This window comes from Oncorhynchus mykiss, chromosome 20, assembly GCF_057628025.1.
Source record: "Oncorhynchus mykiss isolate SJ-2025 chromosome 20, ASM5762802v1, whole genome shotgun sequence".
NCBI classification, from domain to species: Eukaryota; Metazoa; Chordata; class Actinopteri; order Salmoniformes; family Salmonidae; genus Oncorhynchus; species Oncorhynchus mykiss.
In genome coordinates this window covers 22,796,163-22,940,341 of record NC_143041.1, presented here as the reverse complement: position 1 = coordinate 22,940,341, position 144,179 = coordinate 22,796,163, and the positions used below count along the sequence as shown (strand labels likewise).

Genomic DNA, 144,179 nt, shown 5'->3' with positions numbered 1-144,179 from the left:
AGTTTTGGAAAGATCTGACTTTTTTTTAACCCTTTGAAACAGCCCCTCTGACACCAATTATGGCACTTCCGGTTGGCACAGGAAGCTATAGGTAAACACATATCCTCATTGGGGTATGCCCTTTACAGAATCCTGAGTTTTAAGTGTTAAGCCTACCCCCTACTTTTTCGAACATTCTGTTAAAAATCGCGCAACATTTCAGCGTCCTGCTACTCATGCCAGGAATATAGTATATGCATATGATTAGTATGTGTGGATAGAAAACACTCACGTTTCTAAAACTAGTTAAATCACGGCTGTGGCTATAACAGAGCGTGTGTTTCATCGAAAAGCGCAAGAAAAACTGGTCACTGAAAACTGGAAAAAATATCCATGCGCCACTTGCATGTCATGTTTAAGGGACACCAAATTAAATGGTGCTGAGATTGCAATTCCTACAGCTTCCACACGATGTCGCCAGTCTTGTCAATTTCCTGGAAGTTATTTCTTGGTCAAACAAAGGAGAGAGACCCCATTCCATCCGGTCTCCGACAGGAAGTTTTGGAAGAGAGATTTCCGAACATGATTTGAAGACGTGGAGCTATTGAATACACATCGCCCCGTGATCAATTTGATAGATTATTAACGTTTACTAATACCTAAAGTTGGATTACAAAAGTATTTCGAAGTGTTTTGTGAAAGTTTATCGTCAAACTTTTTAATTTAAAAAAATGACCCTGCGTTTTGAAACTGTTTTTTTCTGAATCACAGTTTCCATAGATGGATATTTTGGGTATATATGGACCGATTTAATCGAAAAAAAAGACCCAATAGTGATGTTTATGGGGCATATAGGAGTGCCAACAAAGAAGCTCGTCAAAGGTAATGAATGTTTTATATTTTATTTCTGCTATTTGTGTAGCGCCGGCTACGCAAATTCTTTTGTTTATGTCGCCTTCAGGTATTTTGGGGTGTTGCATGCTATCAGATAATAGCTTTCGCCGAAAAGCATTTTAAAAATCTGACTTGTTGGCTAGATTCACAACGAGTGTAGCTTTATATCAATACCCTGTGTTTTAGTGAACGTTTGAGTTTTAATGAGTACTATTAGCATTTAGCGTAGCGCATTTGCATTTCCAGGTGGCTAGAGTGTTTAGTGAGTGTGTGTTATTTCAGAAAATCACAGAAATCTCGTAGAACTCAGAAGCACACTTTAAAAAGATTCGTATGAACACGCTGCAACTGGATCTGTAACTGTTTAAAAAATATATATATATACTATTTTTGAACATCACCAATTTGACATTGTATGAATTCCCTTAACATAAAGACTTAAAACTCAAAATTCTATAATTGCCTACCCCATGTGTTCACTTTCAGCTTCCTGTGTAAACCGGAAGTGTCTTAAAATGGTGTCATAGGTGCTGTTTCCAAGGGTTAAAAAGGTCAGATCTTTTCAAAACTTCGTGTGATTAGGCAACCCCCATGAACTGTAAATCAGTCATTTCTCCCAACAGATGTCAAAGAAAAGCTCTCTCACACACACACACACACACACACAGCAAGGATGGAGTGACAAAGTGCGGTGCTTAAAGACACACAGAGCCTGCAATGGCATTTCCATATTCTCTAGGCCGTTCCGAGTTCAACGAGATGCCCCGCTTGACCGTAGCTCGCTCTGAGTGCAGCGACCGTGAAAAAAAGTAGGCCCAAAATGAAGCCTGGCCCTAAATGTAATTTGCTTTTGGGTGACAGTGAGAGAACCGTTAGGGTGAGAAGCACAATTCGACCTGAGGTCCTCCCGATCTGTGCAAGCCTAACCTTGACCGTGTGGCATTAACCCTTAACAGTAAAACAGGTTTTTTTTTGATCTCACAGATTACAACGACATCTCTCCCCATAGGCCATTGCTTGCTCCTCTAAAGTCAACCTGAAGCCTATGTGGGTTATGAGTGGGTTATGAATGCCTTATGAACCTGTCTTCAATGACAGTCCATCAGGACACTATGAGGTCTACCTGTGTCGATTCTAAGCTTCCTGAAGCAACCGGAAGTGGTTAAAATCACCCTAAACATGTTTTTCCATACCCAACCAGCAGCTTGTGATAAATAGTGCATTCAACCCTGTGTAAATCAGTCAGTTCTTAACTTAACTCAGGATTCTGTAAAGGCATACCCCAATGAGGATATGTGTTTACCTATAGCTTCCTGTGCCAACCGGAAGTGCCATAATTGGTGTCACAGGGGCTGTTTCAAAGGGTTAAAAAAGTCAGATCTTTCCAAAACTTCATTTGTGTGATTAGGCAACCCCCATGAACTGTAAATCATTTTTCCCATAAAATTTCAAAGAAAAACTAAATCACACACAAGCACAGCTTGGAAGGAGGGACACATTGGGGTGCGTAGAGACATACACTGCCTTCATTAGTTAGCTTTGTTCGAGCTAAAAAATAACCGTCAGACCTAGAGTTACGAAACTTTAGAAACCTGTTCTAGACCTCAGGTTGATAGTGCGTGGCTCTAGAAGGTTCTCGGACCGAGAAACTTTTTCCGACCAAAAAAGTTGTGGAAAAATGGCATAAGGACAACAAAGTCAAGGTATTGGAGTTGTCATCACAGAGCCCTGACCTCAATCCTATAGAACATTTGTGGGCAGAACTGAGAAAGCGTGTGCGAGCAAAGAGGCCGACAAACCTGACTCAGTTACACCAGCTGTCAGGTGGAATGGGCCAAAATTTAGGAATATCAGTGCAGACATTTTGCTCATGATTATCTGCCCAAAAGCCTAGCTCCCGGTCCCTCCCTCACCTCTCCTTCTCTGCTAGGATTAGTTTGGTGAGATATGCATGCAGCTTGTTCTCCTGGTTGATGCGCTTCTCCTCAATGCTATTCCAGCGCTTCTTCTTAGCGACCCTCAGGGCACTCGGGATGTCGTCTCCAAAGTTTAGTCTCTGCTCCTTGGCCAGATTGTAAGCTGCCGACAGAAAAGGTCCAGACATGAATGTAGTCCATTGAAAACAGTAATACTGCCTCAGAGATGCCTAGTACTGGGTATAGTTAGAATGTTGACAGCATTATAAATTGCACTCGACCCAATACTGCACATCTACAGTGCATTCAGAAAGTATTCAGACCCCTTCACTTTTTCCACATTGTTATGTTACAGCGTAACTCTAACAATATATTAATACATTTTTCCCCTCAATCTACACACAACACCCCATAATGACACAACAAAAACAGGTTTAGAAATGTTTGCAAAAACAGAAATACCTTATTTACATAAGTATTCAGACCATTTGCTATGATACTCGAAATTGAGCTGAGGTGCATCCTGTTTCCATTGATCATCCTTGAGGTAGTTCTACAACTTGAAGGCCTCTCAGACATGAGAAACAATATTTTCTGGGCTGATGAAACCAAGATTTAACTATTTGGCCTGAATGCCAAGTGTCTGGAGGAAACCAGGCACTGCTCATCACCTAGCCAAAATCATCCCTACAGTGAAGCATGATGATGGCAGCATCGTTCTGTGGAGAGGTTTTTCAACAGCAAGGACTGGGAGACTAGTCAGGATCGAGAGAAAGATGAATGGAGCAAAGTACAGAGAGATCCTTGATGAAAACCTACTCCAGAGCGCTCCGGGCCTCAAACTGGGGCAAAGGTTCACCTTCCAACAGGACAACGACCCTACGCACACAGCCAAGAAAACGCAGGGGTGGCTTCGGGACAAGTCTCAATGTCCTTGAGTGGCCCAGCCCGGATTTGAACTCGATCAAACATCTCTGGAGAGACCTGAAAACAGCTGTCCAGCAATGCACCCCATCCAACCTGAGACCTTGAGAGGATCTGCAGAGAAGAATGGGATAAAGTCCCCCAAATACAGGTGTGCCAAGCTTGTAGTGTCATACCCAAGAAGGATGTAATCACTGCCAAAGGTACTTCAACAAAGTACTGAGTAAAGGGTCTGAACACTTAAATAAATGTGATATATTTACAAAAAAATATATTTTAAAAAGGTGTGACATTATGGGGTATTGTGTGTAGATTGAGTTTTATTTGTTTTTATCCATTTTAGAATAAGGCTGTAAAGTAATACAACTTTGAAAAAGTCTGAACTTTCCCAATGGAGGAGGCATTAAAAAACTGTTCATATAATCGTATTCATTACACACTGGGACACTTTGTGCCTGATTCCGGCTCGAGTTAAGCATGCGTATTTGGAACGCAATTCCCTTTCTATGCACTTCTCTCCATGCCTATTGTGACGAATTTAAGCATGAATAGCATGCTATTCGCCTGCTAATCATTTTGGGAGGAGATTGAATAAATTCATGTGTGGCAGAGATGTCTAATGAAAAGACGTATTCTGACCATGCCTTAATTCTCTAATTCCACCACCTTCACGCATGAGGAAACCATGAATATGGTCCAGCAAATCTATCGACTCCAAGTGGAAAAATCATCTACTTTATTTTTTACGATTGCAATAACACCATTGTCCAAGCACCATAATTTGCAGCTTGATAATAGCTAGGTAAATTAGTCATATTTTTTGGATAAGAAAATTGTAAATATAAATTGTTTAAATGTAAATATAAATTGTCAATATATTTGACCTTATAGTCGCTGGAGACAAAGGTGCCAGTCATATGGCAGAAAACTAAAGCATATCAACTTATGTTTATGAAATGCCGTGCCATTATGCAGAATTTCAATTGTACGGCCTTTTAACTTGCAGGGATGGACACTCTTGAATGTCTTAATTATAGGCTACCCCGACTTTGTCTCCTATTTCTATCATGTTAAATATTAACCACTATCAGTATCGACTGTGAGTAGGCATAATAATAACACTTATTCAACTGCCAATTTACTATTAGTTCCCTTCAGTAGGTATAACCTAACCTAAGTTTGGTTTACCTTTATTTGCTTCCTCTGTAAACGCCGTCACGGCCATGTGGCTATTGCTAAGGATCATTAGTAACAATTGATAACATAAAAAAATAAAAGGCTAATTAAATCGTTTATGGAGCGGAACACTGATTAAGACAGCAGTTTGAACCCGATGTATGGCACCATACTTGGCTGTGTCATCACCCAGTTCCATGGTTGGTGCAGGCAATATTACACAATATTACACAAATATTCCAACATTACCCCAGGTTAAATAAGTGTGTGTGGCAATTTTTAGAATTAATCAAACCACTGTTTACTTTCTTTCATGCCGAAAGGCTCTCAAAGCTATTTTTTTATGATTCATAAATACTTTCCTAACCCTAAATAACCTACAAGATCAGAGTATTTTTTTTAAATCTACCAACTGGTGTTGAAACGGAGACAAATATGCATATATTTAGATATCTTTCCTTCATTGATCCATACTATTCTGAACCCGTTCTCTCAATATATTCTATTGAGTCTGTTGACAAAAACCAAAGTGAAAAGGTGTACTGTATTTAAAGGGATGACATATTAAGACAAATGTACTGAAAACCCTATTGAATAAAAACTCCACGAGAACATCTGTTGGCCAGCCAGTGGGGAGGTTTCTAGCAGTTCAATTACACTTATTTGGCGTGCGCAAGTGAACCACGCCTGTTACGCACCTTAATAAGGTTACTCTGAATACCAACTACTAAAAAGTATATAGAAAAGGCGTAATTTCCTAAATCGGACCCTTAGTGAATACAGGCCCAAACTTAATCTGTGTCTAGGAAACTGGCCTTGCGGGTTGGTCCTGACCTCTCTGCAGGTTGCCGATGGCCTCGTTGTAGTTCTCCAGCTCCAGGTGACACTGGACCAGGAAGAAGTGGGCTTTGACAGAATGGGGGTCCAGTTCCAGCGCGTGCTTGCAGTCCGCCAGGGCTTTGTCGTTCTGCTTGCAGCTTCACTTGGCACAGAGTACACCGCCACTGAGGGGTTACGGTTCTGTTGGCAAGATGTATACACACACACACAGGTGCAACCACGCACGTTATTAGGCCTACATATTGCACAAGCTATTTTTGTAAGAGTGCATCAGACCAAGCTACTCCTATTCAGAGTAGGTGAATAGGACAGTGTCAATATCTCATATCATATAGACTTTCAGTCATCTGAAAAGGTGTAGACATTTTACATCATCATTCCCCTTAAGAGCAGTAGCTTGCTACTCACTATGGTTTTGCTGTAGCAGGTGGCAGCTTCCTGGTACTTGCGGCAGAGGAACAGTCGGTTGCCCTGCTCCTTCAGCTCCTGTGCTGTGGAACTCTTCTCTGGGCTGCTAGCCATCTTCTCTGGTGGCTCTGCAGCGCCCGCTGCGCACTGTTTCCCTATCCTGTTCCCGTCTCTCCGGCTGGCTAGCTGTCAGGTGAAAGAATGGCCCTATTCTTTGTCTTCTCACAAACTAGAAAAGAAAGATAGGCAGCATCAGCAACAGTCTGTTGCTGCTGCGTGTGGTGAGGTGCTGTTGCAACTCATACATTGAGCCCTCACATTTCACTGGCTAGCTAGTTATGCATCAACATATGGTTGTGCAACTAAGATGCTGAAGTCAATGGTTGAGACGCATTAAAACCAGTCATTATCGGGCACACCACCTGGCCATGACCACACTATGTCAAAACTACGCTAACTAGCTAATGGCTGACGTTGCGCCCTCCCTCAGTCCCTGTGTCACTACACAAAACAAGGTAGCTAGCTAGCTAGTTGCGTTGGCAAAGACCGTGGACTTTCCCCATTGGTTTGCTGATATGGTTTACTGAGTCAAACGTCTGCTACAATGCAACGTCCAAATCCCACAGCTAAGCAACGATGCTAACGCTAGCCCTATAGTGGAGTAAAATTAGCCTAGCGTTACTCCTTTGTCCAATGACCTTAGGTACATGTTATATTTAAAGGGACAATTAGCTCTGGAAGCCATCTAAACATGAATCGATTCTCAGTTGCAGTAACGTTACGGTTCTTGAAATAAATCCCTCTAGGTTCATATCACATCAAAATAATTTCACTAATGCAAAAAATACACACCTACTGTACACGGTCTTAACCGGTTAACACAGAACAGTATTTTTCAGTAACAACACGTTTGTGGCGTCTGTCTTCACACAGCAGGCGTATTCGGAGAAACAGATTGCTAATTAGCTCAGGTAGTCCACTCTGTCTTCCGTAAATAAGCGCTGTGAGATGGAAATATGGTCGTGTGGGAACCCCAGCCCTATAAAGCTGTGTATCAATTTAAATTTTTGTTTTGTGAAAATGGGTTATCACAGATATGAAAGATAAGGTCATTACGCCTCCAAAAACATATCGCTAGCGATGCTTGTTTAATGTTCAGAACGAACGTCACGGTTCCTAACAGAACTCCCCCTCCAGAATACGCCTCTTCACCCAATGATTTAGCCACATGTATGTCTAATGTAACGTTATCTCATGATGATAAAGTCAAGCGTTAGCTAACAGCTAGCCTAGCTCAAATTTCGGTTATTAAACTAAAGTTACCTAGCTACCGATTAGTGGTGAACTACACACAAAAACAAACATCTTTAACCTCACCCTTTCAAATGAATTTCATATACAGACGATTGATGTGCCAGTATATTTCAATTTCAAGTCTTAATTGATTTGCTTTTCCCATTGAACTGTAACTATACTATAACAGAGAGCTAAGTACTAGCTAGTTTGTTGTCATGCTGACGTCGAATATACGACGGAGCACCGCGAGGTAAGATTCAATAATATTATATTACATCATGTTAACAACAAGTGTTTGAAATATTTTGGAAATTATGTTTTGCTGATAAAATACTGTAACGACCTTGCGTTTATAAGCGCGGAAATCGACTCTGCCGCACGATCACCTCCGCGCGCTATCCAAACATGCAATTTCACTAGAGGCACGCATTTCCCAAAGTGTTTGAAATCTTTTGGAAATTATGCTTTGCCTGTTAAAATACGTCAAATTGATTTCCTCAAATATTATAAAAGATCTCCGAGGTTGAAATTCTCCAAATGGCACTTCATTTCAGTTGTGTATAATTTTATGATAGAAATTGCCTAATGTTAATCACCAATGTTGGATAACTGACTAAAATGATATTTTGTGAGTAAAATACATAATTATTTATATTATTATTATTGAAAAAGATCTCATGGTTGAAATTCTACAAATTATACCTCCATTCTGTCCTTTAGTAGTGTTTCTGTAGAAATTGCCTCAAAAGTCATTAAATCATGTTAATCACCAATGTTGGAAATCTGACTAAAAGGATATTTTCTGAGTAAAGTACACAAAATAGTGTAGTAGTTTTATGGTAGAAATATTCTCATGTTCACGAAAAGTGGTTGAAAACTTTTGGAAGTTATGTTGTTTTTCCCCCCAATTTCATGGTATCCAATTGTTAGTAGTTACTATCTTGTCTCATCGCTACAACTCCCATACGGGCTCGGGAGAGACGAAGGTCGAAAGCCATGCGTCCTCTGACTTTAGAGGAGCAGGCAATGTATTCCTATGGGGAGAGATGTCGTTGTAATCTGTGAGATCAAAAAAAAACTGTTTTACTGTTAAGGGTTAATGCCACACGGTCAAGGTTAGGCTTGCACAGATCGGGAGGACCTCAGGAATGAGGGAGAGGTGTCGTAATCTGTGTGTGTGAGAGAGCTTTTCTTTGACATCTGTTGGGAGAAATGACTGATTTACAGTTCATGGGGGTTGCCTAATCACACAAATGAAGTTTTGGAAAGATCTGACTTTTTTTTAACCCTTTGAAACAGCCCCTCTGACACCAATTATGGCACTTCCGGTTGGCACAGGAAGCTATAGGTAAACACATATCCTCATTGGGGTATGCCCTTTACAGAATCCTGAGTTTTAAGTGTTAAGCCTACCCCCTACCTTTTCGAACATTCTGTTAAAAATCGCGCAACATTTCAGCGTCCTGTTACTCATGCCAGGAATATAGTATATGCATATGATTAGTATGTGTGGATAGAAAACTCTCTCACGTTTCTAAAACTGGTTAAATCACGGCTGTGATCACGGCATCGAAAAGCGCAAGAAAAACTAGTCACTGAAAACTGGAAAAAATATCCATGCGCCACTTGCATGTATCGTTTAAGGGACACCAAATTAAATGGTGCTGAGATTGCAATTCCTACAGCTTCCACACGATGTCGCCAGTCTTGTCAATTTCTGGGAGTTATTTCTTGGTCAAACAAAGAAGAAACCCCATTCCATCCGGTTTCCGACAGGAAGTTTTGGAAGAGAGATTTCCGAACATGATTTGAAGACGTGGAGCTATTGAATTACACATCGCCCCGTGATCAATTTGATAGATTATTAACGTTTACTAATACCTAAAGTTGGATTACAAAAGTATTTCGAAGTGTTTTGTGAAAGTTTATCGTCGACCTTTTTAATTTTAAAAAATGACGCTGCGTTTTGAAACAGTGTTTTTTTCTGAATCACAGTTTCCATAGATGGATATTTTGGGTATATGTGGACCGATTTAATCGAAAAAAAAGACCCAACAGTGATGTTTATGGGGCATATAGGAGTGCCAACAAAGAAGCTCGTCAAAGGTAATGAATGTTTTTTATATTTTATTTCTGCTATTTGTGTAGCGCCGGCTACGCTAATTATTTTGTTTACGTCGCCTTCGGGTATTTCGGGGTGTTGCATGCTATCAGATAATAGCTTCTCATGCTTTCGCCGAAAAGCATTTTAAAAATCTGACTTGTTGGCTAGATTCACAACGAGTGTAGCTTTAATTCAATACCCTGCATGTGTGTTTTAATGAACGTTTGAGTTTTAACGAGTACTATTAGCATTTAGCGTAGCGCATTTGCATTTCCAGGTGGCTAGATGGGTCGGGTGGGCTTATTAAGAACTGACTTATTTACGGAGTGTTCAGTGAGTGTGTGTTATTTCAGAAAATCACAGAAATCTCGTAGAACTCCGAAGCACACTTTAAAAAGATTCGTATGAACACGCTGCAACTGGATCTGTAACTGTTAAAACATTTTTAAAAAAACTATTTTTGAACATCACCAAATTCCCATTGTATGAATTCCCTTAACATAAAGACTTAAAACTCAAAATTCTATAATTGCCTACCCCATGTGTTCACGTTCAGCTTCCTGTGTAAACCGGAAGTGTCTTAAAATGGTGCTGTTTCCAAGGGTTAAAAAGGTCAGATCTTTTCAAAACTTCATATGAGTGATTAGGCAACCCCCATGAACTGTAAATCAGTCATTTCTCCCAGCAGATGTCAAAGAAAAGCTCTCTCACACACACACACACACACAGCAAGGATGGAGTGACAAAGTGCGGTGCTTAAAGACACACAGAGCCTGCAATGGCATTTCCATTTCCATCGTTCAGAGTTCAACGAGATGCCCCGCTTGACCGTAGCTCGCTCTGAATGCAGCGACCGTGAAAAAAGTAGGCCCAAAATGAAGCCTGGCCCTAAATGTCATTTGCTTTTGGGTGACAGTGAGAGAACCGTTAGGGTGAGAAGCACAATTCGACCTCAGGTACGTTCCTGAGGTCCTCCCGATCTGTGCAAGCCTAACCTTGACCGTGTGGCATTAACCCTTAACAGTAAAACAGTTTTTTTTTGATCTCACAGATTACAACGACATCTCTCCCCATAAGAATACATTGCCTGCTCCTCTAAAGTCAACCTGAAGCCTATGTGGGTTATGAATGCCTTATGAACCTGTCTTCAATGACAGTCCATCAGGACACTATGAGGTCTACCTGTGTCGATTCTAAGCTTCCTGAAGCAACCGGAAGTGGTTAAAATCACCCTAAACGTGTTTTTTTCATACCCAACCAGCAGTTTGTGATAAATAGTGCATTCAACCCTGTGTAAATCGGTCAGTTCTTAACATAAACACTTAAAACTCAGGATTCTGTAAAGGCATACCCCAATAAGGATATGTGTTTACCTATAGCTTCCTGTGCCAACCGGAAGTGCCATAATTGGTGTCACAGGGGCTGTTTCAAAGGGTTAAAAAAGTCAGATCTTTCCAAAACTTCATGTGTGTGATTAGGCAACCCCCATGAACTGTAAATCAGCCATTTTTCCCATAAAATGTCAAAGAAAAACGAAATCACACACAAGCACAGGTTGGAAGGAGGGACACATTGGGGTGCGTAGAGACATACACTGCCTTCATTAGTTAGCTTTGTTCGAGCTAAAAAAGAACCGTCAGACCTAGAGTTACGAAACTTTAGAAACCTGTTCTAGACCCCAGGTCGATAGTGCGTGGTGAGGTACGTGGCTCTAGAAGGTTCTCGGACCGAAAAAGTTGTGGAAAAATGGCATAAGGACAACAAAGTCAAGGTATTGGAGTTGTCATCACAGAGCCCTGACCTCAATCCTATAGAACATTTGTGGGCAGAACTGAGAAAGCGTGTGCGAGCAAAGAGGCCGACAAACCTGACTCAGTTACACCAGCTGTCAGGTGGAATGGGCCAAAATTTAGGAATATCAGTGCAGACATTTTGCTCATATGATTATCTGCCCAAAAGCCTAGCTCCCGGTCCCTCCCTCACCTCTCCTTCTCTGCTAGGATAAGTTTGGTGAGATATGCATGCAGCTTGTTCTCCTGGTTGATGCGCTTCTCCTCAATGCTATTCCAGCGCTTCTTCTTAGCGACCCGCAGGGCACTCGGGATGTCGTCTCCAAAGTTCAGTCTCTGCTCCTTGGCCAGATTGTAAGCTGCCGACAGAAAAGGTCCAGACATGAATGTAGTCCATTGAAAACAGTAATACTGCCTCAGAGTACTGGGTATAGTTAGAATGTTGACAGCATTATAAATTGCAACTGCACATCTACAGTGCATTCAGAAAGTTTTCAGACCCCTTCACCTTTTCCACATTGTTATGTTACAGCGTAACTAACAATATATTAATACATTTTTCCCCTCAATCTACACACAACACCCCATAATGACACAACAAAAACAGGTTTAGAAATGTTTGCAAAAACAGAAATACCTTATTTACATAAGTATTCAGACCATTTGCTATGATACTCGAAATTGAGCTGAGGTGCATCCTGTTTCCATTGATCATCCTTGAGGTAGTTCTACAACTTGAAGGCCTCTCAGACATGAGAAACAATATTTTCTGGGCTGATGAAACCAAGATTACACACTGGGACATGCCGTGCCATTATGCAGAATTTTATTGTACGGCCTTTTAACTTGCAGGGATGGACACTCCTGAATGTCTTAATTATAGGCTACCCCGACTTTGTCTCCTATTTCTATCATGTTAAATATTAACCACTATCAGTATCGACTGTGAGTAGGCATAATAATAACACTTATTCAACTGCCAATTTACTATTAGTTCCCTTCAGTAGGTATAACCTAACCTAAGTTTGGTTTACCTTTATTTGCTTCCTCTGTAAACGCCGTCACGACCATGTGGCTATTGCTAAGGATCATTAGTAACAATTGATAACATAAAAAAATAAAAGGCAAATTAAATCGTTTATGGAGCGGAACACTGATTAAGACAGCAGTTTGAACCCGATGTATGGCACCATACTTGGCTGTGTTATCACCCAGTTCCATGGTTGGTGCAGGCAATAGATGTGGGTATAGCTATTGTACACAAATATTCCAACATTACCCCAGGTTAAATAAGTGAGTGTGGCAATTTTTAGAATGAATCAAACCACTGTTTACTTTCTTTCATGCCGAAAGGCTCTCCAAGCTATTTTTTTATGATTCATAAATACTTTCCTAACCCTAAATAACCTACAAGATCAGAGTATTTTTTTAAAATCTACCAACTGGTGTTGAAACGGAGACAAATATGCATATATTTAGATATCTTTCCTTCATTGATCCATACTATTCTGAACCCGTTCTCTCAATATATTCTATTGAGTCTGTTGACAAAAACCAAAGTGAAAAGGTGTACTGTATTTAAAGGGATGACTTATTAAGACAAATGTACTGAAAACCCTATTGAATAAAAACTCCACGAGAACATCTGTTGGCCAGCCAGTGGGGAGGTTTCTAGCAGTTCAATTACACTTATTTGGCGTGCGCAAGTGAACCACGCCTACAAAGCCTGTTACGCACCTTAATAAGGTTACTCTGAATACCAACTACTAAAAAGTATATAGGAAAGGCGTAATTTCCTAAATCGGACCCTTAGTGAATACAGGCCCAAACTTAATCTGTGTCTAGGAAACTGGCCTTGAGGGTTGGTCCTTACCTCTCTGCAGGTTGCCGATGGCCTCGTTGTAGTTCTCCAGCTCCAGGTGGCACGTTAGGCCTGCATTTTGCACAAGCTATTTTTGTATGAGTGCATCAGACCAAGCTACTTCTATTCTGACATCTATTCAGAGTAGGTGAATAGGACAGTGTCAATATCTCATATCATATAGACTTTCAGTCATCTGAAAAGGTGTAGACATTTTACATCATCATTCCCCTTAAGAGCAGTAGCTTGCTACTCACTATGGTTTTGCTGTAGCAGGTGGCAGCTTCCTGGTACTTGCGGCAGAGGAACAGTCGGTTGCCCTGCTCCTTCAGCTCCTGTGCTGTGGAACTCTTCTCTGGGCTGCTAGCCATCTTCTCTGGTGGTTCTGCAGCGCCCGCTGCGCACTGTTTCCCTATCCTGTTCCCCGTCTCTCCGGCTGGCTAGCTGTCAGGTGAAAGAATGGCCCTATTCTTTGTCTTCTCACAAACTAGAAAAGAAAGATAGGCAGCATCAGCAACAGTTGCTGCTGCGTGTGGTGAGGTGCTGTTGCAACTCATACATTGAGCCCTCACATTTCACTGGCTAGCTAGTTATGCATCAACATATGGTTGTGCAACTAAGATGCTGAAGTCAATGGTTGAGACGCATTAAAACCTGTCATTATCGGAAACACCACCTGGCCATGACCACACTATGTCAAAACTACGCTAACTAGCTAATGGCTGACGTTGCGCCCTCCCTCAGTCCCTGTGCCACTACACAAAACAAGCTAGTTGGCAAAGACTGTGGACTTTCCCCATTGGTTTGCTGATATGGTTTACTGAGTCAAACGTCTGCTACAATGCAACGTCCAAATCCCACAGCTAAGCAACGATGCTAACGCTAGCCCAATAGTGGAGTAAAATTAGCCTAGCGTTACTCCTTTGTCCAATGACCTTAGGTACATGTTATATTTAAAGGGACAATTAGCTCTGGAAGCCATCTAAACGTGAATCAATTCTCAGTTGCAGTAACGTTACGGTTCTTGAAATAAATCCCTCTAGGTTCATATCACATCAAAATAATTTCACTAATGCAAAAAATACACACCTACTGTACACGGTCTTAACCGGTTAACACAGAACAGTATTTTTCAGTAACAACACGTTTGTGGCGTCTGTCTTCACACAGCAGGCGTATTCGGAGAAACAGATTGCTAATTAGCTCAGGTAGTCCACTCTGTCTTCCGTAAATAAGCGCTGTGAGATGGAAATATGGTCGTGTGGGAACCCCAGCCCTATAAAGCTGTGTATCAATTTAAATTTTTGTTTTTTGAAAATGGGTTATCACAGATATGAAAGATAAGGTCATTACGCCTCCAAAAACATATCGCTAGCTATGCTTGTTTAATGTTCAGAACGAACGTCACGGTTCCTAACAGAACTCCCCCTCCAGAATACGCCTCTTCACCCAATGATTTAGCCACATGTATGTCTAATGTAACGTTATCTCATGATGATAAAGTCAAGCGTTAGCTAACAGCTAGCCTAGCTCAAATTTCGGTTATTAAACTAAAGTTACCTAGCTACCGATTAGTGGTGAACTACACACAAAAACAAACATCTTTAACCTCACCCTTTCAAATGAATTTCATATACAGACGATTGATGTGCCAGTATATTTCAATTTCAGGTCTTAATTGATTTGCTTTTCCCATTGAACTGTAACTATACTATAACAGAGAGCTAAGCGCTAGCTAGTTTGTTGTCATGCTGACGTCGAATATACGACGGAGCACCGCGAGGTAAGATTCAATAACAAAAAAGTTACCAAAACCCCAAAACCAATCCTTACCATTAGTAGTTTTATGGTAGAAATTGCCTCAAGGTCATATTACATCATGTTAACAACAAGTGTTTGAAATATTTTGGAAATTATGTTTTGCTGATAAAATACTGTAACGACCTTGCGTTTTATAAGCGCGGAAATGTTTGAAATCTTTTGGAAATTATGCTTTGCCTGTTAAAATACGTAAAATTGATTTCCTCAAATATTATAAAAGATCTCCGAGGTTGAAATTCTCCAAATGGCACTTCATTTCAGTTGTGTTGTAATTTTATGATAGAAATTGCCTAATGTTAATCACCAATGTTGGATAACTGACTAAAATGAAAAATTATTTATATTATTATTGAAAAAGATCTCATGGTTGAAATTCTACAAATTATACCTCCATTCTGTCCTTTAGTAGTGTTTCTGTAGAAATTGCCTCAAAAGTCATATTATATCATGTTAATCACCAATGTTGGAAATCTGACTAAAAGGATATTTTCTGAGTAAAGTACACAAAATCGTGTAGTAGTTTTATGGTAGAAATATTCTCATGTTCACGAAAAGTGGTTGAAAACTTTTGGAAGTTATGTTGTTTTTCCCCCCCTTTTTTCCCCCCAATTTCATGGTATCCAATTGTTAGTAGTTACTATCTTGTCTCATCGCTACAACTCCCATACGGGCTCGGGAGAGATGAAGGTCGAAAGCCATGCGTCCTCTGAAACACAACCCAACCAAGCCGCAATGCTTTTTAACACAGCGCACATCCAACCTGGAAGCCAGCCGCACCAATGTTTCGGAGGTGCCACGTGTGTGCACCTGGCAACCTGGTTAGCGTGCACTGCACCCGTCCCGCCACAGGAGTTGCTAGTGCGAATCATATTGCAAATGTACAAAACTTATCTCCAAAACGGAAAAGACTTAGAAGACAACTTGGTGAGCATAGGTTTGGCATAATGGGCAGTTGGCCCCGAACAAGATGGCGTCTAGACCTCAACGGTTTTTGAGTTATGGCCATTTTTCTGGGATTAAAGGTCCAAAATGAAAATAGAGCAATAACTTTTCCGCTTCACGTCAAAGTCAAGGAACCTCCGGTGTCAATAAAAAAAGAACCAGCCTTTATCTATCGTCATTTAAGAACTGACCGATTTACACAGGGTTGAATGCACTATTTATCACAAACTGCTGGTTGGGTATGGAAAAACACGTTTAGGGTGATTTTAACCACTTCTGGTTGCTTCAGGAAGCTTGTCTCCGTTTCAACACCAGTTGGTAGATTTAAAAAAAATACTCTGATCTTGTAGGTTATTTAGGGTTAGGAAAGTATTTATGAATCATAAAAAAATAGCTTGGAGAGCCTTTCGGCATGAAAGAAAGTAAACAGTGGTTTGATTAATTCTAAAAATTGCCACACTCACTTATTTAACCTGTGGTAATGTTGGAATATTTGTGTACATAGAGAATAGTGTACAATAGCTATACCCACATCTATTGCCTGCACCAACCATGGAACTGGGTGATGACACAGCCAAGTATGGTGCCAAACATCGGGTTCAAACTGCTGTCTTAATCAGTGTTCCGCTCCATAAACGATTTAATTAGCCTTTTATTTTTTTATGTTATCAATTGTTACTAATGATCCTTAGCAATAGCCACATGGCCGTGACGGCGTTTACAGAGGAAGCAAATAAAGGTAAACCAAACTTTAGGTTAGGTTATACCTACTGAAGGGAACTAATAGTAAATTGGCAGTTGAATAAGTGTTATTATTATGCCTACTCACAGTCGATACTGAAAGTGGTTAATATTTAACATGATAGAAATAGGAGACAAAGTCGGGGTAGCCTATAATTAAGACATTCAAGAGTGTCCATCCCTGCAAGTTAAAAGGCCGTACAATTGAAATTCTGCATAATGGCACGGCACGGCATGTCCCAGTGTGTAATCTTGGTTTCATCAGCCCAGAAAATATTGTTTCTCATGTCTGAGAGGCCTTCAAGTTGTAGAACTACCTCAAGGATGATCAATGGAAACAGGATGCACCTCAGCTCAATTTCGAGTATCATAGCAAATGGTCTGAATACTTATGTAAATAAGGTATTTCTGTTTTTGCAAACATTTCTAAACCTGTTTTTGTTGTGTCATTATGGGGTGTTGTGTGTAGATTGAGGGGAAAAATGTATTAATATATTGTTAGTTACGCTGTAACATAACAATGTGGAAAAAGTGAAGGGGTCTGAATACTTTCTGAATGCACTGTAGATGTGCAGTTGCAATTTATAATGCTGTCAACATTCTAACTATACCCAGTACTCTGAGGCAGTATTACTGTTTTCAATGGACTACATTCATGTCTGGACCTTTTCTGTCGGCAGCTTACAATCTGGCCAAGGAGCAGAGACTGAACTTTGGAGACGACATCCCGAGTGCCCTGCGGGTCGCTAAGAAGAAGCGCTGGAATAGCATTGAGGAGAAGCGCATCAACCAGGAGAACAAGCTGCATGCATATCTCACCAAACTTATCCTAGCAGAGAAGGAGAGGTGAGGGAGGGACCGGGAGCTAGGCTTTTGGGCAGATAATCATATGACCAAAATGTCTGCACTGATATTCCTAAATTTTGGCCCATTCCACCTGACAGCTGGTGTAACTGAGTCAGGTTTGTCGGCCTCTTTGCTCGCACACGCTTTCTCAGTTCTGCCCACAAATGTTCTATAGGATTGAGGTCAGGGCTCTGTGATGACAACTCCAATACCTTGACTTTGTTGTCCTTATGCCATTTTTCCACAACTTTTTCGGTCCGAGAACCTTCTAGAGCCACGTACCTCACCACGCACTATCGACCTGGGGTCTAGAACAGGTTTCTAAAGTTTCGTAACTCTAGGTCTGACGGTTCTTTTTTAGCTCGAACAAAGCTAACTAATGAAGGCAGTGTATGTCTCTACGCACCCCAATGTGTCCCTCCTTCCAAGCTGTGCTTGTGTGTGATTTAGTTTTTCTTTGACATTTTATGGGAAAAATGGCTGATTTACAGTTCATGGGGGTTGCCTAATCACACACATGAAGTTTTGGAAAGATCTGACTTTTTTAACCCTTTGAAACAGCCCCTGTGACACCAATTATGGCACTTCCGGTTGGCACAGGAAGCTATAGGTAAACACATATCCTCATTGGGGTATGCCTTTACAGAATCCTGAGTTTTAAGTGTTTATGTTAAGAACTGACCAATTTACACAGGGTTGAATGCACTATTTATCACAAACTGCTGGTTGGGTATGGAAAAACACGTTTAGGGTGATTTTAACCACTTCCGGTTGCTTCAGGAAGCTTAGAATCGACACAGGTAGACCTCATAGTGTCCTGATGGACTGTCATTGAAGACAGGTTCATAAGGCATTCATAACCCACATAGGCTTCAGGTTGACTTTAGAGGAGCAGGCAATGTATTCCTATGGGGAGAGATGTCGTTGTAATCTGTGAGATCAAAAAAAAACTGTTTTACTGTTAAGGGTTAATGCCACACGGTCAAGGTTAGGCTTGCACAGATCGGGAGGACCTCAGGAACGTACCTGAGGTCGAATTGTGCTTCTCACCCTAACGGTTCTCTCACTGTCACCCAAAAGCAAATGACATTTAGGGCCAGGCTTCATTTTGGGCCTACTTTTTTCACGGTCGCTGCATTCAGAGCGAGCTACGGTCAAGCGGGGCATCTCGTTGAACTCGGAACGGCCTAGAGAATATGGAAATGCCATTGCAGGCTCTGTGTGTCTTTAAGCACCGCACTTTGTCACTCCATCCTTGCTGTGTGTGTGTGTGTGTGTGTGTGTGTGTGTGTGTGTGAGAGAGCTTTTCTTTGACATCTGCTGGGAGAAATGACTGATTTACAGTTCATGGGGGTTGCCTAATCACTCATATGAAGTTTTGAAAAGATCTGACCTTTTTAACCCTTGGAAACAGCACCATTTTAAGACGCTTCCGGTTTACACAGGAAGCTGAAAGTGAACACATGGGGTAGGCAATTATAGAATTTTGAGTTTTAAGTCTTTATGTTAAGGGAATTCATACAATGTCAATTTGGTGATGTTCAATTTTTTTTTTCATTTTTTTTTTTTTAACAGTTACAGATCCAGTTGCGGCGTGTTCATACGAATCTTTTTAAAGTGTGCTTCGGAGTTCTACGATATTTCTGTGATTTTCTGAAATAACACACACTCACTAAACACTCCGTAAATAAGTCAGTTCTTAATAAGCCCACCCGACCAATCTAGCCACCTGGAAATGCAAATGCGCTACGCTAAATGCTAATAGTACTCGTTAAAACTCAAACGTTCATTAAAACACACACATGCAGGGTATTGAAATAAAAATACACTCGTTGTGAATCTAGCCAACAAGTCAGATTTTTAAAATGCTTTTCGGCGAAAGCATGAGAAGCTATTATCTGATAACATGCAACACCCCGAAATACCTGAAGGCGACGTAAACAAAAGAATTAGCGTAGCCGGCGCTACACAAATAGCAGAAATAAAATATAAAAAACATTCATTACCTTTGACGAGCTTCTTTGTTGGCACTCCTATATGCCCCATAAACATCACTGTTGGGTCTTTTTTTTCCGATTAAATCGGTCCATATATACCCAAAATATCCATCTATGGAAACTGTGATTCAGAAAAAAACACTGTTTCAAAACGCAGCGTCATTTTTTAAAATAAAAAAGGTCGACGATAAACTTTCACAAAACACTTCGAAATACTTTTGTAATCCAACTTTAGGTATTAGTAAACGTTAATAATCTATCAAATTGATCACGGGGCGATGTGTAATTCAATAGCTCCACGTCTTCAAATCATGTTCGGAAATCTCTCTTCCAAAACTTCCTGTCGGAGACCGGATGGAATGGGGTTTCTTCTTTGTTTGACCAAGAAATAACTCCCAGAAATTGACAAGACTGGCGACATCGTGTGGAAGCTGTAGGAATTGCAATCTCAGCACCATTTAATTTGGTGTCCCTTAAACGATACATGCAAGTGGCGCATGGATATTTTTTCCAGTTTTCAGTGACTAGTTTTTCTTGCGCTTTTCGATGCCGTGATCACAGCCGTGATTTAACCAGTTTTAGAAACGTGAGAGAGTTTTCTATCCACACATACTAATCATATGCATATACTATATTCCTGGCATGAGTAACAGGACGCTGAAATGTTGCGCGATTTTTAACAGAATGTTCGAAAAGGGGGTAGGCTTAACACTTAAAACTCAGGATTCTGTAAAGGGCATACCCCAATGAGGATATGTGTTTACCTATAGCTTCCTGTGCCAACCGGAAGTGCCATGATTGGTGTCAGAGGGGCTGTTTCAAAGGGTTAAAAAAAAGTCAGATCTTTCCAAAACTTCATTTGTGTGATTAGGCAACCCCCATGAACTGTAAATCAGTCATTTCTCCCAACAGATGTCAAAGAAAAGCTCTCTCACACACACAGATTACGACACCTCTCCCTCATTCCTGAGGTCCTCCCGATCTGTGCAAGCCTAACCTTGACCGTGTGGCATTAACCCTTAACAGTAAAACAGTTTTTTTTTGATCTCACAGATTACAACGACATCTCTCCCCATAGGAATACATTGCCTGCTCCTCTAAAGTCAGAGGACGCATGGCTTTCGACCTTCGTCTCTCCCGAGCCCGTATGGGAGTTGTAGCGATGAGACAAGATAGTAACTACTAACAATTGGATACCATGAAATTGGGGGGAAAAACAACATAACTTCCAAAAGTTTTCAACCACTTTTCGTGAACATGAGAATATTTCTACCATAAAACTACTACACGATTTTGTGTACTTTACTCAGAAAATATCCTTTTAGTCAGATTTCCAACATCGGTGATTAACATGATTTAATGACTTTTGAGGCAATTTCTACAGAAACACTACTAAAGGACATAATGGAGGTATAATTTGTAGAATTTCAACCATGAGATCTTTTTCAATAATAATAATATAAATAATTGTATGTATTTTACTCACAAAATATCATTTTAGTCAGTTATCCAACATTGGTGATTAACATTAGGCAATTTCCATCATAAAATTATACACAACTGAAATGAAGTGCCATTTGGAGAATTTCAACCTCGGAGATCTTTTATAATATTTGAGGAAATCAATTTGACGTATTTTAACAGGCAAAGCATAATTTCCAAAAGATTTCAAACACTTTGGGAAATGCGTGCCTCTAGTGAAATTGCATGTTTGGATAGCGCGCGGAGGTGATCGTGCGGCAGAGTCGATTTCCGCGCTTATAAACGCAAGGTCGTTACAGTATTTTATCAGCAAAACATATTTCCAAAATATTTCAAACACTTGTTGTTAACATGATGTAATATGACCTTGAGGCAATTTCTACCATAAAACTACTAATGGTAAGGATTGGTTTTGGGGTATTGGTAACTTTTTTGTTATTGAATCTTACCTCGCGGTGCTCCGTCGTATATCCGACGTCAGCATGACAACAAACTAGCTAGCTCTTAGCTCTCTGTTATTGTATAGTTACAGTTCAATGGGAAAAGCAAATCAATTAAGACTTGAAATTGAAATATACTGGCACATCAATCGTCTGTATATGAAATTCATTTGAAAGGGTGAGGTTAAAGATGTTTGTTTTTGTGTGTAGTGTTAGTGTTCAAATACTGGAGAGTTGAGACCAAATCACGGACGCTGGACAGAGTGGATTTCAGTTGTAACAAAAGACAGTTTTAATGAGTCAGAGATATCTTGTCCCGCAGTTTTACGTGCACGGACCTAGTTCACATAACTCGGCAAGGAGCCAGGTGAAAAAGAGGCCTTATACTACGGTTACATTCATTTTTATACATAGAATAAAGTAGGTGGAGTCTTGTCGTTTCGGTCTTCTTGACTGGTCGGAGGGTTGGAGGCGGGCCTTGCTCTAGCCAGAGCGGGCCCCATTGGTGCACAGCAAAAGTCCTTTGCTCTTGGGACCGGCCAGTTAGAGGGAGATGAGATGTGTGTTTATATAAGGAAGAGGGGGTCAGTCTTATGGCTGGGTGTATGTGTTCTTACGACGGAATGTCTTTGTTTATATGAGCTATGTGTATGAATATTTATATAACAAATCCCCCTCTTCACATCTATTAGACGTGAAAACTATAGTGCAATGGTGGTGGTTGCATTCGTGGTGCTTCTAACCTTGTCTGGTGTGTATGGTGGGTCTGTAGGTGTAGTGCTACGTTTGGGACGGGAGTGATTGGAGGGAGTGATATCAGGAAAAGAGTTAGGGGCATGTGTAGGGGTTGGTGTACGTGATGTGGCAGGGTGAAATAGTTGTTCAATTAACCATGTGCAAGACCTAGGGTTACTCCAAATATCAGTAGGAATATCACAAATAAGGGACCAGATATCCCCAGCCTCACCCAGAGAGGGAGAAATTTCCCTCTAACTGGGCGAGGTTCCCTTCTCAGGGGAGGCGGAGTTTGATGCCGATACACCTGAGGAAGGAGTGTCTTCATTTGGAATCGAATTTAGGCCGCTCAAATCAGCTCTGACTTCAGTCAGTGTTCTAGAAGGAATTGGGGCTGGGGTGCAATGTGTAAGGCGGTGCCAAGGTGTGCCTGATTTACCTTTGACCTGGACTGAGTGTGAAGTAACCTCCTTCACTTCGTACGGTCCAGTCCACCTGGGTTCCAGCCACTTTCTCTTGTGGACTGTAACCCTCACCCAGTCACCAACCTTTACCTTCAGTAGTGGCGTGTCCCCCGGCAGCTCCCCCTCCTGGACCTTGTGAACCTGGGTAGAGAGTGCTGCAGAGAGAACCGTCAGTTTTTTCACATAATTAGACATTACAGTTTGTTGTACATCAAGGGCGGGCATATGACCTCCCTCGGTGGACCATGCATGACTCTACCAGTCATTATCCCATGAGGCACATACTTTAGCTATCTTAGCTTTTGCTTTTGGTTTGACGTTCCACCAGATTTTGGGATTGGGGCCTGTACACAGATCCAAATCTGTGGGTTATGCCAAATCTTTCTTCCACCTGTCTCAGGTGTTTGTTAAATGTAAGCCATTTGTCAAATTTGATTTGTCTTGGGATGCCATACCTGGGGATTAGTTTGGTTTGTAGCCACTCAAAGACTGACCTAGCATCCTCCCCTTTTGTTAGTATTGCCTCTACCCATTTGGAGAACCTATCTACTGTAACTAGGAGATAGCGTTTGCCTTTAGTTAAATTGTCGGGGCCCATGTCGGTGTAGCCTATACTAATATCCTGAAAACATGCATTAGGTATTAAGTATGAGCCCATTGGTGTTCGATATGGTTTCTTTGGGTTGTGTCTGTCACAACCATTGCATTCGTCACAAAATAAATCATCGTCATAAAATAAGTCAGTCATATTTTTTATGTGAGGGTGCCACCAGATGTGCGAGGCCTTTTTGGAGGGTCTTTAGTTTGCCTTCGTGTGTGGGGCCATGTGTTTCTCATAAAAGTTCTGGGTCCATCAGTGTGGCCTGCTTCATGGGCATGGGCTGAGTCTGTATAGATATTCAGTCTTTCCTTTTCCTCTGATGAGGACCTGCGTCAATCCGATGATTTCAGCTAATTTGGCCGATGCTGGTTGAGGGATGATGGCTGATTGAAGGGTGACATGTGAACCGTCTGGGAGTTGCTGTTTCCTTCTTCTGCCGTGGGTGGTGGGCATTTTTATGGCCAGGGGATGGTGTTCCCAGTCATTCCCTGGAACTGCGGTTGGTTGTATGCGGGTTGCTGATGCATGGGTGTGGGTCCTGGTTGCTGATGTTCGTACTGTTGAGGTCTATTTCCACCCCTTTCCTTCCCATATGGACCTCTCGTAGAGTTCCACTGGCGTTGTTGTGGTGTGAGTGGGTATGGACACTCTCGTGAGTAGTGCCCTGGAGTTCTACAGTTGAAACAGACCCCTCCTCTTGGATGGCCTGGTATCCATTGCGGCTGGTATGCAAATTGTGGTTGCGGGGGATACCAAGGCTGAGTAACTCCAGGTTGCCCCACTGGAGTAGGCCCCGGGTTGGCTGGTTGAGGACCGGCCTGCTGTTGAATCATCTGGGAGATAGTCTGGGCCACTATTTGAGAGATGTCTGTTTTGGTGCCTGTCTCCTTCGTTTCTTCCGCCACCATCTGTTTCTTAGGTTTTTCTCCTTGTTGTGCTTCCTTCAATTGGAGTTTCAGGAGTTGTACCTGGAGGGACTGCACCTGGCTCTCAGCACCCCCTCTTTCCTTGTTGTGCTGGGTCACATGGTGGTGCACATGCGTATTGAATTGGGTCAGAGGAAGTGCAATCAACCCTACCGTTCCTCTGAGTTTGGTTTTAACATCTCCAGGACACCCGTTGACCACCATTTCCTTCCACATGCTGAGTGTGGTATCAGTGTGATTGAATGGTTCTTCGTGGACCGATCTCCATGTGGTCTTAGCCCTGTCCAGATATGCTGCAGGTTGCTCACCTGGGTTGATTGTAAAGGAGGATAAGGTGGCATGGTTTCTTTCTGTAGGGTATGCTCTCCGTAGAACTTCCCATAATCTGGTACGGAAGTGGTCTATGGGCAGTGTTGGGGCCCGCCATCCAAGGTCAGCTGCTGTCATGAGGGCCTCCATGGTTCCGTGGTCGGTGGCTCTTGCTAGAAGTGCTTTCATGTCTCCTAGGCAGAGTTGCAGGCCTGACGTAAGTGTCTGCAGTTGAAGTAGCCACGCTGAAGCTCCTCCATGTAGGCTAGGCATCTGTCCCATCAGTGTTGTTAAATCAGTCATTTTCCAGGGCTGGTACTCCACAGCGTGTGCATCACCTGGTGTCGGTCGCAGGGGGTACTGTCCTGCCATCTCCTGCTCTCGCTCTCTTCTATCAGCAATTCTGGAGGACCGACGGAGTGTTTCGGACCCCATTGATTCGGTAACTTTGGTTACTGTTCCTCTCATTATGCCTTCCACACGGTAGGCTCCCTCTCTGTTGTTATCTTGGTTAGCTATTAGCTCCCTGAGTTCCTTAGCTCGAGCTATTGATGATTTCAGCAGCTCCTGCATCTTAGTCACGTTTGGAGCTCCCATCGGAGCTGGGGTGAGCACCATGTCAATTTCTTCTTCGTTTTCGATGTTTTGATGACAGTCCTCCCTATCCGTCTGATAGAAGTGGTTTGAATCTAATCTTGTTTGTAGGTGTCCTCTGGTTTCAGAGGTGAGAGAGTTCACAGAGGAGCATTGCGGCCTCCGTTCCTGGGGGAGGTCTCCTGCTCCTGGAATCCCAGTTTCGAACTGTTCACATACCATATGGCCAGCCGTTAACCCCAGTGCAATTTCCCCTTTTAACTCCCCTTGGTCTATTCTCAGAACTGGAGCCTGTATTGTGGGAGGTGCCCTGGGCAGGAATGGGTTGTGTGACGGGCTCCGGTGATTTTGTCCCTTTGAGTATGGCGGGGGCTGAACTGCCTCCATTGTCAATTGTGGATATAGTGAGAGAGAAACGGCCACAGGGGGAGCCGTGGGCAAGTTCTCAGGCGGAGCTTTAACATCCCCCGACGCCACAATAGCCACGCACATCATGTCTGGTGTGTTTTTGGGTAGCACCCTCCTACTCTCCTGTATGGCCCATGTATCTATCTTGAGCTCCCCCTCCGCTCTCTCTCTCTCTCTTGTACCTACTTTTTTGAACCTGTGTATCTTGTTTCTCTCCGCCTCACTCGCTTTTGCATGCTCTACTGCGTCCTCTAATTCTGTCTGCATATCTTGGAGTTTCCCCCCTGTAGGTGGTCCTCCGCTAAAATAACCTGCTTGTGTCCATCTTATCCGTAATCCTTTCCACACTTTCTCCACTTTCCCATACTGTTCTTTACCTCCCGCTCTATCAATCACACTCTGATCTAAATATTCATTGAATTTTAGTTTGGGCGTGGTAGCTGCAGACATTTTATCTAGTTCGTCTGATAATGTGTATAATGCGTCATTTAGGTATATTCAATCCTTACTATGTGGTGTTTATTTCTATCGTTGTATGCTTAGCCCGTCCCTGGTCGAGACCAGAGATGTACTGCTGTACTGGCTATGGCTTATCTCTTCCACCCCCACCCTCGCATACAAAGGGGGTTATCAGTATGTGACGCCCGCCACGTGTCCGTTTCTCCGGTATTTTATTTGAATTTGTTCAGCGATTCGTTTATGTATTTTCTAGAAATGATTCGGCGATTTCCTTTTGGAACAATATATCAGTGAATATATGCGGTTCTATAACAATTTTCAGAGTAATTCTAGCTCTTTAGGAAATATAGATAGAATTTCTAGACAACTAAGAGTTGTTCAGTGAATTATTTAAATACTTTCTGTAAACAATTCAGTAAATTCCTTTATGAACTTATATCAGTAAATTTGAGCGATTCTATAGCAATTGTCAGAATAATTTTAAACTTTAGGCAATATCAACAGGAATGAAAAAAGCGAAAATCAGTATTCCAGCCCGGCTGCTGTCAATCAAAGTTGCACGGCCATTCGATACTAAGGTGGCTTTGCCTAATAGCCCAGTTACGTATCCCAACCTACTCCGCGACAAACGTTTCTTTCAATTTAATTTCCCCCATCTCCAAATCATGGAATGTCAACTCTGGTTCATATTATGTTTATTGTTTGATGTGCAATAGCCACATCATTCCCGATCTCTGTCTTGTGGAAGGCCAAACTTACATATCCTATATCTATTCGACTACACCTCTAACATAACCAATTAAACAGTTTACAACTTATTCAATAGGATCTTTTACATGCAGATTCAGTCGATCTATTAATTAACTACACCTCTAAACACAACCAATTAAACAGTTTAGAACTTATTTAATAGGATCTTTTACATGCATACTACACTTCTAAAACACAACCAATTAAACAGTAAGCACTTATTTAATAGGATCTTTTACATGCATACTACACTTCTAAAACACAACCAATTAAACAGTAAGCACTTATTTAATAGGATCTTTTACATGCATACTACACTTCTAAAACACAACCAATTAAAAAGTAAGCACTTATTTAATAGGATCTTTTACATGCATACTACACTTCTAATAATAGGCCAATTGATAAAAAATACAAATACAAATAAAAAATAAAAACGAGCAAAACAAGATCTCCCCGATCAATGTCTTAGGTTCTTATGTAAAAATTTGGCACCGATTCATACTCACGCCCAGTACTTTCTGATCAAAATTTGGTTTAGGCTATAATACAATATGCAGATTTCGATAAAACAGGCTCTGCTCACCTTATATAGAGCGCTCCGATCAGATTTCCCGAGGCAAGATGAATGGCTGGGGAAGTCACTCTTCCGACTGATTTTTTTAGCCGTGATCAGTCTCGTCCTCTCACACTAACTTATAATAGATCGAATTCAAGAATAACCAAACTCTGCTACCAAGTTCTGTTAGTGTTTAAATACTGGAGAGTTGAGACCAAATCACGGACGCTGGACAGAGTGAATTTCAGTTGTAACAAAAGACAGTTTTAATGAGTCAGAGATATCTTGTCCCGCAGTTTTACGTGCACGGACCTAGTTCACATAACTCGGCAAGGAGCCAGGTGAAAAAGAGGCCTTATACTACGGTTACATTCATTTTTATACATAGAATAAAGTAGGTGGAGTCTTGTCGTTTCGGTCTTCTTGACTGGTCGGAGGGTTGGAGGCGGGCCTTGCTCTAGCCAGAGCGGGCCCCATTGGTGCACAGCAAAAGTCCTTTGCTCTTGGGACCGGCCAGTTAGAGGGAGATGAGATGTGTGTTTATATAAGGAAGAGGGGGTCAGTCTTATGGCTGGGTGTATGTGTTCTTACGACGGAATGTCTTTGTTTATATGAGCTATGTGTATGAATATTTATATAACAAATGTCATATACAGACGATTGATGTGCCAGTATATTTCAATTTCAAGTCTTAATTTATTTGCTTTTCCCATTGAACTGTAACTATACTATAACAGAGAGCTAAGAGCTAGCTAGTTTGTTGTCATGCTGACGTCGGATATACGACGGAGCACCGCGAGGTAAGATTCAATAACAAAAAAGTTACCAATACCCCAAAACCAATCCTTACCATTAGTAGTTTTATGGTAGAAATTGCCTCAAGGTCATATTACATCAGGTTAACAACAAGTGTTTGAAATATTTTGGAAATTATGTTTTGCTGATAAAATACTGTAACGACCTTGCGTTTATAAGCGCGGAAATCGACTCTGCCGCACGATCACCTCCGCGCGCTATCCAAACATGCAATTTCACTAGAGGCACGCATTCCCCAAAGTGTTTGAAATCTTTTGGAAATTATGCTTTGCCTGTTAAAATACGTCAAATTGATTTCCTCAAATATTATAAGAGATCTCCGAGGTTGAAATTCTCCAAATGGCACTTCATTTCAGTTGTGTATAATTTTATGATAGAAATTGCCTAATGTTAATCACCAATGTTGGATAACTGACTAAAATGATATTTTGTGAGTAAAATACATAAAATTATTTATATTATTATTGAAAAAGATCTCATGGTTGAAATTCTACAAATTATACCTCCATTATGTCCTTTAGTAGTGTTTCTGTAGAAATTGCCTCAAAAGTCATTAAATCATGTTAATCACCAATGTTGGAAATCTGACTAAAAGGATATTTTCTGAGTAAAGTACACAAAATAGTGTAGTAGTTTTATGGTAGAAATATTCTCATGTTCACGAAAAGTGGTTGAAAACTTTTGGAAGTTATGTTGTTTTTCCCCCCAATTTCATGGTATCCAATTGTTAGTAGTTACTATCTTGTCTCATCGCTACAACTCCCATACGGGCTCGGGAGAGACGAAGGTCGAAAGCCATGCGTCCTCTGACTTTAGAGGAGCAGGCAATGTATTCCTATGGGGAGAGATGTCGTTGTAATCTGTGAGATCAAAAAAAACTGTTTTACTGTTAAGGGTTAATGCCACACGGTCAAGGTTAGGCTTGCACAGATCGGGAGGACCTCAGGAATGAGGGAGAGGTGTCGTAATCTGTGTGTGTGTGTGTGTGTGTGTGAGAGCTTTTCTTTGACATCTGTTGGGAGAAATGACTGATTTACAGTTCATGGGGGTTGCCTAATCACACAAATGAAGTTTTGGAAAGATCTGACTTTTTTTTAACCCTTTGAAACAGCCCCTCTGACACCAATTATGGCACTTCCGGTTGGCATAGGTAGCTATAGGTAAACACATATCCTCATTGGGGTATGCCCTTTACAGAATCCTGAGTTTTAAGTGTTAAGCCTACCCCCTACTTTTTCGAACATTCTGTTAAAAATCGCGCAACATTTCAGCGTCCTGCTACTCATGCCAGGAATATAGTGTATGTGTGGATAGAAAACACTCTCACGTTTCTAAAACTGGTTAAATCACGGCTGTGATCACGGCATCGAAAAGCGCAAGAAAAACTGGTCACTGAAAACTGGAAAAAATATCCATGCGCCACTTGCATGTATTGTTTAAGGGACACCAAATTAAATGGTGCTGAGATTGCAATTCCTACAGCTTCCACACGATGTCGCCAGTCTTGTCAATTTCTGGGAGTTATTTCTTGGTCAAACAAAGAAGAAACCCCATTCCATCCGGTCTCCGACAGGAAGTTTTGGAAGAGAGATTTCCGAACATGATTTGAAGACGTGGAGCTATTGAATTACACATCGCCCCGTGATCAATTTGATAGATTTGATAGACGTTTACTAATACCTAAAGTTGGATTACAAAAGTATTTCGAAGTGTTTTGTGAAAGTTTATCGTCAACCTTTTTAATTTTAAAAAATGACGCTGCGTTTTGAAACAGTGTTTTTTTCTGAATCACAGTTTCCATAGATGGATATTTTGGGTATATATGGACCGATTTAATCGAAAAAAAAAAGACCCAACAGTGATGTTTATGGGGCATATAGGAGTGCCAACAAAGAAGCTCGTCAAAGGTAATGAATGTTTTTTATATTTTATTTCTGCTATTTGTGTAGCGCCGGCTACGCTAATTATTTTGTTTACGTCGCCTTCGGGTATTTCGGGGTGTTGCATGCTATCAGATAATAGCTTCTCATGCTTTCGCCGAAAAGCATTTTAAAAATCTGACTTGTTGGCTAGATTCACAACGAGTGTAGCTTTAATTCAATACCCTGCATGTGTGTGTTTTAATGAACGTTTGAGTTTTAACGAGTACTATTAGCATTTAGCGTAGCGCATTTGCATTTCCAGGTGGCTAGATGGGTCGGGTGGGCTTATTAAGAACTGACTTATTTACGGAGTGTTTAGTGAGTGTGTGTTATTTCAGAAAATCACAGAAATATCGTAGAACTCCGAAGCACACTTTAAAAAGATTCGTATGAACACGCTGCAACTGGATCTGTTAAACATTTTTTTGAACATCACCAAATTGCCATTGTATGAATTCCCTTAACATAAAGACTTAAAACTCAAAATTCTATAATTGCCTACCCCATGTGTTCACTTTCAGCTTCCTGTGTAAACCGGAAGCGTCTTAAAATGGTGCTGTTTCCAAGGGTTAAAAAGGTCAGATCTTTTCAAAACTTCATATGAGTGATTAGGCAACCCCCATGAACTGTAAATCAGTCATTTCTCCCAGCAGATGTCAAAGAAAAGCTCTCTCACTCACACACACACACACACACACACACACACACACACACACACAGCAAGGATGGAGTGACAAAGTGCGGTGCTTAAAGACACACAGAGCCTGCAATGGCATTTCCATATTCTCTAGGCCGTTCAGAGTTCAACGAGATGCCCCGCTTGACCGTAGCTCGCTCTGAATGCAGCGACCGTGAAAAAAGTAGGCCCAAAATGAAGCCTGGCCCTAAATGTAATTTGCTTTTGGGTGACAGTGAGAGAACCGTTAGGGTGAGAAGCACAATTCGACCTCAGGTACGTTCCTGAGGTCCTCCCGATCTGTGCAAGCCTAACCTTGACCGTGTGGCATTAACCCTTAACAGTAAAACCGTTTTTTTTTGATCTCACAGATTACAACGACATCTCTCCCCATAAGAATACATTGCCTGCTCCTCTAAAGTCAACCTGAAGCCTATGTGGGTTATGAATGCCTTATGAACCTGTCTTCAATGACAGTCCATCAGGACACTATGAGGTCTACCTGTGTCGATTCTAAGCTTCCTGAAGCAACCGGAAGTGGTTAAAATCACCCTAAACGTGTTTTTTTCATACCCAACCAGCAGTTTGTGATAAATAGTGCATTCAACCCTGTGTAAATCGGTCAGTTCTTAACATAAACACTTAAAACTCAGGATTCTGTAAAGGCATACCCCAATAAGGATATGTGTTTACCTATAGCTTCCTGTGCCAACCGGAAGTGCCATAATTGGTGTCACAGGGGCTGTTTCAAAGGGTTAAAAAAGTCAGATCTTTCCAAAACTTCATGTGTGTGATTAGGCAACCCCCATGAACTGTAAATCAGCCATTTTTCCCATAAAATGTCAAAGAAAAACTAAATCACACACAAGCACAGCTTGGAAGGAGGGACACATTGGGGTGCGTAGAGACATACACTGCCTTCATTAGTTAGCTTTGTTCGAGCTAAAAAAGAACCGTCAGACCTAGAGTTACGAAACTTTAGAAACCTGTTCTAGACCCCAGGTCGATAGTGCGTGGTGAGGTACGTGGCTCTAGAAGGTTCTCGGACCGAAAAAGTTGTGGAAAAATGGCATAAGGACAACAAAGTCAAGGTATTGGAGTTGTCATCACAGAGCCCTGACCTCAATCCTATAGAACATTTGTGGGCAGAACTGAGAAAGCGTGTGCGAGCAAAGAGGCTGACAAACCTGACTCAGTTACACCAGCTGTCAGGTGGAATGGGCCAAAATTTAGGAATATCAGTGCAGACATTTTGCTCATATGATTATCTGCCCAAAAGCCTAGCTCCCGGTCCCTCCCTCACCTCTCCTTCTCTGCTAGGATAAGTTTGGTGAGATATGCATGCAGCTTGTTCTCCTGGTTGATGCGCTTCTCCTCAATGCTATTCCAGCGCTTCTTCTTAGCGACCCGCAGGGCACTCGGGATGTCGTCTCCAAAGTTCAGTCTCTGCTCCTTGGCCAGATTGTAAGCTGCCGACAGAAAAGGTCCAGACATGAATGTAGTCCATTGAAAACAGTAATACTGCCTCAGAGTACTGGGTATAGTTAGAATGTTGACAGCATTATAAATTGCAACTGCACATCTACAGTGCATTCAGAAAGTATTCAGACCCCTTCACTTTTTCCACATTGTTATGTTACAGCGTAACTAACAATATATTAATACATTTTTCCCCTCAATCTACACACAACACCCCATAATGACACAACAAAAACAGGTTTAGAAATGTTTGCAAAAACAGAAATACCTTATTTACATAAGTATTCAGACCATTTGCTATGATACTGGAAATTGAGCTGAGGTGCATCCTGTTTCCATTGATCATCCTTGAGGTAGTTCTACAACTTGAAGGCCTCTCAGACATGAGAAACAATATTTTCTGGGCTGATGAAACCAAGATTACACACTGGGACATGCCGTGCCATTATGCAGAATTTTATTGTACGGCCTTTTAACTTGCAGGGATGGACACTCCTGAATGTCTTAATTATAGGCTACCCCGACTTTGTCTCCTATTTCTATCATGTTAAATATTAACCACTATCAGTATCGACTGTGAGTAGGCATAATAATAACACTTATTCAACTGCCAATTTACTATTAGTTCCCTTCAGTAGGTATAACCTAACCTAAGTTTGGTTTACCTTTATTTGCTTCCTCTGTAAACGCCGTCACGGCCATGTGGCTATTGCTAAGGATCATTAGTAACAATTGATAACATAAAAAAATAAAAGGCTAATTAAATCGTTTATGGAGCGGAACACTGATTAAGACAGCAGTTTGAACCCGATGTATGGCACCATACTTGGCTGTGTTATCACCCAGTTCCATGGTTGGTGCAGGCAATAGATGTGGGTATAGCTATTGTACACAAATATTCCAACATTACCCCAGGTTAAATAAGTGAGTGTGGCAATTTTTAGAATGAATCAAACCACTGTTTACTTTCTTTCATGCCGAAAGGCTCTCCAAGCTATTTTTTTATGATTCATAAATACTTTCCTAACCCTAAATAACCTACAAGATCAGAGTATTTTTTTTAAATCTACCAACTGGTGTTGAAACGGAGACAAATATGCATATATTTAGATATCTTTCCTTCATTGATCCATACTATTCTGAACCCGTTCTCTCAATATATTCTATTGAGTCTGTTGACAAAAACCAAAGTGAAAAGGTGTACTGTATTTAAAGGGATGACTTATTAAGACAAATGTACTGAAAACCCTATTGAATAAAAACTCCACGAGAACATCTGTTGGCCAGCCAGTGGGGAGGTTTCTAGCAGTTCAATTACACTTATTTGGCGTGCGCAAGTGAACCACGCCTACAAAGCCTGTTACGCACCTTAATAAGGTTACTCTGAATACCAACTACTAAAAAGTATATAGGAAAGGCGTAATTTCCTAAATCGGACCCTTAGTGAATACAGGCCCAAACTTAATCTGTGTCTAGGAAACTGGCCTTGAGGGTTGGTCCTTACCTCTCTGCAGGTTGCCGATGGCCTCGTTGTAGTTCTCCAGCTCCAGGTGGCACGTTAGGCCTGCATTTTGCACAAGCTATTTTTGTATGAGTGCATCAGACCAAGCTACTTCTATTCTGACATCTATTCAGAGTAGGTGAATAGGACAGTGTCAATATCTCATATCATATAGACTTTCAGTCATCTGAAAAGGTGTAGACATTTTACATCATCATTCCCCTTAAGAGCAGTAGCTTGCTACTCACTATGGTTTTGCTGTAGCAGGTGGCAGCTTCCTGGTACTTGCGGCAGAGGAACAGTCGGTTGCCCTGCTCCTTCAGCTCCTGTGCTGTGGAACTCTTCTCTGGGCTGCTAGCCATCTTCTCTGGTGGTTCTGCAGCGCCCGCTGCGCACTGTTTCCCTATCCTGTTCCCCGTCTCTCCGGCTGGCTAGCTGTCAGGTGAAAGAATGGCCCTATTCTTTGTCTTCTCACAAACTAGAAAAGAAAGATAGGCAGCATCAGCAACAGTTGCTGCTGCGTGTGGTGAGGTGCTGTTGCAACTCATACATTGAGCCCTCACATTTCACTGGCTAGCTAGTTATGCATCAACATATGGTTGTGCAACTAAGATGCTGAAGTCAATGGTTGAGACGCATTAAAACCTGTCATTATCGGAAACACCACCTGGCCATGACCACACTATGTCAAAACTACGCTAACTAGCTAATGGCTGACGTTGCGCCCTCCCTCAGTCCCTGTGCCACTACACAAAACAAGCTAGTTGGCAAAGACTGTGGACTTTCCCCATTGGTTTGCTGATATGGTTTACTGAGTCAAACGTCTGCTACAATGCAACGTCCAAATCCCACAGCTAAGCAACGATGCTAACGCTAGCCCAATAGTGGAGTAAAATTAGCCTAGCGTTACTCCTTTGTCCAATGACCTTAGGTACATGTTATATTTAAAGGGACAATTAGCTCTGGAAGCCATCTAAACGTGAATCAATTCTCAGTTGCAGTAACGTTACGGTTCTTGAAATAAATCCCTCTAGGTTCATATCACATCAAAATAATTTCACTAATGCAAAAAATACACACCTACTGTACACGGTCTTAACCGGTTAACACAGAACAGTATTTTTCAGTAACAACACGTTTGTGGCGTCTGTCTTCACACAGCAGGCGTATTCGGAGAAACAGATTGCTAATTAGCTCAGGTAGTCCACTCTGTCTTCCGTAAATAAGCGCTGTGAGATGGAAATATGGTCGTGTGGGAACCCCAGCCCTATAAAGCTGTGTATCAATTTAAATTTTTGTTTTTTGAAAATGGGTTATCACAGATATGAAAGATAAGGTCATTACGCCTCCAAAAACATATCGCTAGCTATGCTTGTTTAATGTTCAGAACGAACGTCACGGTTCCTAACAGAACTCCCCCTCCAGAATACGCCTCTTCACCCAATGATTTAGCCACATGTATGTCTAATGTAACGTTATCTCATGATGATAAAGTCAAGCGTTAGCTAACAGCTAGCCTAGCTCAAATTTCGGTTATTAAACTAAAGTTACCTAGCTACCGATTAGTGGTGAACTACACACAAAAACAAACATCTTTAACCTCACCCTTTCAAATGAATTTCATATACAGACGATTGATGTGCCAGTATATTTCAATTTCAGGTCTTAATTGATTTGCTTTTCCCATTGAACTGTAACTATACTATAACAGAGAGCTAAGCGCTAGCTAGTTTGTTGTCATGCTGACGTCGAATATACGACGGAGCACCGCGAGGTAAGATTCAATAACAAAAAAGTTACCAAAACCCCAAAACCAATCCTTACCATTAGTAGTTTTATGGTAGAAATTGCCTCAAGGTCATATTACATCATGTTAACAACAAGTGTTTGAAATATTTTGGAAATTATGTTTTGCTGATAAAATACTGTAACGACCTTGCGTTTTATAAGCGCGGAAATGTTTGAAATCTTTTGGAAATTATGCTTTGCCTGTTAAAATACGTAAAATTGATTTCCTCAAATATTATAAAAGATCTCCGAGGTTGAAATTCTCCAAATGGCACTTCATTTCAGTTGTGTTGTAATTTTATGATAGAAATTGCCTAATGTTAATCACCAATGTTGGATAACTGACTAAAATGAAAAATTATTTATATTATTATTGAAAAAGATCTCATGGTTGAAATTCTACAAATTATACCTCCATTCTGTCCTTTAGTAGTGTTTCTGTAGAAATTGCCTCAAAAGTCATATTATATCATGTTAATCACCAATGTTGGAAATCTGACTAAAAGGATATTTTCTGAGTAAAGTACACAAAATCGTGTAGTAGTTTTATGGTAGAAATATTCTCATGTTCACGAAAAGTGGTTGAAAACTTTTGGAAGTTATGTTGTTTTTCCCCCCCTTTTTTCCCCCCAATTTCATGGTATCCAATTGTTAGTAGTTACTATCTTGTCTCATCGCTACAACTCCCATACGGGCTCGGGAGAGATGAAGGTCGAAAGCCATGCGTCCTCTGAAACACAACCCAACCAAGCCGCAATGCTTTTTAACACAGCGCACATCCAACCTGGAAGCCAGCCGCACCAATGTTTCGGAGGTGCCACGTGTGTGCACCTGGCAACCTGGTTAGCGTGCACTGCACCCGTCCCGCCACAGGAGTTGCTAGTGCGAATCATATTGCAAATGTACAAAACTTATCTCCAAAACGGAAAAGACTTAGAAGACAACTTGGTGAGCATAGGTTTGGCATAATGGGCAGTTGGCCCCGAACAAGATGGCGTCTAGACCTCAACGGTTTTTGAGTTATGGCCATTTTTCTGGGATTAAAGGTCCAAAATGAAAATAGAGCAATAACTTTTCCGCTTCACGTCAAAGTCAAGGAACCTCCGGTGTCAATAAAAAAAGAACCAGCCTTTATCTATCGTCATTTAAGAACTGACCGATTTACACAGGGTTGAATGCACTATTTATCACAAACTGCTGGTTGGGTATGGAAAAACACGTTTAGGGTGATTTTAACCACTTCTGGTTGCTTCAGGAAGCTTGTCTCCGTTTCAACACCAGTTGGTAGATTTAAAAAAAATACTCTGATCTTGTAGGTTATTTAGGGTTAGGAAAGTATTTATGAATCATAAAAAAATAGCTTGGAGAGCCTTTCGGCATGAAAGAAAGTAAACAGTGGTTTGATTAATTCTAAAAATTGCCACACTCACTTATTTAACCTGTGGTAATGTTGGAATATTTGTGTACATAGAGAATAGTGTACAATAGCTATACCCACATCTATTGCCTGCACCAACCATGGAACTGGGTGATGACACAGCCAAGTATGGTGCCAAACATCGGGTTCAAACTGCTGTCTTAATCAGTGTTCCGCTCCATAAACGATTTAATTAGCCTTTTATTTTTTTATGTTATCAATTGTTACTAATGATCCTTAGCAATAGCCACATGGCCGTGACAGAGTTTACAGAGGAAGCAAATAAAGGTAAACCAAACTTAGGTTAGGTTATACCTACTGAAGGGAACTAATAGTAAATTGGCAGTTGAATAAGTGTTATTATTATGCCTACTCACAGTCGATACTGAAAGTGGTTAATATTTAACATGATAGAAATAGGAGACAAAGTCGGGGTAGCCTATAATTAAGACATTCAAGAGTGTCCATCCCTGCAAGTTAAAAGGCCGTACAATTGAAATTCTGCATAATGGCATGGCACGGCATGTCCCAGTGTGTAATCTTGGTTTCATCAGCCCAGAAAATATTGTTTCTCATGTCTGAGAGGCCTTCAAGTTGTAGAACTACCTCAAGGATGATCAATGGAAACAGGATGCACCTCAGCTCAATTTCGAGTATCATAGCAAATGGTCTGAATACTTATGTAAATAAGGTATTTCTGTTTTTGCAAACATTTCTAAACCTGTTTTTGTTGTGTCATTATGGGGTGTTGTGTGTAGATTGAGGGGAAAAATGTATTAATATATTGTTAGTTACGCTGTAACATAACAATGTGGAAAAAGTGAAGGGGTCTGAATACTTTCTGAATGCACTGTAGATGTGCAGTTGCAATTTATAATGCTGTCAACATTCTAACTATACCCAGTACTCTGAGGCAGTATTACTGTTTTCAATGGACTACATTCATGTCTGGACCTTTTCTGTCGGCAGCTTACAATCTGGCCAAGGAGCAGAGACTGAACTTTGGAGACGACATCCCGAGTGCCCTGCGGGTCGCTAAGAAGAAGCGCTGGAATAGCATTGAGGAGAAGCGCATCAACCAGGAGAACAAGCTGCATGCATATCTCACCAAACTTATCCTAGCAGAGAAGGAGAGGTGAGGGAGGGACCGGGAGCTAGGCTTTTGGGCAGATAATCATACTAGTGTATGAGCAAAATGTCTGCACTGATATTCCTAAATTTTGGCCCATTCCACCTGACAGCTGGTGTAACTGAGTCAGGTTTTTCAGTTCTGCCCACACATTTTCTATAGGATTGAGGTCAGGGCTCTGTGATGACAACTCCAATACCTTGACTTTGTTGTCCTTACGCCATTTTCCCACAACTTTTTCGGTCCGAGAACCTTCTAGAGCCACGTACCTCACCACGCACTATCGACCTGGGGTCTAGAACAGGTTTCTAAAGTTTCGTAACTCTAGTTCTGACGGTTCTTTTTTAGCTCGAACAAAGCTAACTAATGAAGGCAGTGTATGTCTCTACGCACCCCAATGTGTCCCTCCTTCCAAGCTGTGCTTGTGTGTGATTTAGTTTTTCTTTGAAATTTTATGGGAAAAATGACATTTACAGTTCATGGGGGTTGCCTAATCACACACATGAAGTTTTGGAAAGATCTGACTTTTTAACCCTTTGAAACATCCCCTGTGACACCAATTATGGCACTTCCGGTTGGCACAGGAAGCTATAGGTAAACACATATCCTCATTGGGGTATGCCTTTACAGAATCCTGAGTTTTAAGTGTTTATGTTAAGAACTGACCGATTTACACAGGGTTGAATGCACTATTTAAATGTGAGGGCTCAATGTATGAGTTGCAACAGCACCTCACCACACGCAGCAGCAACTGTTGCTGATGCTGCCTATCTTTCTTTTCTAGTTTGTGAGAAGACAAAGAACAGGGCCATTCTTTCACCTGACAGCTAGCCAGCCGGAGAGACGGGGAACAGGATAGGGAAACAGTGCGCTGCAGAGCCACCAGAGAAGATGGCTAGCAGCCCAGAGAAGAGTTCCACAGCACAGGAGCTGAAGGAGCAGGGCAACCAACTGTTCCTCTGCCGCAAGTACCAGGAAGCTGCCACCTGCTACAGCAAAACCATAGTGAGTAGCAAGCTACTGCTCTTAAGGGGAATGATGATGTAAAATGTCTACACCTTTTCAGATGACTGAAAGTCTATATGATATGAGATATTGACACTGTCCTATTCACCTACTCTGAATAGATGTCAGAATAGAAGTAGCTTGGTCTGATGCACTCTTACAAAAATAGCTTGTGCAATATGTAGGCCTAACGTGCGTGGTTGCACCTGTGTGTGTGTGTATACATCTTGCCAACAGAACCGTAACCCCTCAGTGGCGGTGTACTACACCAACCGTACTCTGTGCCAAGTGAAGCTGCAAGCAGAACGACAAAGCCCTGGCGGACTGCAAGCACGCGCTGGAACTGGACCCCCATTCTGTCAAAGCCCACTTCTTCCTGTGCCAGTGTCACCTGGAGCTGGAGAACTACAACGAGGCCATCGGCAACCTGCAGAGAGGTCAGGACCAACCCTCAAGGCCAGTTTCCTAGACACAGATTAAGTTTGGGCCTGTATTCACTAAGGGTCCGATTTAGGAAATTACGCCTTTCCTATATACTTTTTAGTAGTTGGTATTCAGAGTAACCTTATTAAGGTGCGTAACAGGCTTTGTAGGCGTGGTTCACTTGCGCACGCCAAATAAGTGTAATTGAACTGCTAGAAACCTTCCCACTGGCTGGCCAACAGATGTTCTCGTGGAGTTTTTATTCAATAGGGTTTTCAGTACATTTGTCTTAATAAGTCATCCCTTTAAATACAGTACACCTTTTCACTTTGGTTTTTGTCAACAGACTCAATAGAATATATTGAGAGAACGGGTTCAGAATATTATGGATCAATGAAGGAAAGATATCTAAATATATGCATATTTGTCTCCGTTTCAACACCAGTTGGTAGATTTTTTTTACATTTAGGGTTAGGAAAGTATTTATGAATCATAAAAAAATAGCTTGGAGAACCTTTCGGCATGAAAGAAAGTAAACAGTGGTTTGATTCATTCTAAAAATTGCCACACTCACTTATTTAACCTGTGGTAATGTTGGAGTATTTGTGTACATAGAGAATAGTGTACAACATCTATTGCCTGCACCAACCATGGAACTGGGTGATGACACAGCCAAGTATGGTGCCATACATCGGGTTCAAACTGCTGTCTTAATCAGTGTTCCGCTCCATAAACGATTTAATTAGCCTTTTATTATGTTATCAATTGTTACTAATGATCCTTAGCAATAGCCACATGGCCGTGACGGCGTTTACAGAGGAAGCAAATAAAGGTAAACCTTTAGGGGTTAGGTTATACCTACTGAAGGGAACTAATAGTAAATTGGCAGTTGAATAAGTGTTATTATTATGCCTACTCACAGTCGATACTGATAGCGGTTAATATTTAACATGATAGAAATAGGAGACAAAGTCGGGGTAGCCTATAATTAAGACATTCAGGAGTGTCCATCCCTGCAAGTTAAAAGGCCGTACAATAAAATTCTGCATAATGGCACGGCATGTCCCAGTGTGTAATCTTGGTTTCATCAGCCCAGAAAATATTGTTTCTCATGTCTGAGAGGCCTTCAAGTTGTAGAACTACCTCAAGGATGATCAATGGAAACAGGATGCACCTCAGCTCAATTTCCAGTATCATAGCAAATGGTCTGAATACTTATGTAAATAAGGTATTTCTGTTTTTGCAAACATTTCTAAACCTGTTTTTGTTGTGTCATTATGGGGTGTTGTGTGTAGATTGAGGGGGAAAAATGTATTAATATATTGTTAGTTACGCTGTAACATAACAATGTGGAAAAAGTGAAGGGGTCTGAATACTTTCTGAATGCACTGTAGATGTGCAGTTGCAATTTATAATGCTGTCAACATTCTAACTATACCCAGTACTAGGCATCTCTGAGGCAGTATTACATTCATGTCTGGACCTTTTCTGTCGGCAGCTTACAATCTGGCCAAGGAGCAGAGACTGAACTTTGGAGACGACATCCCGAGTGCCCTGCGGGTCGCTAAGAAGAAGCGCTGGAATAGCATTGAGGAGAAGCGCATCAACCAGGAGAACAAGCTGCATGCATATCTCACCAAACTTATCCTAGCAGAGAAGGAGAGGTGAGGGAGGGACCGGGAGCTAGGCTTTTGGGCAGATAATCATACTAGTGTATGAGCAAAATGTCTGCACTGATATTCCTACATTTTGGCCCATTCCACCTGACAGCTGGTGTAACTGAGTCAGGTTTGTCGGCCTCTTTGCTCGCACACGCTTTTTCAGTTCTGCCCACACATTTTCTATAGGATTGAGGTCAGGGCTCTGTGATGACAACTCCAATACCTTGACTTTGTTGTCCTTACGCCATTTTCCCACAACTTTTTCGGTCCGAGAACCTTCTAGAGCCACGTACCTCACCACGCACTATCGACCTGGGGTCTAGAACAGGTTTCTAAAGTTTCGTAACTCTAGTTCTGACGGTTCTTTTTTAGCTCGAACAAAGCTAACTAATGTATATCTCAGTGTATGTCTCTACGCACCCCAATGTGTCCCTCCTTCCAAGCTGTGCTTGTGTGTGATTTAGTTTTTCTTTGAAATTTTATGGGAAAAATGACTGATTTACAGTTCATGGGGGTTGCCTAATCACACACATGAAGTTTTGGAAAGATCTGACTTTTTTAACCCTTTGAAACATCCCCTGTGACACCAATTATGGCACTTCCGGTTGGCACAGGAAGCTATAGGTAAACACATATCCTCATTGGGGTATGCCTTTACAGAATCCTGAGTTTTAAGTGTTTATGTTAAGAACTGACCGATTTACACAGGGTTGAATGCACTATTTATCACAAGCTGCTGGTTGGGTATGGAAAAACACGTTTAGGGTGATTTTAACCACTTCCGGTTGCTTCAGGAAGCTTAGAATCGACACAGGTAGACCTCATAGTATCCTGATGGACTGTCATTGAAGACAGGTTCATAAGGCATTCATAACCCACATAGGCTTCAGGTTGACTTTAGAGGAGCAGGCAATGTATTCCTATGGGGAGAGATGTCGTTGTAATCTGTGAGATAAAAAAAAAACTGTTTTACTGTTAAGGGTTAATGCCACGCGGTCAAGGTTAGGCTTACACAGATCGGGAGGACCTCAGGAACGTACCTGATGTCGAATTGTGCTTCTCACCCTAACGGTTCTCTCACTGTCACCCAAAAGCAAATGACATTTAGGGCCAGGCTTCATTTTGGGCCTACTTTTTTCACGGTCGCTGCACTCAGAGCGAGCTACGGTCAAGCGGGGCATCTCCTTGAACTCGGAACGGCCTAGAGAATATGGAAATGCCATTGCAGGCTCTGTGTGTCTTTAAGCACCGCACTTTGTCACTCCATCCTTGCTGTGTGTGTGTGTGTGTGTGTGTGAGAGAGCTTTTCTTTGACATCTGTTGGGAGAAATGACTGATTTACAGTTCATGGGGGAAAAGGGGGGAAAAAACAACATAACTTCCAAAGGTTTTCAACCACTTTTCGTGAACATGAGAATATTTCTACCATAAAACTACTACACGATTTTGTGTACTTTACTCAGAAAATATCCTTTTAGTCAGATTTCCAACATTGGTGATTAACATGATTTAATGACTTTTGTGGCAATTTCTACAGAAACACTACTAAAGGACAGAATGGAGGTATAATTTGTAGAATTTCAACCATGAGATCTTTTTCAATAATAATAGAAATAATTGTATGCATTTTAGTCAGTGACATTGGTGATTAACATTAGGCAATTTCTATCATAAAATTACAACACAACAGAAGTGAAGTGCCATTTGGAGAATTTCAACCTCGGAGATATTTTATAATATTTGAGGAAATCAATTTTACGTATTTTAACAGGCAAAGCATAATTTCCAAAAGATTTCAAACACTTTGGGAAATGCGTGCCTCTAGTGAAATTGCATGTTTGCATAGCGCGCGGAGGTGATCGTGCGGCAGAGTCGATTTCCGCGCTTATAAACGCAAGGTCGTTACAGTATTTTATCAGCAAAACATCATTTCCAAAATATTTCAAACACTTGTTAACATGATGTAATATGACCTTGAGGCAATTTCTACCACAAAACTACTAATGGTAAGGATTGGTTTTGGGGTATTGGTAACTTTTTTGTTATTGAATCTTACCTCGCGGTGCTCCGTCGTATATCCGACGTCAGCATGACAACAAACTAGCTAGCTCTTAGCTCTCTGTTATAGTATAGTTACAGTTCAATGGGAAAAGCAAATCAATTAAGACCTGAAATTGAAATATACTGGCACATCAATCGTCTGTATATGAAATTCATTTGAAAGGGTGAGGTTAAAGATGTTTGTTTTTGTGTGTAGTTCACCACTAATCGGTAGCTAGGTAACGTTAGTTTAATAACCGAAATTTGAGCTAGGCTAGCTGTTAGCTAACGCTTGACTTTGTCATCATGAGATAACGTTACATTAGACATACATGTGGCTAAATCATTGGGTGAAGAGGCGTATTCTGGAGGGGGAGTTCTGTTAGGAGCCGTGACGTTCGTTCTGAACATTAAACAAGCATCGCTAGCGATATGTTTTTGGAGGCGTAATGACCTTATCTTTCATATCCGTGATAACCCATTTTCAAAAAACTAAAATTTAAATTGATACACAGCTTTATAGGGCTGGGGTTCCCACACGACCATATTTCCATCTCACAGCGCTTATTTACGGAAGACAGGGTGGACTACCTGAGCTAATTAGCAATCTGTTTCTCCGTGTGAAGACAGACGCCACAAACGTGTTGTTACTGAAAAATACTGTTCTGTGTTAACCGGTTAAGACCGTGTACAGTAGGTGTGTATTTTTTTGCATTAGTGAAATTATTTTGATGTGATATGAACCTAGAGGGATTTATTTCAAGAACCGTAACGTTACTGCAACTGAGAATCGATTCACGTTTAGATGGCTTCCAGAGCTAATTCTCCCTTTAAATATAACATGTACCTAAGGTCATTGGACAAAGGAGTAACGCTAGGCTAAGTTTAATTCCACTAACGTTAGCATCGTTGCTTAGCTGTGGGATTTGGACGTTGCATTGTAGCAGAAGTTTGACTCAGTAAACCATATCAGCAAACCGATGGGGAAAGTCCACGGTCTTTACCAACGCAACTAGCTAGCTAGCTACCTTGTTTTGTGTAGTGACACAGGGACTGAGGGAGGGCGCAACGTCAGCCATTAGCTAGTTAGCGTAGTTTTGACATACAGTCCTTTCAGTGTGGTCATGGCCAGGTGGTGTGCCTGATAATGACTGGTTTTAATGCGTCTCAACCATTGACTTCAGCATCTTAGTTGCACAACCATATGTTGATGCATAACTAGCTAGCCAGTGAAATGTGAGGGCTCAATGTATGAGTTGCAACAGCACCTCACCACACGCAGCAGCAACTGTTGCTGATGCTGCCTATCTTTCTTTTCTAGTTTGTGAGAAGACAAAGAACAGGGCCATTCTTTCACCTGACAGCTAGCCAGCCGGAGAGACGGGGAACAGGATAGGGAAACAGTGCGCAGCGGGCGCTGCAGAGCCACCAGAGAAGATGGCTAGCAGCCCAGAGAAGAGTTCCACAGCACAGGAGCTGAAGGAGCAGGGCAACCAACTGTTCCTCTGCCGCAAGTACCAGGAAGCTGCCACCTGCTACAGCAAAACCATAGTGAGTAGCAAGCTACTGCTCTTAAGGGGAATGATGATGTAAAATGTCTACACCTTTTCAGATGACTGAAAGTCTATATGATATGAGATATTGACACTGTCCTATTCACCTACTCTGAATAGATGTCAGAATAGAAGTAGCTTGGTCTGATGCACTCTTACAAAAATAGCTTGTGCAATATGTAACGTGCGTGGTTGCACCTGTGTGTGTATACATCTTGCCAACAGAACCGTAACCCCTCAGTGGCGGTGTACTACACCAACCGTACTCTGTGCCAAGTGAAGCTGCAAGCAGAACGACAAAGCCCTGGCGGACTGCAAGCACGCGCTGGAACTGGACCCCCATTCTGTCAAAGCCCACTTCTTCCTGTGCCAGTGTCACCTGGAGCTGGAGAACTACAACGAGGCCATCGGCAACCTGCAGAGAGGTCAGGACCAACCCTCAAGGCCAGTTTCCTAGACACAGATTAAGTTTGGGCCTGTATTCACTAAGGGTCCGATTTAGGAAATTACGCCTTTCCTATATACTTTTTAGTAGTTGGTATTCAGAGTAACCTTATTAAGGTGCGTAACAGGCTTTGTAGGCGTGGTTCACTTGCGCACGCCAAATAAGTGTAATTGAACTGCTAGAAACCTTCCCACTGGCTGGCCAACAGATGTTCTCGTGGAGTTTTTATTCAATAGGGTTTTCAGTACATTTGTCTTAATAAGTCATCCCTTTAAATACAGTACACCTTTTCACTTTGGTTTTTGTCAACAGACTCAATAGAATATATTGAGAGAACGGGTTCAGAATATTATGGATCAATGAAGGAAAGATATCTAAATATATGCATATTTGTCTCCGTTTCAACACCAGTTGGTAGATTTTAAAAAAATACTCTGATCTTGTACCTACAAGATCAGAGTATTTTTTTTACATTTAGGGTTAGGAAAGTATTTATGAATCATAAAAAAATAGCTTGGAGAACCTTTCGGCATGAAAGAAAGTAAACAGTGGTTTGATTCATTCTAAAAATTGCCACACTCACTTATTTAACCTGTGGTAATGTTGGAATATTTGTGTACATAGAGAATAGTGTACAACATCTATTGCCTGCACCAACCATGGAACTGGGTGATGACACAGCCAAGTATGGTGCCATACATCGGGTTCAAACTGCTGTCTTAATCAGTGTTCCGCTCCATAAACGATTTAATTAGCCTTTTATTATGTTATCAATTGTTACTAATGATCCTTAGCAATAGCCACATGGCCGTGACGGCGTTTACAGAGGAAGCAAATAAAGGTAAACCTTTAGGGGTTAGGTTATACCTACTGAAGGGAACTAATAGTAAATTGGCAGTTGAATAAGTGTTATTATTATGCCTACTCACAGTCGATACTGATAGCGGTTAATATTTAACATGATAGAAATAGGAGACAAGGTCGGGGTAGCCTATAATTAAGACATTCAGGAGTGTCCATCCCTGCAAGTTAAAAGGTCGTACAATAAAATTCTGCATAATGGCACGGCATGTCCCAGTGTGTAATCTTGGTTTCATCAGCCCAGAAAATATTGTTTCTCATGTCTGAGAGGCCTTCAAGTTGTAGAACTACCTCAAGGATGATCAATGGAAACAGGATGCACCTCAGCTCAATTTCCAGTATCATAGCAAATGGTCTGAATACTTATGTAAATAAGGTATTTCTGTTTTTGCAAACATTTCTAAACCTGTTTTTGTTGTGTCATTATGGGGTGTTGTGTGTAGATTGAGGGGAAAAATGTATTAATATATTGTTAGTTACGCTGTAACATAACAATGTGGAAAAAGTGAAGGGGTCTGAATACTTTCTGAATGCACTGTAGATGTGCAGTTGCAATTTATAATGCTGTCAACATTCTAACTATACCCAGTACTAGGCATCTCTGAGGCAGTATTACATTCATGTCTGGACCTTTTCTGTCGGCAGCTTACAATCTGGCCAAGGAGCAGAGACTGAACTTTGGAGACGACATCCCGAGTGCCCTGCGGGTCGCTAAGAAGAAGCGCTGGAATAGCATTGAGGAGAAGCGCATCAACCAGGAGAACAAGCTGCATGCATATCTCACCAAACTTATCCTAGCAGAGAAGGAGAGGTGAGGGAGGGACCGGGAGCTAGGCTTTTGGGCAGATAATCATACTAGTGTATGAGCAAAATGTCTGCACTGATATTCCTACATTTTGGCCCATTCCACCTGACAGCTGGTGTAACTGAGTCAGGTTTGTCGGCCTCTTTGCTCGCACACGCTTTTTCAGTTCTGCCCACACATTTTCTATAGGATTGAGGTCAGGGCTCTGTGATGACAACTCCAATACCTTGACTTTGTTGTCCTTACGCCATTTTCCCACAACTTTTTCGGTCCGAGAACCTTCTAGAGCCACGTACCTCACCACGCACTATCGACCTGGGGTCTAGAACAGGTTTCTAAAGTTTCGTAACTCTAGTTCTGACGGTTCTTTTTTAGCTCGAACAAAGCTAACTAATGTATATCTCAGTGTATGTCTCTACGCACCCCAATGTGTCCCTCCTTCCAAGCTGTGCTTGTGTGTGATTTAGTTTTTCTTTGAAATTTTATGGGAAAAATGACTGATTTACAGTTCATGGGGGTTGCCTAATCACACACATGAAGTTTTGGAAAGATCTGACTTTTTTAACCCTTTGAAACATCCCCTGTGACACCAATTATGGCACTTCCGGTTGGCACAGGAAGCTATAGGTAAACACATATCCTCATTGGGGTATGCCTTTACAGAATCCTGAGTTTTAAGTGTTTATGTTAAGAACTGACCGATTTACACAGGGTTGAATGCACTATTTAAATGTGAGGGCTCAATGTATGAGTTGCAACAGCACCTCACCACACGCAGCAGCAACTGTTGCTGATGCTGCCTATCTTTCTTTTCTAGTTTGTGAGAAGACAAAGAACAGGGCCATTCTTTCACCTGACAGCTAGCCAGCCGGAGAGACGGGGAACAGGATAGGGAAACAGTGCGCAGCGGGCGCTGCAGAGCCACCAGAGAAGATGGCTAGCAGCCCAGAGAAGAGTTCCACAGCACAGGAGCTGAAAGAGCAGGGCAACCAACTGTTCCTCTGCCGCAAGTACCAGGAAGCTGCCACCTGCTACAGCAAAACCATAGTGAGTAGCAAGCTACTGCTCTTAAGGGGAATGATGATGTAAAATGTCTACACCTTTTCAGATGACTGAAAGTCTATATGATATGAGATATTGACACTGTCCTATTCACCTACTCTGAATAGATGTCAGAATAGAAGTAGCTTGGTCTGATGCACTCTTACAAAAATAGCTTGTGCAATATGTAACGTGCGTGGTTGCACCTGTGTGTGTGTGTGTATACATCTTGCCAACAGAACCGTAACCCCTCAGTGGCGGTGTACTACACCAACCGTACTCTGTGCCAAGTGAAGCTGCAAGCAGAACGACAAAGCCCTGGCGGACTGCAAGCACGCGCTGGAACTGGACCCCCATTCTGTCAAAGCCCACTTCTTCCTGTGCCAGTGTCACCTGGAGCTGGAGAACTACAACGAGGCCATCGGCAACCTGCAGAGGTCAGGACCAACCCTCAAGGCCAGTTTCCTAGACACAGATTAAGTTTGGGCCTGTATTCACTAAGGGTCCGATTTAGGAAATTACGCCTTTCCTATATACTTTTTAGTAGTTGGTATTCAGAGTAACCTTATTAAGGTGCGTAACAGGCTTTGTAGGCGTGGTTCACTTGCGCACGCCAAATAAGTGTAATTGAACTGCTAGAAACCTTCCCACTGGCTGGCCAACAGATGTTCTCGTGGAGTTTTTATTCAATAGGGTTTTCAGTACATTTGTCTTAATAAGTCATCCCTTTAAATACAGTACACCTTTTCACTTTGGTTTTTGTCAACAGACTCAATAGAATATATTGAGAGAACGGGTTCAGAATATTATGGATCAATGAAGGAAAGATATCTAAATATATGCATATTTGTCTCCGTTTCAACACCAGTTGGTAGATTTTTTTTACATTTAGGGTTAGGAAAGTATTTATGAATCATAAAAAAATAGCTTGGAGAACCTTTCGGCATGAAAGAAAGTAAACAGTGGTTTGATTCATTCTAAAAATTGCCACACTCACTTATTTAACCTGTGGTAATGTTGGAATATTTGTGTACATAGAGAATAGTGTACAACATCTATTGCCTGCACCAACCATGGAACTGGGTGATGACACAGCCAAGTATGGTGCCATACATCGGGTTCAAACTGCTGTCTTAATCAGTGTTCCGCTCCATAAACGATTTAATTAGCCTTTTATTATGTTATCAATTGTTACTAATGATCCTTAGCAATAGCCACATGGCCGTGACGGCGTTTACAGAGGAAGCAAATAAAGGTAAACCTTTAGGGGTTAGGTTATACCTACTGAAGGGAACTAATAGTAAATTGGCAGTTGAATAAGTGTTATTATTATGCCTACTCACAGTCGATACTGATAGCGGTTAATATTTAACATGATCGAAATAGGAGACAAAGTCGGGGTAGCCTATAATTAAGACATTCAGGAGTGTCCATCCCTGCAAGTTAAAAGGCCGTACAATAAAATTCTGCATAATGGCACGGCATGTCCCAGTGTGTAATCTTGGTTTCATCAGCCCAGAAAATATTGTTTCTCATGTCTGAGAGGCCTTCAAGTTGTAGAACTACCTCAAGGATGATCAATGGAAACAGGATGCACCTCAGCTCAATTTCCAGTATCATAGCAAATGGTCTGAATACTTATGTAAATAAGGTATTTCTGTTTTTGCAAACATTTCTAAACCTGTTTTTGTTGTGTCATTATGGGGTGTTGTGTGTAGATTGAGGGGGAAAAATGTATTAATATATTGTTAGTTACGCTGTAACATAACAATGTGGAAAAAGTGAAGGGGTCTGAATACTTTCTGAATGCACTGTAGATGTGCAGTTGCAATTTATAATGCTGTCAACATTCTAACTATACCCAGTACTAGGCATCTCTGAGGCAGTATTACTGTTTTCAATGGACTACATTCATGTCTGGACCTTTTCTGTCGGCAGCTTACAATCTGGCCAAGGAGCAGAGACTGAACTTTGGAGACGACATCCCGAGTGCCCTGCGGGTCGCTAAGAAGAAGCGCTGGAATAGCATTGAGGAGAAGCGCATCAACCAGGAGAACAAGCTGCATGCATATCTCACCAAACTTATCCTAGCAGAGAAGGAGAGGTGAGGGAGGGACCGGGAGCTAGGCTTTTGGGCAGATAATCATACTAGTGTATGAGCAAAATGTCTGCACTGATATTCCTACATTTTGGCCCATTCCACCTGACAGCTGGTGTAACTGAGTCAGGTTTGTCGGCCTCTTTGCTCGCACACGCTTTTTCAGTTCTGCCCACACATTTTCTATAGGATTGAGGTCAGGGCTCTGTGATGACAACTCCAATACCTTGACTTTGTTGTCCTTACGCCATTTTCCCACAACTTTTTCGGTCCGAGAACCTTCTAGAGCCACGTACCTCACCACGCACTATCGACCTGGGGTCTAGAACAGGTTTCTAAAGTTTCGTAACTCTAGGTCTGACGGTTCTTTTTTAGCTCGAACAAAGTTAACTAATGTACATCTCAGTGTATGTCTCTACGCACCCCAATGTGTCCCTCCTTCCAAGCTGTGCTTGTGTGTGATTTAGTTTTTCTTTGAAATTTTATGGGAAAAATGGCTGATTTACAGTTCATGGGGGTTGCCTAATCACACACATGAAGTTTTGGAAAGATCTGACTTTTTTAACCCTTTGAAACAGCCCCTGTGACACCAATTATGGCACTTCCGGTTGGCACAGGAAGCTATAGGTAAACGCATATCCTTATTGGGGTATGCCTTTACAGAATCATGAGTTTTAAGTGTTTATGTTAAGAACTGACCGATTTACACAGGGTTGAATGCACTATTTATCACAAACTGCTGGTTGGGTATGGAAAAACACGTTTAGGGTGATTTTAACCACTTCCGGTTGCTTCAGGAAGCTTAGAATCGACACAGGTAGACGTTGTAATCTGTGAGATAAAAAAAAACCTGTTTTACTGTTAATGCCACGCGGTCAAGGTTAGGCTTGCACAGATCGGGAGGACCTCAAGAACGTACCTGAGGTCGAATTGTGCTTCTCACCCTAACGGTTCTCTCACTGTCACCCAAAAGCAAATGACATTTAGGGCCAGGCTTCATTTTGGGCCTACTTTTTTCACGGTCGCTGCACTCAGAGCGAGCTACGGTCAAGCGGGGCATCTCGTTGAACTCGGAACGGCCTAGAGAATATGGAAATGCCATTGCAGGCTCTGTGTGTCTTTAAGCACCGCACTTTGTCACTCCATCCTTGCTGTGTGTGTGTGTGTGTGTGTGTGTGTGTGAGTGAGAGAGCTTTTCTTTGACATCTGTTGGGAGAAATGACTGATTTACAGTTCATGGGGGAAAAAACAACATAACTTCCAAAGGTTTTCAACCACATTTCGTGAACATGAGAATATTTCTACCATAAAACTACTACACGATTTTGTGTACTTTACTCAGAAAATATCCTTTTAGTCAGATTTCCAACATTGGTGATTAACATGATTTAATATGACTTTTGAGGCAATTTCTACAGAAACACTACTAAAGGACAGAATGGAGGTATAATTTGTAGAATTTCAACCATGAGATCTTTTTCAATAATATAAATAATTGTATGTATTTTACTCACAAAATATCATTTTAGTCAGTTATCCAACATTGGTGATTAACATTAGGCAATTTCTATCATAAAATTACAACACAACTGAAATGAAGTGCCATTTGGAGAATTTCAACCTCTGAGATCTTTTATAATATTTGAGGAAATCAATTTGACGTATTTTAACAGGCAAAGCATAATTTCCAAAAGATTTCAAACACTTTGGGAAATGCGTGCCTCTAGTGAAATTGCATGTTTGGATAGCGTGCGGAGGTGATCGTGCGGCAGAGTCGATTTCCGCGCTTATAAACGCAAGGTCGTTACAGTATTTTATCAGCAAAACATAATTTCCAAAATATTTCAAACACTTGTTAACATGATGTAATATGACCTTGAGGCAATTTCTACCACAAAACTAGTAATGGTAAGGATTGGTTTTGGGGTAATGGTAACTTTTTTGTTATTGAATCTTACCTCGCGGTGCTCCGTCGTATATCCGACGTCAGCATGACAACAAACTAGCTAGCTCTTAGCTCTGTTATAGTATAGTTACAGTTCAATGGGAAAAGCAAATCAATTAAGGACTTGAAATTGAAATATACTGGCACATCAATCGTCTGTATATGAAATTCATTTGAACGGGTGAGGTTAAAGATGTTTGTTTTTGTGTGTAGTTCACCACTAACCGGTAGCTAGGTAACGTTAGTTTAATAACCGAAATTTGAGCTAGGCTAGCTGTTAGCTAACGCTTGACTTTATCATCATGAGATAATGTTACATTAGACATACATGTGGCTAAATCATTGGGTGAAGAGGCGTATTCTGGAGGGGGAGTTCTGTTAGGAGCCTGTTCGTTCTGAACATTAAACAAGCATCGCTAGCGATATGTTTTTGGAGGCGTAATGACCTTATCTTTCATATCCGTGATAACCCATTTTCAAAAAACTACAATTTAAATTGATACACAGCTTTATAGGGCTGGGGTTCCCACACGACCATATTTCCATCTCACAGCGCTTATTTACGGAAGACAGAGTGGACTACCTGAGCTAATTAGCAATCTGTTTCTCCGAATACGCCTGCTGTGTCTAGACAGACGCCACAAACGTGTTGTTACTGAAAAATACTGTTCTGTGTTAACCTGTTAAGACCGTGTACAGTAGGTGTATTTTTTTGCATTAGTGAAATTATTTTGATGTGATATGAACCTAGAGGGATTTATTTCAAGAACCGTAACGTTACTGCAACTGAGAATCGATTCACGTTTAGATGGCTTCCAGAGCTAATTCTCCCTTTAAATATAACATGTACCTAAGGTCATTGGACAAAGGAGTAACGTTAGGCTAAGTTTACTCCACTATTGGGCTAGCGTTAGCATCGTTGCTTAGCTGTGGGATTTGGACGTTGCATTGTAGCAGACGTTTGACTCAGTAAACCATATCAGCAAACCAATGGGGAAAGTCCACGGTCTTTACCAACGCAACTAGCTAGCTAGCTACCTTGTTTTGTGTAGTGACACAGGGACTGAGGGAGGGCGCAACGTCAGCCATTAGCTAGTTAGCGTAGTTTTGACATACAGTCCTTTCAGTGTGGTCATGGCCAGGTGGTGTGCCCGATAATGACTGGTTTTAATGTTGCACAACCATATGTTGATGCATAACTAGCTAGCCAGTGAAATGTGAGGGCTCAATGTATGAGTTGCAACATCACCTCACCACACGCAGCAGCAACAGACTGTTGCTGATGCTGCCTATCTTTCTTTTCTAGTTTGTGAGAAGACAAAGAACAGGGCCATTCTTTCACCTGACAGCTAGCCAGCCGGAGAGACGGGAAACAGGATTGGGAAACAGTGCGCAGCGGGCGCTGCAGAGCCACCAGAGAAGATGGCTAGCAGCCCAGAGAAGAGTTCCACAGCACAGGAGCTGAAGGAGCAGGGCAACAGACTGTTCCTCTGCCGCAAGTACCAGGAAGCTGCCACCTGCTACAGCAAAACCATAGTGAGTAGCAAGCTACTGCTCTTAAGGGGAATGATGATGTAAAATGTCTACACCTTTTCAGATGACTGAAAGTCTATATGATATGAGATATTGACACTGTCCTATTCACCTACTCTGAATAGATGTCAGAATAGAAGTAGCTTGGTCTGATGCACTCATACAAAAATAGCTTGTGCAATATGCGGGCCTAACGTGCGTGAGTGCACCTGTGTGTGTGTATACATCTTGCCAACAGAACCGTAACCCCTCAGTGGCGGTGTACTACACCAACTGTACTCTGTGCCAAGTGAAGCTGCAAGCAGAACGACAAAGCCCTGGCGGACTGCAAGCACGCGCTGGAACTGGACCCCCATTCTGTCAAAGCCCACTTCTTCCTGGTCCAGTGTCACCTGGAGCTGGAGAACTACAACGAGGCCATCGGCAACCTGCAGAGAGGTAAGGACCAACCCTCAAGGCCAGTTTCCTAGACACAGATTAAGTTTGGGCCTGTATTCACTAAGGGTCCGATTTAGGAAATTACGCCTTTCCTATATACTTTTTAGTAGTTGGTATTCAGAGTAACCTTATTAAGGTGCGTAACAGGCTTTGTAGGCGTGGTTCACTTGCGCACGCCAAATAAGTGTAATTGAACTGCTAGAAACCTCCCCACTGGCTGGCCAACAGATGTTCTCGTGGAATTTTTATTCAATAGGGTTTTCAGTACATTTGTCTTAATAAGTCATCCCTTTAAATACAGTACACCTTTTCACTTTGGTTTTTGTCAACAGACTCAATAGAATATATTGAGAGAACGGGTTCAGAATAGTATGGATCAATGAAGGAAAGATATCTAAATATATGCATATTTGTCTCCGTTTCAACACCAGTTGGTAGATTTAAAAAAAAAATACTCTGATCTTGTAGGTTATTTAGGGTTAGGAAAGTATTTATGAATCATAAAAAAATAGCTTGGAGAACCTTTCGGCATGAAAGAAAGTAAACAGTGGTTTGATTCATTCTAAAAATTGCCACACTCACTTATTTAACCTGGGGTAATGTTGGAATATTTGTGTACATAGAGAATAGTGTACAATAGCTATACCCACATATAATGCCTGCACCAACCATGGAACTGGGTGATAACACAGCCAAGTATGGTGCCATACATCGGGTTCAAACTGCTGTCTTAATCAGTGTTCCGCTCCATAAACGATTTAATTAGCCTTTTATTTTTGTATGTTATCAATTGTTACTAATGATCCTTAGCAATAGCCACATGGCCGTGACGGCGTTTACAGAGGAAGCAAATAAAGGTAAACCAAACTTAGGTTAGGTTATACCTACTGAAGGGAACTAATAGTAAATTGGCAGTTGAATAAGTGTTATTATTATGCCTACTCACAGTCGATACTGATAGTGGTTAATATTTAACATGATAGAAATAGGAGACAAAGTCGGGGTAGCCTATAATTAAGACATTCAAGAGTGTCCATCCCTGCAAGTTAAAAGGCCGTACAATTGAAATTCTGCATAATGGCACGGCACGGCATGTCCCAGTGTGTAATCTTGGTTTCATCAGCCCAGAAAATATTGTTTCTCATGTCTGAGAGGCCTTCAAGTTGTAGAACTACCTCAAGGATGATCAATGGAAACAGGATGCACCTCAGCTCAATTTCGAGTATCATAGCAAATGGTCTGAATACTTATGCAAATAAGGTATTCCTGTTTTTGCAAACATTTCTAAACCTGTTTTTGTTGTGTCATTATGGGGTGTTGTGTGTAGATTGAGGGGAAAATGTATTAATATATTGTTAGAGTTACGCTGTAACATAACAATGTGGAAAAAGTGAAGGGGTCTGAATACTTTCTGAATGCACTGTAGATGTGCAGTTGCAATTTATAATGCTGTCAACATTCTAACTATACCCAATACTAGGCATCTCTGAGGCAGTACTACTGTTTTCAATGGACTACATTCATGTCTGGACCTTTTCTGTCGGCAGCTTACAATCTGGCCAAGGAGCAGAGACTGAACTTTGGAGACGACATCCCGAGTGCCCTGCGGGTCGCTAAGAAGAAGCGCTGGAATAGCATTGAGGAGAAGCGCATCAACCAGGAGAACAAGCTGCATGCATATCTCACCAAACTTATCCTAGCAGAGAAGGAGAGGTGAGGGAGGGACCGGGAGCTAGGCTTTTGGGCAGATAATCATACTAGTGTATGAGCAAAATGTCTGCACTGATATTCCTAAATTTTGGCCCATTCCACCTGACAGCTGGTGTAACTGAGTCAGGTTTGTCGGCCTCTTTGCTCGCACACGCTTTCTCAGTTCTGCCCACAAATGTTCTATAGGATTGAGGTCAGGGCTCGGTGATGACAACTCCAATACCTTGACTTTGTTGTCCTTATGCCATTTTTCCACAACTTTTTCGGTCCGAGAACCTTCTAGAACCTTCTAGTTTTAAGTGTTTATGTTAAGAACTGACCGATTTACACAGGGTTGAATGCACTATTTATCACAAACTGCTGGTTGGGTATGAAAAAAACACGTTTAGGGTGATTTTAACCACTTCCGGTTGCTTCAGGAAGCTTAGAATCGACACAGGTAGACCTCATAGTGTCCTGATGGACTGTCATTGAAGACAGGTTCATAAGGCATTCATAACCCACATAGGCTTCAGGTTGACTTTAGAGGAGCAGGCAATGTATTCCTATGGGGAGAGATGTCGTTGTAATCTGTGAGATCAAAAAAAACCTGTTTTACTGTTAAGGGTTAATGCCACACGGTCAAGGTTAGGCTTGCACAGATCGGGAGGACCTCAGGAACGTACGTACCTGAGGTCGAATTGTGCTTCTCACCCTAACGGTTCTCTCACTGTCACCCAAAAGCAAATGACATTTAGGGCCAGGCTTCATTTTGGGCCTACTTTTTTCACGGTCGCTGCATTCAGAGCGAGCTACGGTCAAGCGGGCATCTCGTTGAACTCGGAACGGCCTAGAGAATATGGAAATAACATTGCAGGCTCTGTGTGTCTTTAAGCACCGCACTTTGTCACTCCATCCTTGCTGTGTGTGTGTGTGTGTGTGTGAGAGAGCTTTTCTTTGACATTTGCTGGGAGAAATGACTGATTTACAGTTCATGGGGGTTGCCTAATCACTCATATTAAGTTTTGAAAAGATCTGACCTTTTTAACCCTTGGAAACAGCACCATTTTAAGACACTTCCGGTTTACACAGGAAGCTGAAAGTGAACACATTTTGAGTTTTAAGTCTTTATGTTAAGGGAATTCATACAATGTCAATTTGGTGATGTTCAAAAATAGTTTAAAAAAAAAATGTTTAACAGTTACAGATCCAGTTGCAGCGTGTTCATACGAATCTTTTTAAAGTGTGCTTCGGAGTTCTACGAGATTTCTGTGATTTTCTGAAATAACACACACTCACTAAACACTCCGTAAATAAGTCAGTTCTTAATAAGCCCACCCGACCCATCTAGCCACCTGGAAATGCAAATGCGCTACGCTAAATGCTAATAGTACTCGTTAAAACTCAAACGTTCATTAAAACACACACATGCAGGGTATTGAATTAAAGCTACACTCGTTGTGAATCTAGCCAACAAGTCAGATTTTTAAAATGCTTTTCGGCGAAAGCATGAGAAGCTATTATCTGATAGCATGCAACACCCCGAAATACCTGAAGGCGACGTAAACAAAAGAATTAGCGTAGCCGGCGCTACACAAATAGCAGAAATAAAATGTAAAAAACATTCATTACCTTTGACGAGCTTCTTTGTTGGCACTCCTATATGCCCCATAAACATCACTATTGGGTCTTTTTTTTCAATTAAATCGGTCCATATATACCCAAAATATCCATCTATGGAAACTGTGATTCAGAAAAAAACACAGTTTCAAAACGCAGCGTCATTTTTTTAAATTAAAAAGGTCGACGATAAACTTTCACAAAACACTTCGAAATACTTTTGTAATCCAACTTTAGGTATTAGTAAACGTTAATAATCTATCAAATTGATCACGGGGCGATGTGTAATTCAATAGCTCCACGTCTTCAAATCATGTTCGGAAATCTCTCTTCCAAAACTTCCTGTCGGAGACCGGATGGAATGGGGTTTCTTCTTTGTTTGACCAAGAAATAACTCCCAGAAATTGACAAGACTGGCGACATCGTGTGGAAGCTGTAGGAATTGCAATCTCAGCACCATTTAATTTGGTGTCCCTTAAACGATACATGCAAGTGGCGCATGGATATTTTTTCCAGTTTTCAGTGACCAGTTTTTCTTGCGCTTTTCGATGCCGTGATCACAGCCGTGATTTAACCAGTTTTAGAAACGTGAGAGTGTTTTCTATCCACACATACTAATCATATGCATATACTATATTCCTGGCATGAGTAGCAGGACGTTGAAATGTTGCGCGATTTTTAACAGAATGTTCGAAAAAGTAGGGGGTAGGCTTAACACTTAAAACTCAGGATTCTGTAAAGGGCATACCCCAATGAGGATATGTGTTTACCTATAGCTTCCTGTGCCAACCGGAAGTGCCATAATTGGTGTCAGAGGGGCTGTTTCAAAGGGTTAAAAAAAAGTCAGATCTTTCCAAAACTTTATTTATGTGATTAGGCAACCCCCATGAACTGTAAATCAGTCATTTCTCCCAACAGATGTCAAAGAAAAGCTCTCTCACACACACACACACAGATTACGACACCTCTCCCTCATTCCTGAGGTCCTCCCGATCTGTGCAAGCCTAACCTTGACCGTGTGGCATTAACCCTTAACAGTAAAACAGTTTTTTTTTGATCTCACAGATTACAACGACATCTCTCCCCATAGGAATACATTGCCTGCTCCTCTAAAGTCAGAGGACGCATGGCTTTCGACCTTCGTCTCTCCAGAGCCCGTATGGGAGTTGTAGCGATGAGACAAGATAGTAACTACTAACAATTGGATACCATGAAATTGGGGGAAAAAAGGGGGGGAAAAACAACATAACTTCCAAAAGTTTTCAACCACTTTTCGTGAACATGAGAATATTTCTACCATAAAACTACTACACGATTTTGTGTACTTTACTCAGAAAATATCATTTTAGTCAGATTTCCAACATTGGTGATTAACATGATTTAATATGACTTTTGAGGCAATTTCTACAGAAACACTACTAAAGGACATAATGGAGGTATAATTTGTAGAATTTCAACCATGAGATCTTTTTCAATAATAATAGAAATAATTGTATGTATTTTACTCACAAAATATCATTTTAGTCAGTTATCCAACATTGGTGATTAACATTAGGCAATTTCTATCATAACATTACAACACAACTGAAATGAAGTGCCATCTGGAGAATTTCAACCTCGGAGATCTTTTATAATATTTGAGGAAATCAATTTGACGTATTTTAACAGGCAAAGCATAATTTCCAAAAGATTTCAAACACTTTGGGAAATGCGTGCCTCTAGTGAAATTGCATGTTTGGATAGCGCGCGGAGGTGATCGTGCGGCAGAGTCGATTTCCGCGCTTATAAACGCAAGGTCGTTACAGTATTTTATCAGCAAAACATAATTTCCAAAATATTTCAAACACTTGTTGTTAACATGATGTAATATAATATTATTGAATCTTACCTCGCGGTGCTCCGTCGTATATTCGACGTCAGCATGACAACAAACTAGCTAGCTCTTAGCTCTCTGTTATAGTATAGTTACAGTTCAATGGGAAAAGCAAATCAATTAAGACTTGAAATTGAAATATACTGGCACATCAATCGTCTGTATATGACATTCATTTGAAAGGGTGAGGTTAAAGATGTTTGTTTTTGTGTGTAGTTCACCACTAATCGGTAGCTAGGTAACGTTAGTTTAATAACCGAAATTTGAGCTAGGCTAGCTGTTAGCTAACGCTTGACTTTGTCATCATGAGATAATGTTACATTAGACATACATGTGGCTAAATCATTGGGTGAAGAGGCGTATTCTGGAGGGGGAGTTCTGTTAGGAGCCGTGACGTTCGTTCTGAACATTAAACAAGCATCGCTAGCGATATGTTTTTGGAGGCGTAATGACCTTATCTTTCATATCCGTGATAACCCATTTTCAAAAAACTAAAATTTAAATTGATACACAGCTTTATAGGGCTGGGGTTCCCACACGACCATATTTCCATCTCACAGCGCTTATTTACGGAAGACAGAGTGGACTACCTGAGCTAATTAGCAATCTGTTTCTCCGAATACGCCTGCTGTGTGAAGACAGACGCCACAAACGTGTTGTTACTGAAAAATACTGTTCTGTGTTAACCGGTTAAGACCGTGTACAGTAGGTGTGTATTTTTTGCATTAGTGAAATTATTTTGATGTGATATGAACCTAGAGGGATTTATTTCAAGAACCGTAACGTTACTGCAACTGAGAATCGATTCACGTTTAGATGGCTTCCAGAGCTAATTCTCCCTTTAAATATAACATGTACCTAAGGTCATTGGACAAAGGAGTAACGCTAGGCTAATTTTACTCCACTATTGGGCTAGCGTTAGCATCGTTGCTTAGCTATGGGATTTGGACGTTGCATTGTAGCAGACGTTTGACTCAGTAAACCATATCAGCAAACCAATGGGGAAAGTCCACGGTCTTTGCCAACGCAACTAGCTACCTTGTTTTGTGTAGTGACACAGGGACTGAGGGAGGGCGCAACGTCAGCCATTAGCTAGTTAGCGTAGTTTTGACATAGTGTGGTCATGGCCAGGTGGTGTGCCCGATAATGACTGGTTTTAATGCGTCTCAACCATTGACTTCAGCATCTTAGTTGCACAACCATATGTTGATGCATAACTAGCTAGCCAGTGAAATGTGAGGGCTCAATGTATGAGTTGCAACATCACCTCACCACACGCAGCAGCAACAGACTGTTGCTGATGCTGCCTATCTTTCTTTTCTAGTTTGTGAGAAGACAAAGAATAGGGCCATTCTTTCACCTGACAGCTAGCCAGCCGGAGAGACGGGAACAGGATAGGGAAACAGTGCGCAGCGGGCGCTGCAGAGCCACCAGAGAAGATGGATAGCAGCCCAGAGAAGAGTTCCACAGCACAGGAGCTGAAGGAGCAGGGCAACCGACTGTTCCTCTGCCGCAAGTACCAGGAAGCTGCCACCTGCTACAGCAAAACCATAGTGAGTAGCAAGCTACTGCTCTTAAGGGGAATGATGATGTAAAATGTCTACACCTTTTCAGATGACTGAAAGTCTATATGATATGAGATATTGACACTGTCCTATTCACCTACTCTGAATAGATGTCAGAATAGGAGTAGCTTGGTCTGATGCACTCTTACAAAAATAGCTTGTGCAATATGTAGGCCTAATAACGTGCGTGGTTGCACCTGTGTGTGTGTGTATACATCTTGCCAACAGAACCGTAACCCCTCAGTGGCGGTGTACTCTGTGCCAAGTGAAGCTGCAAGCAGAACGACAAAGCCCTGGCGGACTGCAAGCACGCGCTGGAACTGGACCCCCATTCTGTCAAAGCCCACTTCTTCCTGGTCCAGTGTCACCTGGAGCTGGAGAACTACAACGAGGCCATCGGCAACCTGCAGAGAGGTCAGGACCAACCCTCAAGGCCAGTTTCCTAGACACAGATTAAGTTTGGGCCTGTATTCACTAAGGGTCCGATTTAGGAAATTACGCCTTTTCTATATACTTTTTAGTAGTTGGTATTCAGAGTAACCTTATTAAGGTGCGTAACAGGCGTGGTTCACTTGCGCACGCCAAATAAGTGTAATTGAACTGCTAGAAACCTCCCCACTGGCTGGCCAACAGATGTTCTCGTGGAGTTTTTATTCAATAGGGTTTTCAGTACATTTGTCTTAATAAGTCATCCCTTTAAATACAGTACACCTTTTCACTTTGGTTTTTGTCAACAGACTCAATAGAATATATTGAGAGAACGGGTTCAGAATAGTATGGATCAATGAAGGAAAGATATCTAAATATATGCATATTTGTCTCCGTTTCAACACCAGTTGGTAGATTTAAAAAAAATACTCTGATCTTGTAGGTTATTTAGGGTTAGGAAAGTATTTATGAATCATAAAAAAATAGCTTGGAGAGCCTTTCGGCATGAAAGAAAGTAAACAGTGGTTTGATTCATTCTAAAAATTGCCACACTCACTTATTTAACCTGGGGTAATGTTGGAATATTTGTGTACAATAACTATACCCACATCTATTGCCTGCACCAACCATGGAACTGGGTGATGACACAGCCAAGTATGGTGCCATACATCGGGTTCAAACTGCTGTCTTAATCAGTGTTCCGCTCCATAAACGATTTAATTAGCCTTTTATTTTTTTATGTTATCAATTGTTACTAATGATCCTTAGCAATAGCCACATGGCCGTGACGGCGTTTACAGAGGAAGCAAATAAAGGTAAACCTTTAGGGGTTAGGTTATACCTACTGAAGGGAACTAATAGTAAATTGGCAGTTGAATAAGTGTTATTATTATGCCTACTCACAGTCGATACTGATAGTGGTTAATATTTAACATGATAGAAATAGGAGACAAAGTCGGGGTAGCCTATAATTAAGACATTCAAGAGTGTCCATCCCTGCAAGTTAAAAGGCCGTACAATTGAAATTCTGCATAATGGCACGGCACGGCATGTCCCAGTGTGTAATCTTGGTTTCATCAGCCCAGAAAATATTGTTTCTCATGTCTGAGAGGCCTTCAAGTTGTAGAACTACCTCAAGGATGATCAATGGAAACAGGATGCACCTCAGCTCAATTTCGAGTATCATAGCAAATGGTCTGAATACTTATGCAAATAAGGTATTTCTGTTTTTGCAAACATTTCTAAACCTGTTTTGTTGTGTCATTATGGGGTGTTGTGTGTAGATTGAGGGGAAAAATGTATTAATATATTGTTAGAGTTACGCTGTAACATAACAATGTGGAAAAAGTGAAGGGGTCTGAATACTTTCTGAATGCACTGTAGATGTGCAGTTGCAATTTATAATGCTGTCAACATTCTAACTATACCCAATACTAGGCATCTCTGAGGCAGTATTACTGTTTTCAATGGACTACATTCATGTCTGGACCTTTTCTGTCGGCAGCTTACAATCTGGCCAAGGAGCAGAGACTGAACTTTGGAGACGACATCCCGAGTGCCCTGCGGGTCGCTAAGGAGAAGCGCATCAACCAGGAGAACAAGCTGCATGCATATCTCACCGAACTTAACCTAGCAGAGAAGGAGAGGTGAGGGAGGGACCGGGAGCTAGGCTTTTGGGCAGATAATCATACTAGTGTATGAGCAAAATGTCTGCACTGATATTCCTAAATTTTGGCCCATTCCACCTGACAGCTGGTGTAACTGAGTCAGGTTTGTCGGCCTCTTTGCTCGCACACGCTTTCTCAGTTCTGCCCACAAATGTTCTATAGGGTTGAGGTCAGGGCTCTGTGATGACAACTCCAATACCTTGACTTTGTTGTCCTTATGCCATTTTTCCACAACTTTTTCGGTCCGAGAACCTTCTAGAGCCACGTACCTCACCACGCACTATCGACCTGGGGTCTAGAACAGGTTTCTAAAGTTTCGTAACTCTAGGTCTGACGGTTCTTTTTTAGCTCGAACAAAGCTAACTAATGAAGGCAGTGTATGTCTCTACGCACCCCAATGTGTCCCTCCTTCCAAGCTGTGCTTGTGTGTGATTTAGTTTTTCTTTGAAATTTTATGGGAAAAATTATTTACAGTTCATGGGGGTTGCCTAATCACACACATGAAGTTTTGGAAAGATCTGACTTTTTTAACCCTTTGAAACAGCCCCTGTGACACCAATTATGGCACTTCCGGTTGGCACAGGAAGCTATAGGTAAACGCATATCCTTATTGGGGTATGCCTTTACAGAATCCTGAGTTTTAAGTGTTTATGTTAAGAACTGACCGATTTACACAGGGTTGAATGCACTATTTATCACAAACTGCTGGTTGGGTATGAAAAAAACACGTTTAGGGTGATTTTTAACCACTTCCGGTTGCTTCAGGAAGCTTAGAATCGACACAGGTAGACCTCATAGTATCCTGATGGACTGTCATTGAAGACAGGTTCATAAGGCATTCATAACCCACATAGGCTTCAGGTTGACTTTAGAGGAGCAGGCAATGTATTCTTATGGGGAGAGATGTCGTTGTAATCTGTGAGATCAAAAAAAAACTGTTTTACTGTTAAGGGTTAATGCCACACGGTCAAGGTTAGGCTTGCACAGATCGGGAGGACCTCAGGAACGTACGTACCTGAGGTCGAATTGTGCTTCTCACCCTAACGGTTCTCTCACTGTCACCCAAAAGCAAATGACATTTAGGGCCAGGCTTCATTTTGGGCCTACTTTTTTCACGGTCGCTGCATTCAGAGCGAGCTACGGTCAAGCGGGCATCTCGTTGAACTCGGAACGGCCTAGAGAATATGGAAATAACATTGCAGGCTCTGTGTGTCTTTAAGCACCGCACTTTGTCACTCCATCCTTGCTGTGTGTGTGTGTGAGAGAGCTTTTCTTTGACATTTGCTGGGAGAAATGACTGATTTACAGTTCATGGGGGTTGCCTAATCACTCATATTAAGTTTTGAAAAGATCTGACCTTTTTAACCCTTGGAAACAGCACCATTTTAAGACACTTCCGGTTTACACAGGAAGCTGAAAGTGAACACATTTTGAGTTTTAAGTCTTTATGTTAAGGGAATTCATACAATGTCAATTTGGTGATGTTCAAAAATAGTTAAAAAAAAAAATGTTTAACAGTTACAGATCCAGTTGCAGCGTGTTCATACGAATCTTTTTAAAGTGTGCTTCGGAGTTCTACGAGATTTCTGTGATTTTCTGAAATAACACACACTCACTAAACACTCCGTAAATAAGTCAGTTCTTAATAAGCCCACCCGACCCATCTAGCCACCTGGAAATGCAAATGCGCTACGCTAAATGCTAATAGTACTCGTTAAAACTCAAACGTTCATTAAAACACACACATGCAGGGTATTGAATTAAAGCTACACTCGTTGTGAATCTAGCCAACAAGTCAGATTTTTAAAATGCTTTTCGGCGAAAGCATGAGAAGCTATTATCTGATAGCATGCAACACCCCGAAATACCTGAAGGCGACGTAAACAAAAGAATTAGCGTAGACTCGCTACACTTTACTCGCTACACAAATAGCAGAAATAAAATGTAAAAAACATTCATTACCTTTGACGAGCTTCTTTGTTGGCACTCCTATATGCCCCATAAACATCACTATTGGGTCTTTTTTTTCAATTAAATCGGTCCATATATACCCAAAATATCCATCTATGGAAACTGTGATTCAGAAAAAAACACAGTTTCAAAACGCAGCGTCATTTTTTTAAATTAAAAAGGTCGACGATAAACTTTCACAAAACACTTCGAAATACTTTTGTAATCCAACTTTAGGTATTAGTAAACGTTAATAATCTATCAAATTGATCACGGGGCGATGTGTAATTCAATAGCTCCACGTCTTCAAATCATGTTCGGAAATCTCTCTTCCAAAACTTCCTGTCGGAGACCGGATGGAATGGGGTTTCTTCTTTGTTTGACCAAGAAATAACTCCCAGAAATTGACAAGACTGGCGACATCGTGTGGAAGCTGTAGGAATTGCAATCTCAGCACCATTTAATTTGGTGTCCCTTAAACGATACATGCAAGTGGCGCATGGATATTTTTTCCAGTTTTCAGTGACCAGTTTTTCTTGCGCTTTTCGATGCCGTGATCACAGCCGTGATTTAACCAGTTTTAGAAACGTGAGAGTGTTTTCTATCCACACATACTAATCATATGCATATACTATATTCCTGGCATGAGTAGCAGGACGTTGAAATGTTGCGCGATTTTTAACAGAATGTTCGAAAAAGTAGGGGGTAGGCTTAACACTTAAAACTCAGGATTCTGTAAAGGGCATACCCCAATGAGGATATGTGTTTACCTATAGCTTCCTGTGCCAACCGGAAGTGCCATAATTGGTGTCAGAGGGGCTGTTTCAAAGGGTTAAAAAAAAGTCAGATCTTTCCAAAACTTTATTTATGTGATTAGGCAACCCCCATGAACTGTAAATCAGTCATTTCTCCCAACAGATGTCAAAGAAAAGCTCTCTCACACACACACACACAGATTACGACACCTCTCCCTCATTCCTGAGGTCCTCCCGATCTGTGCAAGCCTAACCTTGACCGTGTGGCATTAACCCTTAACAGTAAAACAGTTTTTTTTTGATCTCACAGATTACAACGACATCTCTCCCCATAGGAATACATTGCCTGCTCCTCTAAAGTCAGAGGACGCATGGCTTTCGACCTTCGTCTCTCCAGAGCCCGTATGGGAGTTGTAGCGATGAGACAAGATAGTAACTACTAACAATTGGATACCATGAAATTGGGGGAAAAAAGGGGGGGAAAAACAACATAACTTCCAAAAGTTTTCAACCACTTTTCGTGAACATGAGAATATTTCTACCATAAAACTACTACACGATTTTGTGTACTTTACTCAGAAAATATCATTTTAGTCAGATTTCCAACATTGGTGATTAACATGATTTAATATGACTTTTGAGGCAATTTCTACAGAAACACTACTAAAGGACATAATGGAGGTATAATTTGTAGAATTTCAACCATGAGATCTTTTTCAATAATAATAGAAATAATTGTATGTATTTTACTCACAAAATATCATTTTAGTCAGTTATCCAACATTGGTGATTAACATTAGGCAATTTCTATCATAACATTACAACACAACTGAAATGAAGTGCCATCTGGAGAATTTCAACCTCGGAGATCTTTTATAATATTTGAGGAAATCAATTTGACGTATTTTAACAGGCAAAGCATAATTTCCAAAAGATTTCAAACACTTTGGGAAATGCGTGCCTCTAGTGAAATTGCATGTTTGGATAGCGCGCGGAGGTGATCGTGCGGCAGAGTCGATTTCCGCGCTTATAAACGCAAGGTCGTTACAGTATTTTATCAGCAAAACATAATTTCCAAAATATTTCAAACACTTGTTGTTAACATGATGTAATATAATATTATTGAATCTTACCTCGCGGTGCTCCGTCGTATATTCGACGTCAGCATGACAACAAACTAGCTAGCTCTTAGCTCTCTGTTATAGTATAGTTACAGTTCAATGGGAAAAGCAAATCAATTAAGACTTGAAATTGAAATATACTGGCACATCAATCGTCTGTATATGACATTCATTTGAAAGGGTGAGGTTAAAGATGTTTGTTTTTGTGTGTAGTTCACCACTAATCGGTAGCTAGGTAACGTTAGTTTAATAACCGAAATTTGAGCTAGGCTAGCTGTTAGCTAACGCTTGACTTTGTCATCATGAGATAATGTTACATTAGACATACATGTGGCTAAATCATTGGGTGAAGAGGCGTATTCTGGAGGGGGAGTTCTGTTAGGAGCCGTGACGTTCGTTCTGAACATTAAACAAGCATCGCTAGCGATATGTTTTTGGAGGCGTAATGACCTTATCTTTCATATCCGTGATAACCCATTTTCAAAAAACTAAAATTTAAATTGATACACAGCTTTATAGGGCTGGGGTTCCCACACGACCATATTTCCATCTCACAGCGCTTATTTACGGAAGACAGAGTGGACTACCTGAGCTAATTAGCAATCTGTTTCTCCGAATACGCCTGCTGTGTGAAGACAGACGCCACAAACGTGTTGTTACTGAAAAATACTGTTCTGTGTTAACCGGTTAAGACCGTGTACAGTAGGTGTGTATTTTTTGCATTAGTGAAATTATTTTGATGTGATATGAACCTAGAGGGATTTATTTCAAGAACCGTAACGTTACTGCAACTGAGAATCGATTCACGTTTAGATGGCTTCCAGAGCTAATTCTCCCTTTAAATATAACATGTACCTAAGGTCATTGGACAAAGGAGTAACGCTAGGCTAATTTTACTCCACTATTGGGCTAGCGTTAGCATCGTTGCTTAGCTATGGGATTTGGACGTTGCATTGTAGCAGACGTTTGACTCAGTAAACCATATCAGCAAACCAATGGGGAAAGTCCACGGTCTTTGCCAACGCAACTAGCTACCTTGTTTTGTGTAGTGACACAGGGACTGAGGGAGGGCGCAACGTCAGCCATTAGCTAGTTAGCGTAGTTTTGACATAGTGTGGTCATGGCCAGGTGGTGTGCCCGATAATGACTGGTTTTAATGCGTCTCAACCATTGACTTCAGCATCTTAGTTGCACAACCATATGTTGATGCATAACTAGCTAGCCAGTGAAATGTGAGGGCTCAATGTATGAGTTGCAACATCACCTCACCACACGCAGCAGCAACAGACTGTTGCTGATGCTGCCTATCTTTCTTTTCTAGTTTGTGAGAAGACAAAGAATAGGGCCATTCTTTCACCTGACAGCTAGCCAGCCGGAGAGACGGGAACAGGATAGGGAAACAGTGCGCAGCGGGCGCTGCAGAGCCACCAGAGAAGATGGATAGCAGCCCAGAGAAGAGTTCCACAGCACAGGAGCTGAAGGAGCAGGGCAACCGACTGTTCCTCTGCCGCAAGTACCAGGAAGCTGCCACCTGCTACAGCAAAACCATAGTGAGTAGCAAGCTACTGCTCTTAAGGGGAATGATGATGTAAAATGTCTACACCTTTTCAGATGACTGAAAGTCTATATGATATGAGATATTGACACTGTCCTATTCACCTACTCTGAATAGATGTCAGAATAGGAGTAGCTTGGTCTGATGCACTCTTACAAAAATAGCTTGTGCAATATGTAGGCCTAATAACGTGCGTGGTTGCACCTGTGTGTGTGTGTATACATCTTGCCAACAGAACCGTAACCCCTCAGTGGCGGTGTACTCTGTGCCAAGTGAAGCTGCAAGCAGAACGACAAAGCCCTGGCGGACTGCAAGCACGCGCTGGAACTGGACCCCCATTCTGTCAAAGCCCACTTCTTCCTGGTCCAGTGTCACCTGGAGCTGGAGAACTACAACGAGGCCATCGGCAACCTGCAGAGAGGTCAGGACCAACCCTCAAGGCCAGTTTCCTAGACACAGATTAAGTTTGGGCCTGTATTCACTAAGGGTCCGATTTAGGAAATTACGCCTTTTCTATATACTTTTTAGTAGTTGGTATTCAGAGTAACCTTATTAAGGTGCGTAACAGGCGTGGTTCACTTGCGCACGCCAAATAAGTGTAATTGAACTGCTAGAAACCTCCCCACTGGCTGGCCAACAGATGTTCTCGTGGAGTTTTTATTCAATAGGGTTTTCAGTACATTTGTCTTAATAAGTCATCCCTTTAAATACAGTACACCTTTTCACTTTGGTTTTTGTCAACAGACTCAATAGAATATATTGAGAGAACGGGTTCAGAATAGTATGGATCAATGAAGGAAAGATATCTAAATATATGCATATTTGTCTCCGTTTCAACACCAGTTGGTAGATTTAAAAAAAATACTCTGATCTTGTAGGTTATTTAGGGTTAGGAAAGTATTTATGAATCATAAAAAAATAGCTTGGAGAGCCTTTCGGCATGAAAGAAAGTAAACAGTGGTTTGATTCATTCTAAAAATTGCCACACTCACTTATTTAACCTGGGGTAATGTTGGAATATTTGTGTACAATAACTATACCCACATCTATTGCCTGCACCAACCATGGAACTGGGTGATGACACAGCCAAGTATGGTGCCATACATCGGGTTCAAACTGCTGTCTTAATCAGTGTTCCGCTCCATAAACGATTTAATTAGCCTTTTATTTTTTTATGTTATCAATTGTTACTAATGATCCTTAGCAATAGCCACATGGCCGTGACGGCGTTTACAGAGGAAGCAAATAAAGGTAAACCTTTAGGGGTTAGGTTATACCTACTGAAGGGAACTAATAGTAAATTGGCAGTTGAATAAGTGTTATTATTATGCCTACTCACAGTCGATACTGATAGTGGTTAATATTTAACATGATAGAAATAGGAGACAAAGTCGGGGTAGCCTATAATTAAGACATTCAAGAGTGTCCATCCCTGCAAGTTAAAAGGCCGTACAATTGAAATTCTGCATAATGGCACGGCACGGCATGTCCCAGTGTGTAATCTTGGTTTCATCAGCCCAGAAAATATTGTTTCTCATGTCTGAGAGGCCTTCAAGTTGTAGAACTACCTCAAGGATGATCAATGGAAACAGGATGCACCTCAGCTCAATTTCGAGTATCATAGCAAATGGTCTGAATACTTATGCAAATAAGGTATTTCTGTTTTTGCAAACATTTCTAAACCTGTTTTGTTGTGTCATTATGGGGTGTTGTGTGTAGATTGAGGGGAAAAATGTATTAATATATTGTTAGAGTTACGCTGTAACATAACAATGTGGAAAAAGTGAAGGGGTCTGAATACTTTCTGAATGCACTGTAGATGTGCAGTTGCAATTTATAATGCTGTCAACATTCTAACTATACCCAATACTAGGCATCTCTGAGGCAGTATTACTGTTTTCAATGGACTACATTCATGTCTGGACCTTTTCTGTCGGCAGCTTACAATCTGGCCAAGGAGCAGAGACTGAACTTTGGAGACGACATCCCGAGTGCCCTGCGGGTCGCTAAGGAGAAGCGCATCAACCAGGAGAACAAGCTGCATGCATATCTCACCGAACTTAACCTAGCAGAGAAGGAGAGGTGAGGGAGGGACCGGGAGCTAGGCTTTTGGGCAGATAATCATACTAGTGTATGAGCAAAATGTCTGCACTGATATTCCTAAATTTTGGCCCATTCCACCTGACAGCTGGTGTAACTGAGTCAGGTTTGTCGGCCTCTTTGCTCGCACACGCTTTCTCAGTTCTGCCCACAAATGTTCTATAGGGTTGAGGTCAGGGCTCTGTGATGACAACTCCAATACCTTGACTTTGTTGTCCTTATGCCATTTTTCCACAACTTTTTCGGTCCGAGAACCTTCTAGAGCCACGTACCTCACCACGCACTATCGACCTGGGGTCTAGAACAGGTTTCTAAAGTTTCGTAACTCTAGGTCTGACGGTTCTTTTTTAGCTCGAACAAAGCTAACTAATGAAGGCAGTGTATGTCTCTACGCACCCCAATGTGTCCCTCCTTCCAAGCTGTGCTTGTGTGTGATTTAGTTTTTCTTTGAAATTTTATGGGAAAAATTATTTACAGTTCATGGGGGTTGCCTAATCACACACATGAAGTTTTGGAAAGATCTGACTTTTTTAACCCTTTGAAACAGCCCCTGTGACACCAATTATGGCACTTCCGGTTGGCACAGGAAGCTATAGGTAAACGCATATCCTTATTGGGGTATGCCTTTACAGAATCCTGAGTTTTAAGTGTTTATGTTAAGAACTGACCGATTTACACAGGGTTGAATGCACTATTTATCACAAACTGCTGGTTGGGTATGAAAAAAACACGTTTAGGGTGATTTTTAACCACTTCCGGTTGCTTCAGGAAGCTTAGAATCGACACAGGTAGACCTCATAGTATCCTGATGGACTGTCATTGAAGACAGGTTCATAAGGCATTCATAACCCACATAGGCTTCAGGTTGACTTTAGAGGAGCAGGCAATGTATTCTTATGGGGAGAGATGTCGTTGTAATCTGTGAGATCAAAAAAAAACTGTTTTACTGTTAAGGGTTAATGCCACACGGTCAAGGTTAGGCTTGCACAGATCGGGAGGACCTCAGGAACGTACGTACCTGAGGTCGAATTGTGCTTCTCACCCTAACGGTTCTCTCACTGTCACCCAAAAGCAAATGACATTTAGGGCCAGGCTTCATTTTGGGCCTACTTTTTTCATGGTCGCTGCATTCAGAGCGAGCTACGGTCAAGCGGGCATCTCGTTGAACTCGGAACGGCCTAGAGAATATGGAAATAACATTGCAGGTTCTGTGTGTCTTTAAGCACCGCACTTTGTCACTCCATCCTTGCTGTGTGTGTGTGTGTGTGTGTGAGAGAGCTTTTCTTTGACATTTGCTGGGAGAAATGACTGATTTACAGTTCATGGGGGTTGCCTAATCACTCATATTAAGTTTTGAAAAGATCTGACCTTTTTAACCCTTGGAAACAGCACCATTTTAAGACACTTCCGGTTTACACAGGAAGCTGAAAGTGAACACATTTTGAGTTTTAAGTCTTTATGTTAAGGGAATTCATACAATGTCAATTTGGTGATGTTCAAAAATAGTTTAAAAAAAAAATGTTTAACAGTTACAGATCCAGTTGCAGCGTGTTCATACGAATCTTTTTAAAGTGTGCTTCGGAGTTCTACGAGATTTCTGTGATTTTCTGAAATAACACACACTCACTAAACACTCCGTAAATAAGTCAGTTCTTAATAAGCCCACCCGACCCATCTAGCCACCTGGAAATGCAAATGCGCTACGCTAAATGCTAATAGTACTCGTTAAAACTCAAACGTTCATTAAAACACACACATGCAGGGTATTGAATTAAAGCTACACTCGTTGTGAATCTAGCCAACAAGTCAGATTTTTAAAATGCTTTTCGGCGAAAGCATGAGAAGCTATTATCTGATAGCATGCAACACCCCGAAATACCTGAAGGCGACGTAAACAAAAGAATTAGCGTAGCCGGCGCTACACAAATAGCAGAAATAAAATGTAAAAAACATTCATTACCTTTGACGAGCTTCTTTGTTGGCACTCCTATATGCCCCATAAACATCACTATTGGGTCTTTTTTTTCAATTAAATCGGTCCATATATACCCAAAATATCCATCTATGGAAACTGTGATTCAGAAAAAAACACAGTTTCAAAACGCAGCGTCATTTTTTTAAATTAAAAAGGTCGACGATAAACTTTCACAAAACACTTCGAAATACTTTTGTAATCCAACTTTAGGTATTAGTAAACGTTAATAATCTATCAAATTGATCACGGGGCGATGTGTAATTCAATAGCTCCACGTCTTCAAATCATGTTCGGAAATCTCTCTTCCAAAACTTCCTGTCGGAGACCGGATGGAATGGGGTTTCTTCTTTGTTTGACCAAGAAATAACTCCCAGAAATTGACAAGACTGGCGACATCGTGTGGAAGCTGTAGGAATTGCAATCTCAGCACCATTTAATTTGGTGTCCCTTAAACGATACATGCAAGTGGCGCATGGATATTTTTTCCAGTTTTCAGTGACCAGTTTTTCTTGCGCTTTTCGATGCCGTGATCACAGCCGTGATTTAACCAGTTTTAGAAACGTGAGAGTGTTTTCTATCCACACATACTAATCATATGCATATACTATATTCCTGGCATGAGTAGCAGGACGTTGAAATGTTGCGCGATTTTTAACAGAATGTTCGAAAAAGTAGGGGGTAGGCTTAACACTTAAAACTCAGGATTCTGTAAAGGGCATACCCCAATGAGGATATGTGTTTACCTATAGCTTCCTGTGCCAACCGGAAGTGCCATAATTGGTGTCAGAGGGGCTGTTTCAAAGGGTTAAAAAAAAGTCAGATCTTTCCAAAACTTTATTTATGTGATTAGGCAACCCCCATGAACTGTAAATCAGTCATTTCTCCCAACAGATGTCAAAGAAAAGCTCTCTCACACACACACACACAGATTACGACACCTCTCCCTCATTCCTGAGGTCCTCCCGATCTGTGCAAGCCTAACCTTGACCGTGTGGCATTAACCCTTAACAGTAAAACAGTTTTTTTTTGATCTCACAGATTACAACGACATCTCTCCCCATAGGAATACATTGCCTGCTCCTCTAAAGTCAGAGGACGCATGGCTTTCGAACTTCGTCTCTCCAGAGCCCGTATGGGAGTTGTAGCGATGAGACAAGATAGTAACTACTAACAATTGGATACCATGAAATTGGGGGAAAAAAGGGGGGGAAAAACAACATAACTTCCAAAAGTTTTCAACCACTTTTCGTGAACATGAGAATATTTCTACCATAAAACTACTACACGATTTTGTGTACTTTACTCAGAAAATATCATTTTAGTCAGATTTCCAACATTGGTGATTAACATGATTTAATATGACTTTTGAGGCAATTTCTACAGAAACACTACTAAAGGACATAATGGAGGTATAATTTGTAGAATTTCAACCATGAGATCTTTTTCAATAATAATAGAAATAATTGTATGTATTTTACTCACAAAATATCATTTTAGTCAGTTATCCAACATTGGTGATTAACATTAGGCAATTTCTATCATAACATTACAACACAACTGAAATGAAGTGCCATCTGGAGAATTTCAACCTCGGAGATCTTTTATAATATTTGAGGAAATCAATTTGACGTATTTTAACAGGCAAAGCATAATTTCCAAAAGATTTCAAACACTTTGGGAAATGCGTGCCTCTAGTGAAATTGCATGTTTGGATAGCGCGCGGAGGTGATCGTGCGGCAGAGTCGATTTCCGCGCTTATAAACGCAAGGTCGTTACAGTATTTTATCAGCAAAACATAATTTCCAAAATATTTCAAACACTTGTTGTTAACATGATGTAATATAATATTATTGAATCTTACCTCGCGGTGCTCCGTCGTATATTCGACGTCAGCATGACAACAAACTAGCTAGCTCTTAGCTCTCTGTTATAGTATAGTTACAGTTCAATGGGAAAAGCAAATCAATTAAGACTTGAAATTGAAATATACTGGCACATCAATCGTCTGTATATGACATTCATTTGAAAGGGTGAGGTTAAAGATGTTTGTTTTTGTGTGTAGTTCACCACTAATCGGTAGCTAGGTAACGTTAGTTTAATAACCGAAATTTGAGCTAGGCTAGCTGTTAGCTAACGCTTGACTTTGTCATCATGAGATAATGTTACATTAGACATACATGTGGCTAAATCATTGGGTGAAGAGGCGTATTCTGGAGGGGTTTTGTTAGGAGCCGTGACGTTCGTTCTGAACATTAAACAAGCATCGCTAGCGATATGTTTTTGGAGGCGTAATGACCTTATCTTTCATATCCGTGATAACCCATTTTCAAAAAACTAAAATTTAAATTGATACACAGCTTTATAGGGCTGGGGTTCCCACACGACCATATTTCCATCTCACAGCGCTTATTTACGGAAGACAGAGTGGACTACCTGAGCTAATTAGCAATCTGTTTCTCCGAATACGCCTGCTGTGTGAAGACAGACGCCACAAACGTGTTGTTACTGAAAAATACTGTTCTGTGTTAACCGGTTAAGACCGTGTACAGTAGGTGTGTATTTTTTGCATTAGTGAAATTATTTTGATGTGATATGAACCTAGAGGGATTTATTTCAAGAACCGTAACGTTACTGCAACTGAGAATCGATTCACGTTTAGATGGCTTCCAGAGCTAATTCTCCCTTTAAATATAACATGTACCTAAGGTCATTGGACAAAGGAGTAACGCTAGGCTAATTTTACTCCACTATTGGGCTAGCGTTAGCATCGTTGCTTAGCTATGGGATTTGGACGTTGCATTGTAGCAGACGTTTGACTCAGTAAACCATATCAGCAAACCAATGGGGAAAGTCCACGGTCTTTGCCAACGCAACTAGCTACCTTGTTTTGTGTAGTGACACAGGGACTGAGGGAGGGCGCAACGTCAGCCATTAGCTAGTTAGCGTAGTTTTGACATAGTGTGGTCATGGCCAGGTGGTGTGCCCGATAATGACTGGTTTTAATGCGTCTCAACCATTGACTTCAGCATCTTAGTTGCACAACCATATGTTGATGCATAACTAGCTAGCCAGTGAAATGTGAGGGCTCAATGTATGAGTTGCAACATCACCTCACCACACGCAGCAGCAACAGACTGTTGCTGATGCTGCCTATCTTTCTTTTCTAGTTTGTGAGAAGACAAAGAATAGGGCCATTCTTTCACCTGACAGCTAGCCAGCCGGAGAGACGGGAACAGGATAGGGAAACAGTGCGCAGCGGGCGCTGCAGAGCCACCAGAGAAGATGGATAGCAGCCCAGAGAAGAGTTCCACAGCACAGGAGCTGAAGGAGCAGGGCAACCGACTGTTCCTCTGCCGCAAGTACCAGGAAGCTGCCACCTGCTACAGCAAAACCATAGTGAGTAGCAAGCTACTGCTCTTAAGGGGAATGATGATGTAAAATGTCTACACCTTTTCAGATGACTGAAAGTCTATATGATATGAGATATTGACACTGTCCTATTCACCTACTCTGAATAGATGTCAGAATAGGAGTAGCTTGGTCTGATGCACTCTTACAAAAATAGCTTGTGCAATATGTAGGCCTAATAACGTGCGTGGTTGCACACATCTTGCCAACAGAACCGTAACCCCTCAGTGGCGGTGTACTCTGTGCCAAGTGAAGCTGCAAGCAGAACGACAAAGCCCTGGCGGACTGCAAGCACGCGCTGGAACTGGACCCCCATTCTGTCAAAGCCCACTTCTTCCTGGTCCAGTGTCACCTGGAGCTGGAGAACTACAACGAGGCCATCGGCAACCTGCAGAGAGGTCAGGACCAACCCTCAAGGCCAGTTTCCTAGACACAGATTAAGTTTGGGCCTGTATTCACTAAGGGTCCGATTTAGGAAATTACGCCTTTTCTATATACTTTTTAGTAGTTGGTATTCAGAGTAACCTTATTAAGGTGCGTAACAGGCGTGGTTCACTTGCGCACGCCAAATAAGTGTAATTGAACTGCTAGAAACCTCCCCACTGGCTGGCCAACAGATGTTCTCGTGGAGTTTTTATTCAATAGGGTTTTCAGTACATTTGTCTTAATAAGTCATCCCTTTAAATACAGTACACCTTTTCACTTTGGTTTTTGTCAACAGACTCAATAGAATATATTGAGAGAACGGGTTCAGAATAGTATGGATCAATGAAGGAAAGATATCTAAATATATGCATATTTGTCTCCGTTTCAACACCAGTTGGTAGATTTAAAAAAAATACTCTGATCTTGTAGGTTATTTAGGGTTAGGAAAGTATTTATGAATCATAAAAAAATAGCTTGGAGAGCCTTTCGGCATGAAAGAAAGTAAACAGTGGTTTGATTCATTCTAAAAATTGCCACACTCACTTATTTAACCTGGGGTAATGTTGGAATATTTGTGTACAATAACTATACCCACATCTATTGCCTGCACCAACCATGGAACTGGGTGATGACACAGCCAAGTATGGTGCCATACATCGGGTTCAAACTGCTGTCTTAATCAGTGTTCCGCTCCATAAACGATTTAATTAGCCTTTTATTTTTTTATGTTATCAATTGTTACTAATGATCCTTAGCAATAGCCACATGGCCGTGACGGCGTTTACAGAGGAAGCAAATAAAGGTAAACCAAACTTAGGTTATACCTACTGAAGGGAACTAATAGTAAATTGGCAGTTGAATAAGTGTTATTATTATGCCTACTCACAGTCGATACTGATAGTGGTTAATATTTAACATGATAGAAATAGGAGACAAAGTCGGGGTAGCCTATAATTAAGACATTCAAGAGTGTCCATCCCTGCAAGTTAAAAGGCCGTACAATTGAAATTCTGCATAATGGCACGGCACGGCATGTCCCAGTGTGTAATCTTGGTTTCATCAGCCCAGAAAATATTGTTTCTCATGTCTGAGAGGCCTTCAAGTTGTAGAACTACCTCAAGGATGATCAATGGAAACAGGATGCACCTCAGCTCAATTTCGAGTATCATAGCAAATGGTCTGAATACTTATGCAAATAAGGTATTTCTGTTTTTGCAAACATTTCTAAACCTGTTTTGTTGTGTCATTATGGGGTGTTGTGTGTAGATTGAGGGGAAAAATGTATTAATATATTGTTAGAGTTACGCTGTAACATAACAATGTGGAAAAAGTGAAGGGGTCTGAATACTTTCTGAATGCACTGTAGATGTGCAGTTGCAATTTATAATGCTGTCAACATTCTAACTATACCCAATACTAGGCATCTCTGAGGCAGTATTACTGTTTTCAATGGACTACATTCATGTCTGGACCTTTTCTGTCGGCAGCTTACAATCTGGCCAAGGAGCAGAGACTGAACTTTGGAGACGACATCCCGAGTGCCCTGCGGGTCGCTAAGGAGAAGCGCATCAACCAGGAGAACAAGCTGCATGCATATCTCACCGAACTTAACCTAGCAGAGAAGGAGAGGTGAGGGAGGGACCGGGAGCTAGGCTTTTGGGCAGATAATCATACTAGTGTATGAGCAAAATGTCTGCACTGATATTCCTAAATTTTGGCCCATTCCACCTGACAGCTGGTGTAACTGAGTCAGGTTTGTCGGCCTCTTTGCTCGCACACGCTTTCTCAGTTCTGCCCACAAATGTTCTATAGGGTTGAGGTCAGGGCTCTGTGATGACAACTCCAATACCTTGACTTTGTTGTCCTTATGCCATTTTTCCACAACTTTTTCGGTCCGAGAACCTTCTAGAGCCACGTACCTCACCACGCACTATCGACCTGGGGTCTAGAACAGGTTTCTAAAGTTTCGTAACTCTAGGTCTGACGGTTCTTTTTTAGCTCGAACAAAGCTAACTAATGAAGGCAGTGTATGTCTCTACGCACCCCAATGTGTCCCTCCTTCCAAGCTGTGCTTGTGTGTGATTTAGTTTTTCTTTGAAATTTTATGGGAAAAATTATTTACAGTTCATGGGGGTTGCCTAATCACACACATGAAGTTTTGGAAAGATCTGACTTTTTTAACCCTTTGAAACAGCCCCTGTGACACCAATTATGGCACTTCCGGTTGGCACAGGAAGCTATAGGTAAACGCATATCCTTATTGGGGTATGCCTTTACAGAATCCTGAGTTTTAAGTGTTTATGTTAAGAACTGACCGATTTACACAGGGTTGAATGCACTATTTATCACAAACTGCTGGTTGGGTATGAAAAAAACACGTTTAGGGTGATTTTTAACCACTTCCGGTTGCTTCAGGAAGCTTAGAATCGACACAGGTAGACCTCATAGTATCCTGATGGACTGTCATTGAAGACAGGTTCATAAGGCATTCATAACCCACATAGGCTTCAGGTTGACTTTAGAGGAGCAGGCAATGTATTCTTATGGGGAGAGATGTCGTTGTAATCTGTGAGATCAAAAAAAACCTGTTTTACTGTTAAGGGTTAATGCCACACGGTCAAGGTTAGGCTTGCACAGATCGGGAGGACCTCAGGAACGTACGTACCTGAGGTCGAATTGTGCTTCTCACCCTAACGGTTCTCTCACTGTCACCCAAAAGCAAATGACATTTAGGGCCAGGCTTCATTTTGGGCCTACTTTTTTCACGGTCGCTGCATTCAGAGCGAGCTACGGTCAAGCGGGCATCTCGTTGAACTCGGAACGGCCTAGAGAATATGGAAATAACATTGCAGGCTCTGTGTGTCTTTAAGCACCGCACTTTGTCACTCCATCCTTGCTGTGTGTGTGTGTGTGTGTGTGTGAGAGAGCTTTTCTTTGACATTTGCTGGGAGAAATGACTGATTTACAGTTCATGGGGGTTGCCTAATCACTCATATTAAGTTTTGAAAAGATCTGACCTTTTTAACCCTTGGAAACAGCACCATTTTAAGACACTTCCGGTTTACACAGGAAGCTGAAAGTGAACACATTTTGAGTTTTAAGTCTTTATGTTAAGGGAATTCATACAATGTCAATTTGGTGATGTTCAAAAATAGTTAAAAAAAAAAATGTTTAACAGTTACAGATCCAGTTGCAGCGTGTTCATACGAATCTTTTTAAAGTGTGCTTCGGAGTTCTACGAGATTTCTGTGATTTTCTGAAATAACACACACTCACTAAACACTCCGTAAATAAGTCAGTTCTTAATAAGCCCACCCGACCCATCTAGCCACCTGGAAATGCAAATGCGCTACGCTAAATGCTAATAGTACTCGTTAAAACTCAAACGTTCATTAAAACACACACATGCAGGGTATTGAATTAAAGCTACACTCGTTGTGAATCTAGCCAACAAGTCAGATTTTTAAAATGCTTTTCGGCGAAAGCATGAGAAGCTATTATCTGATAGCATGCAACACCCCGAAATACCTGAAGGCGACGTAAACAAAAGAATTAGCGTAGCCGGCGCTACACAAATAGCAGAAATAAAATGTAAAAAACATTCATTACCTTTGACGAGCTTCTTTGTTGGCACTCCTATATGCCCCATAAACATCACTATTGGGTCTTTTTTTTCAATTAAATCGGTCCATATATACCCAAAATATCCATCTATGGAAACTGTGATTCAGAAAAAAACACAGTTTCAAAACGCAGCGTCATTTTTTTAAATTAAAAAGGTCGACGATAAACTTTCACAAAACACTTCGAAATACTTTTGTAATCCAACTTTAGGTATTAGTAAACGTTAATAATCTATCAAATTGATCACGGGGCGATGTGTAATTCAATAGCTCCACGTCTTCAAATCATGTTCGGAAATCTCTCTTCCAAAACTTCCTGTCGGAGACCGGATGGAATGGGGTTTCTTCTTTGTTTGACCAAGAAATAACTCCCAGAAATTGACAAGACTGGCGACATCGTGTGGAAGCTGTAGGAATTGCAATCTCAGCACCATTTAATTTGGTGTCCCTTAAACGATACATGCAAGTGGCGCATGGATATTTTTTCCAGTTTTCAGTGACCAGTTTTTCTTGCGCTTTTCGATGCCGTGATCACAGCCGTGATTTAACCAGGTTTAGAAACGTGAGAGTGTTTTCTATCCACACATACTAATCATATGCATATACTATATTCCTGGCATGAGTAGCAGGACGCTGAAATGTTGCGCGATTTTTAACAGAATGTTCGAAAAAGTAGGGGGTAGGCTTAACACTTAAAACTCAGGATTCTGTAAAGGGCATACCCCAATGAGGATATGTGTTTACCTATAGCTTCCTGTGCCAACCGGAAGTGCCATAATTGGTGTCAGAGGGGCTGTTTCAAAGGGTTAAAAAAAAGTCAGATCTTTCCAAAACTTCATTTGTGTGATTAGGCAACCCCCATGAACTGTAAATCAGTCATTTCTCCCAACAGATGTAAAAGAAAAGCTCTCACACACACACACACACACACACAGATTACGACACCTCTCCCTCATTCCTGAGGTCCTCCCGATCTGTGCAAGCCTAACCTTGACCGTGTGGCATTAACCCTTAACAGTAAAACAGTTTTTTTTTGATCTCACAGATTACAACGACATCTCTCCCCATAGGAATACATTGCCTGCTCCTCTAAAGTCAGAGGACGCATGGCTTTCGACCTTCGTCTCTCCAGAGCCCGTATGGGAGTTGTAGCGATGAGACAAGATAGTAACTACTAACAATTGGATACCATGAAATTGGGGGAAAAAAGGGGGGGAAAAACAACATAACTTCCAAAAGTTTTCAACCACTTTTCGTGAACATGAGAATATTTCTACCATAAAACTACTACACGATTTTGTGTACTTTACTCAGAAAATATCATTTTAGTCAGATTTCCAACATTGGTGATTAACATGATTTAATATGACTTTTGAGGCAATTTCTACAGAAACACTACTAAAGGACATAATGGAGGTATAATTTGTAGAATTTCAACCATGAGATCTTTTTCAATAATAATAGAAATAATTGTATGCATTTTAGTCAGTGACATTGGTGATTAACATTAGGCAATTTCTATCATAAAATTACAACACAACAGAAGTGAAGTGCCATTTGGAGAATTTCAACCTCGGAGATATTTTATAATATTTGAGGAAATCAATTTTACGTATTTTAACAGGCAAAGCATAATTTCCAAAAGATTTCAAACACTTTGGGAAATGCGTGCCTCTAGTGAAATTGCATGTTTGGATAGCGCGCGGAGGTGATCGTGCGGCAGAGTCGATTTCCGCGCTTATAAACGCAAGGTCGTTACAGTATTTTATCAGCAAAACATAATTTCCAAAATATTTCAAACACTTGTTGTTAACATGATGTAATATGACCTTGAGGCAATTTCTACCATAAAACTACTAATGGTAAGGATTGGTTTTGGGGTATTGGTAACTTTTTTGTTATTGAATCTTACCTCGCGGTGCTCCGTCGTATATCCGACGTCAGCATGACAACAAACTAGCTAGCTCTTAGCTCTCTGTTATAGTATAGTTACAGTTCAATGGGAAAAGCAAATCAATTAAGACTTGAAATATACTGGCACATCAATCGTCTGTATATGACATTCATTTGAAAGGGTGAGGTTAAAGATGTTTGTTTTTGTGTGTAGTTCACCACTAATCGGTAGCTAGGTAACGTTAGTTTAATAACCGAAATTTGAGCTAGGCTAGCTGTTAGCTAACGCTTGACTTTATCATCATGAGATAATGTTACATTAGACATACATGTGGCTAAATCATTGGGTGAAGAGGCGTATTCTGGAGGGGGAGTTCTGTTAGGAGCCGTGACGTTCGTTCTGAACATTAAACAAGCATCGCTAGCGATATGTTTTTGGAGGCGTAATGACCTTATCTTTCATATCCGTGATAACCCATTTTCAAAAATTTTAAATTGATACACAGCTTTATAGGGCTGGGGTTCCCACACGACCATATTTCCATCTCACAGCGCTTATTTACGGAAGACATAGTGGACTACCTGAGCTAATTAGCAATCTGTTTCTCCGAATACGCCTGCTGTGTGAAGACAGACGCCACAAACGTGTTGTTACTGAAAAATACTGTTCTGTGTTAACCTGTTAAGACCGTGTACAGTAGGTGTGTATTTTTTTGCATTAGTGAAATTATTTTGATGTGATATGAACCTAGAGGGATTTATTTCAAGAACCGTAACGTTACTGCAACTGAGAATCGATTCACGTTTAGATGGCTTCCAGAGCTAATTCTCCCTTTAAATATAACATGTACCTAAGGTCATTGGACAAAGGAGTAACGCTAGGCTAAGTTTAATTCCACTAACGTTAGCATCGTTGCTTAGCTGTGGGATTTGGACGTTGCATTGTAGCAGAAGTTTGACTCAGTAAACCATATCAGCAAACCGATGGGGAAAGTCCACGGTCTTTACCAACGCAACTAGCTAGCTAGCTACCTTGTTTTGTGTAGTGACACAGGGACTGAGGGAGGGCGCAACGTCAGCCATTAGCTAGTTAGCGTAGTTTTGACATACAGTCCTTTCAGTGTGGTCATGGCCAGGTGGTGTGCCTGATAATGACTGGTTTTAATGCGTCTCAACCATTGACTTCAGCATCTTAGTTGCACAACCATATGTTGATGCATAACTAGCTAGCCAGTGAAATGTGAGGGCTCAATGTATGAGTTGCAACATCACCTCACCACACGCAGCAGCAACAGACTGTTGCTGATGCTGCCTATCTTTCTTTTCTAGTTTGTGAGAAGACAAAGAATAGGGCCATTCTTTCACCTGACAGCTAGCCAGCCGGAGAGACGGGAACAGGATAGGGAAACAGTGCGCAGCGGGCGCTGCAGAGCCACCAGAGAAGATGGATAGCAGCCCAGAGAAGAGTTCCACAGCACAGGAGCTGAAGGAGCAGGGCAACCGACTGTTCCTCTGCCGCAAGTACCAGGAAGCTGCCACCTGCTACAGCAAAACCATAGTGAGTAGCAAGCTACTGCTCTTAAGGGGAATGATGATGTAAAATGTCTACACCTTTTCAGATGACTGAAAGTCTATATGATATGAGATATTGACACTGTCCTATTCACCTACTCTGAATAGATGTCAGAATAGGAGTAGCTTGGTCTGATGCACTCTTACAAAAATAGCTTGTGCAATATGTAGGCCTAATAACGTGCGTGGTTGCACCTGTGTGTGTGTGTGTATACATCTTGCCAACAGAACCGTAACCCCTCAGTGGCGGTGTACTCTGTGCCAAGTGAAGCTGCAAGCAGAACGACAAAGCCCTGGCGGACTGCAAGCACGCGCTGGAACTGGACCCCCATTCTGTCAAAGCCCACTTCTTCCTGGTCCAGTGTCACCTGGAGCTGGAGAACTACAACGAGGCCATCGGCAACCTGCAGAGAGGTCAGGACCAACCCTCAAGGCCAGTTTCCTAGACACAGATTAAGTTTGGGCCTGTATTCACTAAGGGTCCGATTTAGGAAATTACGCCTTTTCTATATACTTTTTAGTAGTTGGTATTCAGAGTAACCTTATTAAGGTGCGTAACAGGCGTGGTTCACTTGCGCACGCCAAATAAGTGTAATTGAACTGCTAGAAACCTCCCCACTGGCTGGCCAACAGATGTTCTCGTGGAGTTTTTATTCAATAGGGTTTTCAGTACATTTGTCTTAATAAGTCATCCCTTTAAATACAGTACACCTTTTCACTTTGGTTTTTGTCAACAGACTCAATAGAATATATTGAGAGAACGGGTTCAGAATAGTATGGATCAATGAAGGAAAGATATCTAAATATATGCATATTTGTCTCCGTTTCAACACCAGTTGGTAGATTTAAAAAAAATACTCTGATCTTGTAGGTTATTTAGGGTTAGGAAAGTATTTATGAATCATAAAAAAATAGCTTGGAGAGCCTTTCGGCATGAAAGAAAGTAAACAGTGGTTTGATTCATTCTAAAAATTGCCACACTCACTTATTTAACCTGGGGTAATGTTGGAATATTTGTGTACAATAACTATACCCACATCTATTGCCTGCACCAACCATGGAACTGGGTGATGACACAGCCAAGTATGGTGCCATACATCGGGTTCAAACTGCTGTCTTAATCAGTGTTCCGCTCCATAAACGATTTAATTAGCCTTTTATTTTTTTATGTTATCAATTGTTACTAATGATCCTTAGCAATAGCCACATGGCCGTGACGGCGTTTACAGAGGAAGCAAATAAAGGTAAACCAAACTTAGGTTATACCTACTGAAGGGAACTAATAGTAAATTGGCAGTTGAATAAGTGTTATTATTATGCCTACTCACAGTCGATACTGATAGTGGTTAATATTTAACATGATAGAAATAGGAGACAAAGTCGGGGTAGCCTATAATTAAGACATTCAAGAGTGTCCATCCCTGCAAGTTAAAAGGCCGTACAATTGAAATTCTGCATAATGGCACGGCACGGCATGTCCCAGTGTGTAATCTTGGTTTCATCAGCCCAGAAAATATTGTTTCTCATGTCTGAGAGGCCTTCAAGTTGTAGAACTACCTCAAGGATGATCAATGGAAACAGGATGCACCTCAGCTCAATTTCGAGTATCATAGCAAATGGTCTGAATACTTATGCAAATAAGGTATTTCTGTTTTTGCAAACATTTCTAAACCTGTTTTGTTGTGTCATTATGGGGTGTTGTGTGTAGATTGAGGGGAAAAATGTATTAATATATTGTTAGAGTTACGCTGTAACATAACAATGTGGAAAAAGTGAAGGGGTCTGAATACTTTCTGAATGCACTGTAGATGTGCAGTTGCAATTTATAATGCTGTCAACATTCTAACTATACCCAATACTAGGCATCTCTGAGGCAGTATTACTGTTTTCAATGGACTACATTCATGTCTGGACCTTTTCTGTCGGCAGCTTACAATCTGGCCAAGGAGCAGAGACTGAACTTTGGAGACGACATCCCGAGTGCCCTGCGGGTCGCTAAGGAGAAGCGCATCAACCAGGAGAACAAGCTGCATGCATATCTCACCGAACTTAACCTAGCAGAGAAGGAGAGGTGAGGGAGGGACCGGGAGCTAGGCTTTTGGGCAGATAATCATACTAGTGTATGAGCAAAATGTCTGCACTGATATTCCTAAATTTTGGCCCATTCCACCTGACAGCTGGTGTAACTGAGTCAGGTTTGTCGGCCTCTTTGCTCGCACACGCTTTCTCAGTTCTGCCCACAAATGTTCTATAGGGTTGAGGTCAGGGCTCTGTGATGACAACTCCAATACCTTGACTTTGTTGTCCTTATGCCATTTTTCCACAACTTTTTCGGTCCGAGAACCTTCTAGAGCCACGTACCTCACCACGCACTATCGACCTGGGGTCTAGAACAGGTTTCTAAAGTTTCGTAACTCTAGGTCTGACGGTTCTTTTTTAGCTCGAACAAAGCTAACTAATGAAGGCAGTGTATGTCTCTACGCACCCCAATGTGTCCCTCCTTCCAAGCTGTGCTTGTGTGTGATTTAGTTTTTCTTTGAAATTTTATGGGAAAAATTATTTACAGTTCATGGGGGTTGCCTAATCACACACATGAAGTTTTGGAAAGATCTGACTTTTTTAACCCTTTGAAACAGCCCCTGTGACACCAATTATGGCACTTCCGGTTGGCACAGGAAGCTATAGGTAAACGCATATCCTTATTGGGGTATGCCTTTACAGAATCCTGAGTTTTAAGTGTTTATGTTAAGAACTGACCGATTTACACAGGGTTGAATGCACTATTTATCACAAACTGCTGGTTGGGTATGAAAAAAACACGTTTAGGGTGATTTTTAACCACTTCCGGTTGCTTCAGGAAGCTTAGAATCGACACAGGTAGACCTCATAGTATCCTGATGGACTGTCATTGAAGACAGGTTCATAAGGCATTCATAACCCACATAGGCTTCAGGTTGACTTTAGAGGAGCAGGCAATGTATTCTTATGGGGAGAGATGTCGTTGTAATCTGTGAGATCAAAAAAAACCTGTTTTACTGTTAAGGGTTAATGCCACACGGTCAAGGTTAGGCTTGCACAGATCGGGAGGACCTCAGGAACGTACGTACCTGAGGTCGAATTGTGCTTCTCACCCTAACGGTTCTCTCACTGTCACCCAAAAGCAAATGACATTTAGGGCCAGGCTTCATTTTGGGCCTACTTTTTTCACGGTCGCTGCATTCAGAGCGAGCTACGGTCAAGCGGGCATCTCGTTGAACTCGGAACGGCCTAGAGAATATGGAAATAACATTGCAGGCTCTGTGTGTCTTTAAGCACCGCACTTTGTCACTCCATCCTTGCTGTGTGTGTGTGTGTGTGTGTGAGAGAGCTTTTCTTTGACATTTGCTGGGAGAAATGACTGATTTACAGTTCATGGGGGTTGCCTAATCACTCATATTAAGTTTTGAAAAGATCTGACCTTTTTAACCCTTGGAAACAGCACCATTTTAAGACACTTCCGGTTTACACAGGAAGCTGAAAGTGAACACATTTTGAGTTTTAAGTCTTTATGTTAAGGGAATTCATACAATGTCAATTTGGTGATGTTCAAAAATAGTTTTAAAAAAAAATGTTTAACAGTTACAGATCCAGTTGCAGCGTGTTCATACGAATCTTTTTAAAGTGTGCTTCGGAGTTCTACGAGATTTCTGTGATTTTCTGAAATAACACACACTCACTAAACACTCCGTAAATAAGTCAGTTCTTAATAAGCCCACCCGACCCATCTAGCCACCTGGAAATGCAAATGCGCTACGCTAAATGCTAATAGTACTCGTTAAAACTCAAACGTTCATTAAAACACACACATGCAGGGTATTGAATTAAAGCTACACTCGTTGTGAATCTAGCCAACAAGTCAGATTTTTAAAATGCTTTTCGGCGAAAGCATGAGAAGCTATTATCTGATAGCATGCAACACCCCGAAATACCTGAAGGCGACGTAAACAAAAGAATTAGCGTAGCCGGCGCTACACAAATAGCAGAAATAAAATGTAAAAAACATTCATTACCTTTGACGAGCTTCTTTGTTGGCACTCCTATATGCCCCATAAACATCACTATTGGGTCTTTTTTTTCAATTAAATCGGTCCATATATACCCAAAATATCCATCTATGGAAACTGTGATTCAGAAAAAAACACAGTTTCAAAACGCAGCGTCATTTTTTTAAATTAAAAAGGTCGACGATAAACTTTCACAAAACACTTCGAAATACTTTTGTAATCCAACTTTAGGTATTAGTAAACGTTAATAATCTATCAAATTGATCACGGGGCGATGTGTAATTCAATAGCTCCACGTCTTCAAATCATGTTCGGAAATCTCTCTTCCAAAACTTCCTGTCGGAGACCGGATGGAATGGGGTTTCTTCTTTGTTTGACCAAGAAATAACTCCCAGAAATTGACAAGACTGGCGACATCGTGTGGAAGCTGTAGGAATTGCAATCTCAGCACCATTTAATTTGGTGTCCCTTAAACGATACATGCAAGTGGCGCATGGATATTTTTTCCAGTTTTCAGTGACCAGTTTTTCTTGCGCTTTTCGATGCCGTGATCACAGCCGTGATTTAACCAGTTTTAGAAACGTGAGAGTGTTTTCTATCCACACATACTAATCATATGCATATACTATATTCCTGGCATGAGTAGCAGGACGCTGAAATGTTGCGCGATTTTTAACAGAATGTTCGAAAAAGTAGGGGGTAGGCTTAACACTTAAAACTCAGGATTCTGTAAAGGGCATACCCCAATGAGGATATGTGTTTACCTATAGCTTCCTGTGCCAACCGGAAGTGCCATAATTGGTGTCAGAGGGGCTGTTTCAAAGGGTTAAAAAAAAGTCAGATCTTTCCAAAACTTCATTTGTGTGATTAGGCAACCCCCATGAACTGTAAATCAGTCATTTCTCCCAACAGATGTAAAAGAAAAGCTCTCACACACACACACACACACACACAGATTACGACACCTCTCCCTCATTCCTGAGGTCCTCCCGATCTGTGCAAGCCTAACCTTGACCGTGTGGCATTAACCCTTAACAGTAAAACAGTTTTTTTTTGATCTCACAGATTACAACGACATCTCTCCCCATAGGAATACATTGCCTGCTCCTCTAAAGTCAGAGGACGCATGGCTTTCGACCTTCGTCTCTCCAGAGCCCGTATGGGAGTTGTAGCGATGAGACAAGATAGTAACTACTAACAATTGGATACCATGAAATTGGGGGGAAAAAGGGGGGGAAAAACAACATAACTTCCAAAAGTTTTCAACCACTTTTCGTGAACATGAGAATATTTCTACCATAAAACTACTACACGATTTTGTGTACTTTACTCAGAAAATATCATTTTAGTCAGATTTCCAACATTGGTGATTAACATGATTTAATATGACTTTTGAGGCAATTTCTACAGAAACACTACTAAAGGACATAATGGAGGTATAATTTGTAGAATTTCAACCATGAGATCTTTTTCAATAATAATAGAAATAATTGTATGCATTTTAGTCAGTGACATTGGTGATTAACATTAGGCAATTTCTATCATAAAATTACAACACAACAGAAGTGAAGTGCCATTTGGAGAATTTCAACCTCGGAGATATTTTATAATATTTGAGGAAATCAATTTTACGTATTTTAACAGGCAAAGCATAATTTCCAAAAGATTTCAAACACTTTGGGAAATGCGTGCCTCTAGTGAAATTGCATGTTTGGATAGCGCGCGGAGGTGATCGTGCGGCAGAGTCGATTTCCGCGCTTATAAACGCAAGGTCGTTACAGTATTTTATCAGCAAAACATAATTTCCAAAATATTTCAAACACTTGTTGTTAACATGATGTAATATGACCTTGAGGCAATTTCTACCATAAAACTACTAATGGTAAGGATTGGTTTTGGGGTATTGGTAACTTTTTTGTTATTGAATCTTACCTCGCGGTGCTCCGTCGTATATCCGACGTCAGCATGACAACAAACTAGCTAGCTCTTAGCTCTCTGTTATAGTATAGTTACAGTTCAATGGGAAAAGCAAATCAATTAAGACTTGAAATATACTGGCACATCAATCGTCTGTATATGACATTCATTTGAAAGGGTGAGGTTAAAGATGTTTGTTTTTGTGTGTAGTTCACCACTAATCGGTAGCTAGGTAACGTTAGTTTAATAACCGAAATTTGAGCTAGGCTAGCTGTTAGCTAACGCTTGACTTTATCATCATGAGATAATGTTACATTAGACATACATGTGGCTAAATCATTGGGTGAAGAGGCGTATTCTGGAGGGGGAGTTCTGTTAGGAGCCGTGACGTTCGTTCTGAACATTAAACAAGCATCGCTAGCGATATGTTTTTGGAGGCGTAATGACCTTATCTTTCATATCCGTGATAACCCATTTTCAAAAAACTAAAATTTAAATTGATACACAGCTTTATAGGGCTGGGGTTCCCACACGACCATATTTCCATCTCACAGCGCTTATTTACGGAAGACAGGGTGGACTACCTGAGCTAATTAGCAATCTGTTTCTCCGTGTGAAGACAGACGCCACAAACGTGTTGTTACTGAAAAATACTGTTCTGTGTTAACCGGTTAAGACCGTGTACAGTAGGTGTGTATTTTTTTGCATTAGTGAAATTATTTTGATGTGATATGAACCTAGAGGGATTTATTTCAAGAACCGTAACGTTACTGCAACTGAGAATCGATTCACGTTTAGATGGCTTCCAGAGCTAATTCTCCCTTTAAATATAACATATACCTAAGGTCATTGGACAAAGGAGTAACGCTAGGCTAAGTTTAATTCCACTAACGTTAGCATCGTTGCTTAGCTGTGGGATTTGGACGTTGCATTGTAGCAGAAGTTTGACTCAGTAAACCATATCAGCAAACCGATGGGGAAAGTCCACGGTCTTTACCAACGCAACTAGCTAGCTAGCTACCTTGTTTTGTGTAGTGACACAGGGACTGAGGGAGGGCGCAACGTCAGCCATTAGCTAGTTAGCGTAGTTTTGACATACAGTCCTTTCAGTGTGGTCATGGCCAGGTGGTGTGCCTGATAATGACTGGTTTTAATGCGTCTCAACCATTGACTTCAGCATCTTAGTTGCACAACCATATGTTGATGCATAACTAGCTAGCCAGTGAAATGTGAGGGCTCAATGTATGAGTTGCAACAGCACCTCACCACACGCAGCAGCAACTGTTGCTGATGCTGCCTATCTTTCTTTTCTAGTTTGTGAGAAGACAAAGAACAGGGCCATGCTTTCACCTGACAGCTAGCCAGCCGGAGAGACGGGGAACAGGATAGGGAAACAGTGCGCAGCGGGCGCTGCAGAGCCACCAGAGAAGATGGCTAGCAGCCCAGAGAAGAGTTCCACAGCACAGGAGCTGAAGGAGCAGGGCAACCAACTGTTCCTCTGCCGCAAGTACCAGGAAGCTGCCACCTGCTACAGCAAAACCATAGTGAGTAGCAAGCTACTGCTCTTAAGGGGAATGATGATGTAAAATGTCTACACCTTTTCAGATGACTGAAAGTCTATATGATATGAGATATTGACACTGTCCTATTCACCTACTCTGAATAGATGTCAGAATAGAAGTAGCTTGGTCTGATGCACTCTTACAAAAATAGCTTGTGCAATATGTAACGTGCGTGGTTGCACCTGTGTGTGTGTGTGTATACATCTTGCCAACAGAACCGTAACCCCTCAGTGGCGGTGTACTACACCAACCGTACTCTGTGCCAAGTGAAGCTGCAAGCAGAACGACAAAGCCCTGGCGGACTGCAAGCACGCGCTGGAACTGGACCCCCATTCTGTCAAAGCCCACTTCTTCCTGTGCCAGTGTCACCTGGAGCTGGAGAACTACAACGAGGCCATCGGCAACCTGCAGAGAGGTCAGGACCAACCCTCAAGGCCAGTTTCCTAGACACAGATTAAGTTTGGGCCTGTATTCACTAAGGGTCCGATTTAGGAAATTACGCCTTTCCTATATACTTTTTAGTAGTTGGTATTCAGAGTAACCTTATTAAGGTGCGTAACAGGCTTTGTAGGCGTGGTTCACTTGCGCACGCCAAATAAGTGTAATTGAACTGCTAGAAACCTTCCCACTGGCTGGCCAACAGATGTTCTCGTGGAGTTTTTATTCAATAGGGTTTTCAGTACATTTGTCTTAATAAGTCATCCCTTTAAATACAGTACACCTTTTCACTTTGGTTTTTGTCAACAGACTCAATAGAATATATTGAGAGAACGGGTTCAGAATATTATGGATCAATGAAGGAAAGATATCTAAATATATGCATATTTGTCTCCGTTTCAACACCAGTTGGTAGATTTTAAAAAAATACTCTGATCTTGTACCTACAAGATCAGAGTATTTTTTTTACATTTAGGGTTAGGAAAGTATTTATGAATCATAAAAAAATAGCTTGGAGAACCTTTCGGCATGAAAGAAAGTAAACAGTGGTTTGATTCATTCTAAAAATTGCCACACTCACTTATTTAACCTGTGGTAATGTTGGAGTATTTGTGTACATAGAGAATAGTGTACAACATCTATTGCCTGCACCAACCATGGAACTGGGTGATGACACAGCCAAGTATGGTGCCATACATCGGGTTCAAACTGCTGTCTTAATCAGTGTTCCGCTCCATAAACGATTTAATTAGCCTTTTATTATGTTATCAATTGTTACTAATGATCCTTAGCAATAGCCACATGGCCGTGACGGCGTTTACAGAGGAAGCAAATAAAGGTAAACCTTTAGGGGTTAGGTTATACCTACTGAAGGGAACTAATAGTAAATTGGCAGTTGAATAAGTGTTATTATTATGCCTACTCACAGTCGATACTGATAGCGGTTAATATTTAACATGATAGAAATAGGAGACAAAGTCGGGGTAGCCTATAATTAAGACATTCAGGAGTGTCCATCCCTGCAAGTTAAAAGGCCGTACAATAAAATTCTGCATAATGGCACGGCATGTCCCAGTGTGTAATCTTGGTTTCATCAGCCCAGAAAATATTGTTTCTCATGTCTGAGAGGCCTTCAAGTTGTAGAACTACCTCAAGGATGATCAATGGAAACAGGATGCACCTCAGCTCAATTTCCAGTATCATAGCAAATGGTCTGAATACTTATGTAAATAAGGTATTTCTGTTTTTGCAAACATTTCTAAACCTGTTTTTGTTGTGTCATTATGGGGTGTTGTGTGTAGATTGAGGGGAAAAATGTATTAATATATTGTTAGTTACGCTGTAACATAACAATGTGGAAAAAGTGAAGGGGTCTGAATACTTTCTGAATGCACTGTAGATGTGCAGTTGCAATTTATAATGCTGTCAACATTCTAACTATACCCAGTACTAGGCATCTCTGAGGCAGTATTACATTCATGTCTGGACCTTTTCTGTCGGCAGCTTACAATCTGGCCAAGGAGCAGAGACTGAACTTTGGAGACGACATCCCGAGTGCCCTGCGGGTCGCTAAGAAGAAGCGCTGGAATAGCATTGAGGAGAAGCGCATCAACCAGGAGAACAAGCTGCATGCATATCTCACCAAACTTATCCTAGCAGAGAAGGAGAGGTGAGGGAGGGACCGGGAGCTAGGCTTTTGGGCAGATAATCATACTAGTGTATGAGCAAAATGTCTGCACTGATATTCCTACATTTTGGCCCATTCCACCTGACAGCTGGTGTAACTGAGTCAGGTTTGTCGGCCTCTTTGCTCGCACACGCTTTTTCAGTTCTGCCCACACATTTTCTATAGGATTGAGGTCAGGGCTCTGTGATGACAACTCCAATACCTTGACTTTGTTGTCCTTACGCCATTTTCCCACAACTTTTTCGGTCCGAGAACCTTCTAGAGCCACGTACCTCACCACGCACTATCGACCTGGGGTCTAGAACAGGTTTCTAAAGTTTCGTAACTCTAGTTCTGACGGTTCTTTTTTAGCTCGAACAAAGCTAACTAATGTATATCTCAGTGTATGTCTCTACGCACCCCAATGTGTCCCTCCTTCCAAGCTGTGCTTGTGTGTGATTTAGTTTTTCTTTGAAATTTTATGGGAAAAATGACATTTACAGTTCATGGGGGTTGCCTAATCACACACATGAAGTTTTGGAAAGATCTGACTTTTTAACCCTTTGAAACATCCCCTGTGACACCAATTATGGCACTTCCGGTTGGCACAGGAAGCTATAGGTAAACACATATCCTCATTGGGGTATGCCTTTACAGAATCCTGAGTTTTAAGTTAAGAACTGACCGATTTACACAGGGTTGAATGCACTATTTAAATGTGAGGGCTCAATGTATGAGTTGCAACAGCACCTCACCACACGCAGCAGCAACTGTTGCTGATGCTGCCTATCTTTCTTTTCTAGTTTGTGAGAAGACAAAGAACAGGGCCATTCTTTCACCTGACAGCTAGCCAGCCGGAGAGACGGGGAACAGGATAGGGAAACAGTGCCCAGCGGGCGCTGCAGAGCCACCAGAGAAGATGGCTAGCAGCCCAGAGAAGAGTTCCACAGCACAGGAGCTGAAGGAGCAGGGCAACCAACTGTTCCTCTGCCGCAAGTACCAGGAAGCTGCCACCTGCTACAGCAAAACCATAGTGAGTAGCAAGCTACTGCTCTTAAGGGGAATGATGATGTAAAATGTCTACACCTTTTCAGATGACTGAAAGTCTATATGATATGAGATATTGACACTGTCCTATTCACCTACTCTGAATAGATGTCAGAATAGAAGTAGCTTGGTCTGATGCACTCTTACAAAAATAGCTTGTGCAATATGTAACGTGCGTGGTTGCACCTGTGTGTGTGTGTATACATCTTGCCAACAGAACCGTAACCCCTCAGTGGCGGTGTACTACACCAACCGTACTCTGTGCCAAGTGAAGCTGCAAGCAGAACGACAAAGCCCTGGCGGACTGCAAGCACGCGCTGGAACTGGACCCCCATTCTGTCAAAGCCCACTTCTTCCTGTGCCAGTGTCACCTGGAGCTGGAGAACTACAACGAGGCCATCGGCAACCTGCAGAGAGGTCAGGACCAACCCTCAAGGCCAGTTTCCTAGACACAGATTAAGTTTGGGCCTGTATTCACTAAGGGTCCGATTTAGGAAATTACGCCTTTCCTATATACTTTTTAGTAGTTGGTATTCAGAGTAACCTTATTAAGGTGCGTAACAGGCTTTGTAGGCGTGGTTCACTTGCGCACGCCAAATAAGTGTAATTGAACTGCTAGAAACCTTCCCACTGGCTGGCCAACAGATGTTCTCGTGGAGTTTTTATTCAATAGGGTTTTCAGTACATTTGTCTTAATAAGTCATCCCTTTAAATACAGTACACCTTTTCACTTTGGTTTTTGTCAACAGACTCAATAGAATATATTGAGAGAACGGGTTCAGAATATTATGGATCAATGAAGGAAAGATATCTAAATATATGCATATTTGTCTCCGTTTCAACACCAGTTGGTAGATTTTTAAAAAATACTCTGATCTTGTACCTACAAGATCAGAGTATTTTTTTTACATTTAGGGTTAGGAAAGTATTTATGAATCATCAAAAAATAGCTTGGAGAACCTTTCGGCATGAAAGAAAGTAAACAGTGGTTTGATTCATTCTAAAAATTGCCACACTCACTTATTTAACCTGTGGTAATGTTGGAGTATTTGTGTACATAGAGAATAGTGTACAACATCTATTGCCTGCACCAACCATGGAACTGGGTGATGACACAGCCAAGTATGGTGCCATACATCGGGTTCAAACTGCTGTCTTAATCAGTGTTCCGCTCCATAAACGATTTAATTAGCCTTTTATTATGTTATCAATTGTTACTAATGATCCTTAGCAATAGCCACATGGCCGTGACGGCGTTTACAGAGGAAGCAAATAAAGGTAAACCTTTAGGGGTTAGGTTATACCTACTGAAGGGAACTAATAGTAAATTGGCAGTTGAATAAGTGTTATTATTATGCCTACTCACAGTCGATACTGATAGCGGTTAATATTTAACATGATAGAAATAGGAGACAAAGTCGGGGTAGCCTATAATTAAGACATTCAGGAGTGTCCATCCCTGCAAGTTAAAAGGCCGTACAATAAAATTCTGCATAATGGCACGGCATGTCCCAGTGTGTAATCTTGGTTTCATCAGCCCAGAAAATATTGTTTCTCATGTCTGAGAGGCCTTCAAGTTGTAGAACTACCTCAAGGATGATCAATGGAAACAGGATGCACCTCAGCTCAATTTCCAGTATCATAGCAAATGGTCTGAATACTTATGTAAATAAGGTATTTCTGTTTTTGCAAACATTTCTAAACCTGTTTTTGTTGTGTCATTATGGGGTGTTGTGTGTAGATTGAGGGGAAAAATGTATTAATATATTGTTAGTTACGCTGTAACATAACAATGTGGAAAAAGTGAAGGGGTCTGAATACTTTCTGAATGCACTGTAGATGTGCAGTTGCAATTTATAATGCTGTCAACATTCTAACTATACCCAGTACTAGGCATCTCTGAGGCAGTATTACATTCATGTCTGGACCTTTTCTGTCGGCAGCTTACAATCTGGCCAAGGAGCAGAGACTGAACTTTGGAGACGACATCCCGAGTGCCCTGCGGGTCGCTAAGAAGAAGCGCTGGAATAGCATTGAGGAGAAGCGCATCAACCAGGAGAACAAGCTGCATGCATATCTCACCAAACTTATCCTAGCAGAGAAGGAGAGGTGAGGGAGGGACCGGGAGCTAGGCTTTTGGGCAGATAATCATACTAGTGTATGAGCAAAATGTCTGCACTGATATTCCTACATTTTGGCCCATTCCACCTGACAGCTGGTGTAACTGAGTCAGGTTTGTCGGCCTCTTTGCTCGCACACGCTTTTTCAGTTCTGCCCACACATTTTCTATAGGATTGAGGTCAGGGCTCTGTGATGACAACTCCAATACCTTGACTTTGTTGTCCTTACGCCATTTTCCCACAACTTTTTCGGTCCGAGAACCTTCTAGAGCCACGTACCTCACCACGCACTATCGACCTGGGGTCTAGAACAGGTTTCTAAAGTTTCGTAACTCTAGTTCTGACGGTTCTTTTTTAGCTCGAACAAAGCTAACTAATGTATATCTCAGTGTATGTCTCTACGCACCCCAATGTGTCCCTCCTTCCAAGCTGTGCTTGTGTGTGATTTAGTTTTTCTTTGAAATTTTATGGGAAAAATGACATTCACAGTTCATGGGGGTTGCCTAATCACACACATGAAGTTTTGGAAAGATCTGACTTTTTAACCCTTTGAAACATCCCCTGTGACACCAATTATGGCACTTCCGGTTGGCACAGGAAGCTATAGGTAAACACATATCCTCATTGGGGTATGCCTTTACAGAATCCTGAGTTTTAAGTGTTTATGTTAAGAACTGACCGATTTACACAGGGTTGAATGCACTATTTAAATGTGAGGGCTCAATGTATGAGTTGCAACAGCACCTCACCACACGCAGCAGCAACTGTTGCTGATGCTGCCTATCTTTCTTTTCTAGTTTGTGAGAAGACAAAGAACAGGGCCATTCTTTCACCTGACAGCTAGCCAGCCGGAGAGACGGGGAACAGGATAGGGAAACAGTGCCCAGCGGGCGCTGCAGAGCCACCAGAGAAGATGGCTAGCAGCCCAGAGAAGAGTTCCACAGCACAGGAGCTGAAGGAGCAGGGCAACCAACTGTTCCTCTGCCGCAAGTACCAGGAAGCTGCCACCTGCTACAGCAAAACCATAGTGAGTAGCAAGCTACTGCTCTTAAGGGGAATGATGATGTAAAATGTCTACACCTTTTCAGATGACTGAAAGTCTATATGATATGAGATATTGACACTGTCCTATTCACCTACTCTGAATAGATGTCAGAATAGAAGTAGCTTGGTCTGATGCACTCTTACAAAAATAGCTTGTGCAATATGTAACGTGCGTGGTTGCACCTGTGTGTGTGTGTATACATCTTGCCAACAGAACCGTAACCCCTCAGTGGCGGTGTACTACACCAACCGTACTCTGTGCCAAGTGAAGCTGCAAGCAGAACGACAAAGCCCTGGCGGACTGCAAGCACGCGCTGGAACTGGACCCCCATTCTGTCAAAGCCCACTTCTTCCTGTGCCAGTGTCACCTGGAGCTGGAGAACTACAACGAGGCCATCGGCAACCTGCAGAGAGGTCAGGACCAACCCTCAAGGCCAGTTTCCTAGACACAGATTAAGTTTGGGCCTGTATTCACTAAGGGTCCGATTTAGGAAATTACGCCTTTCCTATATACTTTTTAGTAGTTGGTATTCAGAGTAACCTTATTAAGGTGCGTAACAGGCTTTGTAGGCGTGGTTCACTTGCGCACGCCAAATAAGTGTAATTGAACTGCTAGAAACCTTCCCACTGGCTGGCCAACAGATGTTCTCGTGGAGTTTTTATTCAATAGGGTTTTCAGTACATTTGTCTTAATAAGTCATCCCTTTAAATACAGTACACCTTTTCACTTTGGTTTTTGTCAACAGACTCAATAGAATATATTGAGAGAACGGGTTCAGAATATTATGGATCAATGAAGGAAAGATATCTAAATATATGCATATTTGTCTCCGTTTCAACACCAGTTGGTAGATTTAAAAAAAATACTCTGATCTTGTACCTACAAGATCAGAGTATTTTTTTTACATTTAGGGTTAGGAAAGTATTTATGAATCATAAAAAAATAGCTTGGAGAACCTTTCGGCATGAAAGAAAGTAAACAGTGGTTTGATTCATTCTAAAAATTGCCACACTCACTTATTTAACCTGTGGTAATGTTGGAGTATTTGTGTACATAGAGAATAGTGTACAACATCTATTGCCTGCACCAACCATGGAACTGGGTGATGACACAGCCAAGTATGGTGCCATACATCGGGTTCAAACTGCTGTCTTAATCAGTGTTCCGCTCCATAAACGATTTAATTAGCCTTTTATTATGTTATCAATTGTTACTAATGATCCTTAGCAATAGCCACATGGCCGTGACGGCGTTTACAGAGGAAGCAAATAAAGGTAAACCTTTAGGGGTTAGGTTATACCTACTGAAGGGAACTAATAGTAAATTGGCAGTTGAATAAGTGTTATTATTATGCCTACTCACAGTCGATACTGATAGCGGTTAATATTTAACATGATAGAAATAGGAGACAAGGTCGGGGTAGCCTATAATTAAGACATTCAGGAGTGTCCATCCCTGCAAGTTAAAAGGTCGTACAATAAAATTCTGCATAATGGCACGGCATGTCCCAGTGTGTAATCTTGGTTTCATCAGCCCAGAAAATATTGTTTCTCATGTCTGAGAGGCCTTCAAGTTGTAGAACTACCTCAAGGATGATCAATGGAAACAGGATGCACCTCAGCTCAATTTCCAGTATCATAGCAAATGGTCTGAATACTTATGTAAATAAGGTATCTGTTTTTGCAAACATTTCTAAACCTGTTTTTGTTGTGTCATTATGGGGTGTTGTGTGTAGATTGAGGGGAAAAATGTATTAATATATTGTTAGTTACGCTGTAACATAACAATGTGGAAAAAGTGAAGGGGTCTGAATACTTTCTGAATGCACTGTAGATGTGCAGTTGCAATTTATAATGCTGTCAACATTCTAACTATACCCAGTACTAGGCATCCCTGAGGCAGTATTACATTCATGTCTGGACCTTTTCTGTCGGCAGCTTACAATCTGGCCAAGGAGCAGAGACTGAACTTTGGAGACGACATCCCGAGTGCCCTGCGGGTCGCTAAGAAGAAGCGCTGGAATAGCATTGAGGAGAAGCGCATCAACCAGGAGAACAAGCTGCATGCATATCTCACCAAACTTATCCTAGCAGAGAAGGAGAGGTGAGGGAGGGACCGGGAGCTAGGCTTTTGGGCAGATAATCATACTAGTGTATGAGCAAAATGTCTGCACTGATATTCCTACATTTTGGCCCATTCCACCTGACAGCTGGTGTAACTGAGTCAGGTTTGTCGGCCTCTTTGCTCGCACACGCTTTTTCAGTTCTGCCCACACATTTTCTATAGGATTGAGGTCAGGGCTCTGTGATGACAACTCCAATACCTTGACTTTGTTGTCCTTACGCCATTTTCCCACAACTTTTTCGGTCCGAGAACCTTCTAGAGCCACGTACCTCACCACGCACTATCGACCTGGGGTCTAGAACAGGTTTCTAAAGTTTCGTAACTCTAGTTCTGACGGTTCTTTTTTAGCTCGAACAAAGCTAACTAATGTATATCTCAGTGTATGTCTCTACGCACCCCAATGTGTCCCTCCTTCCAAGCTGTGCTTGTGTGTGATTTAGTTTTTCTTTGAAATTTTATGGGAAAAATGACATTCACAGTTCATGGGGGTTGCCTAATCACACACATGAAGTTTTGGAAAGATCTGACTTTTTAACCCTTTGAAACATCCCCTGTGACACCAATTATGGCACTTCCGGTTGGCACAGGAAGCTATAGGTAAACACATATCCTCATTGGGGTATGCCTTTACAGAATCCTGAGTTTTAAGTGTTTATGTTAAGAACTGACCGATTTACACAGGGTTGAATGCACTATTTAAATGTGAGGGCTCAATGTATGAGTTGCAACAGCACCTCACCACACGCAGCAGCAACTGTTGCTGATGCTGCCTATCTTTCTTTTCTAGTTTGTGAGAAGACAAAGAACAGGGCCATTCTTTCACCTGACAGCTAGCCAGCCGGAGAGACGGGGAACAGGATAGGGAAACAGTGCCCAGCGGGCGCTGCAGAGCCACCAGAGAAGATGGCTAGCAGCCCAGAGAAGAGTTCCACAGCACAGGAGCTGAAGGAGCAGGGCAACCAACTGTTCCTCTGCCGCAAGTACCAGGAAGCTGCCACCTGCTACAGCAAAACCATAGTGAGTAGCAAGCTACTGCTCTTAAGGGGAATGATGATGTAAAATGTCTACACCTTTTCAGATGACTGAAAGTCTATATGATATGAGATATTGACACTGTCCTATTCACCTACTCTGAATAGATGTCAGAATAGAAGTAGCTTGGTCTGATGCACTCTTACAAAAATAGCTTGTGCAATATGTAACGTGCGTGGTTGCACCTGTGTGTGTGTGTATACATCTTGCCAACAGAACCGTAACCCCTCAGTGGCGGTGTACTACACCAACCGTACTCTGTGCCAAGTGAAGCTGCAAGCAGAACGACAAAGCCCTGGCGGACTGCAAGCACGCGCTGGAACTGGACCCCCATTCTGTCAAAGCCCACTTCTTCCTGTGCCAGTGTCACCTGGAGCTGGAGAACTACAACGAGGCCATCGGCAACCTGCAGAGAGGTCAGGACCAACCCTCAAGGCCAGTTTCCTAGACACAGATTAAGTTTGGGCCTGTATTCACTAAGGGTCCGATTTAGGAAATTACGCCTTTCCTATATACTTTTTAGTAGTTGGTATTCAGAGTAACCTTATTAAGGTGCGTAACAGGCTTTGTAGGCGTGGTTCACTTGCGCACGCCAAATAAGTGTAATTGAACTGCTAGAAACCTTCCCACTGGCTGGCCAACAGATGTTCTCGTGGAGTTTTTATTCAATAGGGTTTTCAGTACATTTGTCTTAATAAGTCATCCCTTTAAATACAGTACACCTTTTCACTTTGGTTTTTGTCAACAGACTCAATAGAATATATTGAGAGAACGGGTTCAGAATATTATGGATCAATGAAGGAAAGATATCTAAATATATGCATATTTGTCTCCGTTTCAACACCAGTTGGTAGATTTAAAAAAAATACTCTGATCTTGTACCTACAAGATCAGAGTATTTTTTTTACATTTAGGGTTAGGAAAGTATTTATGAATCATAAAAAAATAGCTTGGAGAACCTTTCGGCATGAAAGAAAGTAAACAGTGGTTTGATTCATTCTAAAAATTGCCACACTCACTTATTTAACCTGTGGTAATGTTGGAGTATTTGTGTACATAGAGAATAGTGTACAACATCTATTGCCTGCACCAACCATGGAACTGGGTGATGACACAGCCAAGTATGGTGCCATACATCGGGTTCAAACTGCTGTCTTAATCAGTGTTCCGCTCCATAAACGATTTAATTAGCCTTTTATTATGTTATCAATTGTTACTAATGATCCTTAGCAATAGCCACATGGCCGTGACGGCGTTTACAGAGGAAGCAAATAAAGGTAAACCTTTAGGGGTTAGGTTATACCTACTGAAGGGAACTAATAGTAAATTGGCAGTTGAATAAGTGTTATTATTATGCCTACTCACAGTCGATACTGATAGCGGTTAATATTTAACATGATAGAAATAGGAGACAAAGTCGGGGTAGCCTATAATTAAGACATTCAGGAGTGTCCATCCCTGCAAGTTAAAAGGCCGTACAATAAAATTCTGCATAATGGCACGGCATGTCCCAGTGTGTAATCTTGGTTTCATCAGCCCAGAAAATATTGTTTCTCATGTCTGAGAGGCCTTCAAGTTGTAGAACTACCTCAAGGATGATCAATGGAAACAGGATGCACCTCAGCTCAATTTCCAGTATCATAGCAAATGGTCTGAATACTTATGTAAATAAGGTATTTCTGTTTTTGCAAACATTTCTAAACCTGTTTTTGTTGTGTCATTATGGGGTGTTGTGTGTAGATTGAGGGGAAAAATGTATTAATATATTGTTAGTTACGCTGTAACATAACAATGTGGAAAAAGTGAAGGGGTCTGAATACTTTCTGAATGCACTGTAGATGTGCAGTTGCAATTTATAATGCTGTCAACATTCTAACTATACCCAGTACTAGGCATCTCTGAGGCAGTATTACATTCATGTCTGGACCTTTTCTGTCGGCAGCTTACAATCTGGCCAAGGAGCAGAGACTGAACTTTGGAGACGACATCCCGAGTGCCCTGCGGGTCGCTAAGAAGAAGCGCTGGAATAGCATTGAGGAGAAGCGCATCAACCAGGAGAACAAGCTGCATGCATATCTCACCAAACTTATCCTAGCAGAGAAGGAGAGGTGAGGGAGGGACCGGGAGCTAGGCTTTTGGGCAGATAATCATACTAGTGTATGAGCAAAATGTCTGCACTGATATTCCTACATTTTGGCCCATTCCACCTGACAGCTGGTGTAACTGAGTCAGGTTTGTCGGCCTCTTTGCTCGCACACGCTTTTTCAGTTCTGCCCACACATTTTCTATAGGATTGAGGTCAGGGCTCTGTGATGACAACTCCAATACCTTGACTTTGTTGTCCTTACGCCATTTTCCCACAACTTTTTCGGTCCGAGAACCTTCTAGAGCCCCGTACCTCACCACGCACTATCGACCTGGGGTCTAGAACAGGTTTCTAAAGTTTCGTAACTCTAGGTCTGACGGTTCTTTTTTAGCTCGAACAAAGCTAACTAATGTTGACAGCAGTGTATGTCTCTACGCACCCCAATGTGTCCCTCCTTCCAAGCTGTGCTTGTGTGTGATTTAGTTTTTCTTTGAAATTTTATGGGAAAAATGGCTGATTTACAGTTCATGGGGGTTGCCTAATCACACACATGAAGTTTTGGAAAGATCTGACTTTTTTAACCCTTTGAAACAGCCCCTGTGACACCAATTATGGCACTTCCGGTTGGCACAGGAAGCTATAGGTAAACGCATATCCTTATTGGGGTATGCCTTTACAGAATCATGAGTTTTAAGTGTTTATGTTAAGAACTGACCGATTTACACAGGGTTGAATGCACTATTTATCACAAACTGCTGGGTGGGTATGGAAAAAGACGTTTAGGGTGATTTTAACCACTTCCGGTTGCTTCAGGAAGCTTAGAATCGACACAGGTAGACGTTGTAATCTGTGAGATCAAAAAAAAACAGTTTTACTGTTAAGGGTTAATGCCACGCGGTCAAGGTTAGGCTTGCACAGATCGGGAGGACCTCAAGAACGTACCTGAGGTCGAATTGTGCTTCTCACCCTAACGGTTCTCTCACTGTCACCCAAAAGCAAATGACATTTAGGGCCAGGCTTCATTTTGGGCCTACTTTTTTCACGGTCGCTGCACTCAGAGCGAGCTACGGTCAAGCGGGGCATCTCGTTGAACTCGGAACGGCCTAGAGAATATGGAAATGCCATTGCAGGCTCTGTGTGTCTTTAAGCACCGCACTTTGTCACTCCATCCTTGCTGTGTGTGTGTGAGAGCTTTTCTTTGACATCTGTTGGGAGAAATGACTGATTTACAGTTCATGGGGGAAAAAACAACATAACTTCCAAAGGTTTTCAACCACATTTCGTGAACATGAGAATATTTCTACCATAAAACTACTACACGATTTTGTGTACTTTACTCAGAAAATATCCTTTTAGTCAGATTTCCAACATTGGTGATTAACATGATTTAATATGACTTTTGAGGCAATTTCTACAGAAACACTACTAAAGGACAGAATGGAGGTAAAATTTGTAGAATTTCAACCATGAGATCTTTTTCAATAATAATAGAAATAATTGTATGTATTTTACTCACAAAATATCATTTTAGTCAGTTATCCAACATTGGTGATTAACATTAGGCAATTTCTATCATAAAATTACAACACAACAGAAGTGAAGTGCCATTTGGAGAATTTCAACCTCGGAGATATTTTATAATATTTGAGGAAATCAATTTGACGTATTTTAACAGGCAAAGCATAATTTCCAAAAGATTTCAAACACTTTGGGAAATGCGTGCCTCTAGTGAAATTGCATGTTTGGATAACGCGCGGAGGTGATCGTGCGGCAGAGTCGATTTCCGCGCTTATAAACGCAAGGTCGTTACAGTATTTTATCAGCAAAACATAATTTCCAAAATATTTCAAACACTTGTTAATATGATGTAATATGACCTTGAGGCAATTTCTACCACAAAACTACTAATGGTAAGGATTGGTTTTGGGGTAATGGTAACTTTTTTGTTATTGAATCTTACCTCGCGGTGCTCCGTCGTATATCCGACGTCAGCATGACAACAAACTAGCTAGCTCTTAGCTCTGTTATAGTATAGTTACAGTTCAATGGGAAAAGCAAATCAATTAAGGACTTGAAATTGAAATATACTGGCACATCAATCGTCTGTATATGAAATTCATTTGAACGGGTGAGGTTAAAGATGTTTGTTTTTGTGTGTAGTTCACCACTAATCGGTAGCTAGGTAACGTTAGTTCAATAACCGACATTTGAGCTAGGCTAGCTGTTAGCTAACGCTTGACTTTATCATCATGAGATAACGTTACATTAGACATACATGTGGCTAAATCATTGGGTGAAGAGGCGTATTCTGGAGGGGGAGTTCTGTTAGGAGCCGTGACGTTCGTTCTGAACATTAAACAAGCATCGCTAGCGATATGTTTTTGGAGGCGTAATGACCTTATCTTTCATATCCGTGATAACCCATTTTCAAAAAACTACAATTTAAATTGATACACAGCTTTATAGGGCTGGGGTTCCCACACGACCATATTTCCATCTCACAGCGCTTATTTACGGAAGACAGAGTGGACTAATTAGCAATCTGTTTCTCCGAATACGCCTGCTGTGTGAAGACAGACGCCACAAACGTGTTGTTACTGAAAAATACTGTTCTGTGTTAAGACCGTGTACAGTAGGTGTGTATTTTTTTGCATTAGTGAAATTATTTTGATGTGATATGAACCTAGAGGGATTTATTTCAAGAACCGTAACGTTACTGCAACTGAGAATCGATTCACGTTTAGATGGCTTCCAGAGCTAATTCTCCCTTTAAATATAACATGTACCTAAGGTCATTGGACAAAGGAGTAACGCTAGGCTAAGTTTACTCCACTATTGGGCTAGCGTTAGCATCGTTGCTTAGCTGTGGGATTTGGACGTTGCATTGTAGCAGACGTTTGACTCAGTAAACCATATCAGCAAACCAATGGGGAAAGTCCACGGTCTTTACCAACGCAACTAGCTAGCTAGCTACCTTGTTTTGTGTAGTGACACAGGGACTGAGGGAGGGCGCAACGTCAGCCATTAGCTAGTTAGCGTAGTTTTGACATAGTGTGGTCATGGCCAGGTGGTGTGCCCGATAATGACTGGTTTTAATGCGTCTCAACCATTGACTTCAGCATCTTAGTTGCACAACCATATGTTGATGCATAACTAGCTAGCCAGTGAAATGTGAGGGCTCAATGTATGAGTTGCAACAGCACCTCACCACACGCAGCAGCAACGCATCGACTGTTGCTGATGCTGCCTATCTTTCTTTTCTAGTTTGTGAGAAGACAAAGAACAGGGCCATTCTTTCACCTGACAGCTAGCCAGCCGGAGAGACGGGGAACAGGATAGGGAAACAGTGCGCAGCGGGCACTGCAGAGCCACCAGAGAAGATGGCTAGCAGCCCAGAGAAGAGTTCCACAGCACAGGAGCTGAAGGAGCAGGGAAGCTGCTACCAGGAAGCTGCCACCTGCTACAGCAAAACCATAGTGAGTAGCAAGCTACTGCTCTTAAGGGGAATGATGATGTAAAATGTCTACACCTTTTCAGATGACTGAAAGTCTATATGATATGAGATATTGACACTGTCCTATTCACCTACTCTGAATAGATGTCAGAATAGAAGTAGCTTGGTCTGATGCACTCTTACAAAAATAGCTTGTGCAATATGTAGGCCTAACGTGCGTGGTTGCACCTGTGTGTGTGTATACATCTTGCCAACAGAACCGTAACCCCTCAGTGGCGGTGTACTACACCAACCGTACTCTGTGCCAAGTGAAGCTGCAAGCAGAACGACAAAGCCCTGGCGGACTGCAAGCACGCGCTGGAACTGGACCCCCATTCTGTCAAAGCCCACTTCTTCCTGGTCCAGTGTCACCTGGAGCTGGAGAACTACAACGAGGCCATCGGCAACCTGCAGAGAGGTAAGGACCAACCCTCAAGGCCAGTTTCCTAGACACAGATTAAGTTTGGGCCTGTATTCACTAAGGGTCCGATTTAGGAAATTACGCCTTTCCTATATACTTTTTAGTAGTTGGTATTCAGAGTAACCTTATTAAGGTGCGTAACAGGCTTTGTAGGCGTGGTTCACTTGCGCACGCCAAATAAGTGTAATTGAACTGCTAGAAACCTCCCCACTGGCTGGCCAACAGATGTTCTCGTGGAGTTTTTATTCAATAGGGTTTTCAGTACATTTGTCTTAATAAGTCATCCCTTTAAATACAGTACACCTTTTCACTTTGGTTTTTGTCAACAGACTCAATAGAATATATTGAGAGAACGGGTTCAGAATATTATGGATCAATGAACGAAAGATATCTAAATATATGCATATTTGTCTCCGTTTCAACACCAGTTGGTAGATTTAAAAAAAAATACTCTGATCTTGTAGGTTATTTAGGGTTAGGAAAGTATTTATGAATCATAAAAAAATAGCTTGGAGAGCCTTTCGGCATGAAAGAAAGTAAACAGTGGTTTGATTCATTCTAAAAATTGCCACACTCACTATTTTAACCTGGGGTAATGTTGGAATATTTGTGTACATAGAGAATAGTGTACAATAGCTATACCCACATCTATTGCCTGCACCAACCATGGAACTGGGTGATAACACAGCCAAGTATGGTGCCATACATCGGGTTCAAACTGCTGTCTTAATCCGTGTTCCGCTCCATAAACGATTTAATTAGCCTTTTATTTTTTTATGTTATCAATTGTTACTAATGATCCTTAGCAATAGCCACATGGCCGTGACGGCGTTTACAGAGGAAGCAAATAAAGGTAAACCAAACTTAGGTTAGGTTATACCTACTGAAGGGAACTAATAGTAAATTGGCAGTTGAATAAGTGTTATTATTATGCCTACTCACAGTCGATACTGATAGTGGTTAATATTTAACATGATAGAAATAGGAGACAAAGTCGGGGTAGCCCATAATTAAGACATTCAGGAGTGTCCATCCCTGCAAGTTAAAAGGCCGTACAATAAAATTCTGCATAATGGCACGGCATGTCCCAGTGTGTAATCTTGGTTTCATCAGCCCAGAAAATATTGTTTCTCATGTCTGAGAGGCCTTCAAGTTGTAGAACTACCTCAAGGATGATCAATGGAAACAGGATGCACCTCAGCTCAATTTCGAGTATCATAGCAAATGGTCTGAATACTTATGCAAATAAGGTATTCCTGTTTTTGCAAACATTTCTAAACCTGTTTTTGTTGTGTCATTATGGGGTGTTGTGTGTAGATTGAGGGGAAAATGTATTAATATATTGTTAGAGTTACGCTGTAACATAACAATGTGGAAAAAGTGAAGGGGTCTGAATACTTTCTGAATGCACTGTAGATGTGCAGTTGCAATTTATAATGCTGTCAACATTCTAACTATACCCAATACTAGGCATCTCTGAGGCAGTACTACTGTTTTCAATGGACTACATTCATGTCTGGACCTTTTCTGTCGGCAGCTTACAATCTGGCCAAGGAGCAGAGACTGAACTTTGGAGACGACATCCGAGTGCCCTGCGGGTCGCTAAGAAGAAGCGCTGGAATAGCATTGAGGAGAAGCGCATCAACCAGGAGAACAAGCTGCATGCATATCTCACCAAACTTATCCTAGCAGAGAAGGAGAGGTGAGGGAGGGACCGGGAGCTAGGCTTTTGGGCAGATAATCATACTAGTGTATGAGCAAAATGTCTGCACTGATATTCCTAAATTTTGGCCCATTCCACCTGACAGCTGGTGTAACTGAGTCAGGTTTGTCGGCCTCTTTGCTCGCACACGCTTTCTCAGTTCTGCCCACAAATGTTCTATAGGATTGAGGTCAGGGCTCGGTGATGACAACTCCAATACCTTGACTTTGTTGTCCTTATGCCATTTTTCCACAACTTTTTCGGTCCGAGAACCTTCTAGAACCTTCTAGTTTTAAGTGTTTATGTTAAGAACTGACCGATTTACACAGGGTTGAATGCACTATTTATCACAAACTGCTGGTTGGGTATGAAAAAAACACGTTTAGGGTGATTTTAACCACTTCCGGTTGCTTCAGGAAGCTTAGAATCGACACAGGTAGACCTCATAGTGTCCTGATGGACTGTCATTGAAGACAGGTTCATAAGGCATTCATAACCCACATAGGCTTCAGGTTGACTTTAGAGGAGCAGGCAATGTATTCCTATGGGGAGAGATGTCGTTGTAATCTGTGAGATCAAAAAAAACCTGTTTTACTGTTAAGGGTTAATGCCACACGGTCAAGGTTAGGCTTGCACAGATCGGGAGGACCTCAGGAACGTACGTACCTGAGGTCGAATTGTGCTTCTCACCCTAACGGTTCTCTCACTGTCACCCAAAAGCAAATGACATTTAGGGCCAGGCTTCATTTTGGGCCTACTTTTTTCACGGTCGCTGCATTCAGAGCGAGCTACGGTCAAGCGGGCATCTCGTTGAACTCGGAACGGCCTAGAGAATATGGAAATAACATTGCAGGCTCTGTGTGTCTTTAAGCACCGCACTTTGTCACTCCATCCTTGCTGTGTGTGTGTGTGAGAGAGCTTTTCTTTGACATTTGCTGGGAGAAATGACTGATTTACAGTTCATGGGGGTTGCCTAATCACTCATATTAAGTTTTGAAAAGATCTGACCTTTTTAACCCTTGGAAACAGCACCATTTTAAGACACTTCCGGTTTACACAGGAAGCTGAAAGTGAACACATTTTGAGTTTTAAGTCTTTATGTTAAGGGAATTCATACAATGTCAATTTGGTGATGTTCAAAAATAGTTTTTAAAAAAAATGTTTAACAGTTACAGATCCAGTTGCAGCGTGTTCATACGAATCTTTTTAAAGTGTGCTTCGGAGTTCTACGAGATTTCTGTGATTTTCTGAAATAACACACACTCACTAAACACTCCGTAAATAAGTCAGTTCTTAATAAGCCCACCCGACCCATCTAGCCACCTGGAAATGCAAATGCGCTACGCTAAATGCTAATAGTACTCGTTAAAACTCAAACGTTCATTAAAACACACATGCAGGGTATTGAATTAAAGCTACACTCGTTGTGAATCTAGCCAACAAGTCAGATTTTTAAAATGCTTTTCGGCGAAAGCATGAGAAGCTATTATCTGATAGCATGCAACACCCCGAAATACCTGAAGGCGACGTAAACAAAAGAATTAGCGTAGCCGGCGCTACACAAATAGCAGAAATAAAATGTAAAAAACATTCATTACCTTTGACGAGCTTCTTTGTTGGCACTCCTATATGCCCCATAAACATCACTATTGGGTCTTTTTTTTCAATTAAATCGGTCCATATATACCCAAAATATCCATCTATGGAAACTGTGATTCAGAAAAAAACACAGTTTCAAAACGCAGCGTCATTTTTTTAAATTAAAAAGGTCGACGATAAACTTTCACAAAACACTTCGAAATACTTTTGTAATCCAACTTTAGGTATTAGTAAACGTTAATAATCTATCAAATTGATCACGGGGCGATGTGTAATTCAATAGCTCCACGTCTTCAAATCATGTTCGGAAATCTCTCTTCCAAAACTTCCTGTCGGAGACCGGATGGAATGGGGTTTCTTCTTTGTTTGACCAAGAAATAACTCCCAGAAATTGACAAGACTGGCGACATCGTGTGGAAGCTGTAGGAATTGCAATCTCAGCACCATTTAATTTGGTGTCCCTTAAACGATACATGCAAGTGGCGCATGGATATTTTTTCCAGTTTTCAGTGACCAGTTTTTCTTGCGCTTTTCGATGCCGTGATCACAGCCGTGATTTAACCAGTTTTAGAAACGTGAGAGTGTTTTCTATCCACACATACTAATCATATGCATATACTATATTCCTGGCATGAGTAGCAGGACGTTGAAATGTTGCGCGATTTTTAACAGAATGTTCGAAAAAGTAGGGGGTAGGCTTAACACTTAAAACTCAGGATTCTGTAAAGGGCATACCCCAATGAGGATATGTGTTTACCTATAGCTTCCTGTGCCAACCGGAAGTGCCATAATTGGTGTCAGAGGGGCTGTTTCAAAGGGTTAAAAAAAAGTCAGATCTTTCCAAAACTTTATTTATGTGATTAGGCAACCCCCATGAACTGTAAATCAGTCATTTCTCCCAACAGATGTCAAAGAAAAGCTCTCTCACACACACACACACACACACACAGATTACGACACCTCTCCCTCATTCCTGAGGTCCTCCCGATCTGTGCAAGCCTAACCTTGACCGTGTGGCATTAACCCTTAACAGTAAAACAGTTTTTTTTTGATCTCACAGATTACAACGACATCTCTCCCCATAGGAATACATTGCCTGCTCCTCTAAAGTCAGAGGACGCATGGCTTTCGACCTTCGTCTCTCCAGAGCCCGTATGGGAGTTGTAGCGATGAGACAAGATAGTAACTACTAACAATTGGATACCATGAAATTGGGGGAAAAAAGGGGGGGAAAAACAACATAACTTCCAAAAGTTTTCAACCACTTTTCGTGAACATGAGAATATTTCTACCATAAAACTACTACACGATTTTGTGTACTTTACTCAGAAAATATCATTTTAGTCAGATTTCCAACATTGGTGATTAACATGATTTAATATGACTTTTGAGGCAATTTCTACAGAAACACTACTAAAGGACATAATGGAGGTATAATTTGTAGAATTTCAACCATGAGATCTTTTTCAATAATAATAGAAATAATTGTATGTATTTTACTCACAAAATATCATTTTAGTCAGTTATCCAACATTGGTGATTAACATTAGGCAATTTCTATCATAACATTACAACACAACTGAAATGAAGTGCCATCTGGAGAATTTCAACCTCGGAGATCTTTTATAATATTTGAGGAAATCAATTTGACGTATTTTAACAGGCAAAGCATAATTTCCAAAAGATTTCAAACACTTTGGGAAATGCGTGCCTCTAGTGAAATTGCATGTTTGGATAGCGCGCGGAGGTGATCGTGCGGCAGAGTCGATTTCCGCGCTTATAAACGCAAGGTCGTTACAGTATTTTATCAGCAAAACATAATTTCCAAAATATTTCAAACACTTGTTGTTAACATGATGTAATATAATATTATTGAATCTTACCTCGCGGTGCTCCGTCGTATATTCGACGTCAGCATGACAACAAACTAGCTAGCTCTTAGCTCTCTGTTATAGTATAGTTACAGTTCAATGGGAAAAGCAAATCAATTAAGACTTGAAATTGAAATATACTGGCACATCAATCGTCTGTATATGACATTCATTTGAAAGGGTGAGGTTAAAGATGTTTGTTTTTGTGTGTAGTTCACCACTAATCGGTAGCTAGGTAACGTTAGTTTAATAACCGAAATTTGAGCTAGGCTAGCTGTTAGCTAACGCTTGACTTTGTCATCATGAGATAATGTTACATTAGACATACATGTGGCTAAATCATTGGGTGAAGAGGCGTATTCTGGAGGGGGAGTTCTGTTAGGAGCCGTGACGTTCGTTCTGAACATTAAACAAGCATCGCTAGCGATATGTTTTTGGAGGCGTAATGACCTTATCTTTCATATCCGTGATAACCCATTTTCAAAAAACTACAATTTAAATTGATACACAGCTTTATAGGGCTGGGGTTCCCACACGACCATATTTCCATCTCACAGCGCTTATTTACGGAAGACAGAGTGGACTACCTGAGCTAATTAGCAATCTGTTTCTCCGAATACGCCTGCTGTGTGAAGACAGACGCCACAAACGTGTTGTTACTGAAAAATACTGTTCTGTGTTAACCGGTTAAGACCGTGTACAGTAGGTGTGTATTTTTTGCATTAGTGAAATTATTTTGATGTGATATGAACCTAGAGGGATTTATTTCAAGAACCGTAACGTTACTGCAACTGAGAATCGATTCACGTTTAGATGGCTTCCAGAGCTAATTCTCCCTTTAAATATAACATGTACCTAAGGTCATTGGACAAAGGAGTAACGCTAGGCTAATTTTACTCCACTATTGGGCTAGCGTTAGCATCGTTGCTTAGCTATGGGATTTGGACGTTGCATTGTAGCAGACGTTTGACTCAGTAAACCATATCAGCAAACCAATGGGGAAAGTCCACGGTCTTTGCCAACGCAACTAGCTACCTTGTTTTGTGTAGTGACACAGGGACTGAGGGAGGGCGCAACGTCAGCCATTAGCTAGTTAGCGTAGTTTTGACATAGTGTGGTCATGGCCAGGTGGTGTGCCCGATAATGACTGGTTTTAATGCGTCTCAACCATTGACTTCAGCATCTTAGTTGCACAACCATATGTTGATGCATAACTAGCTAGCCAGTGAAATGTGAGGGCTCAATGTATGAGTTGCAACATCACCTCACCACACGCAGCAGCAACAGACTGTTGCTGATGCTGCCTATCTTTCTTTTCTAGTTTGTGAGAAGACAAAGAATAGGGCCATTCTTTCACCTGACAGCTAGCCAGCCGGAGAGACGGGAACAGGATAGGGAAACAGTGCGCAGCGGGCGCTGCAGAGCCACCAGAGAAGATGGATAGCAGCCCAGAGAAGAGTTCCACAGCACAGGAGCTGAAGGAGCAGGGCAACCGACTGTTCCTCTGCCGCAAGTACCAGGAAGCTGCCACCTGCTACAGCAAAACCATAGTGAGTAGCAAGCTACTGCTCTTAAGGGGAATGATGATGTAAAATGTCTACACCTTTTCAGATGACTGAAAGTCTATATGATATGAGATATTGACACTGTCCTATTCACCTACTCTGAATAGATGTCAGAATAGGAGTAGCTTGGTCTGATGCACTCTTACAAAAATAGCTTGTGCAATATGTAGGCCTAATAACGTGCGTGGTTGCACCTGTGTGTGTGTGTATACATCTTGCCAACAGAACCGTAACCCCTCAGTGGCGGTGTACTCTGTGCCAAGTGAAGCTGCAAGCAGAACGACAAAGCCCTGGCGGACTGCAAGCACGCGCTGGAACTGGACCCCCATTCTGTCAAAGCCCACTTCTTCCTGGTCCAGTGTCACCTGGAGCTGGAGAACTACAACGAGGCCATCGGCAACCTGCAGAGAGGTCAGGACCAACCCTCAAGGCCAGTTTCCTAGACACAGATTAAGTTTGGGCCTGTATTCACTAAGGGTCCGATTTAGGAAATTACGCCTTTTCTATATACTTTTTAGTAGTTGGTATTCAGAGTAACCTTATTAAGGTGCGTAACAGGCGTGGTTCACTTGCGCACGCCAAATAAGTGTAATTGAACTGCTAGAAACCTCCCCACTGGCTGGCCAACAGATGTTCTCGTGGAGTTTTTATTCAATAGGGTTTTCAGTACATTTGTCTTAATAAGTCATCCCTTTAAATACAGTACACCTTTTCACTTTGGTTTTTGTCAACAGACTCAATAGAATATATTGAGAGAACGGGTTCAGAATAGTATGGATCAATGAAGGAAAGATATCTAAATATATGCATATTTGTCTCCGTTTCAACACCAGTTGGTAGATTTAAAAAAAATACTCTGATCTTGTAGGTTATTTAGGGTTAGGAAAGTATTTATGAATCATAAAAAAATAGCTTGGAGAGCCTTTCGGCATGAAAGAAAGTAAACAGTGGTTTGATTCATTCTAAAAATTGCCACACTCACTTATTTAACCTGGGGTAATGTTGGAATATTTGTGTACAATAACTATACCCACATCTATTGCCTGCACCAACCATGGAACTGGGTGATGACACAGCCAAGTATGGTGCCATACATCGGGTTCAAACTGCTGTCTTAATCAGTGTTCCGCTCCATAAACGATTTAATTAGCCTTTTATTTTTTTATGTTATCAATTGTTACTAATGATCCTTAGCAATAGCCACATGGCCGTGACGGCGTTTACAGAGGAAGCAAATAAAGGTAAACCAAACTTAGGTTATACCTACTGAAGGGAACTAATAGTAAATTGGCAGTTGAATAAGTGTTATTATTATGCCTACTCACAGTCGATACTGATAGTGGTTAATATTTAACATGATAGAAATAGGAGACAAAGTCGGGGTAGCCTATAATTAAGACATTCAAGAGTGTCCATCCCTGCAAGTTAAAAGGCCGTACAATTGAAATTCTGCATAATGGCACGGCACGGCATGTCCCAGTGTGTAATCTTGGTTTCATCAGCCCAGAAAATATTGTTTCTCATGTCTGAGAGGCCTTCAAGTTGTAGAACTACCTCAAGGATGATCAATGGAAACAGGATGCACCTCAGCTCAATTTCGAGTATCATAGCAAATGGTCTGAATACTTATGCAAATAAGGTATTTCTGTTTTTGCAAACATTTCTAAACCTGTTTTGTTGTGTCATTATGGGGTGTTGTGTGTAGATTGAGGGGAAAAATGTATTAATATATTGTTAGAGTTACGCTGTAACATAACAATGTGGAAAAAGTGAAGGGGTCTGAATACTTTCTGAATGCACTGTAGATGTGCAGTTGCAATTTATAATGCTGTCAACATTCTAACTATACCCAATACTAGGCATCTCTGAGGCAGTATTACTGTTTTCAATGGACTACATTCATGTCTGGACCTTTTCTGTCGGCAGCTTACAATCTGGCCAAGGAGCAGAGACTGAACTTTGGAGACGACATCCCGAGTGCCCTGCGGGTCGCTAAGGAGAAGCGCATCAACCAGGAGAACAAGCTGCATGCATATCTCACCGAACTTAACCTAGCAGAGAAGGAGAGGTGAGGGAGGGACCGGGAGCTAGGCTTTTGGGCAGATAATCATACTAGTGTATGAGCAAAATGTCTGCACTGATATTCCTAAATTTTGGCCCATTCCACCTGACAGCTGGTGTAACTGAGTCAGGTTTGTCGGCCTCTTTGCTCGCACACGCTTTCTCAGTTCTGCCCACAAATGTTCTATAGGGTTGAGGTCAGGGCTCTGTGATGACAACTCCAATACCTTGACTTTGTTGTCCTTATGCCATTTTTCCACAACTTTTTCGGTCCGAGAACCTTCTAGAGCCACGTACCTCACCACGCACTATCGACCTGGGGTCTAGAACAGGTTTCTAAAGTTTCGTAACTCTAGGTCTGACGGTTCTTTTTTAGCTCGAACAAAGCTAACTAATGAAGGCAGTGTATGTCTCTACGCACCCCAATGTGTCCCTCCTTCCAAGCTGTGCTTGTGTGTGATTTAGTTTTTCTTTGAAATTTTATGGGAAAAATTATTTACAGTTCATGGGGGTTGCCTAATCACACACATGAAGTTTTGGAAAGATCTGACTTTTTTAACCCTTTGAAACAGCCCCTGTGACACCAATTATGGCACTTCCGGTTGGCACAGGAAGCTATAGGTAAACGCATATCCTTATTGGGGTATGCCTTTACAGAATCCTGAGTTTTAAGTGTTTATGTTAAGAACTGACCGATTTACACAGGGTTGAATGCACTATTTATCACAAACTGCTGGTTGGGTATGAAAAAAACACGTTTAGGGTGATTTTTAACCACTTCCGGTTGCTTCAGGAAGCTTAGAATCGACACAGGTAGACCTCATAGTATCCTGATGGACTGTCATTGAAGACAGGTTCATAAGGCATTCATAACCCACATAGGCTTCAGGTTGACTTTAGAGGAGCAGGCAATGTATTCTTATGGGGAGAGATGTCGTTGTAATCTGTGAGATCAAAAAAAACCTGTTTTACTGTTAAGGGTTAATGCCACACGGTCAAGGTTAGGCTTGCACAGATCGGGAGGACCTCAGGAACGTACGTACCTGAGGTCGAATTGTGCTTCTCACCCTAACGGTTCTCTCACTGTCACCCAAAAGCAAATGACATTTAGGGCCAGGCTTCATTTTGGGCCTACTTTTTTCACGGTCGCTGCATTCAGAGCGAGCTACGGTCAAGCGGGCATCTCGTTGAACTCGGAACGGCCTAGAGAATATGGAAATAACATTGCAGGCTCTGTGTGTCTTTAAGCACCGCACTTTGTCACTCCATCCTTGCTGTGTGTGTGTGTGTGTGTGTGTGAGAGAGCTTTTCTTTGACATTTGCTGGGAGAAATGACTGATTTACAGTTCATGGGGGTTGCCTAATCACTCATATTAAGTTTTGAAAAGATCTGACCTTTTTAACCCTTGGAAACAGCACCATTTTAAGACACTTCCGGTTTACACAGGAAGCTGAAAGTGAACACATTTTGAGTTTTAAGTCTTTATGTTAAGGGAATTCATACAATGTCAATTTGGTGATGTTCAAAAATAGTTAAAAAAAAAAATGTTTAACAGTTACAGATCCAGTTGCAGCGTGTTCATACGAATCTTTTTAAAGTGTGCTTCGGAGTTCTACGAGATTTCTGTGATTTTCTGAAATAACACACACTCACTAAACACTCCGTAAATAAGTCAGTTCTTAATAAGCCCACCCGACCCATCTAGCCACCTGGAAATGCAAATGCGCTACGCTAAATGCTAATAGTACTCGTTAAAACTCAAACGTTCATTAAAACACACACATGCAGGGTATTGAATTAAAGCTACACTCGTTGTGAATCTAGCCAACAAGTCAGATTTTTAAAATGCTTTTCGGCGAAAGCATGAGAAGCTATTATCTGATAGCATGCAACACCCCGAAATACCTGAAGGCGACGTAAACAAAAGAATTAGCGTAGCCGGCGCTACACAAATAGCAGAAATAAAATGTAAAAAACATTCATTACCTTTGACGAGCTTCTTTGTTGGCACTCCTATATGCCCCATAAACATCACTATTGGGTCTTTTTTTTCAATTAAATCGGTCCATATATACCCAAAATATCCATCTATGGAAACTGTGATTCAGAAAAAAACACAGTTTCAAAACGCAGCGTCATTTTTTTAAATTAAAAAGGTCGACGATAAACTTTCACAAAACACTTCGAAATACTTTTGTAATCCAACTTTAGGTATTAGTAAACGTTAATAATCTATCAAATTGATCACGGGGCGATGTGTAATTCAATAGCTCCACGTCTTCAAATCATGTTCGGAAATCTCTCTTCCAAAACTTCCTGTCGGAGACCGGATGGAATGGGGTTTCTTCTTTGTTTGACCAAGAAATAACTCCCAGAAATTGACAAGACTGGCGACATCGTGTGGAAGCTGTAGGAATTGCAATCTCAGCACCATTTAATTTGGTGTCCCTTAAACGATACATGCAAGTGGCGCATGGATATTTTTTCCAGTTTTCAGTGACCAGTTTTTCTTGCGCTTTTCGATGCCGTGATCACAGCCGTGATTTAACCAGTTTTAGAAACGTGAGAGTGTTTTCTATCCACACATACTAATCATATGCATATACTATATTCCTGGCATGAGTAGCAGGACGCTGAAATGTTGCGCGATTTTTAACAGAATGTTCGAAAAAGTAGGGGGTAGGCTTAACACTTAAAACTCAGGATTCTGTAAAGGGCATACCCCAATGAGGATATGTGTTTACCTATAGCTTCCTGTGCCAACCGGAAGTGCCATAATTGGTGTCAGAGGGGCTGTTTCAAAGGGTTAAAAAAAAGTCAGATCTTTCCAAAACTTCATTTGTGTGATTAGGCAACCCCCATGAACTGTAAATCAGTCATTTCTCCCAACAGATGTAAAAGAAAAGCTCTCACACACACACACACACACACACAGATTACGACACCTCTCCCTCATTCCTGAGGTCCTCCCGATCTGTGCAAGCCTAACCTTGACCGTGTGGCATTAACCCTTAACAGTAAAACAGTTTTTTTTTGATCTCACAGATTACAACGACATCTCTCCCCATAGGAATACATTGCCTGCTCCTCTAAAGTCAGAGGACGCATGGCTTTCGACCTTCGTCTCTCCAGAGCCCGTATGGGAGTTGTAGCGATGAGACAAGATAGTAACTACTAACAATTGGATACCATGAAATTGGGGGAAAAAAGGGGGGGAAAAACAACATAACTTCCAAAAGTTTTCAACCACTTTTCGTGAACATGAGAATATTTCTACCATAAAACTACTACACGATTTTGTGTACTTTACTCAGAAAATATCATTTTAGTCAGATTTCCAACATTGGTGATTAACATGATTTAATATGACTTTTGAGGCAATTTCTACAGAAACACTACTAAAGGACATAATGGAGGTATAATTTGTAGAATTTCAACCATGAGATCTTTTTCAATAATAATAGAAATAATTGTATGTATTTTACTCACAAAATATCATTTTAGTCAGTTATCCAACATTGGTGATTAACATTAGGCAATTTCTATCATAACATTACAACACAACTGAAATGAAGTGCCATCTGGAGAATTTCAACCTCGGAGATCTTTTATAATATTTGAGGAAATCAATTTGACGTATTTTAACAGGCAAAGCATAATTTCCAAAAGATTTCAAACACTTTGGGAAATGCGTGCCTCTAGTGAAATTGCATGTTTGGATAGCGCGCGGAGGTGATCGTGCGGCAGAGTCGATTTCCGCGCTTATAAACGCAAGGTCGTTACAGTATTTTATCAGCAAAACATAATTTCCAAAATATTTCAAACACTTGTTGTTAACATGATGTAATATAATATTATTGAATCTTACCTCGCGGTGCTCCGTCGTATATTCGACGTCAGCATGACAACAAACTAGCTAGCTCTTAGCTCTCTGTTATAGTATAGTTACAGTTCAATGGGAAAAGCAAATCAATTAAGACTTGAAATTGAAATATACTGGCACATCAATCGTCTGTATATGACATTCATTTGAAAGGGTGAGGTTAAAGATGTTTGTTTTTGTGTGTAGTTCACCACTAATCGGTAGCTAGGTAACGTTAGTTTAATAACCGAAATTTGAGCTAGGCTAGCTGTTAGCTAACGCTTGACTTTGTCATCATGAGATAATGTTACATTAGACATACATGTGGCTAAATCATTGGGTGAAGAGGCGTATTCTGGAGGGGGAGTTCTGTTAGGAGCCGTGACGTTCGTTCTGAACATTAAACAAGCATCGCTAGCGATATGTTTTTGGAGGCGTAATGACCTTATCTTTCATATCCGTGATAACCCATTTTCAAAAAACTAAAATTTAAATTGATACACAGCTTTATAGGGCTGGGGTTCCCACACGACCATATTTCCATCTCACAGCGCTTATTTACGGAAGACAGAGTGGACTACCTGAGCTAATTAGCAATCTGTTTCTGCGAATACGCCTGCTGTGTGAAGACAGACGCCACAAACGTGTTGTTACTGAAAAATACTGTTCTGTGTTAACCGGTTAAGACCGTGTACAGTAGGTGTGTATTTTTTGCATTAGTGAAATTATTTTGATGTGATATGAACCTAGAGGGATTTATTTCAAGAACCGTAACGTTACTGCAACTGAGAATCGATTCACGTTTAGATGGCTTCCAGAGCTAATTCTCCCTTTAAATATAACATGTACCTAAGGTCATTGGACAAAGGAGTAACGCTAGGCTAATTTTACTCCACTATTGGGCTAGCGTTAGCATCGTTGCTTAGCTATGGGATTTGGACGTTGCATTGTAGCAGACGTTTGACTCAGTAAACCATATCAGCAAACCAATGGGGAAAGTCCACGGTCTTTGCCAACGCAACTAGCTACCTTGTTTTGTGTAGTGACACAGGGACTGAGGGAGGGCGCAACGTCAGCCATTAGCTAGTTAGCGTAGTTTTGACATAGTGTGGTCATGGCCAGGTGGTGTGCCCGATAATGACTGGTTTTAATGCGTCTCAACCATTGACTTCAGCATCTTAGTTGCACAACCATATGTTGATGCATAACTAGCTAGCCAGTGAAATGTGAGGGCTCAATGTATGAGTTGCAACATCACCTCACCACACGCAGCAGCAACAGACTGTTGCTGATGCTGCCTATCTTTCTTTTCTAGTTTGTGAGAAGACAAAGAATAGGGCCATTCTTTCACCTGACAGCTAGCCAGCCGGAGAGACGGGAACAGGATAGGGAAACAGTGCGCAGCGGGCGCTGCAGAGCCACCAGAGAAGATGGATAGCAGCCCAGAGAAGAGTTCCACAGCACAGGAGCTGAAGGAGCAGGGCAACCGACTGTTCCTCTGCCGCAAGTACCAGGAAGCTGCCACCTGCTACAGCAAAACCATAGTGAGTAGCAAGCTACTGCTCTTAAGGGGAATGATGATGTAAAATGTCTACACCTTTTCAGATGACTGAAAGTCTATATGATATGAGATATTGACACTGTCCTATTCACCTACTCTGAATAGATGTCAGAATAGGAGTAGCTTGGTCTGATGCACTCTTACAAAAATAGCTTGTGCAATATGTAGGCCTAATAACGTGCGTGGTTGCACCTGTGTGTGTGTGTATACATCTTGCCAACAGAACCGTAACCCCTCAGTGGCGGTGTACTCTGTGCCAAGTGAAGCTGCAAGCAGAACGACAAAGCCCTGGCGGACTGCAAGCACGCGCTGGAACTGGACCCCCATTCTGTCAAAGCCCACTTCTTCCTGGTCCAGTGTCACCTGGAGCTGGAGAACTACAACGAGGCCATCGGCAACCTGCAGAGAGGTCAGGACCAACCCTCAAGGCCAGTTTCCTAGACACAGATTAAGTTTGGGCCTGTATTCACTAAGGGTCCGATTTAGGAAATTACGCCTTTTCTATATACTTTTTAGTAGTTGGTATTCAGAGTAACCTTATTAAGGTGCGTAACAGGCGTGGTTCACTTGCGCACGCCAAATAAGTGTAATTGAACTGCTAGAAACCTCCCCACTGGCTGGCCAACAGATGTTCTCGTGGAGTTTTTATTCAATAGGGTTTTCAGTACATTTGTCTTAATAAGTCATCCCTTTAAATACAGTACACCTTTTCACTTTGGTTTTTGTCAACAGACTCAATAGAATATATTGAGAGAACGGGTTCAGAATAGTATGGATCAATGAAGGAAAGATATCTAAATATATGCATATTTGTCTCCGTTTCAACACCAGTTGGTAGATTTAAAAAAAATACTCTGATCTTGTAGGTTATTTAGGGTTAGGAAAGTATTTATGAATCATAAAAAAATAGCTTGGAGAGCCTTTCGGCATGAAAGAAAGTAAACAGTGGTTTGATTCATTCTAAAAATTGCCACACTCACTTATTTAACCTGGGGTAATGTTGGAATATTTGTGTACAATAACTATACCCACATCTATTGCCTGCACCAACCATGGAACTGGGTGATGACACAGCCAAGTATGGTGCCATACATCGGGTTCAAACTGCTGTCTTAATCAGTGTTCCGCTCCATAAACGATTTAATTAGCCTTTTATTTTTTTATGTTATCAATTGTTACTAATGATCCTTAGCAATAGCCACATGGCCGTGACGGCGTTTACAGAGGAAGCAAATAAAGGTAAACCTTTAGGGGTTAGGTTATACCTACTGAAGGGAACTAATAGTAAATTGGCAGTTGAATAAGTGTTATTATTATGCCTACTCACAGTCGATAGTGGTTAATATTTAACATGATAGAAATAGGAGACAAAGTCGGGGTAGCCTATAATTAAGACATTCAAGAGTGTCCATCCCTGCAAGTTAAAAGGCCGTACAATTGAAATTCTGCATAATGGCACGGCACGGCATGTCCCAGTGTGTAATCTTGGTTTCATCAGCCCAGAAAATATTGTTTCTCATGTCTGAGAGGCCTTCAAGTTGTAGAACTACCTCAAGGATGATCAATGGAAACAGGATGCACCTCAGCTCAATTTCGAGTATCATAGCAAATGGTCTGAATACTTATGCAAATAAGGTATTTCTGTTTTTGCAAACATTTCTAAACCTGTTTTGTTGTGTCATTATGGGGTGTTGTGTGTAGATTGAGGGGAAAAATGTATTAATATATTGTTAGAGTTACGCTGTAACATAACAATGTGGAAAAAGTGAAGGGGTCTGAATACTTTCTGAATGCACTGTAGATGTGCAGTTGCAATTTATAATGCTGTCAACATTCTAACTATACCCAATACTAGGCATCTCTGAGGCAGTATTACTGTTTTCAATGGACTACATTCATGTCTGGACCTTTTCTGTCGGCAGCTTACAATCTGGCCAAGGAGCAGAGACTGAACTTTGGAGACGACATCCCGAGTGCCCTGCGGGTCGCTAAGGAGAAGCGCATCAACCAGGAGAACAAGCTGCATGCATATCTCACCGAACTTAACCTAGCAGAGAAGGAGAGGTGAGGGAGGGACCGGGAGCTAGGCTTTTGGGCAGATAATCATACTAGTGTATGAGCAAAATGTCTGCACTGATATTCCTAAATTTTGGCCCATTCCACCTGACAGCTGGTGTAACTGAGTCAGGTTTGTCGGCCTCTTTGCTCGCACACGCTTTCTCAGTTCTGCCCACAAATGTTCTATAGGGTTGAGGTCAGGGCTCTGTGATGACAACTCCAATACCTTGACTTTGTTGTCCTTATGCCATTTTTCCACAACTTTTTCGGTCCGAGAACCTTCTAGAGCCACGTACCTCACCACGCACTATCGACCTGGGGTCTAGAACAGGTTTCTAAAGTTTCGTAACTCTAGGTCTGACGGTTCTTTTTTAGCTCGAACAAAGCTAACTAATGAAGGCAGTGTATGTCTCTACGCACCCCAATGTGTCCCTCCTTCCAAGCTGTGCTTGTGTGTGATTTAGTTTTTCTTTGAAATTTTATGGGAAAAATTATTTACAGTTCATGGGGGTTGCCTAATCACACACATGAAGTTTTGGAAAGATCTGACTTTTTTAACCCTTTGAAACAGCCCCTGTGACACCAATTATGGCACTTCCGGTTGGCACAGGAAGCTATAGGTAAACGCATATCCTTATTGGGGTATGCCTTTACAGAATCCTGAGTTTTAAGTGTTTATGTTAAGAACTGACCGATTTACACAGGGTTGAATGCACTATTTATCACAAACTGCTGGTTGGGTATGAAAAAAACACGTTTAGGGTGATTTTTAACCACTTCCGGTTGCTTCAGGAAGCTTAGAATCGACACAGGTAGACCTCATAGTATCCTGATGGACTGTCATTGAAGACAGGTTCATAAGGCATTCATAACCCACATAGGCTTCAGGTTGACTTTAGAGGAGCAGGCAATGTATTCTTATGGGGAGAGATGTCGTTGTAATCTGTGAGATCAAAAAAAAACTGTTTTACTGTTAAGGGTTAATGCCACACGGTCAAGGTTAGGCTTGCACAGATCGGGAGGACCTCAGGAACGTACGTACCTGAGGTCGAATTGTGCTTCTCACCCTAACGGTTCTCTCACTGTCACCCAAAAGCAAATGACATTTAGGGCCAGGCTTCATTTTGGGCCTACTTTTTTCACGGTCGCTGCATTCAGAGCGAGCTACGGTCAAGCGGGCATCTCGTTGAACTCGGAACGGCCTAGAGAATATGGAAATAACATTGCAGGTTCTGTGTGTCTTTAAGCACCGCACTTTGTCACTCCATCCTTGCTGTGTGTGTGTGTGTGTGTGTGAGAGAGCTTTTCTTTGACATTTGCTGGGAGAAATGACTGATTTACAGTTCATGGGGGTTGCCTAATCACTCATATTAAGTTTTGAAAAGATCTGACCTTTTTAACCCTTGGAAACAGCACCATTTTAAGACACTTCCGGTTTACACAGGAAGCTGAAAGTGAACACATTTTGAGTTTTAAGTCTTTATGTTAAGGGAATTCATACAATGTCAATTTGGTGATGTTCAAAAATAGTTTAAAAAAAAAATGTTTAACAGTTACAGATCCAGTTGCAGCGTGTTCATACGAATCTTTTTAAAGTGTGCTTCGGAGTTCTACGAGATTTCTGTGATTTTCTGAAATAACACACACTCACTAAACACTCCGTAAATAAGTCAGTTCTTAATAAGCCCACCCGACCCATCTAGCCACCTGGAAATGCAAATGCGCTACGCTAAATGCTAATAGTACTCGTTAAAACTCAAACGTTCATTAAAACACACACATGCAGGGTATTGAATTAAAGCTACACTCGTTGTGAATCTAGCCAACAAGTCAGATTTTTAAAATGCTTTTCGGCGAAAGCATGAGAAGCTATTATCTGATAGCATGCAACACCCCGAAATACCTGAAGGCGACGTAAACAAAAGAATTAGCGTAGCCGGCGCTACACAAATAGCAGAAATAAAATGTAAAAAACATTCATTACCTTTGACGAGCTTCTTTGTTGGCACTCCTATATGCCCCATAAACATCACTATTGGGTCTTTTTTTTCAATTAAATCGGTCCATATATACCCAAAATATCCATCTATGGAAACTGTGATTCAGAAAAAAACACAGTTTCAAAACGCAGCGTCATTTTTTTAAATTAAAAAGGTCGACGATAAACTTTCACAAAACACTTCGAAATACTTTTGTAATCCAACTTTAGGTATTAGTAAACGTTAATAATCTATCAAATTGATCACGGGGCGATGTGTAATTCAATAGCTCCACGTCTTCAAATCATGTTCGGAAATCTCTCTTCCAAAACTTCCTGTCGGAGACCGGATGGAATGGGGTTTCTTCTTTGTTTGACCAAGAAATAACTCCCAGAAATTGACAAGACTGGCGACATCGTGTGGAAGCTGTAGGAATTGCAATCTCAGCACCATTTAATTTGGTGTCCCTTAAACGATACATGCAAGTGGCGCATGGATATTTTTTCCAGTTTTCAGTGACCAGTTTTTCTTGCGCTTTTCGATGCCGTGATCACAGCCGTGATTTAACCAGTTTTAGAAACGTGAGAGTGTTTTCTATCCACACATACTAATCATATGCATATACTATATTCCTGGCATGAGTAGCAGGACGTTGAAATGTTGCGCGATTTTTAACAGAATGTTCGAAAAAGTAGGGGGTAGGCTTAACACTTAAAACTCAGGATTCTGTAAAGGGCATACCCCAATGAGGATATGTGTTTACCTATAGCTTCCTGTGCCAACCGGAAGTGCCATAATTGGTGTCAGAGGGGCTGTTTCAAAGGGTTAAAAAAAAGTCAGATCTTTCCAAAACTTTATTTATGTGATTAGGCAACCCCCATGAACTGTAAATCAGTCATTTCTCCCAACAGATGTCAAAGAAAAGCTCTCTCACACACACACACACAGATTACGACACCTCTCCCTCATTCCTGAGGTCCTCCCGATCTGTGCAAGCCTAACCTTGACCGTGTGGCATTAACCCTTAACAGTAAAACAGTTTTTTTTTGATCTCACAGATTACAACGACATCTCTCCCCATAGGAATACATTGCCTGCTCCTCTAAAGTCAGAGGACGCATGGCTTTCGACCTTCGTCTCTCCAGAGCCCGTATGGGAGTTGTAGCGATGAGACAAGATAGTAACTACTAACAATTGGATACCATGAAATTGGGGGAAAAAAGGGGGGGAAAAACAACATAACTTCCAAAAGTTTTCAACCACTTTTCGTGAACATGAGAATATTTCTACCATAAAACTACTACACGATTTTGTGTACTTTACTCAGAAAATATCATTTTAGTCAGATTTCCAACATTGGTGATTAACATGATTTAATATGACTTTTGAGGCAATTTCTACAGAAACACTACTAAAGGACATAATGGAGGTATAATTTGTAGAATTTCAACCATGAGATCTTTTTCAATAATAATAGAAATAATTGTATGTATTTTACTCACAAAATATCATTTTAGTCAGTTATCCAACATTGGTGATTAACATTAGGCAATTTCTATCATAACATTACAACACAACTGAAATGAAGTGCCATCTGGAGAATTTCAACCTCGGAGATCTTTTATAATATTTGAGGAAATCAATTTGACGTATTTTAACAGGCAAAGCATAATTTCCAAAAGATTTCAAACACTTTGGGAAATGCGTGCCTCTAGTGAAATTGCATGTTTGGATAGCGCGCGGAGGTGATCGTGCGGCAGAGTCGATTTCCGCGCTTATAAACGCAAGGTCGTTACAGTATTTTATCAGCAAAACATAATTTCCAAAATATTTCAAACACTTGTTGTTAACATGATGTAATATAATATTATTGAATCTTACCTCGCGGTGCTCCGTCGTATATTCGACGTCAGCATGACAACAAACTAGCTAGCTCTTAGCTCTCTGTTATAGTATAGTTACAGTTCAATGGGAAAAGCAAATCAATTAAGACTTGAAATTGAAATATACTGGCACATCAATCGTCTGTATATGACATTCATTTGAAAGGGTGAGGTTAAAGATGTTTGTTTTTGTGTGTAGTTCACCACTAATCGGTAGCTAGGTAACGTTAGTTTAATAACCGAAATTTGAGCTAGGCTAGCTGTTAGCTAACGCTTGACTTTGTCATCATGAGATAATGTTACATTAGACATACATGTGGCTAAATCATTGGGTGAAGAGGCGTATTCTGGAGGGGGAGTTTTGTTAGGAGCCGTGACGTTCGTTCTGAACATTAAACAAGCATCGCTAGCGATATGTTTTTGGAGGCGTAATGACCTTATCTTTCATATCCGTGATAACCCATTTTCAAAAAACTAAAATTTAAATTGATACACAGCTTTATAGGGCTGGGGTTCCCACACGACCATATTTCCATCTCACAGCGCTTATTTACGGAAGACAGAGTGGACTACCTGAGCTAATTAGCAATCTGTTTCTCCGAATACGCCTGCTGTGTGAAGACAGACGCCACAAACGTGTTGTTACTGAAAAATACTGTTCTGTGTTAACCGGTTAAGACCGTGTACAGTAGGTGTGTATTTTTTGCATTAGTGAAATTATTTTGATGTGATATGAACCTAGAGGGATTTATTTCAAGAACCGTAACGTTACTGCAACTGAGAATCGATTCACGTTTAGATGGCTTCCAGAGCTAATTCTCCCTTTAAATATAACATGTACCTAAGGTCATTGGACAAAGGAGTAACGCTAGGCTAATTTTACTCCACTATTGGGCTAGCGTTAGCATCGTTGCTTAGCTATGGGATTTGGACGTTGCATTGTAGCAGACGTTTGACTCAGTAAACCATATCAGCAAACCAATGGGGAAAGTCCACGGTCTTTGCCAACGCAACTAGCTACCTTGTTTTGTGTAGTGACACAGGGACTGAGGGAGGGCGCAACGTCAGCCATTAGCTAGTTAGCGTAGTTTTGACATAGTGTGGTCATGGCCAGGTGGTGTGCCCGATAATGACTGGTTTTAATGCGTCTCAACCATTGACTTCAGCATCTTAGTTGCACAACCATATGTTGATGCATAACTAGCTAGCCAGTGAAATGTGAGGGCTCAATGTATGAGTTGCAACATCACCTCACCACACGCAGCAGCAACAGACTGTTGCTGATGCTGCCTATCTTTCTTTTCTAGTTTGTGAGAAGACAAAGAATAGGGCCATTCTTTCACCTGACAGCTAGCCAGCCGGAGAGACGGGAACAGGATAGGGAAACAGTGCGCAGCGGGCGCTGCAGAGCCACCAGAGAAGATGGATAGCAGCCCAGAGAAGAGTTCCACAGCACAGGAGCTGAAGGAGCAGGGCAACCGACTGTTCCTCTGCCGCAAGTACCAGGAAGCTGCCACCTGCTACAGCAAAACCATAGTGAGTAGCAAGCTACTGCTCTTAAGGGGAATGATGATGTAAAATGTCTACACCTTTTCAGATGACTGAAAGTCTATATGATATGAGATATTGACACTGTCCTATTCACCTACTCTGAATAGATGTCAGAATAGGAGTAGCTTGGTCTGATGCACTCTTACAAAAATAGCTTGTGCAATATGTAGGCCTAATAACGTGCGTGGTTGCACACATCTTGCCAACAGAACCGTAACCCCTCAGTGGCGGTGTACTCTGTGCCAAGTGAAGCTGCAAGCAGAACGACAAAGCCCTGGCGGACTGCAAGCACGCGCTGGAACTGGACCCCCATTCTGTCAAAGCCCACTTCTTCCTGGTCCAGTGTCACCTGGAGCTGGAGAACTACAACGAGGCCATCGGCAACCTGCAGAGAGGTCAGGACCAACCCTCAAGGCCAGTTTCCTAGACACAGATTAAGTTTGGGCCTGTATTCACTAAGGGTCCGATTTAGGAAATTACGCCTTTTCTATATACTTTTTAGTAGTTGGTATTCAGAGTAACCTTATTAAGGTGCGTAACAGGCGTGGTTCACTTGCGCACGCCAAATAAGTGTAATTGAACTGCTAGAAACCTCCCCACTGGCTGGCCAACAGATGTTCTCGTGGAGTTTTTATTCAATAGGGTTTTCAGTACATTTGTCTTAATATGTCATCCCTTTAAATACAGTACACCTTTTCACTTTGGTTTTTGTCAACAGACTCAATAGAATATATTGAGAGAACGGGTTCAGAATAGTATGGATCAATGAAGGAAAGATATCTAAATATATGCATATTTGTCTCCGTTTCAACACCAGTTGGTAGATTTAAAAAAAATACTCTGATCTTGTAGGTTATTTAGGGTTAGGAAAGTATTTATGAATCATAAAAAAATAGCTTGGAGAGCCTTTCGGCATGAAAGAAAGTAAACAGTGGTTTGATTCATTCTAAAAATTGCCACACTCACTTATTTAACCTGGGGTAATGTTGGAATATTTGTGTACAATAACTATACCCACATCTATTGCCTGCACCAACCATGGAACTGGGTGATGACACAGCCAAGTATGGTGCCATACATCGGGTTCAAACTGCTGTCTTAATCAGTGTTCCGCTCCATAAACGATTTAATTAGCCTTTTATTTTTTTATGTTATCAATTGTTACTAATGATCCTTAGCAATAGCCACATGGCCGTGACGGCGTTTACAGAGGAAGCAAATAAAGGTAAACCAAACTTAGGTTATACCTACTGAAGGGAACTAATAGTAAATTGGCAGTTGAATAAGTGTTATTATTATGCCTACTCACAGTCGATACTGATAGTGGTTAATATTTAACATGATAGAAATAGGAGACAAAGTCGGGGTAGCCTATAATTAAGACATTCAAGAGTGTCCATCCCTGCAAGTTAAAAGGCCGTACAATTGAAATTCTGCATAATGGCACGGCACGGCATGTCCCAGTGTGTAATCTTGGTTTCATCAGCCCAGAAAATATTGTTTCTCATGTCTGAGAGGCCTTCAAGTTGTAGAACTACCTCAAGGATGATCAATGGAAACAGGATGCACCTCAGCTCAATTTCGAGTATCATAGCAAATGGTCTGAATACTTATGCAAATAAGGTATTTCTGTTTTTGCAAACATTTCTAAACCTGTTTTGTTGTGTCATTATGGGGTGTTGTGTGTAGATTGAGGGGAAAAATGTATTAATATATTGTTAGAGTTACGCTGTAACATAACAATGTGGAAAAAGTGAAGGGGTCTGAATACTTTCTGAATGCACTGTAGATGTGCAGTTGCAATTTATAATGCTGTCAACATTCTAACTATACCCAATACTAGGCATCTCTGAGGCAGTATTACTGTTTTCAATGGACTACATTCATGTCTGGACCTTTTCTGTCGGCAGCTTACAATCTGGCCAAGGAGCAGAGACTGAACTTTGGAGACGACATCCCGAGTGCCCTGCGGGTCGCTAAGGAGAAGCGCATCAACCAGGAGAACAAGCTGCATGCATATCTCACCGAACTTAACCTAGCAGAGAAGGAGAGGTGAGGGAGGGACCGGGAGCTAGGCTTTTGGGCAGATAATCATACTAGTGTATGAGCAAAATGTCTGCACTGATATTCCTAAATTTTGGCCCATTCCACCTGACAGCTGGTGTAACTGAGTCAGGTTTGTCGGCCTCTTTGCTCGCACACGCTTTCTCAGTTCTGCCCACAAATGTTCTATAGGGTTGAGGTCAGGGCTCTGTGATGACAACTCCAATACCTTGACTTTGTTGTCCTTATGCCATTTTTCCACAACTTTTTCGGTCCGAGAACCTTCTAGAGCCACGTACCTCACCACGCACTATCGACCTGGGGTCTAGAACAGGTTTCTAAAGTTTCGTAACTCTAGGTCTGACGGTTCTTTTTTAGCTCGAACAAAGCTAACTAATGAAGGCAGTGTATGTCTCTACGCACCCCAATGTGTCCCTCCTTCCAAGCTGTGCTTGTGTGTGATTTAGTTTTTCTTTGAAATTTTATGGGAAAAATTATTTACAGTTCATGGGGGTTGCCTAATCACACACATGAAGTTTTGGAAAGATCTGACTTTTTTAACCCTTTGAAACAGCCCCTGTGACACCAATTATGGCACTTCCGGTTGGCACAGGAAGCTATAGGTAAACGCATATCCTTATTGGGGTATGCCTTTACAGAATCCTGAGTTTTAAGTGTTTATGTTAAGAACTGACCGATTTACACAGGGTTGAATGCACTATTTATCACAAACTGCTGGTTGGGTATGAAAAAAACACGTTTAGGGTGATTTTTAACCACTTCCGGTTGCTTCAGGAAGCTTAGAATCGACACAGGTAGACCTCATAGTATCCTGATGGACTGTCATTGAAGACAGGTTCATAAGGCATTCATAACCCACATAGGCTTCAGGTTGACTTTAGAGGAGCAGGCAATGTATTCTTATGGGGAGAGATGTCGTTGTAATCTGTGAGATCAAAAAAAACCTGTTTTACTGTTAAGGGTTAATGCCACACGGTCAAGGTTAGGCTTGCACAGATCGGGAGGACCTCAGGAACGTACGTACCTGAGGTCGAATTGTGCTTCTCACCCTAACGGTTCTCTCACTGTCACCCAAAAGCAAATGACATTTAGGGCCAGGCTTCATTTTGGGCCTACTTTTTTCACGGTCGCTGCATTCAGAGCGAGCTACGGTCAAGCGGGCATCTCGTTGAACTCGGAACGGCCTAGAGAATATGGAAATAACATTGCAGGCTCTGTGTGTCTTTAAGCACCGCACTTTGTCACTCCATCCTTGCTGTGTGTGTGTGTGTGTGTGTGTGAGAGAGCTTTTCTTTGACATTTGCTGGGAGAAATGACTGATTTACAGTTCATGGGGGTTGCCTAATCACTCATATTAAGTTTTGAAAAGATCTGACCTTTTTAACCCTTGGAAACAGCACCATTTTAAGACACTTCCGGTTTACACAGGAAGCTGAAAGTGAACACATTTTGAGTTTTAAGTCTTTATGTTAAGGGAATTCATACAATGTCAATTTGGTGATGTTCAAAAATAGTTTTAAAAAAAAATGTTTAACAGTTACAGATCCAGTTGCAGCGTGTTCATACGAATCTTTTTAAAGTGTGCTTCGGAGTTCTACGAGATTTCTGTGATTTTCTGAAATAACACACACTCACTAAACACTCCGTAAATAAGTCAGTTCTTAATAAGCCCACCCGACCCATCTAGCCACCTGGAAATGCAAATGCGCTACGCTAAATGCTAATAGTACTCGTTAAAACTCAAACGTTCATTAAAACACACACATGCAGGGTATTGAATTAAAGCTACACTCGTTGTGAATCTAGCCAACAAGTCAGATTTTTAAAATGCTTTTCGGCGAAAGCATGAGAAGCTATTATCTGATAGCATGCAACACCCCGAAATACCTGAAGGCGACGTAAACAAAAGAATTAGCGTAGCCGGCGCTACACAAATAGCAGAAATAAAATGTAAAAAACATTCATTACCTTTGACGAGCTTCTTTGTTGGCACTCCTATATGCCCCATAAACATCACTATTGGGTCTTTTTTTTCAATTAAATCGGTCCATATATACCCAAAATATCCATCTATGGAAACTGTGATTCAGAAAAAAACACAGTTTCAAAACGCAGCGTCATTTTTTTAAATTAAAAAGGTCGACGATAAACTTTCACAAAACACTTCGAAATACTTTTGTAATCCAACTTTAGGTATTAGTAAACGTTAATAATCTATCAAATTGATCACGGGGCGATGTGTAATTCAATAGCTCCACGTCTTCAAATCATGTTCGGAAATCTCTCTTCCAAAACTTCCTGTCGGAGACCGGATGGAATGGGGTTTCTTCTTTGTTTGACCAAGAAATAACTCCCAGAAATTGACAAGACTGGCGACATCGTGTGGAAGCTGTAGGAATTGCAATCTCAGCACCATTTAATTTGGTGTCCCTTAAACGATACATGCAAGTGGCGCATGGATATTTTTTCCAGTTTTCAGTGACCAGTTTTTCTTGCGCTTTTCGATGCCGTGATCACAGCCGTGATTTAACCAGTTTTAGAAACGTGAGAGTGTTTTCTATCCACACATACTAATCATATGCATATACTATATTCCTGGCATGAGTAGCAGGACGCTGAAATGTTGCGCGATTTTTAACAGAATGTTCGAAAAAGTAGGGGGTAGGCTTAACACTTAAAACTCAGGATTCTGTAAAGGGCATACCCCAATGAGGATATGTGTTTACCTATAGCTTCCTGTGCCAACCGGAAGTGCCATAATTGGTGTCAGAGGGGCTGTTTCAAAGGGTTAAAAAAAAGTCAGATCTTTCCAAAACTTCATTTGTGTGATTAGGCAACCCCCATGAACTGTAAATCAGTCATTTCTCCCAACAGATGTAAAAGAAAAGCTCTCACACACACACACACACACACACACACACACACAGATTACGACACCTCTCCCTCATTCCTGAGGTCCTCCCGATCTGTGCAAGCCTAACCTTGACCGTGTGGCATTAACCCTTAACAGTAAAACAGTTTTTTTTTGATCTCACAGATTACAACGACATCTCTCCCCATAGGAATACATTGCCTGCTCCTCTAAAGTCAGAGGACGCATGGCTTTCGACCTTCGTCTCTCCCGAGCCCGTATGGGAGTTGTAGCGATGAGACAAGATAGTAACTACTAACAATTGGATACCATGAAATTGGGGGAAAAAAGGGGGGGAAAAACAACATAACTTCCAAAAGTTTTCAACCACTTTTCGTGAACATGAGAATATTTCTACCATAAAACTACTACACGATTTTGTGTACTTTACTCAGAAAATATCATTTTAGTCAGATTTCCAACATTGGTGATTAACATGATTTAATATGACTTTTGAGGCAATTTCTACAGAAACACTACTAAAGGACATAATGGAGGTATAATTTGTAGAATTTCAACCATGAGATCTTTTTCAATAATAATAGAAATAATTGTATGCATTTTAGTCAGTGACATTGGTGATTAACATTAGGCAATTTCTATCATAAAATTACAACACAACAGAAGTGAAGTGCCATTTGGAGAATTTCAACCTCGGAGATATTTTATAATATTTGAGGAAATCAATTTTACGTATTTTAACAGGCAAAGCATAATTTCCAAAAGATTTCAAACACTTTGGGAAATGCGTGCCTCTAGTGAAATTGCATGTTTGGATAGCGCGCGGAGGTGATCGTGCGGCAGAGTCGATTTCCGCGCTTATAAACGCAAGGTCGTTACAGTATTTTATCAGCAAAACATAATTTCCAAAATATTTCAAACACTTGTTGTTAACATGATGTAATATGACCTTGAGGCAATTTCTACCATAAAACTACTAATGGTAAGGATTGGTTTTGGGGTATTGGTAACTTTTTTGTTATTGAATCTTACCTCGCGGTGCTCCGTCGTATATCCGACGTCAGCATGACAACAAACTAGCTAGCTCTTAGCTCTCTGTTATAGTATAGTTACAGTTCAATGGGAAAAGCAAATCAATTAAGACTTGAAATATACTGGCACATCAATCGTCTGTATATGACATTCATTTGAAAGGGTGAGGTTAAAGATGTTTGTTTTTGTGTGTAGTTCACCACTAATCGGTAGCTAGGTAACGTTAGTTTAATAACCGAAATTTGAGCTAGGCTAGCTGTTAGCTAACGCTTGACTTTATCATCATGAGATAATGTTACATTAGACATACATGTGGCTAAATCATTGGGTGAAGAGGCGTATTCTGGAGGGGGAGTTCTGTTAGGAGCCGTGACGTTCGTTCTGAACATTAAACAAGCATCGCTAGCGATATGTTTTTGGAGGCGTAATGACCTTATCTTTCATATCCGTGATAACCCATTTTCAAAAATTTTAAATTGATACACAGCTTTATAGGGCTGGGGTTCCCACACGACCATATTTCCATCTCACAGCGCTTATTTACGGAAGACATAGTGGACTACCTGAGCTAATTAGCAATCTGTTTCTCCGAATACGCCTGCTGTGTGAAGACAGACGCCACAAACGTGTTGTTACTGAAAAATACTGTTCTGTGTTAACCTGTTAAGACCGTGTACAGTAGGTGTGTATTTTTTTGCATTAGTGAAATTATTTTGATGTGATATGAACCTAGAGGGATTTATTTCAAGAACCGTAACGTTACTGCAACTGAGAATCGATTCACGTTTAGATGGCTTCCAGAGCTAATTCTCCCTTTAAATATAACATGTACCTAAGGTCATTGGACAAAGGAGTAACGCTAGGCTAAGTTTAATTCCACTAACGTTAGCATCGTTGCTTAGCTGTGGGATTTGGACGTTGCATTGTAGCAGAAGTTTGACTCAGTAAACCATATCAGCAAACCGATGGGGAAAGTCCACGGTCTTTACCAACGCAACTAGCTAGCTAGCTACCTTGTTTTGTGTAGTGACACAGGGACTGAGGGAGGGCGCAACGTCAGCCATTAGCTAGTTAGCGTAGTTTTGACATACAGTCCTTTCAGTGTGGTCATGGCCAGGTGGTGTGCCTGATAATGACTGGTTTTAATGCGTCTCAACCATTGACTTCAGCATCTTAGTTGCACAACCATATGTTGATGCATAACTAGCTAGCCAGTGAAATGTGAGGGCTCAATGTATGAGTTGCAACATCACCTCACCACACGCAGCAGCAACAGACTGTTGCTGATGCTGCCTATCTTTCTTTTCTAGTTTGTGAGAAGACAAAGAATAGGGCCATTCTTTCACCTGACAGCTAGCCAGCCGGAGAGACGGGAACAGGATAGGGAAACAGTGCGCAGCGGGCGCTGCAGAGCCACCAGAGAAGATGGATAGCAGCCCAGAGAAGAGTTCCACAGCACAGGAGCTGAAGGAGCAGGGCAACCGACTGTTCCTCTGCCGCAAGTACCAGGAAGCTGCCACCTGCTACAGCAAAACCATAGTGAGTAGCAAGCTACTGCTCTTAAGGGGAATGATGATGTAAAATGTCTACACCTTTTCAGATGACTGAAAGTCTATATGATATGAGATATTGACACTGTCCTATTCACCTACTCTGAATAGATGTCAGAATAGGAGTAGCTTGGTCTGATGCACTCTTACAAAAATAGCTTGTGCAATATGTAGGCCTAATAACGTGCGTGGTTGCACCTGTGTGTGTGTGTATACATCTTGCCAACAGAACCGTAACCCCTCAGTGGCGGTGTACTCTGTGCCAAGTGAAGCTGCAAGCAGAACGACAAAGCCCTGGCGGACTGCAAGCACGCGCTGGAACTGGACCCCCATTCTGTCAAAGCCCACTTCTTCCTGGTCCAGTGTCACCTGGAGCTGGAGAACTACAACGAGGCCATCGGCAACCTGCAGAGAGGTCAGGACCAACCCTCAAGGCCAGTTTCCTAGACACAGATTAAGTTTGGGCCTGTATTCACTAAGGGTCCGATTTAGGAAATTACGCCTTTTCTATATACTTTTTAGTAGTTGGTATTCAGAGTAACCTTATTAAGGTGCGTAACAGGCGTGGTTCACTTGCGCACGCCAAATAAGTGTAATTGAACTGCTAGAAACCTCCCCACTGGCTGGCCAACAGATGTTCTCGTGGAGTTTTTATTCAATAGGGTTTTCAGTACATTTGTCTTAATAAGTCATCCCTTTAAATACAGTACACCTTTTCACTTTGGTTTTTGTCAACAGACTCAATAGAATATATTGAGAGAACGGGTTCAGAATAGTATGGATCAATGAAGGAAAGATATCTAAATATATGCATATTTGTCTCCGTTTCAACACCAGTTGGTAGATTTAAAAAAAATACTCTGATCTTGTAGGTTATTTAGGGTTAGGAAAGTATTTATGAATCATAAAAAAATAGCTTGGAGAGCCTTTCGGCATGAAAGAAAGTAAACAGTGGTTTGATTCATTCTAAAAATTGCCACACTCACTTATTTAACCTGGGGTAATGTTGGAATATTTGTGTACAATAACTATACCCACATCTATTGCCTGCACCAACCATGGAACTGGGTGATGACACAGCCAAGTATGGTGCCATACATCGGGTTCAAACTGCTGTCTTAATCAGTGTTCCGCTCCATAAACGATTTAATTAGCCTTTTATTTTTTTATGTTATCAATTGTTACTAATGATCCTTAGCAATAGCCACATGGCCGTGACGGCGTTTACAGAGGAAGCAAATAAAGGTAAACCAAACTTAGGTTATACCTACTGAAGGGAACTAATAGTAAATTGGCAGTTGAATAAGTGTTATTATTATGCCTACTCACAGTCGATACTGATAGTGGTTAATATTTAACATGATAGAAATAGGAGACAAAGTCGGGGTAGCCTATAATTAAGACATTCAAGAGTGTCCATCCCTGCAAGTTAAAAGGCCGTACAATTGAAATTCTGCATAATGGCACGGCACGGCATGTCCCAGTGTGTAATCTTGGTTTCATCAGCCCAGAAAATATTGTTTCTCATGTCTGAGAGGCCTTCAAGTTGTAGAACTACCTCAAGGATGATCAATGGAAACAGGATGCACCTCAGCTCAATTTCGAGTATCATAGCAAATGGTCTGAATACTTATGCAAATAAGGTATTTCTGTTTTTGCAAACATTTCTAAACCTGTTTTGTTGTGTCATTATGGGGTGTTGTGTGTAGATTGAGGGGAAAAATGTATTAATATATTGTTAGAGTTACGCTGTAACATAACAATGTGGAAAAAGTGAAGGGGTCTGAATACTTTCTGAATGCACTGTAGATGTGCAGTTGCAATTTATAATGCTGTCAACATTCTAACTATACCCAATACTAGGCATCTCTGAGGCAGTATTACTGTTTTCAATGGACTACATTCATGTCTGGACCTTTTCTGTCGGCAGCTTACAATCTGGCCAAGGAGCAGAGACTGAACTTTGGAGACGACATCCCGAGTGCCCTGCGGGTCGCTAAGGAGAAGCGCATCAACCAGGAGAACAAGCTGCATGCATATCTCACCGAACTTAACCTAGCAGAGAAGGAGAGGTGAGGGAGGGACCGGGAGCTAGGCTTTTGGGCAGATAATCATACTAGTGTATGAGCAAAATGTCTGCACTGATATTCCTAAATTTTGGCCCATTCCACCTGACAGCTGGTGTAACTGAGTCAGGTTTGTCGGCCTCTTTGCTCGCACACGCTTTCTCAGTTCTGCCCACAAATGTTCTATAGGGTTGAGGTCAGGGCTCTGTGATGACAACTCCAATACCTTGACTTTGTTGTCCTTATGCCATTTTTCCACAACTTTTTCGGTCCGAGAACCTTCTAGAGCCACGTACCTCACCACGCACTATCGACCTGGGGTCTAGAACAGGTTTCTAAAGTTTCGTAACTCTAGGTCTGACGGTTCTTTTTTAGCTCGAACAAAGCTAACTAATGAAGGCAGTGTATGTCTCTACGCACCCCAATGTGTCCCTCCTTCCAAGCTGTGCTTGTGTGTGATTTAGTTTTTCTTTGAAATTTTATGGGAAAAATTATTTACAGTTCATGGGGGTTGCCTAATCACACACATGAAGTTTTGGAAAGATCTGACTTTTTTAACCCTTTGAAACAGCCCCTGTGACACCAATTATGGCACTTCCGGTTGGCACAGGAAGCTATAGGTAAACGCATATCCTTATTGGGGTATGCCTTTACAGAATCCTGAGTTTTAAGTGTTTATGTTAAGAACTGACCGATTTACACAGGGTTGAATGCACTATTTATCACAAACTGCTGGTTGGGTATGAAAAAAACACGTTTAGGGTGATTTTTAACCACTTCCGGTTGCTTCAGGAAGCTTAGAATCGACACAGGTAGACCTCATAGTATCCTGATGGACTGTCATTGAAGACAGGTTCATAAGGCATTCATAACCCACATAGGCTTCAGGTTGACTTTAGAGGAGCAGGCAATGTATTCTTATGGGGAGAGATGTCGTTGTAATCTGTGAGATCAAAAAAAACCTGTTTTACTGTTAAGGGTTAATGCCACACGGTCAAGGTTAGGCTTGCACAGATCGGGAGGACCTCAGGAACGTACGTACCTGAGGTCGAATTGTGCTTCTCACCCTAACGGTTCTCTCACTGTCACCCAAAAGCAAATGACATTTAGGGCCAGGCTTCATTTTGGGCCTACTTTTTTCACGGTCGCTGCATTCAGAGCGAGCTACGGTCAAGCGGGCATCTCGTTGAACTCGGAACGGCCTAGAGAATATGGAAATAACATTGCAGGCTCTGTGTGTCTTTAAGCACCGCACTTTGTCACTCCATCCTTGCTGTGTGTGTGTGTGTGTGTGTGAGAGAGCTTTTCTTTGACATTTGCTGGGAGAAATGACTGATTTACAGTTCATGGGGGTTGCCTAATCACTCATATTAAGTTTTGAAAAGATCTGACCTTTTTAACCCTTGGAAACAGCACCATTTTAAGACACTTCCGGTTTACACAGGAAGCTGAAAGTGAACACATTTTGAGTTTTAAGTCTTTATGTTAAGGGAATTCATACAATGTCAATTTGGTGATGTTCAAAAATAGTTTTAAAAAAAAATGTTTAACAGTTACAGATCCAGTTGCAGCGTGTTCATACGAATCTTTTTAAAGTGTGCTTCGGAGTTCTACGAGATTTCTGTGATTTTCTGAAATAACACACACTCACTAAACACTCCGTAAATAAGTCAGTTCTTAATAAGCCCACCCGACCCATCTAGCCACCTGGAAATGCAAATGCGCTACGCTAAATGCTAATAGTACTCGTTAAAACTCAAACGTTCATTAAAACACACACATGCAGGGTATTGAATTAAAGCTACACTCGTTGTGAATCTAGCCAACAAGTCAGATTTTTAAAATGCTTTTCGGCGAAAGCATGAGAAGCTATTATCTGATAGCATGCAACACCCCGAAATACCTGAAGGCGACGTAAACAAAAGAATTAGCGTAGCCGGCGCTACACAAATAGCAGAAATAAAATGTAAAAAACATTCATTACCTTTGACGAGCTTCTTTGTTGGCACTCCTATATGCCCCATAAACATCACTATTGGGTCTTTTTTTTCAATTAAATCGGTCCATATATACCCAAAATATCCATCTATGGAAACTGTGATTCAGAAAAAAACACAGTTTCAAAACGCAGCGTCATTTTTTTAAATTAAAAAGGTCGACGATAAACTTTCACAAAACACTTCGAAATACTTTTGTAATCCAACTTTAGGTATTAGTAAACGTTAATAATCTATCAAATTGATCACGGGGCGATGTGTAATTCAATAGCTCCACGTCTTCAAATCATGTTCGGAAATCTCTCTTCCAAAACTTCCTGTCGGAGACCGGATGGAATGGGGTTTCTTCTTTGTTTGACCAAGAAATAACTCCCAGAAATTGACAAGACTGGCGACATCGTGTGGAAGCTGTAGGAATTGCAATCTCAGCACCATTTAATTTGGTGTCCCTTAAACGATACATGCAAGTGGCGCATGGATATTTTTTCCAGTTTTCAGTGACCAGTTTTTCTTGCGCTTTTCGATGCCGTGATCACAGCCGTGATTTAACCAGTTTTAGAAACGTGAGAGTGTTTTCTATCCACACATACTAATCATATGCATATACTATATTCCTGGCATGAGTAGCAGGACGCTGAAATGTTGCGCGATTTTTAACAGAATGTTCGAAAAAGTAGGGGGTAGGCTTAACACTTAAAACTCAGGATTCTGTAAAGGGCATACCCCAATGAGGATATGTGTTTACCTATAGCTTCCTGTGCCAACCGGAAGTGCCATAATTGGTGTCAGAGGGGCTGTTTCAAAGGGTTAAAAAAAAGTCAGATCTTTCCAAAACTTCATTTGTGTGATTAGGCAACCCCCATGAACTGTAAATCAGTCATTTCTCCCAACAGATGTAAAAGAAAAGCTCTCACACACACACACACACACACACAGATTACGACACCTCTCCCTCATTCCTGAGGTCCTCCCGATCTGTGCAAGCCTAACCTTGACCGTGTGGCATTAACCCTTAACAGTAAAACAGTTTTTTTTTGATCTCACAGATTACAACGACATCTCTCCCCATAGGAATACATTGCCTGCTCCTCTAAAGTCAGAGGACGCATGGCTTTCGACCTTCGTCTCTCCAGAGCCCGTATGGGAGTTGTAGCGATGAGACAAGATAGTAACTACTAACAATTGGATACCATGAAATTGGGGGGAAAAAGGGGGGGAAAAACAACATAACTTCCAAAAGTTTTCAACCACTTTTCGTGAACATGAGAATATTTCTACCATAAAACTACTACACGATTTTGTGTACTTTACTCAGAAAATATCATTTTAGTCAGATTTCCAACATTGGTGATTAACATGATTTAATATGACTTTTGAGGCAATTTCTACAGAAACACTACTAAAGGACATAATGGAGGTATAATTTGTAGAATTTCAACCATGAGATCTTTTTCAATAATAATATAAATAATTGTATGCATTTTAGTCAGTGACATTGGTGATTAACATTAGGCAATTTCTATCATAAAATTACAACACAACAGAAGTGAAGTGCCATTTGGAGAATTTCAACCTCGGAGATATTTTATAATATTTGAGGAAATCAATTTTACGTATTTTAACAGGCAAAGCATAATTTCCAAAAGATTTCAAACACTTTGGGAAATGCGTGCCTCTAGTGAAATTGCATGTTTGGATAGCGCGCGGAGGTGATCGTGCGGCAGAGTCGATTTCCGCGCTTATAAACGCAAGGTCGTTACAGTATTTTATCAGCAAAACATAATTTCCAAAATATTTCAAACACTTGTTGTTAACATGATGTAATATGACCTTGAGGCAATTTCTACCATAAAACTACTAATGGTAAGGATTGGTTTTGGGGTATTGGTAACTTTTTTGTTATTGAATCTTACCTCGCGGTGCTCCGTCGTATATCCGACGTCAGCATGACAACAAACTAGCTAGCTCTTAGCTCTCTGTTATAGTATAGTTACAGTTCAATGGGAAAAGCAAATCAATTAAGACTTGAAATATACTGGCACATCAATCGTCTGTATATGACATTCATTTGAAAGGGTGAGGTTAAAGATGTTTGTTTTTGTGTGTAGTTCACCACTAATCGGTAGCTAGGTAACGTTAGTTTAATAACCGAAATTTGAGCTAGGCTAGCTGTTAGCTAACGCTTGACTTTATCATCATGAGGTAATGTTACATTAGACATACATGTGGCTAAATCATTGGGTGAAGAGGCGTATTCTGGAGGGGGAGTTCTGTTAGGAGCCGTGACGTTCGTTCTGAACATTAAACAAGCATCGCTAGCGATATGTTTTTGGAGGCGTAATGACCTTATCTTTCATATCCGTGATAACCCATTTTCAAAAAATTTAAATTGATACACAGCTTTATAGGGCTGGGGTTCCCACACGACCATATTTCCATCTCACAGCGCTTATTTACGGAAGACAGGGTGGACTACCTGAGCTAATTAGCAATCTGTTTCTCCGAATACGCCTGCTGTGTGAAGACAGACGCCACAAACGTGTTGTTACTGAAAAATACTGTTCTGTGTTAACCTGTTAAGACCGTGTACAGTAGGTGTGTATTTTTTTGCATTAGTGAAATTATTTTGATGTGATATGAACCTAGAGGGATTTATTTCAAGAACCGTAACGTTACTGCAACTGAGAATCGATTCACGTTTAGATGGCTTCCAGAGCTAATTCTCCCTTTAAATATAACATGTAAATAAGGTCATTGGACAAAGGAGTAACGCTAGGCTAATTTTACTCCACTATTGGGCTAGCGTTAGCATCGTTGCTTAGCTATGGGATTTGGACGTTGCATTGTAGCAGACGTTTGACTCAGTAAACCATATCAGCAAACCAATGGGGAAAGTCCACGGTCTTTGCCAACGCAACTAGCTACCTTGTTTTGTGTAGTGACACAGGGACTGAGGGAGGGCGCAACGTCAGCCATTAGCTAGTTAGCGTTTGTTTTGACATAGTGTGGTCATGGCCAGGTGGTGTGCCCGATAATGACTGGTTTTAATGCGTCTCAACCATTGACTTCAGCATCTTAGTTGCACAACCATATGTTGATGCATAACTAGCTAGCCAGTGAAATGTGAGGGCTCAATGTATGAGTTGCAACAGCACCTCACCACACGCAGCAGCAACTGTTGCTGATGCTGCCTATCTTTCTTTTCTAGTTTGTGAGAAGACAAAGAACAGGGCCATTCTTTCACCTGACAGCTAGCCAGCCGGAGAGACGGGGAACAGGATAGGGAAACAGTGCCCAGCGGGCGCTGCAGAGCCACCAGAGAAGATGGCTAGCAGCCCAGAGAAGAGTTCCACAGCACAGGAGCTGAAGGAGCAGGGCAACCAACTGTTCCTCTGCCGCAAGTACCAGGAAGCTGCCACCTGCTACAGCAAAACCATAGTGAGTAGCAAGCTACTGCTCTTAAGGGGAATGATGATGTAAAATGTCTACACCTTTTCAGATGACTGAAAGTCTATATGATATGAGATATTGACACTGTCCTATTCACCTACTCTGAATAGATGTCAGAATAGAAGTAGCTTGGTCTGATGCACTCTTACAAAAATAGCTTGTGCAATATGTAACGTGCGTGGTTGCACCTGTGTGTGTGTGTATACATCTTGCCAACAGAACCGTAACCCCTCAGTGGCGGTGTACTACACCAACCGTACTCTGTGCCAAGTGAAGCTGCAAGCAGAACGACAAAGCCCTGGCGGACTGCAAGCACGCGCTGGAACTGGACCCCCATTCTGTCAAAGCCCACTTCTTCCTGTGCCAGTGTCACCTGGAGCTGGAGAACTACAACGAGGCCATCGGCAACCTGCAGAGAGGTCAGGACCAACCCTCAAGGCCAGTTTCCTAGACACAGATTAAGTTTGGGCCTGTATTCACTAAGGGTCCGATTTAGGAAATTACGCCTTTCCTATATACTTTTTAGTAGTTGGTATTCAGAGTAACCTTATTAAGGTGCGTAACAGGCTTTGTAGGCGTGGTTCACTTGCGCACGCCAAATAAGTGTAATTGAACTGCTAGAAACCTTCCCACTGGCTGGCCAACAGATGTTCTCGTGGAGTTTTTATTCAATAGGGTTTTCAGTACATTTGTCTTAATAAGTCATCCCTTTAAATACAGTACACCTTTTCACTTTGGTTTTTGTCAACAGACTCAATAGAATATATTGAGAGAACGGGTTCAGAATATTATGGATCAATGAAGGAAAGATATCTAAATATATGCATATTTGTCTCCGTTTCAACACCAGTTGGTAGATTTTAAAAAAATACTCTGATCTTGTACCTACAAGATCAGAGTATTTTTTTTACATTTAGGGTTAGGAAAGTATTTATGAATCATAAAAAAATAGCTTGGAGAACCTTTCGGCATGAAAGAAAGTAAACAGTGGTTTGATTCATTCTAAAAATTGCCACACTCACTTATTTAACCTGTGGTAATGTTGGAGTATTTGTGTACATAGAGAATAGTGTACAACATCTATTGCCTGCACCAACCATGGAACTGGGTGATGACACAGCCAAGTATGGTGCCATACATCGGGTTCAAACTGCTGTCTTAATCAGTGTTCCGCTCCATAAACGATTTAATTAGCCTTTTATTATGTTATCAATTGTTACTAATGATCCTTAGCAATAGCCACATGGCCGTGACGGCGTTTACAGAGGAAGCAAATAAAGGTAAACCTTTAGGGGTTAGGTTATACCTACTGAAGGGAACTAATAGTAAATTGGCAGTTGAATAAGTGTTATTATTATGCCTACTCACAGTCGATACTGATAGCGGTTAATATTTAACATGA

The 144,179-nt window shown here is 41.3% G+C and overlaps 4 long non-coding RNA genes across 6 annotated transcripts in view; 2 read left to right on the top strand and 2 right to left on the bottom strand.

Moving 5' to 3' along the window:
* The window catches only part of LOC149974451 (uncharacterized), a 14,031-nt gene extending 708 nt beyond the window's left edge, over window positions 1–13,323 (bottom strand). Inside the window, exons 1-4 of one of the 2 annotated variants that reach the window (XR_016489415.1) lie at window positions 13,201–13,323; window positions 6,138–6,366; window positions 5,724–5,909; window positions 1–2,952 (exon numbers count right to left, since the gene is read on the bottom strand). The exon at window positions 1–2,952 is cut by the window's left edge and continues 708 nt beyond it. This is a non-coding gene — a long non-coding RNA (uncharacterized LOC149974451). Of the gene's footprint in view, window positions 2,953–5,723; window positions 5,910–6,137; window positions 6,367–11,520; window positions 11,687–13,200 lie in introns of those variants that run through there. The other variant, XR_016489414.1, reaches the window with a different exon arrangement.
* A 19,965-nt stretch (window positions 13,324–33,288) lies between these two features.
* LOC149974450 (uncharacterized) lies at window positions 33,289–57,491 on the bottom strand. Of its 2 annotated transcripts, none has more exons than XR_016489427.1 (3): window positions 57,160–57,491; window positions 33,905–34,134; window positions 33,289–33,719 (listed from the first exon to the last, which is right to left on the bottom strand). It is a non-coding gene; the product is annotated as an uncharacterized LOC149974450 (long non-coding RNA). The 2 variants fall into 2 exon arrangements; XR_016489428.1 differs by lacking the exon at window positions 57,160–57,491 and adding an exon at window positions 35,262–35,417 and having other exon boundaries at window positions 33,652–33,719.
* Window positions 57,492–60,344: 2,853 nt separating this feature from the next.
* On the top strand, window positions 60,345–90,563 carry LOC149974449 (uncharacterized). Its single transcript, XR_016489412.1, has 13 exons — window positions 60,345–60,573; window positions 60,814–60,999; window positions 62,519–62,660; window positions 67,829–68,057; window positions 68,298–68,483; window positions 70,003–70,144; window positions 75,305–75,533; window positions 75,758–75,943; window positions 77,459–77,600; window positions 82,817–83,045; window positions 83,288–83,473; window positions 84,989–85,130; window positions 90,334–90,563. It is a non-coding gene; the product is annotated as an uncharacterized LOC149974449 (long non-coding RNA).
* A 21,300-nt stretch (window positions 90,564–111,863) lies between these two features.
* On the top strand, window positions 111,864–138,873 carry LOC149974448 (uncharacterized). The gene is made up of 12 exons (XR_016489413.1): window positions 111,864–112,775; window positions 113,016–113,201; window positions 114,717–114,858; window positions 120,030–120,258; window positions 120,499–120,684; window positions 122,198–122,339; window positions 127,503–127,731; window positions 127,956–128,141; window positions 129,657–129,798; window positions 135,025–135,253; window positions 135,494–135,679; window positions 137,195–138,873. It is a non-coding gene; the product is annotated as an uncharacterized LOC149974448 (long non-coding RNA).
* The last annotated feature ends 5,306 nt before the right edge of the window (window positions 138,874–144,179 follow it).